This window comes from Alligator mississippiensis, chromosome 14, assembly GCF_030867095.1.
Source record: "Alligator mississippiensis isolate rAllMis1 chromosome 14, rAllMis1, whole genome shotgun sequence".
In the NCBI taxonomy this organism is placed as follows: domain Eukaryota; kingdom Metazoa; phylum Chordata; order Crocodylia; family Alligatoridae; genus Alligator; species Alligator mississippiensis.
Window position 1 is genome coordinate 29373127 of NC_081837.1, and position 143688 is coordinate 29516814.

General features: G+C 47.4%; 3 protein-coding genes and 1 long non-coding RNA gene across 7 annotated transcripts in view; 1 reads left to right on the forward strand and 3 right to left on the reverse strand.

Annotated features, from left to right (window-relative positions):
- Positions 1-8666: 8666 nt before the first annotated feature.
- BAZ1B (bromodomain adjacent to zinc finger domain 1B) lies at positions 8667-84333 on the reverse strand. The gene is made up of 19 exons (XM_014609428.3): positions 84067-84333; positions 74992-75108; positions 72130-72274; positions 71187-71382; positions 63460-63581; positions 61689-61886; positions 54564-56259; positions 48194-48332; positions 47544-47674; positions 43080-43191; positions 30058-30156; positions 29440-29617; positions 28046-28231; positions 20415-20562; positions 18724-18871; positions 16540-16658; positions 13822-13973; positions 11908-12011; positions 8667-11013 (listed from the first exon to the last, which is right to left on the reverse strand). Exons 1-19 carry the CDS (start codon positions 84177-84179, stop codon positions 10647-10649), a joined length of 4470 nt encoding a protein of 1489 aa, XP_014464914.1. The 5' UTR covers positions 84180-84333; the 3' UTR covers positions 8667-10646.
- A 12440-nt stretch (positions 84334-96773) lies between these two features.
- LOC132244797 (uncharacterized protein C2orf72 homolog) lies at positions 96774-98893 on the reverse strand. Its single transcript, XM_059717252.1, has one exon. The coding sequence runs from the start codon at positions 97836-97838 to the stop codon at positions 97113-97115; it is 726 nt and encodes a 241-aa protein (XP_059573235.1). The 5' UTR covers positions 97839-98893; the 3' UTR covers positions 96774-97112.
- A 16342-nt stretch (positions 98894-115235) lies between these two features.
- On the forward strand, positions 115236-121799 carry LOC109284337 (uncharacterized). Its single transcript, XR_002091751.2, has 4 exons — positions 115236-115514; positions 116092-117624; positions 119790-120191; positions 120604-121799. It is a non-coding gene; the product is annotated as an uncharacterized LOC109284337 (long non-coding RNA).
- An 11077-nt stretch (positions 121800-132876) lies between these two features.
- The window catches only part of MKS1 (MKS transition zone complex subunit 1), a 20844-nt gene continuing 10032 nt past the window's right edge, over positions 132877-143688 (reverse strand). For all 4 annotated transcript variants that reach the window (XM_019492537.2, XM_059717656.1, XM_019492538.2 and 1 more), the window contains 9 exons: positions 140951-140993; positions 140406-140468; positions 138341-138411; positions 137945-138014; positions 137512-137619; positions 136024-136157; positions 135283-135365; positions 135109-135206; positions 132877-134480 (listed from right to left, as the gene is read on the reverse strand). In XM_019492537.2, the coding sequence (XP_019348082.1) occupies positions 134383-134480; positions 135109-135206; positions 135283-135365; positions 136024-136157; positions 137512-137619; positions 137945-138014; positions 138341-138411; positions 140406-140468; positions 140951-140993 (768 nt within the window). In that variant the 3' untranslated portion in view covers positions 132877-134382. The remainder of the gene's footprint in view (positions 134481-135108; positions 135207-135282; positions 135366-136023; positions 136158-137511; positions 137620-137944; positions 138015-138340; positions 138412-140405; positions 140469-140950; positions 140994-143688) is intronic.

The window sequence follows — 143688 nt, forward strand, 5'->3', positions numbered from 1 at the left end:
CTGCCCGGGTGGGAGGAACATGCCCAACAGGCAGGGCAGGATAGGGCTCGTGACATGAAAGCAGGCAAGGGCTCCAGCACCAGAGTCATGGCCTTGGTGCTGCCACATAGACAGAGGAGGGCAGACTTCTTTGTGGCTGGAAGGTGCCTCTTGGCCACTCCCCACCTCTCCAGCTCTGCTTGCCTTTTTCCTAGACCGCCCATGGAGTGGCAGGCAGCCTAATGGTACATGTTTCCCCTAGCACCTGCTTGTCATGGCAGGGTAGGGAGTGGAGGACACCCTTGGGTATCATGGACGTGACTCCTGCCCCATGACAGGGTTCCTGTGTCTTTGGGTAAGGCAGGGTAGGGGGTCCCTGTGTGCCCCTGGCTGACCCAGCCTTGTCCCCTCTCTGGTGAGGCACAGTGGGAGGCAGCCTGCCTGGCTGGGATCCCCAGCAGCTGTCACACTCCAGCCAGGGCAGCTCCCACTGCTGCAGGGCTGTTTGTTTGGGGAAGATGAAAGCAGCCGTCCGAAGCCCAGGGCAGCAAAAGTCAATATTGGCTCTGGTGAAAGGATCCAAAGTTCAGGACACGAGAAGGTTGCCCCAGATTGGAGCAGCGGGGGTGGGTCCGAGGGGCAGTCGCCACAAGGAAACGGCGCAGAGGGGTCTGTGCTATGGGGAGTAAAGGGGAGGTCACCCCAGAAGACAGGTTTGCTTGGGGAGAGCGGACCATGCAGATAGCGGCGGGAAGGTCACCCTGACAGACACCAGTGAAGGTGGGGGGAAGGGTGCTGGTGGCATCCATCTGCGCCCGTATTTATAACTCATTCGTAGGCAGCCTGGCCACTTCAATGGGATTCTCAGCCATGGCTGCTGTGGGCACTGTCCCGTGTGACTGTCCCCCTCCCCCCCAACACCTCGCTGTCCCCAGCTCTGCCACCTTTTTAGGAAATTTCTGCAGCCAGCCCCATGATGCCTCCCTGCCTTGCGCCTGGCTCCAAAGATGCTAAGCTGGGCCCACAGCTCAGCCCTGCATGGAAGGTTGCCCAGAACAGCACAGAGCCAGGGACAGGCACATGGGACAGGGCAGAGCCAGGGACATGGCTGGGAGCATGGGAACAGGACAGAGCTGCAGGCTCAAATGGGGTTGCTGGGATGGGACAGAGCTAGGGATGGGGCTTTGGAGACTGGGCAGAGCAGGGAGCATGGATGGGACCTCAGGGGCAAACAAGAGACAGAGATGGAGAAGGGATATAGGAGTGGGACATCCTGAGGCCGCAGAGGGGTGGTGGACCATTGGGGCAAACAGCAAGAACCATGGCTGAAAGAGGGAAGCAGATACCTGAGGCAGATGTAGTGGGGCACTGGGTGAGAGACTGAAGGGTACAGGCAGGGGGCACTGAGATACGGTGCCTTGAACAGACAGCTAACTGTGAGGAGGAGACCATCAGTGGATCAGACCAGGGATGGGGAAGAGGCTTGAGGGAGCAGGGCAGCAATAGATGGGATATGGCTGGGGAAGGCCAGGCCTGGCAGGTCACTTTTCTGAGCTCTGATTCCCCATGCAGCACGGACCTTACTGAGGCTTGGTCCCTGGAGAAGCGCAGGGTGCCTTGGGACTGGCAGGGGAGAAGCTGCTCATCACTGACCCTCACTCAGCATTAGGAAAAAGCACAAATGGGCAGTGATGTTGGTGAGGACCCCCCAGGGGTGGTACCCAGCACCCACCTCCTGCCCATGGGGCTTCACCCCATGGGCAGGACCTGGTATAGAGCAACCCCCAGAGCTGGTGCCGGCTTGGGAGGACAAGGGAGTATGCTGGTCCCTGGAAAAGTCTTGCCTGCAGAGAGCCCAGGAATTATCTTACCATGCTGCTGCAAAGCTGAGGTGGGCCTAGCACTAAGAGGGCTGGCTTGCCAGCTGCTGAGACCCATACAAACTCACTGCATTGGTGACAGTCGCCCAGCACAGCCATGTCCTCTTTGATGGACCCGGCTTGCACACATTCTCAGTCACCTGCTGTTACAGCTAATTATGCCAGATCTTTTTATGGAGCCGACTCCTCCTGTGCGTGGAGGCTGGGAGGTGGGGCAGCAGCGAGCATTGCCTGTGAGCTGGGTCAGCAAGCAGCTCCCATGGAGACCTTCAAGAGCAGAAGCCCCACAACTATGCTCTGAAGCCACCGGCCAGGCCCGGGCAGTGATGAATTGCTTGGCATCCTGCTAACACAGAACAGAGCACGTGGACGAAGCTTCGGAGGGGAAAGACCCAGCCACTGGGGGCAGAGCCTTCAACCCATGTTGTGGCAAGTCTGTTTGTGCCTCAGGAAGGCGACAGACCTGACAGTCCATGGAGCACCAGCATGCAGAATCCCCAGCGCCAGGGAGTCCCTCTGTCCATATACCGAGGGCTGCCAGAGCAGGGCAACAGGTGCTTCGGTGTTCCCCATCCAGTCAGGAGCAGAGCCCATGCAGACAGCTACACCCCAAGGTGGATGGGCACTGTCTCCTTCTGCAGCAGGAGGGCTGATGATGCTGCCATTTGTGCCAGCCAGGCAAGGCAAGAGCTCAGAGGAGGATGGAGACCATGAGAGGGCTTTTCTAGCCCCAACTGCACCTTCTCCCAGCGCTACAGCCCTCCCCATTGCAGAGACAAGACCCTCCCAGCATCTGCAGACTTGGCCCTTACTGGTCACAGCTGCTCCATGACTGCCACTGTGGAAAGGTGCCACAGCACAGCCCTTCTGCCCAGGGCAGAGCCAGTCTCACCCCACAGTCCTACAGCGAGCGCCAAGCATTGATAAGGGGCTCATGGGCAAGGGGTCAGGGACCAGCACATTCATACCTTATGGCTGGTCAGTGAGGCAGCTATAGGCCAGCAGCTCCTGCAGCAGGATTCAAACCAGCCACCTGCAGGGACAGGCCCAGAGCCCTTTCCCTAGCCCTGCACCCAGCAGCCCCAGGCTGAGGTGATTCACCCAGCTGGAGTCATTGTAGGCAAGGCTGGGAGCCCATGCTTGGTGGGCTGCTGGGAGGCAACAGGGAAGTACCATGCCCACTTTGGCAGGTCTGCCCACCCTTGTCAGATGCTCCCTTTTTCCTGTCTCCCACGATCCTGCATGGCCAGGAAGGGGTGGCTTACCCAGGATGGGATTCATTACTAAGGGGCTTTGTGGCACGAACTGGACAAATCTGTTCAAAGCACCAAGGCCACGGCACCATGCACCTGCCTGCCAGTAGTTCTGTAGCTGCACCTCCTGCACTGACGGGGCCCCAGTCATCCCAGCCCCAGCCAGATGGATTCAAGGAGACAGTCATTCCTTGTCAGGCACAGGCTAGGAGAGGGCACGCTGAGACCAGCAAGCTGAGCTGGGCCAGGCTACATTAGGAAAAGCTGTCCACAGAGCATGGTTGTGGTGATTGGGCACTGGGGTGCTGCTGGTTGGAAGAGCTAGTAAGCTACAGGTTGCTCCCCCCCCAAAGGAGCTTTGTGGGCCTGGACACACCACAAACACTGCTGATTATGGGCCCACACATGAATACCATGTGCCCCTGGAAGCTGGGGGGGCACAGCAAACTCCTGCAGGCGGCGGTGGCACTGCTGTCAGCGGCAGGAGCATGGTGGCAGCAAGCAGGGAGCTCCCACCGGCAGCCAGGGCGCTGTCAGCTGCAGGTGGTGAGCACCGACCAGCAGTCAGCGACCACCTGCAGACACTGCTGGCAGTGGCCAGTGAAGATCGCAGACCACCTGCAGACGCTGCCGGCGATGTTGACGGTAAGGGTGTGGGGTGAGCAGCAACTGCCCGCAGGTGCTGCCGGCAGTGTCAGCGGTGCCTTTTTGCAGAGAGTGCACCGCTACACTCAGGGGGTGCACATGCACCCGTGTGTACCCCCTACGCATCGCCAATGGCCCCACATCTGTGCATTTGGATCCTGCTCAAACCCTGAGGGGCCTGTGCAGTGCCGGATTTAGGCTTCAGCTACTTAAGCTACAGTTTAGGGCTTCACAATATGAGGGGCTTCTAAATAAGAAAAAAACCCTGGACATTTTCATTCTAAAATGACAAAAATATAGATATATATGGCTCCACGGTTATTTTTCCTATCAAGTTCATAAATGTGTGCAGAAATAACAATAATTCATCTTAAAATTTCATTAAAATCCATTTTCATGGATTTCGTGAACTATTTTTAGTTTGGGGCTTCTTAAACTGGACATAGTTCAATCCCTGAGCATGTCATAATCCAGCATTGGGCCTGTGGCTTGCACATGCAGTTTGGGTCACAGCAGGCCAGGTGTCTCCCTGGGCTCTGCCTGAGGTGTGGGGCTCTGGGTCCAGAGAAGCCCCCAGGCACTGATCCACTTGGCCAGCTCCAAGTCAATGCTCCTCTGCAGGTGGGGAAGGGCTGCAAGTCCCAGGAGCAGCCACAATCATGAAGCAGCTTCTCACCTCTCAAGCATTTGCAGAGATAACCAGGTCATGCACTGAGCAGGGAGGGCCCGGATAGAGCTGCACTCCCCAGGCCCCCGGGGATGCTTGGCATTCTAACACCTAGGGGCAGCTTGGAGCAGCGCCCCCTTATCAACCACGTGCTGCCTGCGGGAAAACGGAGGGGTCAGAAACACTCAGCTCCATTCAAGGGACTTCCAGCTACTGCTGCTCACAACCTGCAAAGCTGGCTTCTTTAACGAGTCAATGAGCTAAGGCCTAGCTTGAGGGCATCCTAGCACCCACCACCTGGTGCCAGCTTGAGCCCTCTTCCCTGGCATGGTTGGCTTAACCTGGTGCTTTCTAGGTAATGGATGGATTCATGACCGGATGGTGGGAGGTTCAAAGAAGATATGCCCCCATGGGCTGCAAGGAGATAACCCCATTAAGCCAAGCTCAGTGGTCCCAGATAAACTGACTGCAAGTGCTGTCCCAGTACCCTCCTTCCAGTACCCTCTATTGCGAGCTCCCCACAGTCAGCACTTCCTGCTCTATTCCCTCTGGTGCTCCCCACTGACCTAAGACTTATGATGAGATGAATGCAGACCTAGAAGATGGGGAAAATTCCCCCTTTATGGACATGTTGGGGAGCAGGGGTGGGCTGGGCTGGGAGGTGCTTGGCTCTCTTCTTCCCCATCACCCATCCAGTCTGTACAGCATGGTGCCCTTCTTCTTTCTGCCATTTCTAACCACGCACTGAGGCTGCTGCTCTGTTGAAAGCTGGCTGCACCCTCAGAAAGGCCAGGCTGTGCAAGGGTTCCTCTAAGAGTAACAAGGTGAGGTTTCCAGAGGCATCACATACCACTTGTAACCATTTGAGATTAGACAGCAGAGCTGGCTCTGGCACCAGCCCACCCCTCTAGCTTGGACTCCCCCCTGGGCCCCCATGCACTCCACGCTGTGGTCCAGGTCTCCATCCGCAAATCTGAGCAAAGCACAATATTGTTTACACATCTATGCACCACACTGAGCAAGGACCTGACCTTGCCTTAGCTTCCTCCTAAATATAGGGAGAATTGCACTAGCCCGCACAACTGCTCCCCTCCTTTTTGTGCTTCATTCGTATCAAGGAAGTTTGCAGGGCTTGCTCCAGCACACTAGCTTCTTGCCACATCATCAGCAACGCTAGCATAACCCAGCAACAGCAGCAAAGGATGAAGTTAAGACACAGGCTGCTGGGTATAAGCAGCTGGAAAAGGGTAGGAGATTAATTGTTCTTCAAAAATATTGGTATAGTTAGATCGTCAGCTGCAAAGCAAGGTTGAGGGTCAAGAACCAGACTTACAGAGCTCTCCACACTGACTAAATAACAGCATTGCAGTTAGTACTCCACCCCCTCTCGTGACCAAATGCCATCATCAGTGCTGAATTAGATTCCTAACCAGCTTCATCTGAATAACCCTGGTAAGGAGTCAATTCTTCAAAAATAAATAAATAAATACATATATATGTAAATAAATAAAAAAGTTAATCTTGAGCTAGGTCAAAGTTATCACAAGCCCCAGCAACTGAAGCACCTAGATCTGGAAAGCGTCCCACATTTGTCAGTTTGTTGCATCTGAAATCCAAGGCCCCGCTCTCCCCACACAAGCGAAATGAAGTGAAGTGAGGGAGGTTTTCACAATGGGGGTCACCCCGAGCTCAGTCCCCCCACATTCTGCCCTGGCTGCCTCACCTTGCAGGCAGGTAACTTGCAGGTCCTTCTTTGAACCACCCGCCATCCTAGACAAGTCCTGAACTAAGCACAGATTATTGGCTGTTTTCTGTGTGGTTTGGGGTCAGGTCCACCCAATTTATTTTAATGAAAAGTTCTGCAAACACAACTGGACTGTTTTACTTCATTTGAGCAAGAGATCCACTAGAACTAGCAAACCAGTCACAAAATGTCTTTAGCTCACAAATGCAATGAACCGTATGTTGTTTTAGGTGCAACAAGGACAAAATGAATTATCTTATGGCTCACTAGCTTCTCAGGAAAGATTTCCTAGCAAGTCCTAGAGTGAGGGTTGTGTACTACAGGGTAAGGAGAAAGTCTCAGACTGGCTGGCACTGACTATGGTTCCATTGTATTTTCAGGGAGGCAAAAACTGGATTCTGGAGAAAAGCAAGATAACTCCAGCATTTCTTTGGGGATGGAACTTGAGCATGTCACCTTTATTCCCAGGGGTCCACTATGTGGCAGACATCTTCCAGACAGTACAAGCCGCAGCGCCCTCACATTGAGGCTGACCACTGCAAAGTTAAATGTATTTTAACAAAAACTTCCTGTTTTTAGTGGCAAGAGTACTGACTCATCACTCTGCTTTGCCTGTAGCAAGCTAAGGTGGTGTTTGGCATTTCAAGCATTATGCCCGCAAGTCACATGCAAGTTTGTTCCCAAAGTTTAGGAACAGGTTATGCAAATGCGTGTCTAGAATGGCTTAGACCAGGATGATCCTGCCTTGAGCATGGGGTTGGACCAGATGACCTCGTGAGGTCCCTTCCAGCCCTACTTCCCTGCGATTCCATGGGAATTAAATGCCGACTCCTCGCCGTTCAGTTATGCTTTGCCTCATTGGGCGCATCAGCAAGTGTGGATGTCCGGCATGTAGCGCTGGAGTCCTGTCTGCAGTGCCACACACTGCACATGCAGGCATTCCTCACACTACTTTGTAGTGCTGGGGCAGGGGGGGAGAGGGTAGTGTTTGACCCTAGGAGATCCCGGGGTCAAAAAAACCAAACAAACCCATGAAGGGTGGCAGCATGCATTGCCCAGAACCACAGCCTGGCTGCCTGGAGCCACACTCCAGGCTACAGGCCAGGCTTCCAGCTGCACAAGGGCTGCAGGTCCCAGAGGCCCCCAGGTAAGGTTGTTGGGGCCAGCAGAGTTGCTGGCCCCAGCCTCCCCTACCCCACCTGGGGTAACCTGCTGCGCCCGTGTGCGCATGGCACAGGCGTTTCCCCAGGGACAAGAAGCTGCTACTTCTTTCCAGGGAATCACATTCCTGCTTGTGGGGATGCACCCATTGGGTTTGGTTTTAAGCTTCAAGAGAGCTAGATTTACACTACTTGAGCGTGTAGCTTTTAATTTACAAACCCACCAGGAAACTCACCGCAGCCTAGGTTCCACCAGAAAAGGTTTGTTGGAAAAATGAACTCCGACAAACTTTCCTCATGGTGGTACAGCTTAAGCAGCATTCATTTACTAGTGTATGTTGATTTCCCAAGCAGAGTTAAGCTATAGTAACAAAAGCACACTTATACAAGGTAAGAGTCTTTTCTTGCCAGTTCAGAAATGTCTTACCTCCAATATTATCGCAATGGCAGAAGCTAAGTATGCACCTGACTCGGGTCATGAGTTTATTTGAATCTCCCAACCAAGTTACAGATAAGCCTCTCAAAGATGTGTCATGTCCCAGACCCACTTCTACAAAGCTCCTCCAGATGTCAAGCAGTTTGAAGCATCCTGATGTCTTGGAACAAGATGTTTTAGTGGCTAACTTGGTTATTTAGAAGTCATGTTTCTTCAGATGTGCAAAGCAGCCTGTCTTCACTGATGTTTCAAATTAAGCCACTGAGACCAATTGCAAGATTCCGTAGGACGTATGAAGCAGCTCTGACAGCACCAGCCAAATGATACTGCACTCGCAGGAAAGCTTTTAGGGCCAGAGCTTATGATTTGCCCCATCATACTTCTTCATTTCCACAATATATAAGCACTTCCCATTCTTCAGTTCATTTACCTATTCTGAGCCAGGTAAGTGCTATTTTCCTCTTTTGAAAGTGCAGAATTGAAGAAGACCAAAGAGATGGACTGACTTTTTCAAGGCCTCTGAGGGAGCAGGGAGTTAAGCCTGGAATTTGGGTGACCCACTGTAACCCCTTAACCATGAAACCATCATTATTAGTCTGGAATATAGGTCTCTCAAAAAAGGTCTAGGCACCTGGAAAGATGTATATAGTGGGAGATATTTCCCAAACTGAATTACAGTCATGTTGGACAGCTGGTAGCAGTAAGACTGGACTATTAAGTTCCGAAAAGGACAGCATCAGAGATTTGTATCAACGCTCAAGATGGATGATGTGGCTTACACTTCTTTTGACATTAGCTCCACTTATTTGTAGTATGGAGTCTCCACTCAACTCTTCCCTGTGGCAATCACGGACCCCCAACTCAGCAAAGACACATGCCACACAAGGATTCTCTACCAGTCATTTTACAAACACAAGTACATAATGTTTATTTTTAAATTTCCAAATTATTACAAGTACAGCCCTTAGCAGAAACCCCCCTCCCCCATGACAATTATCTTAAAAAAATGTACAGTTCCAAAGGTTTCACTGTGTAGGACCTGCATAAAATGTTCAATATTTATTAACAAGACAAAACAAAGCCTTCAAAGGGGGGTGCCAAGTACAAACATCAGTGCTATTTTTGGGGTAGGAAGGTAGGACTCGGGAGGGAAGAGGGGAGAAGAGGAGACTGGAGGTTCTGCTGCAATCTCACAACAGTGACCGTTAGTCCAGAACTGATCCACAACAAGTGTCTGGGGTCTGACAAGAATACAAAACAGTGGGCTGCAATTTTTGTTAGCATTTTTATTCTCAAATCTGAGCAGTTGCACCAGCTTTTTTTTTTTCCTCTTTTTTTTTTTTTTTTTTTGAGAGAGATCAGCACAGAATATCCACGTGGCTCCTTTGCTCCAAATAAAAAGATTTCTACAATAAGAAGTTCAAACCCTGATTTTGTCTGATCACAACCTGTCATGATAGGAAGAGAGAGGTGATAAAAAATGATTAAACAGAAGCCACCATCCAAAGTGGCATAACCTGCTGAGGATACATGGCAGAACAACTTCCTGTTCTCTCCAACAAGGCCCAACTTCCCCACCAGACAACCACCATTGTAGGGGTCACAGTCCTTCCACCTGCCACGTGAAAGCAGCCGAGGCAGATGGGTGGATGCTGGGGGAAGGGAAGCTGAACTAGTGGAGGCATTACTATAAAAAGGACACGAAAGCAAGTCTAGAGAACACCTCCCACCCCCTCCCAAACAAATCTCCCTGCTTAACTCCAGCTATCGATAGGAAAACAAGTGTTCGGGGGGAGAGGGGGGAGAAAGTGGAATATAAAGCAAACTAACACGTTCTCATATAAACTGTACATGTGCCAAAGCAAGACAACAGTATCTTACAAGATGTTCTTTGTACAACATCACTGCTAGAAACAAGCGACTTTTAATAACTAGAAAATGAATTTAAAAAGTTACACAGAACAAGTTCCTGCTGCTCACCCTCTTCCCACCATAGCTTTTCTATGGGACGTGTGGAATAAAACGCTCTCCGATACATCTCTGGTATTTGGGTCACCCGCTCAAAAGGGGCTACATGATTATGTGCTGTTAAAAGGTGGGCAAGGAAACCCACTGTCTTTCCTTTACCACATCCACGTGGGAGCCCCGTGCTCAGAAGAAAGGACAAGCCTTTCAGAGCATGACCTCAGGAGACCACTCCCGAGAAGAGACAGAGGAGAAAAGCAAGAGCACCTTGAAGCCAATTTGTATTATGCTGGTGAAAGCCATATTTCCATAAATGTAAGCACTTGCTTGCTCTACACAGCCCTTCATTGGGGGCTCAGAATTAACACCATATAAATATATACATACAAGAACTAACAGCCCATTGGCTTGATCACGCCCAGTCCTTCTGTGAAGCAATATGATCCCTCCCCATGCTAGATCAAGGCTGGTTTCACATCACAGGCAGCAGATGGCAGGAGGTCCCACAGTGCTCCAGCGTTGGCTGCTCAGCTGAAGGGGAGGGGAAAGCAGCTCCATTCTGAGAAAGCCACCCGTGCCCCAAAATGTAGTAGGCTTCACACTCCTCTGTCCAATGAGGCCTCGGCCAGTTCTCTCTCTTGCCCTGGTCTTTGCCCTCCCACCGTTCCTGACAGGACCATCCCATAAGAGTTGTGTGTATTTTGCTGGAAGCAGTAAGTCATCTCTGCAAACTTGAGGGATGACCAAATACTTCCAGAAGTTACAGAAAAATTAAATCTAGAACCAGTCAAAGGAAAGGCTGGATTAGTAGAGAAGTATCTGCTGCTTCCTAGCTCCCTTCAGCCAGCCACTCCTGCTGCCCAGCAGCACCACTATGCCTGCTCCAGCTCTGTCTCTCCCCTTCATCTCCCTGTCCCTCATTTCTTTCTCTTCCGCCCCCTGGAATGTTCGATGGCCTCCGGCTCACTGTCCCCCTCCTGCTCTTCCAGTCCCTGGCGTCTGGCAGACAGCTTCTTGCGTTTCCTACGGGTGTACGTGTGGCCAGGCAGGTGTTTGTGCAGCATGTCAATCAAACACTGTTCCGTCTTCTCCAGGCAGGACAATACATGGCTCCCGTTTTGATTGTAGCACTCAGCATTGGAGAACACCTGTTTGATGTCAGAGAGGAACTCCTGTACAGAGCGGTAATTGCCACAGGAGCACTTGCTCTGCATAGTCTGGAAGTCCATGGGGTTGCTGATGACCTCAAAATAATCTTCAGCTTCCTCTGTGGTCACTGGCTCCCTGCCGAGGAAGGAGTCACAAAGACAAGACAAAAAATTAGTGCCAGGCATTAGTGCTATTCAGATGCCAAAAGTACAGAAACCCAAGCCTACTAAAAACCAGCCAGCAGTACAGGCCTGCAGCTCCCAGCAACACAGCTGTACTCTGGAAGGAAGGTGGGGTGGAGGGCAGCGCAGGCAGCCTGAGTAGCGCAGCAGTAGCCAGGCCATGGTGGTAGGGTAGAGCTGTGGCCTGGCACACAAGCAACTGGAGGAGGAAGGAGCCAAGGGCAGCACACGCCCACCCCCACTCATTTGTACTCCTCTTGCTGCTGTTGGCATGGCTGGCGTGGGGGTCCCAGCAGCAGCAGGAATCAGTTTTACTGTCCTGCTCCACCATCCCATGCCGGGTCCTGCCTGCTGGGCTGAGGCGGCGGCTCCTGCCCATGCTCGTCCAGCCAGGCTGCACAAATCTGGGGGGCAGGTGACCCCCCATGAAAACCCCCACCCCACACACTCACCCAATGCCCCATACACTGGGGGGGCTGCATCCTGGGGACAGTGGGTTGGAAATAAAGGGACACCAACAGGACTGGCAGGGCCAGGGGTTGTTTTCTACTTTACTATTTACTGGGTTTGGATAGGCCATTGATGTTTACAAATGAGTCCCGGTACAAAAAAGGCTGAGTACCACTGACCTGGACTATAGCGAGCACAGGGGACACTAGTGTAAAAAACACCCACCTCCCTTTCTTTCCCTCTAAGTAGCCTGCTTCTAAACCCCAGGTCTCATAACTAGGGGGAGCTTGTAACTGTGGATTTGTGAGGGCACGAAGGTTGAGCCCTTGACTCTTCAAGTTCTTCCAGAGAGATCAGGGGACAGTACAGACATAGGAGGAAGCCCCAGGTGCCTCACCTGAAAGGCCAGCTGAAGCGGTACTTAATGAGTTTGTTGAGGATTTCCTCACACTTCTGCAGCTCAAGGTTCTGGCGACGTGACACCTTCTTTGTTTGAAGCACCTGGCCACACAAACGAAGGGAGTCATTACAAGGAGGAAAACTAGTTTGTGGTTTAAAGACTAGCCAAACAGTTTCTGAGCAGAGGAAGCTGATGTCTTAACAAAGTTTCTCTTTTCAATCCTCTCACTTACAAGTTAGTTTCTTAGTGGGTTGGGGAGAAGTGATACCACCATAAAAACTAAAGCTTAATTCTTTCAAACCCAATGATGCCCTGCAACAATCAAGAAGCAAAACCGCTCTGCTGCGGGAGCTTTGATGGTAACAGCCAAGAAATGCTGTGGCAGCTTGGGTTACAGAACACGAGCCCTGTCCAAACGCTCTGACGGGAATAGTTTACAGGCAGCCTGTCCCTTTTTCCAGGGGGCAGTGAGCTTTTTTCAAAAGAGGTTCAAAGGCAGCATGGTTGAAGCAAGAAGCCAAAGAATAAATGACAGCAAATGGAGCATGACACCCCCCCTTCCCACACCCCCTGGTGGACAGCATGCAACAGGCAAGGAGGAAGAACACAGTTGTGCGGCTGTATTAACAGGCCTGCTGCAGAGACTACTATGCCATTTTAAATACCAAACAGCAGCTGATGGCCCTGAGCTGTGCTGTACTGGAGAAACATGTAAGGTCAGCCATTTGCCTGGCGATTTGTAGCAGGCCAGTAACCACTACAGTGGGCTCTACACCTCAGCTATGGCTGGTGCTCTGGACATCTCTCTGCGCACACACTGGCATGGGGAGAGCTGGGATGTCCCCCTCCAGTGTCATTGCCAAGAAGCCAGCTTCATGTTGGAGATAGGGGCAGGGAGAAAGTAGCCAGACATCTACCAGGACCTCTTTCCTAACCTGAAGGGCTAGAGTGCACAGATGTCTGGTAAGACATTATGCCAAGGCCCCAGTTCCCTGCCCCTACTGTTTGATCAAGGCCATTTCTGCTTGTCTCTGGGGCCAGTTGGCTAAGAGCAAGCTGCTTTCTACAGAGACCAATAGAAACTGGTGCTGTTAGACCAGTGAAAGGAAAACAGAAGCTATTGGCCCTTCTTTTACACCAGCCAGGCACCCATATGCAATAGGAATTGAGCCTAAAGACCAAGCAGAACACTGCTGGGTTCAGTTCCTTACTCCAAGTGACAGAACAGAACAGCAGCACTATCAATGCTGGGCTCCAGTCAGACAGTAGACCAGCCAGATGTGCATGCGACTTGCACCATGGTGCTAGAATGCCAATAGCCCAGGAATCCCCAGTGGTGGCGTTCCCCAGGAGTCAGCAGAGTCCTACGGTTCCACCCTACCTACTACTACATGCATGTGCATACACATGTGCGTGTCCTCATGACCAGCTATCTTCAAACGCACAAGGTTTGATTCTTTAAATGTCAAGTGAAACCTAAACCAACTAAATTATGTCCTGGAGTTTGGGGAGTGACCGAAAGGACAACAACTGTCAGAAAACAGCCAAGCCCAGGGAGCGAGGGTCCTGCATTGCTGGCATTCTATCACCATCCAGGACCCCCTCTCCCCCCCACCTCGGTGCAGAGACACATGGATACTATTTAAAACCCTTTAACAAGCTGCAGGCTGCCTGCTAATCAAGGGGGACAATGTGTGAAAGCGGCTGGGGAAGGATGCCTGGCATATCTGCTCTCCGTTTGTACTGGGCCCTTAAGGATATGCTTCCTTTGTTAGCCCGACCTTGGCCCTTTGTGGATTTCACAATACAATGCAGAGCATTTCTTTGGGAAGGGGAGGGGAGGAAGTATGACACCTGTTTAGTTTATAACTCATGATTTGAGCAGCCTCTTAGGGACAATTTGGCTCTTACCAGTTCATCAACGTCTGCTCCATTAACAGGTGTGGCCCGCTGCCGGGGTCCCCTGGTGGTGTGCAGCAATTGCTTCTTCCTTTGGTGCCTGCCCTGCCTTGAAGGATACGTAGACACGCGTTGCTTGCCCCTGGCTGTCTTCCTGGGTCTCACTGAAACAATCAACCACAGGTTCATTTTGGAAGGATGTGGAAAGAAATGCACATTCTCTAAACACAGAAACAGAGCTGATGATGGACATATGTTCTGCAGCTTCTTGCTTTTCCTCCTCGCATTATAATTCAAGTACTACATCCCCCTAAGCTACTGAAAAGACTTCCCTCAGAGACACAAGAACTAAGCACCTAATTTCTGAGAACTACAAGATGCCTGGTACTGCTCTTCAGCAGTGGAGTGGAGACTATACACCACCTCTGCCCCAATCATATTGTAGCATATAAGGTCTCACAAGCACCAATAATTCACAACTGAATGATAGCTCCCGCCTCTCACAAGTCCTCCAGCCTTCCTGCATACTTAGAATCTGCCACACTCCTCACAATTCTTGTCCCGGTGAGATGTGTGGGCAAACACCCTTTTACCAGAAAAGCCATCATTTGCTGGCAAGATGTCCCTTAAGAATGACTACAGGAACCAACAGACCCCCTCCTTCAGGGAGGGATTTAGGAATATCTTGGTGCAGGTAAACCTTCATGCACTGTTAAAGCAGAAAGTTCCTCAGACCCTGGATTTCAGTGCCAAGCCCCTGTTTGGGAGGATGTGGGGAAGGCATGGAGGGATGCAAAGCACGCCTTGAAAGCATTAAAGTCAAATCTGTTGAAATACTGTGCTTTCTCTTGTTGTCCACTTGCTCCTGCCAGAGCGTGGCTGCCTGAGCGGGTGCCTTTACAAGCATTTACAAGTGGCCCACACAGCAGGATAAGCCAGTTGCTAAGTCTCCCTGAAAAGCTAACTGTGTGCACACAGGGGTGTCGAGTTACTCCAGCAGGGAGCTGCTCCATGTGCTGGAATTGGTAAACAATGGAATTTTATTCCCCAGTATTGGGGCTGGTGCATGATGTTCCAGAGAAATGCTTTTTGCCCATTTGTCAGCCTGCCTGTCACAGTTTTTAATGGAGGGGAATGCAAATGTGGTGACGAACTGTCTCCTGTCTTAGGTTTCCCCCATGACCCCTGTGTACTGGGGGTGTGTGCTGGCCTTCCTTCCAGGGCTCCTTCCACCTGGTCATGAATGCTGTTGTAGTTCACTTGTGGCCTCTAATCCAGGCCTGGCTGATAAATCATCTTGCCAGGCCCCCTGCAGGAGGAGCGTGTGTGAGGGCAGGGGCACGTCTGTACAGTGTTGCTCCTGCTTGCGTGTCAAATTTGCAGCATGTGTTAAATGTCTGACAATCCAATGCTCTATATTCAATCCCTTAGGATAATGCTACACAAGGATTAAAGAGGACTTCTCCATTAAAACAAAAAGTTTTCTACAATGACCTTTCCATGCTAATGCCCCTCAAAGCTAGGGGTTGAGTTTAATGCTTTATTTTTAGTGATGGTAAACTCTCTTTTACTATTGTTTGAAAACCCTGGCTTTGGTCCTGGCCCTGGCAGGCAAGAAGGGCTGAACAGATTCCAAGCGTGGACATGGATACTCCATAGAACAAAGAGTGACCTACATTAGAGTATCAAGGAACACCCCAGATATTAAACAAAAGGGGCAATATGCAGGGCTGAAACAGCAAGCCTGAATGCCCATAACTCTTCAGAGACCCCTGGAGAACACTGAAACATGCCCTGAGCCTGTCACTGAATTCCACCACTGGTATCAGTAGAGGGCTTTGGTCAGTGATGTTTTAACTGAAAGCAAATGGTATCTGCTTGCATTTCAAAGAGCTCTTCAAATTGCATGCTTTCTGATGAAACCTGGTGCAACAATGTCAAATCCCCCACCAAATGAGCAAGGTGAATTGTGGGGGAAAAGCTGGGCTGTGTTTGAGAAAGAAAAAACAAATCATTTAATGAGTCTGCAGAGGGCCATTTTGAAGCCCACTCAGTTGCCCAGGAAAGAGCCCAGGCATATCTCAAGTTAACTTAGGCTATGCAGTGAGGGACACGGCAGTGAGCTGCACCCCAAATGGTAAATATTCTCTAGGGACTGGCAAATGAAGGCAAATTACAGGCCTATGAAAGCCACCCCTATCCCAGAAAAGATATCCTAGCCCTGCATTTTGGGAGAGGGGTGGAGAAAGGAGGCCTGCAGTTCATCCTCTGGGTTCGTTATTGTAACTCTGTCCCATTTCAAATGGAAAAACCTTTTCATAGTTTAGTCACCTGTATTCAAAATCTTATTTTTTGCTAGCCCTTCCCCTGTTGCAGGCCCTGCTGATGGCTTAGAAGCAATTTTAATGGCTTCAGCTGTGCCCAAAGGAGTGTGGATGGCAATGGCATGCCTGAATGCCCCCACTCCTTTGAGCTGATGTATGATTTAAATGGGTGCCTGTACTGTCTCTATTACAGAACAGCAAGAAGCACAAAGAGAGGTAGTTCCAAAATCTGCATATATAAACCTCATGAGTGCAGCTTTATCTGAAGTTTTGTCCCTCATATACCAAATCTTGAAGATAAGCTTCCACACTTAGGACAAGAGCCTCAGCTTGGACAGACCTCTGTGTGGAGAAAGAAAGGGTTCTACTGTGATCTGCTGCATCTTTACCATGTAGACAGACTTACATTTCAGTCCAGCAACCTCATAATCTTCCTCCTCCTCCTCCTCTTCCTCCACATCTTGCTCATCAGAACCTTCCTCACCTTCTTCACTCTCCTCTTCAGCAGAATCTTCTGCATAATTCCTACAGGCAAAACAGTTCAACATCAGATACTCTGGGCAAAAAAAAAACCCAAAGCCTGCATTGCCTAGACCCTGAGAGTTTGTTAATACACCCAGACTTTCTGAACACCACAGTCTAAAACAAACACTTATTTTCACATTGCTTTGTGATAGAGCAATCTGTTCTTTTTCAAAGAGGGTATAAAATTATAGTTAGGGCTGAGAAGGCATTTCGAGTCTCCTGCGATTTCCCAGGCTATGGCTTTGAAACTTCACCATTTGGGCTGAATTCTGTCAACCCCAACAGCTGAACCCTTATACGGCAAAATGCAGCTTTTGTTGTTCCATAGTCGTCGCAGGCACGTGCAACTGAAATGAGTTTAACACTTCTCATTTGCTGCTGCTGGTCCTTGAGGTGGACAAGTGCTTTATGTTGAGGAAATATGTACACATTTTATGCAGGTAAAATACTGCTGTTGCATAAGAATATCAGAAATAGTTACAATCTGCTCATTCTACCCGAGATGGCCTTATCAGTCTTTCTAAACACCTGGCCAGACATCCTTTCTTCAAATCTCTCTCAATTCGTTGGGATACAGGATGTAATAGGGAATGAAATTTCAAGAAGTAATTGGGTGAGAAGGATGAGGGCACTGAATAGCCAGGCTCTCAGATCAAAGAAGCTACAATTAAAAAAAGCATCTTACAAAGTTTTTGGGAGAAGACTGTTGTTGCAGCCCCTTCCCACTCCCTCCCACTGTGGCACCACTTTCACATGTTCTATAGGGAGCCCTGTTCATGTAACATGTTGATTCCAGCCACAAACAAACACTACATTGATGCCTTTATGGCATCTGACAGACTTGGTGGCTGTGGGAGCTACAATTTTAAATGTTCTGAATGGTACAAGTAAAATCCAAAACATTCATTAAATGGATAAAAGATTTCAGTTTTTGCAACATTGGAAGAGCTGGAAGTTTTTTCCAAGACCAGTGTTTTTTCTCCTGTTCCAGGTGGGAATAATAAAGTAGAAAATAGATAAGACAGGTGTTACTCCACCTGATGGCTCTCATCCAGCAACCCAGCAGCTTGCAGATGACTCTGCCACATCAAAGTAACTGTGATCTTAGACTAGAACAGCTGTGTTAAAGCCCTGCCCTTTCAGAACAAGCCTGATAAACTCCTTTTAGGCAGTGCCCAAAGAGTAATTAATACTTTTAGGGCCATATACCACCTGCAGGCAAGTCTAATATACTTACTGTTGCATCACCACCCTGAAAGGGAGGATGTCTAAATATTCATGCTCCTGGCATAAGTGTGAATGCTAGAAATGGCCATGATTAGAAGATGACATACTCCCATGATGGTGGAGTAAAATCCATTTTAAGTGCCCTTAATACCCAGCCCCCAGTTCCTAACAAGACTGGAATCAAACACTGTTCTATGCAGGGTCCAGCAGCTGCATCTGGAGTCCAATGGCTGATAGACGTTGCTTGGTAGAGCTTAGATTCCTCCCAAATGACATTTGCTACAGTACAAGCCCCCAGAGGATTGTTGCCATAGCTTCCAAGGTAAGCAATAAGGTGCTGCTGGTTAGGAGGCTTTACATACATCTACGAGAAATTTTACTCAACCTTTTCTGTTTAGTAAGAGAATGCAGATTAAATGTCCCAGATTGGCTGCTAGTCCAGTAAAAAGGGAAATGCTGGTAACTCGTCTCCAGTGGAAGGCAGCAAGGACTGTATTTAGTGCCAAATGATTTTCACCACTTTAACAGCAGCCCTTTCTTACTGCAGAGAGCCTGTCTTTTTTTTTTTTTTTACTGCCACAGTGAAGTTATTTATTTAATCCCCTCAAAGTATCACGGGTCAGTACAACACAGGTGCTCTAATGTAAGAGCAACCTGAAAAAATTGCTCTCCTATTGTTCAAGTGCCATCAGGTAATCTGGGTATTCCACTCCTCTAAAAGCAGTTACTGATTAAGGGCGCTTTGGTCTCTTCATGAAAAGAGGCCCCAGTTCTTAGGGCCTCTTTACAATTCTGCTCCAGCTATAGCACTCAAACAAAAAAAAGGAGGGTCTCTCACCTGCCCCGAGAGCTGCGCCTGGCAGTAGAGGGCTGGCACGCTGGGCACTGCCACTCGCCATCTGGTATCTCATAGAGTGCCGGTCTCAGGCAAAACAGGTGGAAGGCTTTATTGCATTCATCACATAGGATCAGCTTGTCGTCTTCACCTAGGAAAAGAGAGCCCATGCATGAAGGTCAGTACCACAGTCCCGGTCACCTGCAGCTGCAGTAACTACCATAAGGACAGAGATGGAGACAAAGGTAGAAGGTGACAATGCGCCCTCACAACATTGCCATCGTATCACAGTTCTGCTACTTCAGTGCAAACATCAATATTTAGGACACAAGGAGTTTCCTGCCTGCTGGAACTCAGCTTCACTCAGCTTGGGCACCTTCTGCCAGAGAAGGACCAAGGAGCTTTTCCATTGCCTTGGGAGATCCCTTGCAATGAAGGAAAGCACTGTAGCTGTTCAACAGGTCATCTCATCTAGTTACCTCTCATCCCTGCTATCATGCCAAGTAAGCCTCCTCTTAACTTAGTCCTCAAAGCCAGGCGTGTGCGTGCAAAGACCATGAGCACAGCCCTCTGGCAAATAAGAAAAAGCACAAAGTTTGTCCAGAAAAAAAAGCTCTCCCTGTTCCCGCTTCCTGCTCACGTCTCGGGAGCTCAGCTTGTTTGGTACACAGATGCCGACTGAGACAAGAGGTATGTTGAGATAGTACATGCTATCAAACTTCTCTCAGGGAGGTGAGAGGAGGGTGGCTACTGGTCTTCCACCCATTGTGGAGGGGTGACTCCTGGTGGTAGGTAATCCCTCCCCTTCCCCACAAACTAGAGACCACCCCGGGTACAGATCTTCCGCTATATGCAAGGTGGACACTAGTGGCCCTGGTTGATTTCCTCCCCAACCCTGTTAAAAGTAGTAGCAGAGGGCACATTGCATCACCTCTTTTGCACTCTCATGTGAAAAACAGCAGCAAGGAGATGCCTTCTCCCAGCTCTTCCACCCCACTACAGCAGACAGGACAGGCATAAATAGTCTTACTCGGCATAATCCCACTTTGCTCTCTCCCCTTCAGTCACAAAGGAGCATTAACCTCTCCAGCCCTCTTCTTCCTTCCCTACACAAGAGATAGGCTTAACTCCCAAGTTTCACAGACCCAGGGAAAATTCCAACTCAGAAATGTGCTTGATATGAATAAAGGCAAAGAATCATTTTCAGACAGTCTCCTTTGAACAGATGGAAGGACACTAATATGTATAAGGGCTTCTAGCATGCAATAGCTTCACTACTACTGCAACCTAAAGTTGCTGCACAGAGGATATAGGAATATGACAAGCTACTCCAATCACTAACATTTTGGTGAATTCTTGCTGGTGTTTGTGCTAAATCCCAGGTTTTGTAGGATAGCACTAAGTCCACACAAAACTCTGCCCAGGAGGGTTAATTATTATGAAAGAGGCATTTGCGTGTCAAGGGTTTGTGTCCTGGAGAGCTCCTCTTTTGAACTTCCCACGTACAGCTCCTAAACCAACCCTAAAAGAAGAGTCTTAAATGCTCTTGGGAGCATTTCAGTGTTTGTGCTCTGATATTCAGAATTAAAGCACAGTCAGCTGCAGCACTTGATGATTAAAGCGCTGTCCTTCTGCATAAGCAGAGACAGCAGAACTTCCAACTACTAGGCATGATATGGGGTTGGGATACTCACCTTTCTTGCGACACACTTTGCATCTGGCGTTCTCTGCAGACATATCCCACTTGATACAGGCATCCAGCATCCCAAGCAGCACGTGCATACGGGAGAAGGTCTGAGCCTCACGGATGGCTGCCTTCCACTTCTCCACGGCTGATGCAACCTAAAGACAGAGCTATCATTTACAAACAAAGTACAAGACATGACCTACTATTGTCTGAAGGCTTTTTAAGTCCCTTCATTGGAACCCGAATAGCTGTAATTCAACTATTGTATATTTTTTCCTTTTCACACAATCTCACGAGCCTTATTTGAGATTTACTCTTACCAGCCTCACTGATCCCAGCATCTAATTTGGAGCACTATAGTCTTTTTACATTTCATGACCTATGCAAACTCCACTACCTTCTTTACCCTAAACGTTTAACACACAATACTTGTCACTCTAACAAAATAAAGGACATAGCACAGGGGCGGGCAAAATATGGCCTGTAGGCATATTTCCAAGCAGCAGCGGCTCCTTCTGGCTGCCTCTGCCAGACCCAGCCACGCTGCCCAGGCACCCCGTCCTGTCCGCCCTGCACCCACCACCGAGGGTGGGACACACGCAGGCAGGGCAGGGCGCGTGGCTGGGACAACACCACAGGCCAGCAGGGTGCAGTATCCAGGAGCAGGGCTGGGAAGACCTTGGGGCAGTGACAATGTGGGGGTACGGCCAGGACCAGGGCAGAGCCACTATCTCCTGCCTACACGGCCCTGTGACAGGCATGGGTTCTACAGGCGGGGGCATGCAGGAAGCAGATCGTGGCTCCATCCTGATACCAGCCATGTACTATCACCACCCCAAAATCCTGGTGTTAGATGCACCTTCCTGCCCGGCCACACACCTTGCCCACATGGCTCCCAGCTGGTCTCCATGGAGACCCCAGGATCAGGAGGCCGTGACAGTGCAGGGCTGGGGCAGAGTCCTGATTCTGTAGGCAGGGACATGCAGAGAGCACATCACAACTCTGCCCCAGCCCCATGCTGTTACTGCCGCAAGATCCTGGAGTCTCCCTGGCCTTGCCCACCCATCTCGCTTTCAGATGCTGTTCCCCACTGGACTGCAGCCCCATCCCAACCCCTGGCCATGCACCCGCCATTCCCCGCTGGACTGTGGTCCTATCCCAACCACCTGGCCAGGCACCCTGCCTTCATGGCTCCTGCCCCTGGTAATGGGTGCAGGGCAGTCAGGCTGGGGTACCCTGGGGGGGGGGGGGTGTCAAGTCTGGCAGCAGCAGTCAGAAGGAGCTGCTACTGCCGGGGCTGCAGGGAAACAGAGTCTGGCCACGGGCTAAAACCAGCATTTTGCCCATCTCTAACAGCAGCACCCTTAAGTGTAGGATGAAGGTTACAAGGCAGCTAGGCCGGCTCGGTTCTGGTCGTGGCTGCCTCGGACAGTCTGTGCTGCCCTCCAGTGGACACTTGTGAGCTACTCAAAACTCAAGTCCGTCAGTCAGATCCAGAGAGTTTGCCTTCAACACCGTTTAGTTGGCAAATGAGTGACAGTTACATCAGCCACAATGACATTTGACAAGGCAAAGAGTTCTGAGCTCCACATATGAAGTCAGTTACTTTTAAATGAGACAAGATTAATTCAGTATAGTGGAAGTCCTAACACTAGTTTGCAAACTAGAAAATGAGCATTAGAAACAGAGATGTGCACCTGCTCAACCGCTGGAGTCCACACAGAGCAAGCCATGTGTGAAATCTGAAGCTCCGCACCAGGGGCTTCGAAACAAAGTTACGGCAAGGCGGAAATGCATCAGAACAGAGGAGCAACACAGAGCCACTGTGTGTTCAATTAAAACACTAATCCTCTGCTTCACAACAATGAGACAATGGCCTAGTCATGACAGGGACATAATAGGACTCAAGTTAATGTTCTTCTACCCCAGGAGAATGAAAAACAAAACAGTGAAGTGTCAGATGGGAAAAAACTAAACTCTGCAGCTGACAGCAATTTAGGAGCCAAATAAAACCCATGATTTTTTGCAGAGTTGCACATTCTCCTCCCCCTGAATTCGAGGAAGCACAGTGTGTATTAGATGCTTGGAAAAACACACAAACTGTTTTAATATCCTAATAGCCTTGCCACTGCTGCTGGTGTGGTACCTGAAGCAGGAGACAGCCAGGACCAGAGGAAAACTGCAGAGAAAAAAGGAGTGGTGGCAGACTGCAGGGCATGCTGCCATTTCTGGCAGAACATTGCTGAGGTGCTTCACATGCTGTATATAAAATTGATTTTCCAAGTAACTGTTCCATATTTTTTGCTGTTAACATAGTGGATAATGGCTGGGCCAAGATAAATCTGCAAAAGCTGTTGGCAGATTTTGTTCAGATTTTTCTTCCCAAGTCTGTGGAATGTAACAAATCTTTAGCTTTGCTTCCCAAGCTTTATGAGGCTTGGCCACTGGAGCAGTACTGTCTGGAAAGAGTTCAGACTGTTGCTGCACCTCAGAGTACAGGAGGTTCAGTGAAGTGACCTATGCATCGTGCTGCCTGGAAGGGAGCAAATAAATAGAGAAAAATACCAAAGGACGAAGGAATAGGGTTTGCTCCCTAGTCATTCTTCAGCTCAATGCCTGCCTTGGAAAAGAGAAATGAAGAGCAGACAAGAAAGTCTATCAACTGGCAACCTGCTGCTATAACAATCCTCATGTGAACAAGTAAGAATTGAATTACTGGTTGCTGAGCTGCACTTGGAAAGCCTGGCTGCATTTCATGACTACTGCATCCAAACCTAATGTTAACAGACCTCCTGCCTGTTCCCTTACAAATGCCACTGACCAGCAGAGTGGAGATGGGCGATATACCATTCAGTCTGCTAAGGCCACTGTACCCCCCACGTTGCTCTGTGGACAGAAAACATGTGGTTACGTTTTTTGTACTTTCCCTGGAGCTGGCTGATGGATGCATCATGAAAACTGAAACAAGCAGCTTGTTGTCAGGACACAGCCTTAAACCAGGTGAGAATTTTGCTGGTCAGGAGCATGCTGTAGAGCCAACAGGCCCTTATGTAGGCAGTTACACCAACGATACACTTATGCTGATACAGCTATTTTCACCCACAGGGAAAAATGTAGCTCTTCTGGTATAAGCTGCATCCTGTAGTATTTTGCCATACAGGGCAAGTTACTGCTATGCCCACAGCTAGTTTTACATCAAAACCATCAATGCACTGTTTTAAACCCAGGCTGATGCAGGAAGAGGAGAAGAGATGTAACTGTCTTACTACTCATGTGTGTTTCAAAACAGTGATACTTTCCCATGAAGTAATTCCATCCAAGATCCAGGCTGTGGTAACAACGCCACCTTCTGAACATTTCCTAGGACTGCACAAAGTAAGGTTCAGGTAAACAAGGGTGACAAGACTGATTACACACATGCCAAACAAGACTAGGTATGTCTAAGTAACTCCCAGCTAGACGGAAATAGTACTACACCGGCTGGGTTATAAACTGCTGCTGAGACGCAGGCAGAACAGTAAGAGCAGCAAGAGACTTTTTCGTCTTCTGCTCCAGTCGGGCTGGAAACTACACCTGAACCTCTGGCTTTGGAACAGCTGGCACGACTCAGGTCACACTACACGAGTTAAGTGGTGCTGGAAAAACAGCCTACATCTGAACCCTGCTGGACACATCCCCAAACCGTGTTTATCCTACTATCCCTCCAGCTTATTTGCAAAGTGAGAGCATAGAGATTTTAAAGCCATTTCATTAATACAAAAGGAAATTCAACGACATTAGGAAAATTAGCCTGTTTTTAACAACAGGTGCCAAAAATCTCCACTCCCAACTCCGAGGTGCATGAGGTAACACAAGTTCAACACACACTGAAGCGAAGTGTGCTAGACCAGTGGTTTTCAACCTTTTTTATTTGTGGGCCCCTAAACACTTTTGAATGGAGGTGCAGACTCCTTTGAATTGTAAGTGTGGGTATTCAAAAACTTTTGATTGATCATTGTCATCTTTTGCAGACCCCTTAGACCCTCAGGGGTCTGTTGACCAGGTTGAAAACCACTGTGCTAGACAACTGGCTTTGCTCTAACAAATGACCCTTCATGACCCAGTCCACAAGGAAAGGACAACTTAACACCACTAGAGGGAGGAGAATGATTTCACAATTTAAACACTTACTACTGTGGCTCATTTGACACCATTACAGAAAATGTCTCATTTTCCTGGGGTTGGAAATACCCGAGTTTTGAAGCCTGGCTCTGCTTTGGTGCCAGTAGAGTGACTAAAGCCTTGTCTACATAGAGTTACACCAAAACCTGTCAGAAACCATGCTAAAATTGACTCTGCTGAGCACAGGTGGAGTTAAAACTGTGTAAAGGTGCCTATATCAAGTATGGCGTAATCTCATAAACATTACTGTAAATACAGACAACTGAGAGATCCCAGGCCATTTCCATCCCAGGAACAAATCACCTCTAGGAGCTAAGTTTTCTGGCAGGGTTTTATGATTTGCCCATTTGCAAGTCAGTCTCCACAGTGCAACGGACAGAAGGATTTGGAACATACCGTGTTGTTTTTCTACATAAAAAAAAAAATTAGTTTGAATACTGAAAAAAAGCCCTGGACGATGTACGAATTCTCACCGACTCTACTCCAAGCACAACAGATTACTTCTCCCCCATCAAACAAGGGTTCAGTAATGTTGGTAAGAGCTCAGTGCACTGAAGAAGATGCATCCTAGGAAGCAAACAGGCTGCCTAGTCTTCCGTTTTTAGAAGTGTCTGGGTTGATTTAACCGGAGCTTTTACCACAGCCTTCAGTGGGAACTGAGGTCAGCCAAAATGGAGTATTTTCAAAGCCAGTCAGTTTTGAAACCCATATCCCCCCCACAGTGAACTGCACAGGGATTGCACAGTTTATAGAAAATGAGGGCTGGAAGGGACCTCAGGAGGCCATCTAGTCCAACCCCTGCTCAAAGCAGGACCATCCCCAGCTAGATCACCCCAGTCAAGGCCTTGTCTAGCCAGGTCTTAAAAACCTCCAAGGATGGAGATCCCACCACCTCTCTGGTTAACCTGTTCCAGTGTTTTACTACCCTCTTCCTAAGAAAGTTTTTCTAATATTATTACCCTTTGAGCCCAACGATGCAGCCAATTTTCTATCCACCTTACAGTCCATTCATCCAACCTGTACTTTCTTAGGTTGCTTGTAAGAACGTTGGGGGAGACCTTATGAAAGGCAAGATATATCATGTCCACTGTTCTTCCTGCAGCCACAGATCCAGTCACCTCATCACAGAAGGCAATCAGGTTGGTCAGGCATGACTTGCCCTTGGTGAATCCATCCTGACTGTTCACCGTCTCCTCCAAGTGCTTAGAAATGGATTCCTTGAGGACTTGTTCCATGATTTTTTCAGGGACCAAGGTGAGGCTGACTGGTCTGTAATTCCCTGGATCCTACCTCCTTCTTCCCTTTTTTAAAGATAGGTACTTTATTTGCTTTTTTTCAATTGTCTGGGACCTCTCCCAATCGCCACAAATTTTCAAAGACAATGGGCAACAGCTCTGCAATCACACCAGCCAACTCCCTCAGCAACCTCAGGTACACTGGGTCCAGCCCCATGGACATGTACACGTCCAGCTTTTCCAAATAGTCCCTAACCAGTTCTTTCACCACTGTTGGCTGCTCACCTTCTCCCCAAACTGTGCTGCCCAGTGAAGTAGTCTGGGAGCTGACCTGGCCTGTGAAGACTAAGATTAAAAAGGCACTGAGTGCATCAGCTTTTACATATCATCCATCACCAGGTTGCCTCCCCCATTCAGTAAGGGATCCACACTTTCCCTGACCTTCCACTTGTTGATGACATCCTTGTAGAAATCCTTCTTGTTACCCTTGACGTCCCTTGCTAGCTGCAATTCCAACTGTGCTTCGGCCTTCCTGATTTAATCTCTGCATGCCTGAGCAATAGAGGTGTGCAAAGCAGGCAATATTCCATTTGGATTCAACCCGATTTGGGGGATAGCGATTCAATTCACTGATTCAGATCACTGTCCTGATTCAATTCAGCAGAATATGAAGATTTGATTTTGATTTGGAAAAAAAAAAAATCAACGATTTGGCCACAGACCCAGCTTTATATGTTTTTTTTATGTACTTCGAGGTACCCAGCACAGCTCATGAATGCCAAGATGGTGGGGTAGATGAAGCGTCCTATGAGAGTGCAGGGGGAGTGCAGCCTCAGCTTGGTGGCGGACCCGGAAGTGGACCGGAACTACTTCTGGTCCACCGCTGAGCACGCGGGGAACTACCCCGCATCCCCCCAGCCCAGTGATCAGCCACAGGGGAACCCCAGGTGCCCCCCCCCAGACCCAAGAGGCACCAGTTGCTGAGGCGGGGAGGGGGGGGGGAAGGGTGTCGTCCCCCTGCACACTCCTGGAAGTACTTCCAGTCCACTTGTGGGTCCACCGCCAAGTGCACAGGGGACCCCCCTGTGCTCCCATGGGATGCTCCATCCGCCCCAGCATCTCAGCATTCAGGAGCTGCCTGATACCTCGAGGTACATAAAAAAAAACCCCAAACATATAAAGCTGTGTCTACAGCTGAATTGTCAAATCTCTCTGAATCAAATTGGAGGCTTCCAATTTGATTCAGAGAGACTAGTGGGCCTCCTGATTAGATTCGGATTCAGAGATTCGGCCTCTGAATTGGGCCTAATCTTGTACAAATTGAATCAGTGACCAAAGCTTCACCTACTGAGCAATACTCTTATAGTCCTCCCTAGTTGTTTGTCCAAGTTTCTACTTGTAAGCTTCATTATTTTGTTTCATCTCACTGAGTTTCCTGCTAAGCCAAGTTCCTCAATTCCATGTCATGTCTGTACCTGGATGGTCCATTTCAGCTAAAGCACCAGTACAGCTTCTTGATCAAGTGGTTGCAGTGTCCTCACCATATGGTAACCCTTCCTGAAAGGGAGTTGGCCTGCCTGGGCTCCTGCATCTCAAGCTCACATCTTCACTCCCACCATGTAGCTTCCCTATTGTAGGCAGATGCAGTTCAAGTTGCGTGAAACCTTCAATTCAGTATCCTCTGGGTCTCCCTACTCATTTCTGTTTTCCTCCTCATTTTTGTACCTCTGCATGTAGCATATTATCCTGCTCAGCATCTCATTCCCCTGCTGCCCAAGAAACTTCAGCATCCCCAGCTTTTTCCGTTGGTGAAGGCATTAAGAAACTATCTCATCTGCTTCACTAGTCTTTTTCAAGTGACACAGCATTTCCATTACACTTTCTAAAAATACTCCCAAACAAGCTCTTATCTGCACATCTGACCAAAGTTTGGAGTCCAGCACTCCTTGTGCACTGCAATAGAACCCAAGAAATAAAACACTGCCTGGCTTAATGGTTTTAAGGAGGGACAACAACAAAAAAAAGAAGAAGAGAGATTTAGGTACTCTAGCATAACTTAATCTCGACAAAACTCTCACTTTGTACTATAGTTGGGGCAAATTACTCAGCCTCATGACACTCAATTAACTGCACAGAGAATGTGAGAAAAGTAATGCTGGTCTTAGGGAAATATATGGTGCATTTCTCCCATGGAAGGAAGAGTTATTTAAAACACAGTAAGGGACTCTAAAGTGACCAATACCTTGGCTTCTTCTGCCATTTTCTTCTCTTCATCAACCTCCTCAGCCTTGGCAAGAAAGTCGTCTCCTTGATGTTTCCTTCTCTTCTGCTTGGGGGCCATGAAACCTTGTAGGAACTTTTTAATGACACTGGCCTGGAGGGCAATCACACACTCTCCAAAATCTTTCAAGTTCTCCAATGAATACACCTGTTAGAGACAGCAGAAAACCATGTAAAATAGGACTTTACCCTCCACAATAGTGGTACTATATACCGTTATACACAGATATCTGACAGCCACTGCACCATTTCTGCCTAAAGAAACAGAACCTTTTATTTCTAATATGCTTTTCCCCCCATGATAACTAGACATACAGTAAACATTAAACAGCTCCTCACTTCAGTCACGTCAGCAGCCAGAAATAAATCAACACCAAGAAGCTCTTTTTCCACAACCAAGCACATAAAAATTTACAGTATACTAGTTACTCTGCATTAAGTCTCCAAAGAGGCCTCTGACACATGTTACACTTAATATCCAATTAGCTGGTTAATTACATTTTTACTGACCTGGCCAGATGCTCATTCACTTAATAGCATGATAAAATGAAGAATAAGCACAAAGTTATTACACAAAATGAGCAATAAACTTTGTGGTTAGCTCCTAGGACGCCTTTAATTAAATGTGTGGCCAGTGCTCCCAGTCTCTGGAGGACTCTGGAGCCTTTTAAGACTCCCATGTGCTCCAGAGACTGGAAGCACCTGATCAGGGCTCCCAGCCACAGCAGGGCTTCCCTGCATCAGCAATTTGGCACAATGGGATCTGATGCAGGATCCCACAATCACGTTTCCTACCATGGACTTGTGACATGGCAGGAAACACAACTGTTGGAATCCCACATCAGATCCCATCACACCTTTACATTAACATCTGTCAGGGGCCTTTGCACTAAGTTAAATAAGCTCCCTTGCGCAAAGGTACTCTTAATGTGCACTAACTGGAAGGAAGTTAGTGTGATTAGTGAATGCACTGCAGATTTACATTTAAGCTCACTGCACACTATCCTGTGTAGACAAGTCTTTAGTCTCCTCAACAACATAGCTAAGGAGTCTTCATTGTTTTCAGAAGCAGGTCTCTACCACTGCCCCAAGCCCTGAAGACTGATCCTGAACTGGAAGTTTTCAATTTTTTGGGGTCTTCAAGAAGTGACACCTCATCATGAAACCTGCTAGTACTGACAGAGAAGCTAGACTTGCTGCTGAGGTGAACTCTCTCGTGTGCTTTTTGGTTCATGAGAAAATACTGATGTTCAGAAACCCATGACGAGTGCGAGCTTTGAGTATTTGGTCTTTGTCTGTCCTAGATTTTTCATACTCAGAACAAGAGCTTAAAGTATAATTTCCTTCTTCTCTCACCTTGGTTTCAAACTCTGACGTCACATCAACATATCCCAGCCCTCCTTTCTGCAGCCGTGTGGCAACCTCAATGAGATCACTTCTGAGGTAGTTCAGCAGCTCCTGATTGCCATCACAGGACTTCAGGCCCAAGTTCTGTTTCCGAGCCAAATGGATAGAATGTGCAACATCCTGATATCTGGAAAAACAAGGAGAACTTTAGAACATGTCCATGCCACTAGGTAAATTGTGTCCCATTATGGATAGAGTATGAAGAACAAAAGTAAGCCCGACTCCAAAGCAGATGCAGGCTTTATCAGCTACAGCAATGAATAACTATTAATGATATTTTCAAAGGAAGCTGTGACTGCCTCTAGAAGATAGAGGAGCAGACCCCTATTATGCCCAGCTGTCACTGGATCGGTTTAAGAGATACAGGACATCTCAGATCAGTGAAAGTCTAATCTGTCAAGAACTTGCAATAACAGGCTCAAAGAAAAGCAACCTCCCTTGTTACCTTTCTTTTGGGCACATGTGAATACAGGCTTGCTTTAATGCTTCAGTGTGGCAGCAAGATTTAACCTGCGTAGAATGTGCCTGCCTTGGACAAAGAGCCTGCAAAGAGATGAGTGGTCTGACCTTTTCTGCAGCCGCTCCCTCAGCTGACTCTCTCTTATCCCTTGGGCATGCAGGGAATCCAGCAGCTCATCCAGTTCCTTCTGGCTATCACAGAGAAACCTGTAAGACAAGACATGCCCACCATCAGCTCTGCTCCCTCAGGCAATACAAAAACCTCCTCTGGAGACAGGCATGGATGAGTCCTGACTTACAGCTATTTGTGAACTATTTTTCAATTCCACAAGGCATGGTGACCAACTGTTTCAATTATGCTGGCATAAGAGGCCTGACTAAGGCCAGCCCCATATGCCATGGCTTGGATCCAGCCAAATTCAAGATGGAGAAAAAAGTAGATGGGAAAGAAAATCAGTTTTATTTGTGTCAGATTTCGGGGGATTTTTTTTTTTAGGGTTAGATTTGCTTACAACTGGCATTTGAATTTACAGCCATCTGTCTCAAAGGCTAGATTCACTAAATTATAGCCTTTTAAAGTAAAATGAACATCAGTTTGATGTGCCGGAAAGGACTGGCACGTTATACATGGCATAGCACAGCAATTTCATCACATGCTTTGTATAGTCTTCAACTTTATTTAGTATTTTCTTTGAGCTGATAAAATACGAAAGCAAAGAGTCTGGTCTGAGCTGTGACTGCTGATGCACACAGATTTTTTCCTGTTAAGGTCACCCACTCTTGCAGGTGCAGCAGTTCTTACTCATAAGCTGGTGGCAATAACTGAGAAAGCTCATGCAGGATTCTCATCCCCCAAGCCTGTCTGAACATGGACTTTAGGGCTATTGCATCTGCACGAATCTAACAGTGCAACACCCTACAGAGTACTATGTGCAGGGTGCTACAGAAGCACTCTGGCATTACCACTGAAGGACCATCGAATCAGATCTTTTGTGCCAGATATAAGATTACAACCAAGTATAGGTTGAGACCAATCTGTCCAGTTGTTTTGTTACCCTTATTTTTAAGGTGTTGTGGAATTCCCCTTCCAGTTGAGACTGGTAGAAAAATTGTCACAGCCTAGATATCCCAAGATTGAAGCAGAAACTCCTCTGTTTGAAGACCAGAGAAAAGATGCCAGAACTGGGTTGCAAATGGAAATTGTTGCAATTTTGACCACAGATTGGCTAACATCACTCCACAATGGAGGTCCTAGTTAACCTTCCCGACTATTCTGGCTGTGGTTCTCTTGGTTGCATGTGTATGAGTTAAGGCAGGGGTGTCAAAGTGGACTCATATGCAGCATGCACTGGACTGATCCCGTGGGCAGGGCCCAGAACATGCCACATGTGGCACCTCCCTAGCCCAGCTGCTCTGGGATGTACACATGCAACGGGACCCACACTGCACTACTTCTAGTGATCAACTGGCAAATTCATGCATTTATAATAGGAAGAATCTAAGATGTTCTAGCTAAAGAAAGGCTGCAGAACACCTCTGATAAATCTGGCATTCATTTAGCCTCCAAATCCAAGGTATTATCAGTGCTAAACATATGCATTGCAGCACTGCTAAAGGACCAACCAAAATATGGAAATGATGTAGGCTGAGCTACTAGTGACTGCCCTACAGATATCTGATATAGGAGTATTTCTTAGATATGCTGGGGAGACTGTTTTAAGCCCTGATTCCATCTAGATAGGGCTTACTAGCTAGTAACAAACTGCATTGCATGGAGTGACCCATCTGGAAAAATCTCTGGGAAGAGTTGCCATGACCTTCCAAAGCCTCACTCAGGACCACAAATAAACTGGTTGGTTTTTTAATGCATCTCTGTCCAAAAAAAATAAAAAGGAATAATTGAATGTATGAAACACTGATCCTCCATTGTTAGACTACTGGCTGGGAAGGAAAACAGGGAGGTTGATTATTTGATTTACGTGAAAAAAGTAGACATCTCCCTGGTAAGAAACTCACTTAGCACGATTTTACTTCTGTAGAAAACATTATGGAAAGAGAAGAGGGGACAGGGGTGTCAGGCATTACTTCTTAAACCTCTTTCCTAGCTGGGGAGATAGCTTGTGGTCCTAAGAACAAGATGCTGGAGATAGTGTTTATATGCAAGGCTACCCTTAAGGCCCATACATGAAGGGCCCAGAATGCGGAAGGCACCTAGATGAGAAGACGACAAACACAAACCATGCATTTTAGGAATCCTGAAGCAGTGGGATGAGAGAATGCTGTATGGAGTTTGAACAGGAAGATGATATTTTGAAGTGCCAACTATGCAAAAATCAGACAAAATCAATGACCATAATTGCTGTGAAACATCCAAAATTAGTCGCAAAATCTTGGAAACAGCAGTTTACAAAGGGTTGAGACCTCATAAAACCCAGATAAAAACTGTGCCACATTAATTTAGAAACTGATCTAGGGAAAGGATCACTCGGATCCCTATAAGACATCCTTGTTGTGCTTTACCTGGCCAACAAATTTCATTCAATTCTGAGAGACTCATCAGCAGTGGAAAAGAGACAACAGTGGCATATCTTGAATTGATCTGTCAAACAAACTGAGTATCATTTTGACTACAGACTGCCTCATTTTCCTTAAAACCCCAGACCTTGAGAACAAAGGTCTATAGGCATTCTGGAGAAACTTTGGATTGATACCACCTCTGGAGCAGAAAAGGGGTCGTTTGTTGTTTTTGTTTGGTGGCAACCTGGGGAGCCCTGAGGAACACACACAAGTCTTTCAGTCATCATTCAGGCTTGGCTCAGTGACTTCTGCTGAGGTGATCTGCCAAGTCACAGATGATTCCTTAGAGAACTATGGAGATGGCACCATTTCCATAGCTTTACTGCTTCTTGACCAAGATAAGTGAACTTGTTAAACAGACTGTAGAAGTGTTTGTCAGAATTTTCACTGTAGTTCTTTTCAACAGCAGTAGAAATGCTGAGCATTTCTGGGCATAATGAAGTAGGGACAAGGGCTTTGTGGGACTATATGCCTGGAGTCCTTAGATCAGGGGTGGGCAATTATTTGGGCCCCAAGGACCACATAGGGAGCTTTGATGAGCTGTCATGAGCTGGGTCAGCATCCCTCCCCTCTACAACAACTCATCGAAACTCCCTATGGAGCTTTGGGTGGGTGGGAAGCAATGTTCAGGAACAGGACAGATGTAAGCCACTCCCTGCATGCCCTACTCTGTTGGGGGGAGGATGGCAGGGGGTGTATGGAGGTGTGTGGAGGGGCATGTGCGGGTATGGGGGGGGGCTGCCTAGGAGCAATCCATTGGTGAGAAGAGGGAGGAGAAGACGGAGGGAGCATGCAGCAGAGCTCACCCAGTTGGCCAAGCCCTGCCCGGGGCAACCTGTGCCGTGCTCCCACACACCCACATCTGCCAGCCCTGGCCCAGGCCCTGGTCAGCGCAGCTTCTGGCCAGGCTCGTATTGTCACCAGGAAGCAAGGGGGCACAGTAGCACCCGGTTGGCTGCAACCACACTGAGAAGAGACCCACAGGAAGCTGTGTGCTGCCTGGGCCCTGGGCCCGCTCTTCTCCCCTCGCCTCCAGCTGCAGCTCCTGCCACGCAGCTCTGGGCAGGCAGGAGGGAAGCTTCAGCCAGATGGCTCCTGCCTAGGCATACAACTCCGGCTCTAGCCCCCAGCTGCTTTTCACCCACCTGGTGTGATGAGTGACAGAAGCCCCTCAACTGAAGTTTCCCCCCTGCCTGCCCAGAGCAGCACAGCAGGGGCAAGGGGAGTGGAACAGCCCCATCAGCCCAGGCTCCAGCCAGTGTGCAGCTTCCAGTGGGGCTGTTGCTGGTGCAGCTGCAGCCACTCAGGTGTTGCTGTGCTCCCCTTGTCTCCAGCAGCCACTCCACCTCCCACTCCTCCCTGTGGGAAGTGAGGGGAGCAGAGGAGCATCTGGCTGGCTGCAGCCACACTGGGAACAGCCCTGGCAGAAGCTGTGTTGGATGGGGCCAGGGCCAGTGTGGGCTGCCCTAAAAGGAACAGGTGGCACTCAGCCCCACATGGAGCAGTGCAGGGGCAGTCGTGGGCCGTATTTTGCCCACCCATGCCCGAGATGAACCACCCAAATACTCATAGAGGCATTCAGTGTAGGAGGAAGGGGTGCAGAAAGTTTGAGAATTAGACCATGAGGCCAGGGAAGAATAACAAAGACAAGTATTTATATCAGAGGCAGGCAAAGTCTGGCCTGGGATGGACTGCATTTCCCAGCAGGTCTCCATTGAGACCCCAGGAGCAGCAGGGCCATGACAGCATAAGGCCAGCATCCATGGAGACCAGGTGGAGTAGCGATTACAGAGCTGGTTAGGGAGCTGCTCCAGGGCTGGGGTTGGGATCTTGCAGCGGTGACAGCATGGGCTGGAGCTGGGGCAGAGCCATGACCTGCTGTTTGCACACCCCTGGGGCAGTAGATCACAGCTCTGCCCTGGCTCCAGCCCACACAGTCACCAGCACAAGACCCCTGTCCCAACCCTGGAGCAGCTCCCCACCCAGCCATGCGCCCTGCCAGCACACCGTTCTCCACAGAGAACCTGGCTCTGCATTGCCATGACTCCTGGGGTCTCCAAAGAGACCTGATAGAGCGATGCAGGCAGGAGTTGCTGGGAAACTGAGTCCAGCCACTGGCCGGATCTGCCATTTTGCCCATCCCTGGTCTATATGAATTTGTGTAATCTGCAAAGGAACATTTCAGTTTGAGATGGGATATATCCTGCCCCCCATTTTTTTGGTTTGTATGGGGCAAGTGGGAGAGGAAGAGAACAACAAAATACTAGGAACAGAAACACACCACATCTCTGTAAAAAGGAGGGGAAATGGGGTAGGGGGGGCAAGGACTAAAATTTTTTGAGACTGTGAAGAAATCCTCTTCTGTCTGCCCCTGGTTGGGGACATTTCATACACCTCTCTTTCACTTGCCTAATTCAGGTCAACCTGGTCACCTAGGCAACTGGGCTGTAAAAACTCCTGAGGGGAGGGGAGGTGCCTCTGCCTCTCTTCCGGGGCAGTGTTTTTGAGCTCTCTCAAGCATGGACCTCCAGAGTGAGTCGCTCTCTGGATGCATTTGCAAGTACAAATCTGGAATTTGGCTACTTGATTAGAATAAGTATTTCAGTTGTGTATAAAAGGGCCACTGAGCCCAGTTTTGGATCGACTCAATTTATTCTGTTTTGCTCAAGGTGTTTTTTTCCTATTTCCTTTTGTTCCAATTCCCCTCCCCTACCCTCTCCCCCTGATCAATAAAGAGCTATCTGGTTCAGTGTGCCCGGCTGCGAATTCCTTAGGGGAGAGGCAAGCCTTTATCACACTCCCTTTGCTCAGCCAGCTAAGGCAGGCTTGGCTTTTTACTTTCCTCTGGTACAGAAGGCTACCTTTGGATGCTTCAAACTGAAAGAATCACTCTGAAATACCACTGTGGGCAAAGCACCGCCAAGGCTTGCAGGGTCTGTGTACCCCAGGCTGCACAGAGTCCTAACAGAGACCAGTGCCAAGGTGGTGGCAGCATTACCCCTGGTTTCCAAGTGTTCTCCGGGAAGGAGGACAGCCAGACGTAGGCTCCCCAGGGAAGACTCACGAAGCGTGGTTTTGGGCTTGGCACAGTGAGGTAGGTGGATCTGTAGTAGCCACCTCCTACTGTGTTGCCACAGGGACCACATCTGGGAACATCAAATACTAATCTCTGAGATAATCTAAACCTATACTTGAGGAAAATGGGACCAAAAAAAATAGAGAAACATAGGAATAGGACACTGCTCTCAATCTGATCCAAAAGTTTGATACTGGAAAGATTATATTAGGTAATGGTTGTAAGATACTGTGGAGGAAGATGTGAAATTTTCTTCAAGAGTAGCCAGAGGCTCCCTATTTCCAATAGGAGAAAGTTGTATATCTGAATTTATTCTAGTCACTTAAGGGTTTTCCCCAGGTAATAGGTACATAGTTATCCAGGGACTTCAATGTGTCTTGAGTCCTTTCAGGTACAGAAAGGATCAACTGTGGTAGAACTCTATGAGGTTTGGTCTTCCAAAGAAAAGATACTTAGTATTTGTTTGAACTTTTCTGGAAATCTCCAAAGATTGGAGCTGCATGATGTGGCCATAGATGTTTAGGATTGCTTAGAAGGAGGTTCTAGCTATAAATTTGTCCTCTGAAATGATAAATCAGATCAGCCACTGTTACCTGAACAGTGAACTGAGGGGTCACGAGAAAGACTCAGGGGTCATGAATAACCACAAGATGAACATGAGCCACCAATGTGATGCCACAGCTGGCAAAGCAAATAAAAAAAACTCTGGCTTGCATCTACCAATGCATCTCAAGCAAGACCCAAGTCGTCATCCTCCTGCTTTACTTAGCCTTGGTGAGGCTGCAGCTGGGGTACTGCATCCAATTCTGGGCTCCACACTTTAAAAAGGATGTGGAGAAGTCTGAGAGAGCCCAGAGGAGAGCCACACACATGATTAGAGGTCAAGAGAACAGGCCTTATGAGGAGAAGCTAAGAGGCATGGGACTCTTCAGCTTGGAGAAGGGAAGGCTCAGGGTTGACTTGGTAGTAACTTATAAATATATAAGGGGTGTGCACCAGGAACTGGGAGAACGTCTGTTCACCAGGGCACCTGAAGGGAAGACAAGATCTAACGGCCGCAAACTGCCGGAAGACTGTTTTAGACTGGACGCAAGGAAAAACTTCTTTACTATCAGTCTGGAATGGACTCCCCCCAGAAGTGGTGCAAGCACCTGCTCTGAATACCTAAAAGAAATACTTGGATGTTTATCTTCCTGGGGTGATCTGACCCCAGCTACCTTCCTGCCCTTTGGGCAGGGGGCTGAACCCAATGATCTTGCAAGGTCCCTTCCAGCACTAATGTCTGTGAAATCTATGAACAGTCTTACTACATACCAGGTAATAGTCATTTAGCAAATAGGGACTGATAGTTGGCTCTCTGCAGTTGTAGAGAATGTAAAAAAGGACACTGAAGCCTGGTATTAAATTCTTGCTAGCACCTTCATGCTTCATACCAGAATCTTTAGCACTGCCTAAAAGATCTATTACTACAGAATTTACTCAAAGAGATCATCCTGATTATAATAACCCAACACCCCAATAATTACATTGACATATGAAAAAAGTGTGTGTTACAATTTTCCAGATATAGAATCTAGTTATTGGAGGTTTGCCTTCAATTTATCGCCCTCCTACCCCTCCCCCAACTGCTACAGCAGGCAAAATGAATTAGGGGGATCCAGTAGCCCTTTGCTTTCTGTTTCCCCTCAAGTTTTTCCCCTGGCAGCTCCTTCCTTCTCTCCTTACTGTCAGATCCTGCTCTCCCTGAGCACATGGAAATGAGGAGCAAATTTGAAAACAATAACCTTGAAATTAACCCATGCACTCAGTTTATCCAGTATAGATGCATGTTACTTTTTCTTGAAACTGCTGCAAGTTTCAGCACAGGTACTCCATAAACACACTTTTGAACATTACTTTGGCACCTACTTTTACATAATACAAACTATGCATAATATTACCCAAAACCAAAGGCTCATGATTTACCACATAGTTCATTGGGCTGGGTTCTACCAGTCAACAGCATTTCAAACCATGGTCATCTCACAGCTCAGCACTGCTCAGTGTGTGTGTACGCTCCAGATATCCCACAAAAAGATCCATATGCTAATGACTCATGACTGGAACCAGGTGTTCTTATCACAAGTCTGGGGACATTCCAAAAATTTATATACAGATGAGGTGCAGGACAACCTGGTCCACCTTCAGCTAATCTTATGCACCAGGTTGAGAGAGGAGCTGACAGAGTGAACTCTGTGAAATGTCAGTTCACCATAACTTGAGAGGAAAAAAAAAAATCAGTGGTGAGGGGGACTGCACTTAATGCGCACTACCATGTCTTATTCAGATGGGCTACACTAAACTATCTTCATGGTAGTTTCCCACTGTAGGCCATGTGTTTTGGTTGCATTTAAATCATCTTCATAGTTGGTGTTCATTGCTTTTGGCAGCAGTTTAATAATAAACAATGTATTCAGTGAGATTTTGCTGTATGGAATAATAAGACAAAGAGGTTTTTTTCCCCCCCTGTGCCAACTGGAAGGAAAAACACCTCGTCTTGTAGGCAAGTAAATACAGAAGATCACTTATTAATGCTACCAGCAAACAAAATGTGTACTGTTGGTGGTAGTAGGCTCCAATGCTCCAGCTGAGTAGTCAGCACCACCTCTAGAACACATTTACTGCTCACTTTTACTTGCACATTCTCTAGAATCAAACAAACAGATTCTTACTCAGGTATCACTCTGTTCTCCAACTTCTGAGGATTCCCCAAGTACAATTACTCCTAGATCACACCCTTGTTCACCCACTATAGACACAGGCTACCCAGAGAGCTCACCTATCACATCATAGTGTCATCAGGCCTCAGCGCTGCCTCAGTTTTATCACTTTATAGTAGTACTCTCAATGTTTTTGGACTTGTGGCACCCTTTCATAACTTTTGTGAATGGAGTAGTAACCACTTTTCAAAAAACCTAATTTATATATTATAGTGCTTACCTCTTTGCAGAGGCAAGGCAGTAGGGTAGGGGACCATCCAGGCAGGGACAAGTGTGAGCCTATGCTTATCTGCTTAATTTATTTGCTAAGGGGTAAGCTGGACACGAGCCCAGGGGCCCCTTCCAATTCAGGGTCCTGGGATCCTCATCAGCAGGGAAATAAAAGCTGCAGTTTTACACTCGGCACCCATTTTTTGGCACCAAGTTTAAAACTGTGGCTTTCACATTTGCTTCCCTGGGAGCTGGAAGCAGAGCCCCTCTCCCACCAATGGGGCTGGGGGAGCTGTGCCTGGGGGAGGTGGGGGCAGGTTGGGGAAGAGGAGGTGTGAGCTGGGCTGGGAGAGCTGTGCCCCCCTGCCAAAGAGGGGGGCAGTGGTTCGGGCCAGCCAGGCTAGGTGCACCATGTCACACTGCGCTTTTGCAGGTGATGGCACTGGGAGGGCCTTAGGAGCTACAACCTACCAAAATTCATCTTAGCCAAGCCCCCTTGGGGGCAGCTGACCTACCCCTCCAGTGCCATCACCGCCTGCTTGCGGTGTTCCTGGCCAGGTCCAGCCCAGCCCTCTGTGTCTGCATGGCTGCACGGGATAGCTGGGCAGCCGGTCCCTGCACAAAGTGTGACAGGGGCTGGGTGGTCAGTGAAACTGAGCTGCAGGCAGTTGGGAAAAGGAAAGGGGGGGCAGGAGAAGGCAGAGAGCTGTCAGTCTGCATGTAGGTCTCTGGGTGGGTGGTCCGTGCATGTGTGGGGGTCAGTGGATCCGTGTCCATGTGCAGAGAGTGAAGGTAGAGTGCGTGCATCTGTGTCTGCGCACCTGTGTGTGCACATGTATGTGAGGGGTGTAGGTTGAAGAAGGGTTGGTCTAAAGACATGAGCAGACAAGGTTCTTTGGGTAAATCTGATATCTCTTATTAGACCAATTAAATAGAAGGAAAAAGTGTTCTTAGGAACATTTTAGGTTTAAAAACCTTTTGTCAGGCTGAGGAAGCATCTCCAGATGGTGTGTGCTCTTCCTGGATGGAATGAATAGCCAGAGGCTGGTCTGCATGCAAGGCAGTCAATGAAAATATAAAACTGAGGTGTCAGTGGGTGAGAGGTGGATGAATGCAGCAGGTAAATAGTGGAGAGGTACTTGGGACGTCAGATGTCAAGCAGGTTACAATCATGTCATAAATCCATTGTATACTGTTTAGTCCATGATTTTTTTTATCCAGGAGGTTGATGAAGTGAAGTTCATAGGCTCGTCTGTGAAAAGTGTTTTGTGAATTCCCTTTGAGGATTACAACTGGGAGATAGGGGAGAGAGTGGTTTTCTTGTGAGAAATGTGCCCCCGCTGGTAATTGGGTATTCTTGCAGTTGTTTTTTCCTACATATTTTCCATCAGGGCATTTGGTGCATTGGATGAGATGTACAATGTTTCTGGAGGTACAGCTGTAATATTCAGGAATGCTGATGGTTCTGTTGTGGGGTGTAGTAATTGTGGGGGTGGTGAAGATATATGTTGGCAGGTTTTGCATTTCTTGTCATGGCGTGGTCTGGATCCATTCAATGCGTTTTTGAGCTGTAGGAAGTTTGCTTCTGGTGATGAGGTTAGTGAGCTTTGGTGCTTGTTTGAAGGCTAGGATGGGTGGTTCTAAGAAGATCTCTTTAAGAATTGGGTCTCCTTCTAGCATGGGTTGCAATTGTTTCAGGATTTCCTTTATAGGTTTGAGGGAGGGGTGATACGTCATTACCAGTGGTGTGCAATTCACGGGGGTTTTCCTTCTGTACTGCAGCAATTCTTCACATGGCATCCAGATAGCTCTTTGAAATGTGCGATCTCTCTCTCTGGAGGGAGTGTCCTTGTTTAGTGAAAGCCTTTTTAAGATTTGTGAGTTGAAAATCCTGGGCATTCTCCTCAGTCCAAATTCAGTGGTATCTGAGGGCTTGGCTGTATATCACAGCTTTCTTGGTGTGTTTAGGCTGACTGCTCGTTATGTGAAGATATGCATGTTGGTCTATGGAGTTTCTTGTATAACGTGGTCTATATTTTATCATTCTGGATGATGATCATAGTGTCTAAAAAGGAGGTGGTGATGGAGTACTCAAGAGATAGTCAGATGGAGGGGTGATGATTGCTGAATTTCTGATGGAACTCAGAGATTGCAAGTTTTCAGTCCAAATGATGAAGATGTCATCGATACATATTAAGTATACCAAGGGTTTGATGGTGCAGTCTTTGAGGAACTCTTTTTCCAGGTGGCTCATAAAAAGGTTATACTGTGGGGCTATTTTGGTGCCTATAGCTGTGCCCATGGTCTGGAGGAAGTGTTGGTTATTGAAACTGAAGTTGTTGTGGGCGAGGATGAAGCGTACAAGGCCAGTAATATCTTTAGGTCTTACATGGAGTTGTCATCTTGCTCTTGCAGGCATATAAGGCAGGCTTGGATGTACCAACATCCAAGGGTGTTGCTGGGAAGATGGTCTGTTTTTTTAAGTTTTTGTAGAAATGTTGTAGTGTCTTGGACAAAACTTGCTCTTAAACTGCTTGTCACCCAAAGGACTGATTTGACAAAACCCACTGACTATCCACTGATTCTCTCACCCACTGACTCCTCAATTTACATTTTCACTGACTGGCTTGCATACAGCCCAGCCTCTGGCTTTTTTACTATTCATTCCATCCAGGAAGAGCACACACCAACTGCACATGCTTCCTCATCCTGATGAAGGGGTTTTAAACCCAAAAGCTTGCTAAGAAAAAGTTTTCCAACTATTTAGTTGGTCTAATAAAAGAGATCAGATTTACCCAAAGAACCTTGTCTGCCACATGTGTGTATGTATATTTGGCCACAGCAGGGGCGAAGAGCAAGCAGAAGAGGTGGGCATGTGCCCCCCAAGCCTCCCCCGCCAGCATTAGGAGGGGAAAGGGCCCCTCTCCCCACAGGTCAGCTCCCATGGAGGGAGAGGGCCTCCAATTTTGTGCTTGCCCAGGGCCCCAGTAGACTTTAATCTGCCTCTGACCACTGCCCATCACTTAATGGAACAAGTCTGCCACACAACAGGCATGGCTCAAAGCCAAAAGGTCTAAGGTTCATCCATCTGGCAAGAACACACATTAGTGCTATAGTCACATAAGAAAATGTTTAAAAATAAAACAAAAAGGGTTGTCAACTGAACAGAAACACATCCTTGAAATAACTTATTATTTTAAAAATTACCAGCCTGTAGCACTTCTTCATTGAATCAGTCAGACAGCAAAGAGTTCCCTTGGATAGGCGGGGGCAGCAAGAACAAATTGAGAGGCAGTTGTGGCCTAGCGTGTGTGCTTTCACATGAGAAGGAAGGACACAGTGCACGATACAGGCTGGACCCAAAAACACACTACTGGTTAAAAGGTTCTGATCTCATATGCATGTGTTTCACAAGTGCCACAAATGAAATATATGCAAACAATGACTCAAAGGAAAAACTAATCTGTTAACCAGCTCTCTGCTCAGAAAAGAATTAGCCAGATAGGTAGCCAGCGTACATTTTTAATGCATTAAAGAAAGCACTTTGGCTCGTGTTCCAAAGAATGAGCACCAACATTGCTTTCTGAAGTAAAAGGTTGAAATAATCTATTAAATCAAAACTCTCACTGATGACTTAAATTACCAATTTCTAAAGTCAATCCATTCAGGCCAAGTCTGACGCGATACTACTAGCAAATCAGTCTTACTGCTTCTTGGATCAGCTGCCTTATTACCCACGATTAATGGTAATATACATCATGCTTCAAAGGTACAGGGGTGGGATGCTACTAAATTAAGGATATGAACAGATGAACAAATTGCATTGAGTTTAAAAAGGAGGGAAGTGGGAAGAGACTTACTGTGGCTCAGTGATGCTCAGGAACTGTGTCTGCTCCTGTCCCATGGTAAGTGAAAGCTAAAACTGGGGCAGCTTATCCCTGAATGAAAAATGAAACACGGCTAAGTTACCGTGGTTTAGCTTCTAAGTACCGCAGGACAGGAGTAGAACCATAAACCAGGTACCATGGAGCAGCTGACACACAGTAAATCACTACTTCTTAGATTTAGTATAACTTTGTTCATCTGCTCATGCCCTAATTCACCTATTAAGTGGGACAGCTGAAAGAATAAGAGTCAGGCTACAGAAGGTACCATCATCAATTAAAATAGGAAGCACCATAACCAAAATAATGCCGAACATTCCTATTATGTTGCGTCTTACTACAAAAGCAGAACATGCTCTGGTATGTGACAAAGTAGAATAATCTGTTCCTTAAAAGATATTTCTACTTGACTTCCTACACTGCAATCTTCTCTTTGGCACTGAAGGCAGGCCATACTAGGTATTAGCCTTTATAAAATAGCCAAGGAGGATTAGAAACCCCAAATCTTTTTCATAAAGTCAAGACACCCCATTTCTGAGATCAAACTACATACTCAGCCAGTTTCACTGATCTCAAGTTCCCTGGCTATAAACAGAGAAGAAAAATCATGTGAAAGCATATTACCATAAGTTTTGTCCCTGTTTGGGTACAGTGGTCTCTATGCAAAGGTCTGTAACATGCAGAGATCCATGATGAGTGTTCACTCTGCCAGCTGCAGCCAAGCTCTTCCTTTTATCTGAAAAACATGTACACATTTAAATGCAGCCTCATTCATGTCGCCTTTAGATCATATGTCATTTTGTACCAGTTAAACAGCTTGCATCATCAGCCTGCTGCTGGAGCCTGAGGAAAGATGTTTGTGCCTCAAAGCTTGCAAAGAAGAATTTTTCCAACTATTTTAGTTGGTCTACTAAAAGATATCGGATTTACCCACAGAACCCGTCAGCCTGCTGCTAGAATTCTGAGGCAGCAGAGGGCAGAACCACTCAGACGGCCTCTTTTTCACACTAGGCTGAGGAAACAATCTGCTAAAAAAACAAACTAAAATCAACACTGATTATGCTTTCAATTAAAACAGTTTTTGTCTTAGTAGCTACAGAGAATATATCACTGTAGTAGTAAGGCACGTTTCAAGAAATGAACAAGTGGTTGTTATAAATAACAATTATTGCATCTTTACACACTGAACCTTTCTTTGTTATAGAGATAAATTCAGAAGATTCTCTCAGATTTGAAAAATCTTTTATTCCCAGCTACTACATCTGGTCTTTTTCCTTTTGTGAGGAGTTCAGCGGATAAGTTAAGTTACTTTAGAACCAATAAAGATATGTATACTTTTTTACATACAGTATCTAATTATTCAAAGAATGTATGCACGTGCTATGAAAATATATGCATCGATTCCTATGTTGCACATATAAAAGCTCCTTGCCTGTGCAAATGAATTAAGTGAAGCCATAAACCACATTCTCTCCTCCCTCCACTAAAGCATACGTGATGCAGGACTTCGCAACAGAAGGTCTCTGCTGACACTACTAGTATGGGGTACACAGTCACATTGTTAAGGTTTGGTGAAAACAGCTACTAGAGGCTGCTTTGTTTTAAAAGAATCTCCTGAAGACTTCATTTTGCTTCTTAGATAAAGTTGTGTCTGGTGGAAAGCAAAATGTCTAACACCCAAATGTCTAAGATTGGATTTTGAATGTCATAAGAAAAGCAAGTCATCCAATCAGCTTGGGAGCTCTCTGCAGATACAATCAACATTTTGGCAGTTTCTCAGGAAAATGAAGCAGTGAATACTCTTTGAAGAAGGGAAAAAGGCTAGGGAGAAACTACTCTCTTGTGGAAAACTAAAATGAAATAAGTGGCAAAAGAGGCAGTTCTGCAGACTGAAGGATTCTCTCAGCAGAGGAATATATTGCTTTAAACACATCCAGAGTCTATTAGCCAAAAAACAAGAAATGGTACTGGCTGATGTTCAGGAAGAGACTAGATTCCCTGTGAAGACTCCTCCTTCCCCTTCTACTCTGTTTATGAATGTTGCCCTTCCAGCAGCTCAGGTGCTTCCCTGCCTGATTACCCTGAGGACAGAGGGCAGCAACTTCCCCTCTCCAGTATTGCTTCACGGAGTGTGGGTCACTAAAGCAATGTGAACAGTCCAGCTTTGGGTATTTTAATGAGTCATGAGTGTGTAAGTACAAGCCCATGTTGAAAGGGACAAAAGGAGCATGGGCAGTTTTATTTTTGGAGACGTGAAGCAGTAGCTCAAGGTTCATTTCAGTTTGGAATTAAAAGGCAGGGCAATTGTGATCACTCCACAGCTGCAGGGGTCAACATCCCCATTCCTGGTTTCATTCAGAGCTCTGGAAGGCTGCAGCTCCTATTTACCTTGTTTATTTAATAGTAAGCACACTTCTCCATAGGATGGTTACTTGCCACTGTAACAGTGAGATGTAGTCAGTGAGAACCCTATTGTATATGGGCAGGTGCCTCATGCCTCCTTATTCTCCCATAGAAGGTCATTCTAGTCCAGTGACTGGTGCTGGTCTAGACTGGACAAGCACCTAGCTGGGGTCATTTGACCCTAGCAGTCTTTCCTGCCCAGGGCAGGGGGTTGGACTCAATGATCTACCAAGGTCCCTTCCGATCCTAAAAAAAAAAAAAGATCTATGAAATCAATGATTCTCAGCCAGGTTGCTGCAAGTTCTTTGTACGGGTGTGGCAGTGCCTGAGCTCTGTGCAAGCAGGTAAGTGCAGTGCTCGCTCCATGCCCCAGAGTCCCGTGGGCAACAGGCACGATGGCTGCCTCCTCCCACCTGCTGGCAGCCCATGCACTGGCCACTCTGAGCAGCGGGGTCCACAGTGGCAGGTGGATTTGTGGGCAGGCAGACACACAAATGCAGAGCCATGTTTATCAGCCATGTTTGCCTGCACAGCTCCTCTCACACTCTCAGGGCAAGCAAGAGGGATCACAGGGGCAGGTGGCTCTGTGCATGCAAGTCCCTGGAGGAGAAGCCACAGCAGCACAGCCTGGCACCTGCCCCCTCAGGGACAAAGGGGGTAGGAAGGAGGTTCCTTTCCTCCCTCCCAGGTCTCATGTTTTTTGTACCCCTCCCCCCCCACAAAAACCTTCCCTACAATGCCCATGTGCTTTGTGTGCAGCTCAGCACCTCATCCCCACCAGCTGGGTGTCCCCAGGCACTGTTCATTTTGGTCCCAGGGCTGGAGTTTAGGGGGGGGGGTCCCCATCCCCCCCCCCCCAAGATAACTAAGAGCAGAAATTGGCCCACCAGCTCCTGGCTCCCAGGCCCAGCAGTGACCCAGACTTGCATGTAGGGAGTTGAGGTGCTGCACTGGGAGCAAATGTATCCAGGGACAAGCAGAGCCCCTGGGGTAACTATTATACTACACTATAATATAGTAAAGCAATTAACATGTTAATTAATAATATAATTATAATATTCAGATTGCATTTACATTAGTTTTTTAAATGAGGTGTCACTACATTCTAAAAAACATATGGAGGGGGTGCCTTCAATTCATAAAGGCTGAGAACCACTGCTCTAGTCTTTTTATCTTAACCACTCCTCAGCTCCCTCCAGAACTATAAGCCCACATTGCAGGGACTTTGAAAAGGCAGGGACAGAGGATGGCTTCTGGGATTTATACTGACTATGAATTAAAGTACTAGTTACTGTAGGATAACTAAATGGTCTCTCTCCTTTGAATCTGTGCCAACGTGGATCCCATTAGAGGTGAATCACAAGTAGTATCTGTTCTAGGATACTGGGAATTAGGACTGTGCAAAGCTTTGGTCGCTGATTCCATTCAGAGGAGATTTGGCCCAATTTGGCAGCTGAATCTCTGAATTGAATCAGGAGACCCATTAATCTCTGTCTCGCTCTGTCCCTGGGAAAGGATAGAGGGATTGGCTCTACAAGTTCAGAGCTTGCTGACACTTCATGCTGAGGCAGTAACAATCAAAACAGGATGCATTTAACAACCCAATAGCAGCTCAAATAGTGGCTATAAGTGCCAATCCCGCATGTTGTTTCAAATGCAACACAGAGCCAGGCAATTTTTGGTATCAAAGCCTCAAAAGGAACCATATTATGCTGGAGTACACTTATAAAGAACCATTTCCACTTGGAGGAACAGGTCTTTGTGCTCTATATGAAGATTTTTTTTGAGGTCAAAAGAACAGTCTTTCCATAGTGACTCAAATCAGCCAGCATGCAAGCCAAGATAAGCAACACCTACAGTTCTGGGTGCAAGATCTGGCCAAGTTCTGGGATGATATGTCTGGGCACATACAGATAGATTAACTGAAGGCTGAATGGATATGTGCAAGAGGCTTGACAGGTAAAACCAACTCAAGCAGTTAATGAGCCATCAGGATGAAGGTAACACTATTTTATCTAACTCTGGGCATCATCCTTTGCACTGAAGGAAAGGTGGACAGGTTGCCTGGAGAGAACAGGCAAAAAGAAGTCCTCTCGTACGGCACTCAGCCTTACGTCCCCTCTAGAACAGAAGTTCAGGCATTGTGTGCTGTTCTTTGTGGCAAAAAGATCTACTGTGGAAATTCCCCAATGTTTAAATATTAGCACTATGATTGTTCTCTGCAGTAACCACTTATAGCTGATAACTAAGGAACTGCTCAAGAAGTCTAGTATGTTGTTACTGGCTCCTCAAAGGCATAAAGTAAATGGAGTTACCCAAGGTGATGGCACCAAGCCTACAGTCTGATGGCTTCTTAGCAGAAAAAGGATAACCAGGAACATCCATTATGTTGGTATAGCGCATTGTAGATATATTTCAAGATCTGCACCATCAAGCCTTGCAGCATGTACTGGAGCACCCTGAACTCGGATCATTCAAGCCATCTAGGGGGATGGGTTCCCAGTGTCTGCAGACAGTCAAAGTGGGCCCCCATAACACACACACACACACACACACACACACAGTAACACAAGCTCAAAGAATAGAACCTTCAATTGATCTGTTACATCGCATTCATTCACAAGTTTGTCCCTGATGCTCGGCTAGCGACAAAGAGGATACACAAGAGAAGCTGGATAATCATACCCACTAGGTTGTAGTCATCCTCCTCTTCACCCCTCTTTTGATGGGGAAGGATGAACTTGTAGTCTATGCTGTCATGTACCCAGCCTTTCTCTATGAATAAGCCAGGAACCTCATCTGAGAACAGCCAATACCTGTAGGGAGCATATACATATTAGTGAGCAACCACTGAAGAATACAGGATGCAAGAAAAAAAAAAAGTTACAAGTCACATGTGTGTGAAGAGAAAGCAAACACGTACAGGCATTCAGTGGTCAGCAATCTTTTCAGGCTTCAGGCCAGAAAGATAAAGCTAGTGTCAGAAGCAGGTGAGTAACTACTAAGACTAGCTGCTGCTTCTCCCCACTGCAGTGCAGAAAGTTCCCTGCCAAAGTCACATATTCAGATCCAACCTAGAGGGGCCATAGGCTGCCACCCCCTAGGTTAGACTGCTAACAAAAAAATGCATCCTTCAGAAATAGGGCCTCAGTCTATAGCAGAACCAGGTTTCACCTCTGTCTTAGCTAACAAAAAGTTTCAGATGCATAGCAATACATCACATACTTGCCCAACATATCTAAAATACTGGAAGAGTTTATTATAAAACTGTACCCTTCTGGGACCTTCAGCAGTGCAGAGGTAGTAAAGGGAAGCAATACAATGAGCCCTTCTACCTGTTGTGATTACGATCAGTGCCTATTGGTGTCCTACGCATCACCAGCTTGGCTTTGGCAATGCCATCTTGGAAAGTCTTCTCAGCTGCAGCTTTGTGTTTCCGGATTCTCTCTTCTTCTGCTTCTTTTTCCATTTTCACTGTTGGAGTAACCACAGATGTATTAGTTCTTTTTACTTATTCATATTTGCCAAGTAATGCGATAACCGTTCTTCTCTTTGTTTTGGTAAATTAACAACAAGAAGATATTGGACAAATTTACTGGAAACTGATGTTAAGAGATCTTCCCAGTACGATTCTCACACAGCAAACAACTGTCCAGGAACACAGCCTCTGAAGAATCTCAAACCTTAAAAAACTGTAGCCTTGCTCATTTCAGCTTCAGATTCCCATAACAATGCAGGAAAACGCCAGAACAGGAGAATGAACTGTACATGTGTTCTCCTATTCCTTAGTATAGTACACACCAGTTTGTAGACCTTTTGTTGCTGTAGTGATCCTGGCTAGAAAGGACAGAGTGTACATGTATACTGTGCCCATGCTACCACAGCTACAGTACTACTGGTACCTGAGCCAAGTAGTTTAAAAGTTACTTTACAGATACCCGTGCTGATATACCTCAAGATTTCCAGAGGCCTTCCTCAAAAATAAGCAACTGCAAATTGGCAGAGTATTTAGCTGCACCAGGTTTCCAGGTATGGTTGTTCCACACTGACTATACATGAGACAAAAACATACCTTTAAACAACTCATGCTCTCCAGACATGCAGCCACATTAGTGGAACAGTTTAAAGGAAAGCAGACACCTTAGGAAGCATCTCACAACAAAACCCTTGGCATTTGAAGAGCTCTTATATCCTCATGAATGTCAGCAAACAAAAACAAAAAAGAGTAAAAGTGGTGATGGTCCTGACAGCAGACTGCCTTGGCAGATTCCTACAGACATCCCCTACAGACTCAGACATCTCATCTTTTGGTCAGGACACCACACGAACAAAAGTGTTCCTAACTCCTGCCAGGCAAGCAAAGCACTGAGATCAGAATGACATAAGTTTATCTAATGGGCTCGGGGTTCCTCAGATTCTTGTTCACAGTCTCTCTCTGGTAGCCACTGAAGAAGAAATGCACCCTTGCTTTAAGAACAACACTGAGAAAGAAACTAACTGCTCCATCCCTAAACACAAACCCCATAAACTAAGCGGGGTCATAACATATGGCCCAAACCTAATTAAACAGAGTCAAAACCTTAAAAATAAATAAATAAATAAATAAATAAAATAAATAAATAAATAAATAAATAAATAGAGAAAACAGAATATTTTCTATTTAAGAAACATTCAAATCTTTGATAGAAAGATGTAATGTAAGAAGCTGTGAATGTGCAGTGAATTTTGAAAGAAGAGAAGAGAAGCCCTAAGTTGTAGAACTACCTGTGGCATCCTCACTACAGCTGATATACCAAGCTAAGAGTGCCAACTGGGTATTTCCATTCCCATTACTTGGAAACAGTATTCACCTGCAATGAGTGTGAAATTTGCCAAGACTTATGAACAGACCATCAGTTTATGCTGAATGTGCAGTGCTGCTATCCAGAACCACCAGGTTCAACATGGCTCCAACACAAGTTTCATTCTTTGACAGCTTGGGAAAGCTGTGAGAAAGGATTATTTTAAAATGTATACCCATTCACTGCAGCCGTGAAAAAGAAGGGGAGAAAGAAGATAAGAGGAAGAGATTACTTGAGGAAGAAAAAGTCAGAGAGAGGTAGGAAGGGAGGAAAATTTTTCAGGTGCCCATGAGACTGAGCATAATACAAACAATGGAGTGCTTACTGTGGTTCAGTCCCCAAACATCCCAGCAATGAAGACAAGATGCTGCACCTCATTAGAGCACTATCCAGGAAGCACATTATGGACTTCCCCCCAATTCATTTCTATAACACAAAAGGGTCAGTAGGTTGTACCAGCTAGCCAACAGGTACCTGGCAGGTGTTTCCAAGTCCTATATCTGACTGATTAGAAAGGGCAGGGGAAAAAAGTCACACAACAAAAAGTACTTTTTTTTTTTGCACTTGGGGGTTGAGATTTTCTGTGGTTTCCATCAAAAACTGCCAACTCATTTTTAAGAAGCTTAGTCAGTGAGTGAACTTCATCCTATTAACCCAGGCCTGCAGATAACTGGCTTCAAATCAGCTACACAGTAGCACTCATTTCCCTGTTTTCCACAAAGGATTACAACCAGTGTCTAATTGGACCATTCAAGTTAACACACGAAGCAACAACCAAACCCATTAGGTAACATCTTTGACACTCACCGCGACAGTTCAGAACTTTATAAATGGCAAAGATTTTAGCTTATCATCATTATGAGGGAGAGAACTTCTTCTCATTTTTATGAGGGAAACTGAGATGTGGAGAGGTATAGTGATTTACTCAAGATTTCTAGTCTTGGCTTTGCTACAGAAAGTACTCAGTCTACCCTAAGAGGTAAAGTGGCACTGGGGGACAGGAAGTTTGGGCTAGAGTGATGCCTAGATGATGATCCATCCAGGAAGTTCTGAATTCTTGCCTTGCTGTATATTCATTACCTGGAGACAACCACTTCTTCTCTCTCTCAGCTTTCATGCTTGTGAGGGATGCTACTGAAAAAGCAGAGGATACACATAGCATCCCTACTACCGTGTGTGCAACTGGATGAAAATATTTTCAGAAAAAACTATAAAAGGATAAGAAAAGCATGTTGATGTTTTAAAGATGGTTTTACTTTAACACTGCATTTGGGTTAGAGTGGGAGCCAGTATGGCAGGGCACAGCAAGTGTAGCAGGGTCCATTAAGCAATTAGTTTGACAGGTGGCAGTCAGTGCTTTCAGTAGTCAAAAGGTGTTACGGAAGAGTGCAAAGTAACCTTACACAACTGTGAGGAGTACCAGCTAAACCAATCAATAACTGATAGCTAAACTGACACTTCTCCAAAAGATGCTGGCATGATGACTGGTTTTGCTTACAGACAGCATAGCCCAGCGTTAATGTCCATCCTGTTAAGGCATCACACATACATGCCTATCTGATGCTACCGACATGCAAGAGGGTCCTGACTGCAGTTGATGGGAAGGATTCTTGGTGTAAACAAACCATACCATCCTCTATCCTGGAGACTGAAACAATGACTAGGAACTCTGAAGTGGCTAATTAATCTGTTTCCTCATCCGGTCTGTTAATTAGCTTGTTCTTGAGGAATCTAACAGAGACAAACCAGCCCAGAGCTGCTCAAGCTCTGGCCCCCAAGCCAAATGCAGCCCACAGAGCCATTGCATCTGGCCTGTAGGGCTTCCCACAGGTCTGGAAATTTGTCAGTAGGGGAACAGTGGCCAATAATATGGCCACAGTCCCCTCTGCCAAATTCCCAAGCCCTGTAGGCCTGGTGGGAGCCAGGCCGCACCCCCTTCCCCCTGCAGGGCCAGGCTACATGCCATTTCCCAGTAGGGCAAGGTCAAGGCCCCTTCTCCCCAACAAGACTGGGTCACACCCCTCCCTCCTCTCCACCAGGCCAGGTGAAGCTCCCTTCCCCTCTGCAGGGCTGAGCTCAGGCCAGGCTGCCCCATCCCCTCCTCTGTAGCCGAATGGTGCTGCCACACTGGCCCTGGATCGGAACCACTATCTGGCCTGCAGCTGAACCAGACACTGTCCGTTCAGTGGGGAAAGAGGGGAAACACCACTGAACCCCACCCAAGAGGGAAAGAGGTTGAACACCACTGAACTAACCTATTTTTGCTTTGCCCTTGGATGCATGTCAGCCACTGTCTTTTATATCATGGTTTGCAAGGGGAAAGGGGAAAAACTAGGAGTGGTTCCCACTGGAAGTCAAGGTCCCTTACACTTCTACACATGACTACTTCATATTCCTAGGTGCCAGAAATCTAGCCAACCTTCTTTGGTATCAAATGACTCAGCCACCACTTTTAGTATAATAATGTTATGTCCTCTATAACAAGCATATATAGGCCTTTCAATGAAGATCTGAGGCAAGAAAAGTAGCTATATGGATGATGAAAGGAATAATACTCCAGTTCTAGTTTCATATTTAATATAAACCTCTTTTTATAGTTTCTCAATCTCCTAAAGCAGTTCCAGTTAGCCCTAAAATTCACAACTAGGGCATCACAGAAGCTGGCCGTGGGCACCCAGCTTGGCTTCATTTTACCATATGCATGGTGTTTAGAATTTGTGGAGCAGAAAGAAGGAAGCAGCCCTAGTCTGCATTACAGAAGAACAAGGTGAGCACTGTGTAAGAACAATCAGGAGGAAACAAAGGAGGCAGTAAATGACTTAACTGTACTAAAAATAAAAGTAGAATAAAAGGAATGGGTCCTTTTATGTGTGGATATGCAGATGTCCTTTACGGAATTAAGGCAAACGTGGGAGTAGGAAGAGAACATCCAGACAGCACTGCATTGTGGCAAGTGAGAGCAAGAGAGGGAGGGGCAAGGTGATAGTCAAGCAAGATTTTAGGATCAACACCATACTTGTGAATACAGGAAAAGAAAAGTTAGAGATGGGGGCAAGGAAAGAAAGCAAGGAAAAGGATCTGTAGAACTGACAGTACTAGCAGCAGCAATTCCAATACAAATAATATGGCCCTGTTACAAAAGATACTATCACTAGGCTCACTGCCTGCACTAAGCCTCAGAGAAGCTGCAGTCTTTAGGCAAGTGGAGCATTGCTATGCTATGCTATGCTATGCTATGCGCATCACTGCATTCAAGCAGGCTTGGTTCATGTCTGGCAACAATGCTGCAGCTGCCCACGTAGCTCTACCCTGTGGCCTAGCACAAGACAACATGCCTTGTGGCCTACAACCCAGTTTATCTACAGCAGGGGTGGGCAAAATGCAGCCTGCCAGGTCATTTTATCCAGCCCACGGGGCCCCCTCAAAATTAAGAAAATTTTCTGCCCATCACGTGGCCCTCGATGGCTTGCCAAAACTCAGTAAGCAGCCCTCCGCCCAAAATAATTGCCCACCCCTGATCTACAGCCACCTCTTCCAAGACTGATGGTATTTATGCAATTCACAGCCTCTACTGCATGACTTAAAAATTATATCTGCAATAGGACACATCTTGCCACTACACAATAGGCTTGGAGAATCTTAGGAGACTTGGCTACCTTTGTTATTCTTAGAGACTCCACTCAAATCAGGCAGGCCAGCCTGTGGGAAATTTAGCCCTCAAGTGCCCAGTAGGTGAACAGAGGACTTAAATTTACCCAGGATGTCTACCTGGCAACTTTTATCAGCAGTGAATCCATATTTTTTCTGAAACTGCATGGTACAATTCTATGAAAGCCTGCAAAATGTGCCAAATACTCGATAGCATAAAACATAACCCCTGGAGTTGCACAAACCTTGGCAGCTACATAAAGTGCGAGTTAATACCTATTCACCCAAGCCACTCTACTCAACCCAATGAAAGCTCTATGCAACTTCCTTATGGGACAAAATTATCTTTTAAATTAGTTCAACTGTAAACTGGAGGGCAGACACCATAAACTTATTTGAGGCAGGGGCTGTTCCAGTTACTGTAACCTGCAAAACAGGAGTTCTAGAAGCCCTAGTGAGCTAGAAGACTTATCTTCTAGGACAGAAAGGATCTCCACCTATGTAACTGAGCAGTAAGGTACATCCAAGCGAGTGATTTATGACGCCGGGCAGCACAGCACCAAGACACCACAATATTCTGCGTGGGTACCTCTTAAACTGGAGGCAGTATTACTGCCTTAATGTGGCACTGCATGATAACACAGCTACATATTCCTTTCAGTTTGTGAGGCAGTGAAGATGACATTATGAACTGTGTCAGCATAGCACCAGAACCGCAGAAGACTTCCATAGACACAAAACAGCTAGCTACAAGATCTTATTTTAGATCGGGGTGGGCAAAATCTGGCCCGCCAGTCCACTCTATCCAGCTCACGGGGCCCCTAAAAAATTTAGAAAATTAATATTTATCTACCCCTAGCTGCCTGTCACATAGCCTTCTATGGCTTGTCAAAACTCAGTAAGCAGCCCTCCACCCAAAATAACTGCCTGCCCCTGTTTTAGACGCTCCTAATTTTGGAGTTCCTATGGCAATATACAAGCCCAAGCTGGTATGAGGCTTATAAAATACTTCAGGTTGCACAGTGTCTCATATCAATAAACTTAACAATCTGGATGGTTATGAAGTTTCTCAGGCCTGAGTAACAATGGATTTTCTACATTACCTCTGCATGCCCCTTATTGCACGCACACACACACACACACACACACACACACACACACACACAAATCACTCACTCTCTCTTTCCCACCCCCCCAGACCCCTAATAAGTTTTACCTCTCATTTGCCTCTCCTGTTGCTCCTTCTCCTTCTTGGCTTGGATGGCAAGAAGTCGCCTGCTCTTCACAGCACTGATCATATCATCAGCTTCTATTTCCACCCGGGGCTCCATCTTCATCATCTCATTTTTCTTCTTTTCATTCCTGCCCACTGCATTCTCATCCTTCCCATTCTCCTTGTTCTTGGCCTCCATTTCTTTCCGCTTCTGCTTTTCTGCTCTCTTCTTGTCATTCTCTTCTTTCAGCATAGCTAGACGCTCCTTCCATAGCTCAGCTGACATCTGCTGTTTGGTCTCCACATGGTCCTGCACCGAATAAGTCATCAGAATCCGGTGGCAGAGTGCTGTGAGTATCTGCAGCTTCTCCTCTGGTGTCAGCTCAAAGAACTCTGATGTCTCCAGCTTCTCCAGAAACTCATCCTGTACTTCATTATCTTCAAAAGTGGCTGAATCCTTGCTCTCATCTACAGTATCAGAAACCTCACTTTCCTCTTGTACATCTGATTTGCGTAGACACAGACGTACCAGCTCAGAAGCAGAATGCAAAGTAAGGGGTATTTCGGAGAGCTTCATTCCCAACTCAGCATAATCTTCAGCTATTTCATCCTGCAGCAAGGTCTGCAAAAGAATGACCAGCACCCGGTTCAAATAAAGAAAGCCTCCTTTCTCTGCACACAGGGCTTCCATCAAAGAGACTGCTGTAACAGGATATTGATCATCTGGCATCAACAAACCTGAATAGCAGCTGAGGAATTCTACCACCACGGCCACATCCCCAAAAAGTGTATTAGGAAGTCCTTCAGGAGTATCCACCAATTTAAAAGCCGGCAAGTTTTTCCCTTTAAGATCTTGGTCCTCAAACCTCTTCTGCTTTTCCAGTTTTTCCTGCATCTCCTTTTCCTTCCGCTCTTTAGCTCTCTCCTTTAGTTTCTCCTTCAGCTTCTCCCGTTTCTTCTTCAGGTACTCTTTGCGCTGCTCCTCTGTCATGGATGCCCATTTCTTTTTGTGCTCGAGGAGTTCATAGCGCTTCTGTACTATTCCTCGCAGCTCTTCGGGAAGGCGGGCACGGTCCTCGTTGGAGAGCAGCCGGGCTGTTTTGGAGATGACACAGGACAGAGCACTTTTTTTATCCTCCCGGTCTTTGTTTTCCTTGTAATAGGCAATGAGGTGGAGGGCAGCAGGAGGCAGATGTTTCTGGGGTTTGCTGGAGGACCTGGGAGTCCCTGCTGAGTTCCTGGGAGTCCTAGACACCTTAGGAGTACCTTTGGCCATGTCCAATAGTGTCATTTGTTTCATTTTCATTTTGGGATTTTTCAAACCCTTTCTGGGGGACTTTGACTTCCCAGGAGATTTCTGTCCATTCAGAACCCTTTTGCCTTTCTGCTTCTTATCCAAGGATTTATCAGTGCCCTTTCCCAGTCGACTCCTCTTCGGAACATGGAAATTAGAGCCCAGTTTACCTGGAGACACAATTTTCATCACTTCCTCCAACTCCTCCTTGGGGGATTTGGGGTTCTTAGAGTTTTTCACTTTTAGTGGAGAGCCAATAATGGATTTCTTCAAATGCACGTGACACCAAAGTGTAGGGCTTAGTGGCTGGCCCAGCGAAGACCCATCAGTTTTTGATTTCTTGGAGGGCTTTCTGTCAGGTGACCCAGAGTTCTTCCTCTTGGTTGAGGGATTAAGTGTCATGTACTAAAATTTAAGAAGAAATGTTATTGTAATACCAATTTAAGTAGGGGTAATGTCGGTACAAACTTTCTATGGTAAAACATGCAACTGTCACATTCAGTTCTCCATTAACATTTAGCGCACACCACACTGAGACAAGCCAACTTCCAAAATGCTGGCAAGTGTCCCTACAGGTATAAAGTTTAATAGCCCAGTTCAGGAAGATTTAGTATTCACTTGTAAAATTTTAGAGGGGGGGAAGGAAGAAATGCAGAAAAACCTCTTTTTGTAGATTAACCTGCCTGAAAGTTTTTTTGTAGGGGTGGGGGGGAAAGGGGAAAGTGGAAAACCCTGAAAACTTGCAGTAATAAAACTGTACATTATAAATGCAATCTTTAGAAATCAGGAAATAAGTTTGCCTTTCTATGCAAAAGAATTCTGCCATATAAAGCATAAATCGCAGGAGGTACAACCACTCTTAGATTTTAACATATATCCAACTGCATATTGAAGAACAGGTGCAGAAAACAGGTGCACACAATGTGATCAGTATCTCAAAGCAATGACAATGTTTCCTGGCTCCTTAATATTAATGTACTGCATTTACTCAAATTCAAAACGAGGTCACCCCCTGCGCCCAATTTAATATGATGGGGGGGGGTTTGCTCTTAGACTGAAGTACAGGGAAGGAGAAACAGCAGCTACAGCTCTAGCCCTGAGCCCAGGACTGGAACCACAGCCACTTCCCCACCTCACCACCTATCCCTGCAGTTTCTGCTGCCCCCTTTTATCCCCCCACCCCCTTACCTTCTCATTTCAGTTCCAACTCAGGTCCTGCTCCAGCACAGAACACATTATGCCCCTGCCCCATGCAACAGAGGTCAGAGCACCAGTAGCAGCTCTAGCCCCAGGCTAGAGCCAGGACCAGAGCTGTTGTCACTCATGCATAACTGGGCAGGGGGTGGAGGCAGCATGTACCCCATGCTGGAGCAGGGTCCCAGCCAAAGCCAGAGCCGCAATGAGAAGGCAAGCAGAACGGTGAAGACAGTGATGGGGTGAGAGGCAGGTACATGCAAGAAAGAGCAGGTGCCAGGGGGTATAGGACCCTACTTGAAGGGGATGGGGGGGAAAGCAGGCAAGCACTAGGGGGGCAAGGTATGTGTGGGTGGGGAGGGAGGAGTGACAGGCTCCAGCAAATGCAGGCGCTTTAGCACAGGGGACAAGTATGGGGCACATCAGCACCAGGGGTGGGGAGGGCAGGCGGTAAGGGGCCAGAGTTAGGCTATTTGACTCCCTTCTCCCCACCAGCTCCCTCCGTCCCCCATCACCACCACTGCTTGGCCTGCCGCACTGGGTGGTAGGGATAAATTTAAGATGAACCTCCAAAAACTACATTTTGTACACAGAAAATTATAACAAGTTTATAAAATTTTACATATATCTAGAATCTAATTATTGGGAGGGTCATCTTCGATTCAGGTAAATATGTTAATAATAAAGAGAAAACATTTACTTTTTTCTTCTATTTTTTTAGTACTCTATACTAGAGAGTTTTACTGAAGACAGCTCTGAAGAAGAAAGTGTGTATAGATTTGCTCCTTGAAAATAAGGATTCTAGGTTGATTCTGTGTTGAAATCTGTTACACTATCTTGGGACAGACAAAAAAAAACCACCACTTATTCCATTCTTGGGTGCAACCATCAAGCCACTGAAGAACACTGACCCTAGAGTTACATTGGTTATTTTTTTACAGAAGTTATTTTTAGTTAAAGTTGCATATAATTAAAAAATTGCCTCACAAAATTATCATGCTTTACATATTTCTTGACAAGCAGAGAGAAACCCTATAATGGAGAAACTACTGATAGCTGACTGGGCAGTAAGAGCAGTCAAATGTTATTACAAAACAGATCTTTTTCTGTCAAGTTCTAAGCATTATTTCACCAACATTTACACAGCCTGCGAATATTTTGTAGAAAACTTAATCTCTTTAGCTCCTAACGTCTTGCCTACACTTGCCAATTCTCCAGTCTGCCACCCTATTTCCCTTCTTAGCATTTGTTAGTAATGTTTCTAAGAAACTAGCCATTCTAATGAAAATATCTCCATTATTTCAACAGATGGACTTTATTAAGGTCAGGACTCCCCAAATATTTTAAATGAAATTTAAAACCATGTGCAAATTCAGTTTTATTCTGCTTCCTAGTAGACAGTAACTAGAAAGGGCAATGACCAGTATTATAGAAGCCTCCTCCTACAGGAAGCAAAGCTTTTAATGCAGTAGATTTTGATGTTTTATACTAAATGGAGAACATTATAAGCCCTCTGTCAGCAGCACAATACAAACCAACCTGGGCTAAGAATTTCACTGTTGCACTAGTTGCTCAAGAACACCGTCACCTCTTAAAGACTTTTGGAAGCATTGACAAGTCACTCCAAGCACAGCTAAAATACAGTTCTTGCACTGATAACACACCTCCTTTGGGGCCTGAACACAAAGCATTGAAGAGTAGTCAGCCATCCTTTTTTCAGTAACTAAATGTCCCAAATACTCCAAAGTTAATGGGCACTCCATGTATAGATAATTGCTAGTCTTTCCTTTAAGAGAACCTACAGACTTCCCAGAAAGCCAAAGACATCTTTTGTGAGCTTAGAGCCATCCCACTAATAAAGAAAGGTTCAACAGGTCTTTTTAAGTTCAAGGGGGCAGTTTTGCAAAGTCCAAGGTCATACTAAATTTATTCAATTTAATTAGCACACTCACACAAAAAGAGTAGATGATGCACACCTCCACCAGGGTTTCACAGCATGATGTTTACTAAACCAAACAAACAGCTACACACCGTGATACCGAAAGTTTCTTTTATTCTTATTTGGCAAGGTGTTTGGTAGCTGCCAAGTATTGCCAAAAGAAGCTAAAAATTGTAAGCCTGCAACTAAGGCAAGCTCTGGATTAGAAATTAGGTAGAAAGCAATCAAAAGCGGGGCACAAAACTGGAAGTAAGGCTACCCAAGATCTGTTTATAGTTCAGCCACTAATATGTTGTGTGACCTTGGATAAATTTCACCACCTTTGCCTCAAGTTTACCTTACTCTGTAAAGCACTGCTTCAAACCAGAATTTTATACAAGATCAAAATAGTCTCTTTGCATGGACTAAAATGCAAAACCAAAGTATGCGTCTTTTCAAGTCAGTATCATAACTAGAAAAAATAACTGAATAACTTATAGATTCAGAGATGTTAGGGTTGGAAGGGACCTCAGTAAGTCATCGCGTCCAACCCCCTGTCCCAGGCAGGAAAGAGCCCCAGCTAGATGCTCGTCCAGTTTCCTCTTGAAGACCCCCAAGGTCGGGGAGAGCACCACCTAACCTGGGAGCCCATTCCAGATTCTAGCAACCTGTACTGTGAAGTTCTTTCTAATGTCCAACCTAAATCTGCTCTCCGTCAATTTGTGGCCATTGTTCCTAGTTACTCCAGGGGATGCCCTAGTAAACAGAACATCTCCTATTCCCTACTGCCCTCCCCTGATGAATTTATAGGCAGCCACAAGATCACCTCTCAGCCTTCTCTTGCAAAGGCTGAAGAGATTTATGTCCCTCAGTCTCTCCTCGTTATACAGTATGCACTAACTCGTTATACAGTAACTTGCACTACTGTATAAAGGTTACAGCATTCTTGCTTGTCCTACACAGTAAACTTTGACATCTCAAAATAGCTTTGCTAGTTACTTGCATTCCTTGTCTATAAAGCAAAGAAAATGTAGCATTGCTAAGTGTTATGCTAAAATGCCCTAGCACAAGACATTACAGAACAAAAGTAAATAAAAAACAAACACTAGGGCTGCACAAAACAGTAGTTTCATTTCGACTTCCATTTCACCATTTTGAAGGGACAGTGTTTCATTTTGCTGTTTCAAAGCACTGCTCCATTTCGTCTGGTCTAAACTGTTTGGCTGTTTTGACGCTGTTTCAACACATTTTGATGTTTCACCCATAAGCTATAATGGGGAATCATGAAAACGCCTATAACTGTCACTTCTTGCCTGATTCGGATGAAAACTGCAGGTACGGTAGCCCCTTCTGAGTGCAAGAAGGAGACAGGTGCAGGGGGTTTTGTGAAACTGCACCTCAAACTGTTCAAAGCACAACTAATTACTCGCTAGCAGTGGCAGCCTGCTGTTATCCCGCATGCAGATCCAGGGAAGAGTCCCACTTCCCCTGGGAGGAGTCTGGGGCTCCGAGCAGCTGCCGCTGCAGCAGAAGCCTGCTGAAACCCCACTTACAGATCAGGGGCCCACACCCCCTGGAAAGAGCTGGGGAAATCGAACCGAAAGCTAATGTCAATATCAGAGCAGTCCTTCCCCCCTCTTCCCTCTCCTTACTTTGTGTTTAGCTGCAAGCAAGCCAGCTTCGAAACTCAAACTGTTTCGAAACATTTCAAGTGCCTTCATTTCGTTTCGATTTTGCTGTTTTGAGCTCGAAACGAGTCGAAACAGCTTCAAAACGAAACACCTGTTGAAATGTCACACAGCACTAACGAACACAGCGCCTAATAAAATTTAATTTTGTTCTCTTCAAGAACCATTTACAAGTCCCCATTACTTAAACTGCCCGGACAGCAGTTTTAGTCCTAATTATAAAAGGATTCTGCATCATGACAAACGAGTCCTTTCTAAATGGCAAAGGACTTCAAAACTGAATTCAGGAAGAATAGGAAAGGAAGTAAAGGACAGAAACTTTTGAAAGCTACCACATCATTAGTCAACAAGTACACAGCTTCATTTTAAATTAATTTTATAATGCATCAGAAACCCACTGGATTCTGGACTTTTCACCTCACTCACTAAGATACGTTGGGCACTGACAAACATGGGGAAAAAAACAAAACAAAACAGTGCTTTACTGGAAGAGGCAACATGTTAGTTCAACCCGGCTATGCAGCGTCTGTATCGATTGGGTGCTTCAGCGAGGTTTGCTGGCACTTTTATCTAAAGCTGATTCAATCAGCTATTAGATAGAAGTGCCAGAAAGCCCTGCTGAAACACCTGATCTATACAGACATTTGGCAAGCCAGGTGCAACATGACGCCTCTTCTGGGGATGCACTGTGCTTGCCATGAGGGCATACCAAGCTTGAAGTAAAGCGCCATTTTGTTTTATATTTTTTCCCCCCCATGTCTGTAAGCAACCATTAAGACCTAAGCATAGCCCACTTAAGCAACAAACTTGAACCAATCTTTTCAAAACTAGGGTTTTTAGATGCCCAGGTTGAACTGCCTTAAAAAGGAGCGATTTTCAGAAAGTGTAGGTCAGTTACCCTGGGCAAACTAAGCTCTTTTCAGTCGTCTCAAGTGGAGTCTCCAAAAAACCACCAGTTACACAAAAATCTTAGCTAACGACTCTTTCCCACTCCCAGCATCACCCTTCAAGCAGAAATTCAGATGAATTCTTACCTTATGTGGATCAAGTAGAAAGTCACTAAATTTACTGGGGAGAGAATATTTCTTCACTAACTCATCCTCTACCACCCATGGGGCATTCTCGCCTGTGCCAGCCCGCAGTGCATTATGACGGATGAAATACCTCAGGATCTCCTTGTTGGGAGGACGCTCAGTACGGACTAAGCTATCGGCTGGCACATTGCTGATTATCTTTGAAATAAAGAAAAACAAGGATTATTAAATGTTTTCAACTCGTGTATTCTCTGCAGGTTTATGCCACACTGCATAAGAATGCAGCCAGGGTCTGCGACACTTCAGCTTTTCCAGGAAATATCCATTCCTCTTTTTTCAAAGCCTTCTCCTCCTGTAACCTCAAAATAAAATAAATAAAATTTGCAGGATGGAGATATTTGAGAAAAGTTGGTGGGAGGTTCAGTTAACTAAAACTATCACTAGAATACTTGAAATGTTGCAAATATCTTGCCAAAATGTATCACTTTATTTTGGCAACTGTGAAAAGCCCTACCTTGCATCTGTACACATGCACAATACTGATCTTATCTTAAAGAAGGGAGAAACCAGAGACCAAAGGAGCAATTCTACAGCTGTTATCATTAAGTGAACATTGCTGTTGCTTTCCTACTGGATTATGATCACTGAAAAGCTAATGGAAAGCACAGAATCATAGAACTGGAAGGGACCAATACGATCATCAAGTCCAGTCCCCTGCCATGGGCAGGAAGTTATTGGGCTCAGATGAGCTCGGCAAGTCGCCTGTCCGACCTCGCCTTGAACACCTTCAAGGAGGGCGACTGCACCACCTCTGCAGGGAGCATATTCCAGATTCTGGTGACCCTTACAGAGAAAAAGGTTTTCCTTATATCCAACCTGAAGTTACCCTCTATTAGTTTATGCCCATTAGTCCTCGTCCTCCCTTGAGGTGCCCTCCTGAATAGTTTCTCTCCTAGTTCTTGATGCTCCCCCCTGAGGTACCTGTAGGTGGCTATCAAGTCACCTCTCAGCCTTCTCTTCTTCAGGCTGAACAGGCCCAGTTCCCGGAGTCACTCCTCATAGGGCCTGCCCTCCATGCCCTTAACCATACGGGTGTCCCTTCTTTGTACCCTCTCAAGCTTATCCATTTCCTTCTTGAAGTGCGGTGCCCAGAACTGGACACAGTTCTCAGCCGAGGCCTCACCAATGCTAAAAAAAGAAGGAGAAGCACCTCCCTGGATCTATTGGCCACCCAGCGGCTGATGCACGCCAGAGTTTTATTGATCTTTTGGCAGCCTCACCACACTGTTGAGTCATATTCATCTTCATATTCAACATGCAGAAACCTAAAACTTCCTAGACAGTCTCCTATGTTTATCAAACAGTAATAAACCTGATTATAACAGCAGTTTTTCTTGGTCAACTTACACAGTTAACATATCACTGGCCATGGCTCAATTACAAAGTGGTAAATCACAGATCAACCAGTTAACAACCAGCTGGCTCATCAAGGCTAAAACTCAATCTTTTAAGCCTCCATCTTAAACATAATGCTGAACATTGTTAATGGAAACCTCACTGCTACATGGGACAGAGATACCCAGCTAACAGAATAAGTAAAATGCTGTGCAAAAAGTGTCTTTACTGCTTCTAAGGTACAAACTACATCATTCAAAGTCAGCTCGGGGATCTCTGCTTGGTCCTGTTCTGTACCATTGAGAGATATCCATATGGATTATTTACTCATCCTTTTCTGTTCATATGCAATATGCAATTCACGTAGTCACCTCACCTTTTCTTCATTTTTCAGTTTGACATCATACTTGTGTGGCAGGAATTTAGGTGGAACCCATTTCTTCTCTTCCTTCTTCAGAGAAGTAGGAAGCTTCCGAGGGGATCTGCGTGCCCGATCACCTGATTAAGCAAGAATAAGGAAGTTAATAGTGTGGTGCTCAAAACACAGAGACCGAAGTGTGCTGCTACAGATGATGCTTGGACCTCTACCACTCCTTTGATGTCCCACAACCTTAGCTTCTGATCAGGCTAGAGCACTAGAATACGTCAAACTCAGTTTCGGACAATGTGAAACAAAAAACTGAGAACACCTCCCAGAACAGAAAGCCTTAAAATATGAGGGGGCACCACTTAGAAAAACATATTTAAGCTCATATCCAGAGTGGTACACCTTTATGTACAAATTTAAAAAAAAATAGCTATCTACAAAGCAAGTCCTTTACCCCTCCCGAGATTCCTGTACCGGTCACCAATAGGTGGAGGAACTGATCATAGGAAGGGGCTCTTGACAGAAGCTCTCCGTGTTTCAATATGCCACTGCTTCAGGTCAACTAGTTATGCCTAGCCAGTGCAGCAACCTTAAGGAGGGAGTAGATTCTACATCACAGTAAAGACAGGCTGAGATTAAATGGCACTGAGATAAAGTTTCTTAATCACAGACTGTTATCCCTTCCAGCTTTTAACAAGGAACTATCAATACAGCTGATACATTTGATCAAACCAGTGATATTTGGGGAAATAAAAAATAATCTAATTTTAACGGTTTCACCCCCTCCCATCTAATACAGCAGTTCTTAAATCTGGAGTTTCTAAAAAGGGGTTCACATGAAGTATTCTCCATGTCAATTCACGTTCTGAAAAAAGCTGTAGTTTAAGTGTTTCTAAAAGGATCACTTTTCAAGAGCTGCTGTTGAATCCATTAACCAAGCAACTTTACCACAAACATTAATATATTCAAAGAAACTATACAACTCCACCTAGAGTAAACAGAGGCTTATTTCTTGGCTGGAGAACAATTAGAAGCATATGCTCCTCCTTAAAATACCTTCAATAAAAATCTGACTGTAGAAAATACATCTCTAGATTTTAATCTTTACATTCATGCCATGACAAACAAGAACAGTAATACCAGTATTCCTGAACTGAATAATGATTTGCTTAAATGCACATAGGGTAGTAAAAAGTTTTAAGAGCCTTGTAACCAAATGATAAAAGTGTAAACTGTCATGATGTAACTGTAGCAGACAAGGTTAGACCAACAGGGCTACAACCTAAACCCCTGCATGATGTAACTGTTACATCTTCAAATTCTGGTAGAGATGCAAGTGCTAACTCTTTGCCATTTTTACACTGGCTCATTCAAAGTTAAAGCTACAGCAATTCAGATAACCTAGGGGCATGTAGACGTAACAATTATATCATACAACTAAAGCACCCTTTGGACCTGAAGCTCCCCCTCCCCTTTTAAATAGACTAAAAGTTATGTTTGCTTTTTATGGCTATCAACAAGTTATAAAATATTACCCTGGAACAGAAACAGACTTGTTTATGTCACTGTTTTTCTTTTTAAGTAATAGTACTGTATTAAGTACTGACCAACAGCTCTAAATACCTTAGCTACTGAAGGGCATTGTCTATCCATCAATACTGAGCAATGACTTATCCTTGCAACATTAGCATTTAACAACACTGAAATGAATATAAAGGGGGGAAATGAATAAATAAATAAATAAATAAATAAATAAAGATTGCATTACTATCTATCTAGAAGGCAACTGAGATCTGATAAACAAAAGACTGGAGGGAAAAAAGTACCCATGCTTAGGTTCCTTCACCAGACAGACTCAACTGCAAATCATGCTTTATAGTCCCTTACATTTAGAAGAAAAAAGGTATGCTATCTACAACATAACCACATAGCGAGAGAATCAGTCTCCAACAACCAGTTCTCCAAAGCATTATTTAATCTCTACAGATTAAAACACCAGCCTTTAAACTCTGGCAAAACCAGGCCAGCAGCAAGGATTAGATTACAAAGCACAAGTATAATGGGCTCCCTACACACTTAATAAGTAAGCAGCCTCATTCTGCATTAGCTTTAAGTTTCCAAATAAGCTAGAAGGGACTGACCCCAAATCTGCACATTACAGAATTTCTTGCCTTGAGCTGAAAGGCACGAAGAGCCAAAGCAGAGACAACAAGGCACCTGAGAAGAGATGGATCTTGGCAAGGCAGATGGAAAAGGTTCAGGACACACAACTCAGGTTTTGCCTTTTGTTCACTTTTGTTTTGCAAATATCTGTAAGCAGTTTAGCAGACAATGAAAGTGATAATTTGGTTCTGATTCTAGTCACTGAGGCAGCATTACCAGTTCATGTCATCACTGAATAAATACAATGAAAGTTGTGAGTCAGACGCTGCAAGTCTGAAAAAGCTGCATTAGAAAAAATCTGAATGCCTGAACACTAAGACATGTTAACAGAATAGATATCAACAGCGTCTATAACAGGTTCAAGTTTAAGAATGCCAAATTTGTGTCTATCAGATAAAACCAGTGGTTCAGAAGACCTGGGGTCTACTCTTGGCTCTGCCACTGGTCTGCACATGGCTTTCAGCATATCACTTCTGTGATTCCAGTTTCTTAGAAGAAAAACCAAGAAACTAGGGGTGCACCAATAAAGATTTTTTTGGCCAATACCAACAGCCAATTATTAACCAGCCATATCAGCAGATACTGATCAGATAGCCGATATGCAGCCAGGCAGCTTAGAGAGCAGCTCCCTGCTTGTAAGTCTGTGAGGGGGGAAGGGGTGGGGGTGGAGCAGATCAAGGCCCCCAAAGCTAAGGACGGGGTGGGGCAGGGGCTGCCTAATCAGGGCCGTGAATACGACCCCACTGGGAGTGGGGCAGAGCCACGGGCAGCTCATTCAGGGGGTGCAGAAGGTTCAGGGGGCAAGGCAGCTCCCCACTGCTCCACGGACCCCCAGGGGAGGTATGGGGGCATGTGCGCCCCGGCTTTGTGTATGGGGCAAGGGCAGTCTGTCCTTTGTGGGCTCAGAGCCAGTTGTGCAGGCCTCTTCCCAGAAGGAGGGGCTGGGCTGAGGCTGTGCTCCAGGTGGGTGGCAGCAGTGTCTCTGAGAGGAATGGCTACAGAGTGGGCTATGGCCACCCCAAAATTCACCATGTTCACCCCTCCCAGGCTCATATTCATTGCCCTGGCTGGACAACATCTGACCCTGCCTCTGCCCCACTCCCTCCTTCACCATACAGGCCTCTAGCTGCACCTCCCATACCCCTTCTCGCCCCCACCCCCATTTCCCCACCAGACTTACTGGCTGGATGCTGCTGGGCTGCATTACTAACATCTGTATGGGCAGCAGAGCACAGACAAAAATACACATGAATGCTTAATATTCAATACATAATTGTGTACACTTCCCATTAAGGGACTATTCTGTATGAAATTAAGTACTCACATAACATCCTCACAATCATGATGCCATCCCTCTCATAAATGGAATTATACTTTTCTTAACCAGTGCCTTCAGAAATTAACATATTTAGTTTTGTGCTCTGCAATATTTTGTTCAATTAAGTTCCGACAAACACTAAAATGTTATTCTGAATTGTATCAATGCATTATTTTAAACAGACTTAAAGCGATGTTCCATACTGGCAAGAAAATTAATTGAATTACTCCTCAATGAGAACATCTCCTATATTCTCCTTTCCCAGTAGGCATTAGCCCTATTCCAAGCATTACTAATGCAGCACTTTATTGCTTCACAGATTCAGAATTCAGAGTCAGAGTATCTCCCTATATATTTATCGCTGACAATAAAGGTCCATTACAACGGTTACCACAACATTTACATGGTCAACAATTCAAAGCACGAGTTTCCTATTAATACAACTGCTCAGGATTTGCACAGAAATTCTGTAGCAGACTAAGTGTTGAACTAGAAGTTGGAAGCTAATTCCAGTCCTGGTTTTGCAAGTAACTTGCTTTGTCACTCAAGATAAGCCATTTCACTTTATTTCTCAGTTTACTCATCTGTGGCCCCCTCTACACATTTACAGGTATTGCACAATTAACTGGTTAATTGTGCAATTACCTTAAGACCAGCCACACATACAAAGTAGCTAGCAAGCCAGAAAAAGCTCCAACTAGCTATAAAGTTAGAACTTGAAAATGTATACTAAGTTTATAGCTGGTTGCTATCAAGCTTTAACTTATACTTATAGCAGCCTGCCAGCTGACGAGGCTCCCAACCTCAGGGGTGTACCATGCCCAACCAGGGCTGGGAGTTTCACAACTATGGGGCACCAGCAGCTGCAGACTCTAGTTCCCGTCAGCACAAGGGCCAACTCCTACAGCTATGAACACTGGGTGCCTGAAGCCAGCTGGGCCCTGGCAGCCAGGGTGTGGCTGCCCTGGGTGGTGTGTGAAAACCCCGGGCCTGGGGGACCAGGGCTGCTTTGACCTCCCAGCCTCAGGGTGAGTGGGGCACCCTTGCGGTTGGAAGCCCCTCAACTGCTTCTTGCTGGTGCAAGAGGAGCCCAGGATTGGGTTCCCCCTGCACCAGCAATAAGACATGATGGAATCTCATGCGTAATCCCACAATCATGCATCCTGCCATGCACATATGGCATGGTAGGAGGCATGATTGTGTGGATCATGCATTAGATCCCATCTCACCTTTACCTGAATGTATAGAGGGAGTATGAAATGGATATTATACTTACATTATACTCACCTTCAAGTACTACAAGAGTTAGTTTTCATTTCTGAAGTGCATGTTAAATACAAGTGCCTTTATGATAAGCTTTGATATTTAGCCCGATTTGAGCTTGCTGAGGTTTCATTCAAGAAATTTTCTAATAGCCTGTAATGGGGAACCCTAGCTCTGTCACCAGAAAGCAGGTCAGCCCCTTTAAGGCCAGAACTTTCTGGGTACGGAGTATGGTAAGGAAAGGGTTAAATGCTGAACCTAGCCAGCTAGTCAACTGACCAGAAGAGGCAGGACTATAAAAACGCTGGGCAGAGTGGCAGCAAGGGAGACAGCAGCCAAAGGGGAAGGAGTGCCTCCGAGAGCTCTGCAGAGAAGCTGGGTGAGCGGTCCAAACGCGGGAACTACGGAAGCTGTGGAGGGACGGCAGCTGCACCACAGCAAGGACCGTAGGGAACTGAAGCACGAACCCGGCGAATGTAAGCAGACCTGCTGCTTTGCTTGATCATATTGGTTGGTGGCAGTTATTTTTTCTTTTTTTTTTTGATTATTTAATAAGACTGGTGGCTTGGGTGAGGCTATTAGGGGATAGAGGCGGCCTCATAGGGGACCCAAGGCAGCGTGGGGAGCCCGAGCGCCAGGGAGGCGCGGAGTGAGACAGGGCTGCAGGGAGCCTGAGGAGGACCAGGGGGCCAAATTGTAACAAGGCCTGACACAGGAAAAGGCTAGAGTCAAACCCTGTGTGGTGGGTTTTAGACAGGGAGGCCTAGCTAGAGTAAGACAGGGGTCAGGCCCGTGTAGGCGAAAGACCCCAACATACAAAATAGGCAGTCTCCCGCTTGCAAGAACATCAACAATAATTTTCATCAAGACGTGGCAGGCGAGTAGAGTGCGAGACATAAGAACTCCAAAGAAGACTCCAAGGGCACCCCACATAAGGCGTGGATTAACAGGGAAGATGGTGCTGGGGAGTGCGACCTGTTAGATAGTCCCCATGAAAAATTATTATAAAATAGTCCCTTTACAAAGCACAATTTTTTTTGCGTACAACAACAAATATGAAGTTTCTGTGGCCTAGACTACCAACAAAGTTTGCCAGAAGTACTCCATTTCTGATGGGAAAACCTAGGATATGCTTACACTCAAAGCCCATCTGTGGCAACAAAATACTCCATTTTGTTAGGGTGACTGTATTTAAATCTTGGGGAGCATTGGATTTGCAGCTGAATAAGAGGTTTTAGCCCAGGGGTGGGCAAAATACAGCCCATGGGCCGCATCCGACCTGCGAGGCCATTCTATTTGGCCTGCGAGGCCCCTAAAAAAATTTAGGAAAAAAAAAATATATATATATCAATATTTATCTGCCCTTGGTTCCTGCCAAAAATGACAGGAACCAGGGGAAGCCTGGTGGGCTCCCACAACAGCAGGGCCCACCCAGCCCCATCCCTGCCCCCCCCCCCCCGGACCATGTGGCTGCCCCGTGCTGGAACGTTGTGGTGCTGCTAACCACAAGGCAGAATGATATATTAAAAAGTAACATTGCAAGATGCTTAGGCAAGCATTTTTCTAACAAGGTCGCAGTGTTGTAAGATATATAGCTTATTGTGTAAGGAGAACAGGATGCAGCCCACCAGCTATTGTTGGAGATGAGCAGAAGTAAGACCTCGGAGATGAAGAAGTCAGCAAGAAACAGCAAGTGACCGGAGAAAGCAAAAGTCAAAGTCTTAGGCATGTGCTCATAGCAAAAAACATGTAAATGAGTGAAATGCATAGGTAATGCCATGCTAATGAAACAAACAGTAAACAGAGGCAGATCTTGAGATAGGAGGGAATATGGGTGGAAAAAAGGTGGGACAAAAGGTGGAGTAAATGTTAATAAGCATAAACCAAGGTGTATAAATGTGGAAAGAACTAATGTTCATGGCTGCTACCCGGTTTCTTTGGGAGCTCGCCCGAAGCTGCCTCCATTTTTAATAAAGCTGTTGCTAGCAATGTGTGCCAGTATTTGCTCTCTGAGCAATTGGATCGTTGTCTCCCTAGTTGCTGGGCGCTGCATGGAGTCAGAGTCTAACACATTTCACTACCAGAGTTTCTAATAGGGGGAGTAAGAGGAAGGCTTGAACACTCAGTGTCATAACTTGTGTCAAAGAGGATATTTGTTCTGTTTAACTTGAAACATGTATAATATGAACAGTTTGTCACATGGTGTTTTTTCATTTTCTGACCAGATCTTAGTTTGAAGGAAACAACTAGTTCTGAACGTCTATAAGCAAGGTGAGAAACTGTTAGATACTGAATATACACTGGAAAGCTGCACAGTTCAGAGACGGGCTTGGTTGGTTTTCCAGAGGGACCACAGAGGGAAGAAAAAGAGTTGCAACAGAATTTAACAATTCAACATAACCTTTACTTTTGTGTGTTGCTGCTATCCATGGTTCTTCTGTATTTCTTATACCATTATGTCCTTCTATATTCATGTGTTTGAGACTAAAAAATTTAATTCCAGGAGATTTGCCTCCATTTTGCTAAAAGTCACCATGCACAAACTGACATGGGTCCTAATCACAACTCAGGTACAGTTTCTTTAATAAGACTTCTGATGAAAGATTCACATGACTATATCACACAAACGCAAATCTAGAAATTAGCACCTGTTTTGAACTCTAGGTACTTCAAGCACACAATTTTTTTTTTTCCCCAGACAATGCTTTTTATTGGCTGGGGAAGTACTGTAAAATTCCCTGACTGCAGGCATATACCATATGACCTTAAGAAAACCAAAAGACCATGGCACATTTGCTGCTTTGTAATAAGTTACATGTAGCTAGAGACTAATAGTGCTCTTTAATTCAGTATTAAAGATGTCTGACAATTAAACAATGCCCTCTAAAGACCATATTTAGTACTTCATAACCCAGGCCTGAGAAAAAGCAACAGGAATGCATTTCCCATTCACCCAAACCACAATCTATTAAGTGGGCTATTTGTTACTTACTCATACTCTCCCTCCTGTTGTCATCCTCCTTCAGGATTGACTCCTTCTGGTTGTCCTGGGAAATCTGGCTGGAATTCTCTTTGTCACTGGATGGAGAGTCACAGACACCATCAGACTTTTTCTCAGAAGCTTCCTCATCCAGCTTCTCTAATGGATGTATCTTTACAACTTTCACTGGAAGCATCTTCTTCCCAACCTGAGCAGAAAAACACATCAAGACTGGGCAAGAAATTTGAGCTCATGAGCATTAACACTTGGAGGGGAGGGAAAACAGTATAACCATCCTCCTCCCACCAGCTTAACAGCATATTTTTAAACCATGTTCTCTGCGAATAGTTTCCTCTGCTAAAGGATGAGGATCTCGCTCTACTTTGGCATATTATGAAAGGAAGAATCTCATAGATTCCTCTGGCTTTCATTAATGCAGATTACTTAGCATTCCAGAGGCACATGATGACATTCAAGACACCCAAGATCAGAAAAGGGGACCAAACTTAATCCAAAATGTCCTGCCCTATGGAAGGTTTCCTTTGTAAAAACTATTTGAGCTTCTGCCACTGCTCAAGGACTGTCCAAATAGGGAACTGTAAAGCACTGCAAGCTGCCAGTTTTGATCTAGAATTCCTACTAGGAACACGGTATGTGGCAGGACGCAGTAGCAGTTAGATGTGACCTGCTTCTATGATTCTTTTGTCCAAGTCACTCCTATCTGTTGACGCTACCACAAGTCTGCCATGTGCCCCTATTTAAAGAACAGGTTTCCAGACTATTGTTTGAGGAGTGGGTTCTATCAAAGGGATTCCACAAAGAGGCAACGTTCATGCCATACATGTAGATAACCATCGTAAGGCGGAGGGGGAACATCACCTATGATCTCCTTTCACTCCTGAGGAGTTAGGGCATTGAGCAAAAGCACAGCAATTGTTTGAACACAGGTCCTCACCTCAAAGTCGCACTCTTCACCCACTGCATACTTGGTCATGATCTCCAACCAGGCTGCATCCACCAGCTTTTCCAAAGAGATTGTGTTATGGTGCACCATTTCCAGTACCAATTTCTCATACCAGATGGGGAATTCTTCCTTCAGGCTGAACAAGGACATGAAAAAAGTTTATATTACCCAGCTAACAAAACAGGAAATTCAATACAATCTCCCGTTTCATGGTTCTGAGAACACTGATGGTTAAGCCAATGCTTTAATCTGACACCACAGTACAATATATAATGAAAAAGGTCTGTAAGATTTTATCACTGACAAATACTCACAGGGTCAGCACCACAAACTTGCGTATCTGGTCAACAGGGCCATATAATTAATGCCCATCTTACTGACTATTCTTGTCTCCCCATTAAGGGTAAAATATTAAAAAAAAAATATTTTGAGTTACTGACCAGGAAACACTTTAATTATGATTCCTACCAATTAAATAAGGCTGTTTTAGTCTTAGACATTTGGGCTGGCTTCTGCACTGCTGTAGCATTTATTAAAGTTACTCTGTCCAAAACAGGCATATAAATTCAGAACAAGAAACATCAACATATCATTATCATGTCACATATCTTAAAAACAAGTTTTCCCTTCAGTAATATTACAGCCATAATTAAACATTTAACATTTTGTTTCCCCCCCAACATGTTAAATCTGTACTCTGACAAAATTCCAATTTTAAACTTTTGATAATTCAGTTAGTAGGGTAGATCATAGCTTAACTAAATATTAAAGTACATAAAAATAACTGGACAGAGCTAAGTATTGCATGTTCCATCCCTTGACAGCCAATACTGCTGAAAGATCCTGAATTTGTGAAGCAAAAAGCTTTATGGTCAAATACAAAGAATGGGTGCAGCAGGTTTGTCTATCCTCTTTTCTTAGAAGGGAAACAGGTCAATAAGTTAGTTGGTATGAATATTCAGATGATACATACAATTCCTTTTGCTAATGGACCAAAAATCAAGTTTGGCCAATTGATTGTTTTAATAAGGGAAGGGAAGTATACTCCACCAAGAAAACTTAGATATTTTCAAATTAAAACAATTCTTGTGGACTGAATCCTCACTTAAATTGTTACTCATTTCTACTGTTACTATCTCATGTATTCCTTCATGGGACAAACACTGTCTGATGTGACTATAAACATTCAGTTCATGTTTCAAATCATAGAGCTGTGATTACACAAAGATATCACAGCCCTGAAACAACAAGATTTGTTTTAAATATCAAGTCACATGGCAACAGATATTCAGTGTAAGGGAAAAAAGCTGTAGCAAACTTCAATTGTTGCAATGCTCTCTCTTATACAAGTGAAAACTTTCAGAGGCACAGGAAGTTATTTTATCACTACCTCAAAGAAAGTGAAACAAAGCAAGTATCCTCTGACTCAGTTATTTCAAGATTACTCAGTTATATGTTCAGAAAGATGTTTCCCTATTAGTGAAAAACATTAACTGGAAAAGCTCATAGACAGTAGTACTTCCCTCTAAGTTTCTGAGGTGCCACCCTGCCCTACCTTCTGTAGGACTTCAGTACTCTAAGACTCTGGCTTCAATTGGGGAGAAGTGTTAAAAAGGATGCAGTGAAGCAGGACATGAAAAATAGTTAGACAATTCCTCCTTTGGCCTAGGCCAAGCGTAAGGCTGAATTCCATATGCAGTAAACACAAGTTCTCATAAGACAAATCCAATCTGCTGACATCACCACCACAAGTGGAATAGGACATTTTTAGGAAAAGAAAGTCACCACTTCATAAACAAAGAAACCCATGCCCTTTGGCAGGTGGCTAGCTCCCAGTTTTTACTGGGTAGAACAAGAAAGAAAGAAGATACTCAAATTAGTTTAGCCACAGACTTGCACCTAAAATAAGGTTTCTTCACAATGTCAACTTTATACTGGATTTAAACCAGAGCTCCAGTCACTGCTCTGAGTGCCTAACAACAAGGGGATCTTCAGCCTTTTGGAAAACAGACCAGTGATTCTCAACCAGGGTGCCAGGGCAACTTGGGGTGCCTTGGGGTGTTAAGAGATGAGCCAGGTACGAGAATAAACAGATATGTGCAGGCTCACATTCATCCCTGCCCGGCAGTTCCCCTTCCTCCAATGCCTAGCCTCTCTGCAAGGAGGCAAGCACTGTAATAAATAAGTTCAGTTTTTAAATTGGGTGCCTCAATTCACTAAAGTTATAAAGGAGTGCCTTGCACCTGTTGCAGGGTGGTCTGTGGATAATTAGGGGTGCCTTCAGTCTAAAAAAGGTTGAGAACCACTGACATACAGCCTGAAAGAACTCTTTTTGCAGGTTTTTTTTTTTTCATTTTTGTTTGAAGTGGAACAGATCACAAGTACCTTATTCCAAAATATTGTTTTACTAAATGCACCAACATCTGGTTAAGGCCTGCACAGATCATGGTGGCGAGGAAAGGGAGGAGACTTACTGCTGCTGCAGAGCTAACTAATATGTCCATCACCTCTCTGTTGAACCTGCCAAAAGCCACTTCTGTTTTGCATTTGTTTTAGACATTATTCCCCGCCACCCTGGAGTGGTAATCCGAAGTACAAGATTTGGCATCTCAAAAACTGCATTGTTAAGGTAACATGAAGAGGCACACTTCAAGAAACACCAATGAAGACTGAGCTACATCAGTGAGAACATTGCATTGCACACAAAATATGCAAATTCTATCAACGGGATCCTCAAGAATTAGGTCACAACTATTACAACAAGTTCCTTGCTGGACAGCTGGCAGCCATGCACCCTTCCAGATTAAGCCCAGTTTGGAAAGATAGTGTAAACATGGTATGTATGTTACTTACAGCTCAGAAACTTCCTGCTCCTCCTCCCAGGCTTCTTTGTGCGTCAGCTGGCTGCTTCCTGTGCTTTTACACGTCCATATTCTTTCGTTGTATCTCTCTAACCGTGCCTCATACTCTCTGGGAGGGGGGTCAGCAGCTCAGGAAAACAGAACTCAGGGAGCAGACAACACAGCCATGTACAGACTAACCAAATAATATGCAGCCTTTTACCCTTGCTTGTACCTAGATCTTGAGCCAATATTGTGCGCTAAGATTTGACTGCAAAACTGCAACCTTCTTCACATATGCCATTCTAAATTCTAGAGCTCAGTGTTAACTCGGAAAGCTCTGCGATATCTGAGAAAGAACATAACGAACTTCTGTCCTAATGTTTCAGCAAAGTGATTAAACAGAAAATAAAGAGTTTCTTAACTCCATTCCATAATTCAAGCCTCATCCCATAATTCCAGCCTCCTAAATAAAAAACATTTTATTAGAAATTAAAATTATCGGTTGGAACATTCCCTTGAATTCCCAGTTAGTACAAGTTCACTCATTTCCATTTCAGTTAACATTAGTAGCATCTTCCCACAAGTTATACACCAGGTTCAAATTGTATTTGTTCTGATCATGGAGTACTGGGAATTAAGATGGAAAAATGTAATGGAGGGCCAAAAACCAATAGGTGGCAAGGCCTAGATCAAGCCTAGTTTATAGCTCTTATGAAAAGTGAGTGACACCAAACAGCACAGTTCAATGCTCCCTTGGGAGGCAAATTAGTGCCGGAAACCACTTTTAATGCCTTACTTTGATTACACTCAGTTTTGGATTAAAGTAATTTTTCAGATACTCATGCAAGCATTTTTCCCCCCCAGAGAATCAAAGTCACAACTCTATTAATCCCCATATTCGTAGGAGTTTTTTCACTTTAACCACAACAAACTATAAGCTGTGACAATTTTTTTTTTTAAGTTGCCTGTCTTTGATCTGTATCAACTACATTCATCCAAGATATGAAATTTGTAAGAGATTTGCTTTGGGGGAGAATAGTGGCAACCACCTTTAAAGCAAAAGCGAGTGCAAAGGAAAAGAGGCTTCTGTAATTACAAAACTTTTTCCCTTTACTAAAAGTATAGACAAGATCACCATGTACCATTTTATTATTTTAATGTGTATGTTGTTAGTAAGCATGACAAGTTCCAGAAACTGATCTTTGCTTTTACTTGTATAAATAAGCTGATTTCAGAAGCAAACCCTGACATAAACTATGAGAAGTTTTCGGTAATCTCATGCATCTGAGCTTTGCTGATCACCTGGTAGGGAAAGAAAGAAGGCTTCCGATCTTGAACACAATACTTAGTTTATGTCTGCCCCCTTCTTTCCCTGACGCATGCTTTTTCAACTAGTGCACAAGCTATTGGCCACAGCTAGAGGCAGCAGACTGACTTCGATGCACCTAAACAGTACTAAGAAGCCTCTCAGGTTCTTGACTCACGGGTCTTGCTCATTCACTACATGAGACACTGAACGCACAGTTGTGACTATACAGGAGGGGTGCACCAATAAAGATTTTTGGGGCCGATACCGATAGCCGATTTTTAAGGAGGCATATCGGCTGATACCAATCTGATTTCCGACATGCAGCTCTTCAGCTTAAAGAGCTGTGTCCAGAGCTGATAAATCTGGTGTGGTGGAAGGAGAGAGCAGATCAAGACCCCTGCGGTGAGGGAGAGAAGGGGGCTGGGACTGACCAGCCAGAGCAGGGAGGGGCGCAGGACAGGGCCACAAGCATCCCAGGGGTGGGGAAGGAGTGTGCCCTCCAGAACTACACAGTGTGGGGTGGCCTGCCGCTGCAGGCTGGAGCAGAATGGAGGTGTGGCTTATCCAAGGGGTGTGGGAAGGGGCCCCAGCCCCAACCTCCCCCACCATGGGGGCCTTGATCTGCCCCTCCATGCTCCTTCCCCCTCCCCCGTCCACCACACCAAATTTACCAGCTGCATGCAGCTCTCCACGCTGCTGGGCTGTGCTCCTTACTGATTACGTGCTGCACTGCAGCTGCATGCACGCACTGGCATTTATTGGACAAATTATTGGCTGCATCAGGCTGGTTTCCGATATAGAACATTTTCTTTATATCAGTGCTGATGTGATATTGGACAGATATAGCGGTGCACTTCTAGTACACAGTCATTTAGTATTTGCATATACCAGTAACCAGAGTTATTGCACAGTAGCATACCTACATGGTGGCTTTTTGGTGACACTGACTATGCTACTGTAGATATGGCCAGGGTCAATTAAGATGATCACTAGAGTTGGGTAAGGAAGGAACTTTCCCCCAGGTCAGATTAACAAGCATCACCATTAAATATTTGCCTTCCCTCTGTAATGTTTGGGTGTCATCACTTCCTGAGACTATCTGAGCAAATGTTACTAGAATTCTGTATTGGCAGTACCCTTCTCTCCCATCCTCCTCCTGGAGCACACTGAAATTTCTTTTTTTTTTTTTTTTTAAGATGGCTGTGACTGTGGGGTGCAAGCGATACTGAAGTAGATGATCCTACAGACCTTTTTGGACAAACAGCTTTTGTGAATGCAGGGGACTGGAACCAATGGCTCAAGCAGCCCCATCTAGTTCTAGATCCCTACATTTTTTTTCCCCCCAATGAAGCATCAGATAACCAGATAGTACGATATTGATCAGCTCTTTAACAATGCTCGGCAAAGAACTAAAAACCCAATCTGACAGAGACAAACTGCAACTATTGAACTAGAGCCTTGTCTACATCTTTCTAGCAAGAACAGTGCTTAAATTAATTTCAAGCCCTCAATGTAGACAGAAGCCCAAACATACAAAATCAGTTGCCTTAAACCCCGATCCAACACACCACCAGCAAAATGCATACTATTTGAAAAAAAGTGTCCAGAGGAGCCATAGTACTGCCAAAGAAGAGCTGCTCTAGTTGGTAAAATGTTGTGACATGGAATACACATTCTAAATATGACAGTGTTTAAGAAACTGGCAAGCTGCACTGCATATATGACTGAGGAACAGAGTTAAAAGAACTGTTTCACTGCCACACAACATACTGGGTCTTTGTTCTCTCCCGACCCATGAAGAGACTCTGCTCCTTCTGCAGGCAGTTCAAAAGGAGAGCAAGCAAATGCCCAAGTCCCAGTTGATAAAAATTAAAACAAAAAACCTCTCTTAACTTTATTTCCAATATCACCAGAAGAGGCCCAAAGATTTTTTCACAAGTTTTCTTCTTGCACTTGCCAACAAGAACAAGTTTAATTCTGGCATGTCAGAATTTTATGCCTAAAAATTATCGATGGTGTAATTAAAGCCAGCAGGTGCAACAACTCAGCACATTACAATCCAGAGGGCACCTTCCCACCTCAAACCCAGTTCTCTCAAATGCAACTTAACTCCAAACTACAGCTGGTCAGCTTTCATCAACACCGACTCCTGACCACATTCTTTAACTTGCATTCTAGCTGCACGTTCAGGAAGATGACTGCCTTTCATCACCTCTGACCTTCTTTGTGATACTAGTGAACCCACAAAACTGTATAGTGCTTTGTAGTTCAAGGGCACAACCCAGAAAAACAGAACGTCACTGCAGAGCTCCCTGTATGTTAAGCCATTCAGTTGCATGAACTCCGTTTAGCGCTTTCCATTAAAATTGAGAAGAGATACAACATATCTCCAATTTCACAAGTCACCTCACAGGTCAGATCCAGGACTGGGGAAAAAGATCCTGTCACTGTGTCCTCACCAATGGCTTTGTTTACCAACACTACTCAGTTCACTGCTAGTTGGATCGTTAAAGCCTGTGGAAATGGGAACAATAAAAATACACCCAAGAACACCAGCTACTGGTAAAAATGTAAGAACTGCCAGAAAGAACATAAAAGTTCAATTTAGCATATGGCCACCACGTTGTACAAACTGCTAGTGTCTTCACTTGGTACAAAATTAAAGAACACTCAAATACAAAAAAGTGAAACCTAAATAAAAACAAACCAAACCACAAAACAATCTTTTTGAAAATGGTTTAACCTAGAAGTTAAATAATGCATGTAAAACTAATTAGAACAGATATGCAGCTTATTCATGCTATGAAGCAGCTAAGCATCCCTGTACATGGTATAAACCAGGAAACAGTTTGAAAATAAATGAATTGCTTCCATTTGCATTAACCATGAGAGTCATCTCTTACCATTACATAATGTTCTTAGTACACATGCAAATAACCAATTCTCAAACTGCAAGCAATGTTTCATGTTTACTGTACTTTCACTATGTCTGACAGAAGGTAATGTGACAAGAAGTTTTTGCAAGAAAACTTTATATTGTGCTTCTGTCCATGTTATTTTTCAACCAGTTTAACTGGCTAGGATTTCATGCTCCTAAATTCTGAAAGCAAGTCCTTAGCCCATCTGCAAAGCACTACCTCTATCCCTTTGTGAAGCCTTTACCTCTGCCATTGCTGTGTTACTCTGAAGTATAAGCTGTTGAACATCTTCATTGCATTAGAATACTCCCTGAACAAAGCAGACAAAACAGTAAGAACAGCAAGCATTTCTTTTCCAGGAAAGCAACAATGCTTCCCAAAGAAAACACACATTAACAGGTTAGCTTTGCTCTGAGTATTCCTTTCTTTTAGCTCTATTAGTTTAAGCTTCATACCGAGCATTTAGCCCAGCGCATAGCACTTGTAGCTTTTTCACATCTTAACTGGTCTTAAGTAAAAGTAAAACACCTCCCTGTGGAAGTCACATGACAGCAGTTACACAAACCAAAGGAAAGGAAGACAAGGGGCACTTGGCCACAAAGGCCGTAGCCAGACAAACATGGACATGCAGCCTGGGGCACCACAGACCTGTCTGGGGCACCACACACACAGGCACTCCCTGCACTGCTACCTTGTAATGCAGGGGGGGGCAGGTTATGACCCCAGGAGATCCTGGGGTCACAAAACCCACACCAAAAAACTGTGGGGCAGCACATTTCCGCGCTCATCTGGATGCACCCAAAAGTAGCAAAATTGTCTTTTAACAAGATCTCACACTTTTGACTTAAGACATGTAATGCAGACAGCTCCTTTTTCATGGAGTATACAATCTATGAATTCAGTAAAACTCTGATTTGGACAAGGTTAGACATCATTTACTTTACCTCTCACATAATTTTGGGGTAGACCCATTAGACTACCTGTGTAAAAGAATCTATTTCTCGCTTTGCCCTATGACTCGTCCCATCTCAACACCCACACAAGTAGCAAGTCTCAATGCAAGTCATGGCCCAGAAGGCTAAGGTGTCACCTAGCATCCAGTGGACTTTGTTTTTTTCCATTGAGGAAAAAATAGTGCAAACAAACAACCAACCCCGCCCTCCCCCCACAAAAAAACACCTTCCTGAAGATTTGGCAATGAAGGGAAACCAGCAGCACAAGTAAGTACCTACCTACTCCCTCCACCTTGCACCCCTGTCTAAACACTTTTTGCATCCTTGTCCATATGGAAGCTGAAGTCACCATTTTTGTAAAACTGATCCATAATACTTGATCCTTAGAAAGAGTCCAAAGAATTTTACATACACTTCATTCAGACACCAGGCTAACGAGTACAGAATAAGAGCCAAACAGCGTAACAGAAAGGGTCTAAGGTAAGGGCAGGCAAAATGGTGGATCCGGCAGGCGGCCAGACTCCATTTCCCAGCAGCCCCGACCCACGTCACTATAGCTGGTTTCCAAGAAGACTCCAGGAGCAGCAGTGCCTGACCATGCCAGGCCAGGGTTTCCATGGAGACCAACCCCAGCAGCACTGACGGGGCGCAGGCTGGGCAGGGAGCTTCTCAGCGGCCAGGACTGGGATCTCGCCATGGCGACAGCGCAGCTCAGAGTCGGGACAGACCCATGATCCGCTGCCTGCATGCTTCTACCCAGAGCCTGCGGGCAGCAGATTATAGTTCTGCCCTTGCTCTGGACCACACTGTCACCGCCACAAGATCCCAGCCATGGAGTAGCTACCTGCCCTGCACAACCTGCCAGCACCAGCCACAGTGATGCAGGCAGGGACTGCTGGGAAATGGAGTCTGCTGCAGGCCCTATCTGGCCCATGAGCCGGACTTTGCCCGTCCCTGGTCTAAGGACTTTCACTAGTTGGGAGTTGGGGGAGGTAGGATGAGGGGGAGAGAAAGAGAGGTGCTCAAGTTAAGCAGCAGCCTAGATACCTTGCACTTAAAGCTGTACTAAACTGAAGACATCAAACCTTTTTCACTGATAGTCCCTCCTCTTCATACACACATTCCTGTTTTGACTCATGAATACTACCCATTTGTGCCACATATAGCAAACAGAAGTAACTTTTCCGGGCTTACTTCTTTCTTTATCGCTTCCCAGCTAATAGGGTCACTTGCATTTCTTTTGTTCCCATAGTTGCATTTCTTATAATATACACGCAAGGAAGAAATCTAAATATAGAAGAGATCCATAGTGGTTCCTTGCTAGCCTGGTACTGTAAAATTGTTAGTATTTTGACCTGAGAGATGTAGAGTTAGGGCTTCCAATACCTCCCCCTGGGAAAAGCTTTCTACACGATAACATCACACTAAGTGCCTTTTCCTGATAGTTTTCTGCTTCATCCCATTACGTTTAGTTACACTTTTTGAATCCAGCTATGTAATTCCTCAACTTCCTTGGCATTTACAAACTTCAAACATTTCCGGATGTCTCCCACATCATTTTAGTCATCGGTTAACCAAGATATACGTACTAAAACAGTGGTTCCCAAACTGTGGGTTGTGACCCTGAAGGGGGGCTGCAACATCAGGGGTTGGGATGATGGAAGTCTGTGCCCAGTGGGGCATGGGGCTGGACCAGCTCCAGGCAGGAGCCGCCTCCACAGCCCAGCAGGCAGGACCCAGTGCAGGAGGAAGCGCCAGAACGTTGTGACCACTAAGGTGAGGTGCAGCAGCAACAGAGTTGTGCCCCCACTGCTTTTGGGTGGGCAGGGCCTCAGCCATGGAGCTGGGGGGGCGGCGGCGTGGCGGCAGGGCAGGGAGCCCCAAGCCCACAGTAGGCAGCCTGCATCATTTCCACATCCCGAAACCCACTTGCTCTGCTCCGGCCCTCCTGGGGCTCCACACTCAGCTGACAGCGGCTGAGACTTGGACACTGGTGGGGGGAGCACAGGGATGCCGACCCTGGAGCACCTGGGGGGATTGGGGGCTGCAGGTTGAGAGGGAGCAGCACAGGAAGGGCCAGGGGGCTGTAGATTGGGAAGGAGAGGCACCTAGGGGGTGTGGGGCTGCGGGTCAGGAGTGAGGGGCCATGCTGAGGAAATGAGGTCATGCTGAGGAAAAGTCTGGAAAGCCCTGTACTTTAGTATTACCTTCAGAGAAGTCCATAGTCTAAAACTGAAAGCTGTTCAGAGGTCTCTCTCTCATTCTAAAAATGCCAGTCACAAGGACTCTACATTTATTCATTTCTGAATACCTTAAAATTGACACTCATTTTCAACTGAAATACCTCATCCCAATCCCATTCCATTGCACTTAATGCATTAGTAATACCTGTCTGCATCTCAGCCTTGCACTCCCATCTCAAAAGCTACTTAATCTGTCCTACGAGCTTTAGCTGGCTGCACTTCATAGTAAAGTAATAGGACACTTTAACACAAGAGTCTGTATAAATTCTAGAGCCCCTTTGTCTCGCATGCTGCCAAGATCTTTCAAGCACATTATACACATTTGGATATTTTCCCCACAATGAGTTCTCCCTTGAGTTTACAACCCTCTTTATCACAAGTGAACAATCGGGTACCAGATCAGTAATTTCCAGTCACAAACCACAGGCCAAAAAAACCCCCAAAACACCTCCTCCCCCCCCAAAAGAAAAAAAACCCTTCATACTTTCCTCTATGGAGGACAGGCACCTGTTTACATAGCTGAGCAACTCTTCCACTGGTGAGCCGACTTGGCCACATCCACTTCCCCTTCCCTTCCCCACTCTCCAAGAAGCGATGCACCGCGCTGATTCTCAGTGCTAGCGTAGCCGTACCTTTCCAATGAAAAAGGTTTCAAAGGGGTTTTTAAATGCCATGTGAGCAAACAAGTAACTTTCACTGCTCATTTCATTTACTACCTCCCCAACAACAGGAGCTTTTCTTGCCACCCATTATACAAAGAATGTATTTTTCAAAACAAGTCTGTCCTTTAAAAAAGTTCCCCCAAGACCCATTTCTGCCCCATTACAACAGTAAATTGCAGCCTACTAAAGAGATGATCAATAGGTGCTTCTGACAGTTAATTTATTCAGCCCACTAGCTGAGCGCAGGCTTGACTTGCATGGTTTACTTTGCGCCCCCGTTCTCCCCATGTTTTGCCACAGTTCGGATTAGGTAGACACCGTCCTTCTACTCCAGCCCTGCTCCGGCAGAACAGGGCAGGTGAGCGCCCCCAGAAAGGACTCCTTCACAGGCAGGAATGACTGGCCAACGACGATTCCTGCCAGAACAGCGCAGGAAAGCGGCAGGGCCCAGCAGGGACTTCCAAGCCCTGAAGCAGTGCTAGCGCCAGATGCATTTCCTTGCCAGGTTAAGCAGATGCCTCGGCAGCGACCCCGGGTCCCTCCAGGGCTGTTCTTGCAGGGCTGCTCCGTGGGCCCGACCACGGCCCCTGCTGCCCCCTCCCCGCGGCTCCCCCTGATTCCGTGCACGGAGTCACGTTAGGACGGCGTCACCTGGGACGGGGCTTTGTGAGGCTGTTAGGAGGAGCCAAGGCAGCGGCAAGGCTCGGGGTTTCAGAGAATTCCCCGATAAGCCCCGAGCAACCGGCTGCCAGACGAGCCCGCGGCGGTGGCGGCGGGACCAGCTGCAAGCGCCTAGCCGAGCTCACCCCCGGCACACGGCCGCACTCGGCGCTTCTCCGGCGCGGCCGGGGCCGGGGGGACACGCGGGCGCTGTAGCTGCCGCTCCGGCCCGGGGCCGCACGTGGGATACCCCCCCGGTCACGCCCCTCCCCCGCCGGGCCGGGCCCGATCGGCGGCCCCGCGCAGCTCCCACCCCCACAGGCCGTGGCCGGGCGGATACTCGCGGGTGCGGAAGGCCTCCTGCGTGTGCGGCACGACGAAGCGCTCGTCCGGCTCCCCCGGCGGCAGCGGCTTGGCGAGCGGGAAGGGCTTGCGGCCCAGGAGCGGCGCCATGGCGAGGAGGGCGGGGGCCTGGCCGGCCCCGGCGGCTGCACCCAACGGCCCCGGCGGCGGCGGTGGGACCGGGCGGGAGGATTGAAAAATGGCGGGAGATTCCCCTCCCCCTCCCGAGCGGGCGGCCGGCAGACGCTCCGTGTGCGCAGCCGGACATGCTATCCCCGGCAAGCCCGCCCTTGCCCACAAAGGCCAGTCCTTTCTGCCGCGGGCCGGGACGCCTACCTCCCATTGGTCGCCCGGCACGTCCGTCTCGCCGGCTCGCCCCACCCCCCCGGGGCACAGGTTTGGCTGCACCGCGCGCAGGGTGAAAGGTCACGTTATGTAAGGGGAAGGGAGCGCGACTCCATTTTGTGTCCCCGTTACTCGCCCCGCCCCCTCCCCGGCACGGCCAATGGGGGCGCCCCCCGGCCCGGCGTTCCAGGCCCATCCGGGCACCGCGGAGCCGCCGCGCGCCGGGCTTTGTCTGCGCGCCTCGGGCCCGCCCCCGGCAACGGCCAGCGCCTGCGCCGCGCCGGCAGCGGCTTCCTGGGCGCGGGCGGCCGAGGCGTCGGGGCAGGACCAGCCTCGGGCCCCGCCGCAGCCCCCGGGGAGAAGCGCTGCCGGGTAAGGTGTCCCGGCCCTTCCGCCGCGGGCCCGGCCGGGTGAAACGTCCCGCCGCTTCTGCAGCGAGGAGACCCCGCAGGCAGTTACCAAGGTCCGGCTGCTGCAGCTGGGGAACGGGAGCGATTCGTGCCCCAGCGAAGTGGGTTGGGCAGGTGCGGGGTCGGGGCGGATGGATGGATGGATGACGGCTTTTCCTCAAACAGCAAATTGGCCTGAGCTGTTTTTCGGGGGTGAAAGTTCCCACCGGGGTTTGCCCAAATGACCCTGTCCCGCTCCTCCGTGCAGAGCAGCCGTGCGCGCCCGGGGCTGTGGCAGCCTGGGGGGCCGCGCCACGTGCAGTGTTCGGCGGGTAAACCTGGAGGTCTCGGATGAGAATCCACGCGGTCAAAAACGTGGTGGCCTGCCGCGGCTTTCTGAGTGCTTTGTGACAGAATTGCTCTATTGTCTTTGTAATCGACAAAGCAAGTGAAAACGGGGAGCTGACGCTTCCCAAGGAGTGCCTCTAGCCCACCGAGGCTGAGAACCGCTGGCCTAGGAGGTTACAGCCAAGCATTCACTTATCACATGCTGTAAGTGAGAAACCCAGTGTTTTAATGACAAGCTGGTAACTATCTTGAGCTTTGAGGGGTAGGCTTGTATCTTTATTGCTGTAAACCAATGGCTCTCAACCTTTTTAGACTTGAAGAACCCCTTGTAAAAGCCTAGCTTTTGTTGGGGGGGGGGGGTTCTCTCTCTCTCTCTCTCTTTTTTAAAGCAATTCTGTTGCAAAGAACTCAGAAAGACCACAGCAGGTCAAAATGTTTTTAACGGAGGAAATACTGGGTTTATCTTGAATCACGTTTGCATATCTAACAGTGCTAACGTTGTATGGTGCTCTTGAAAGTATCTCAAGGCACCTCGGGGTACTGTGTCATCCTGGCTGAGAATCACTGCTGTAAACTTTAACACAGGCCATTATGATTTTTCTTAATCTAATTAAGCTAGTTGTAACCCTTTCTCCCTGCTTTGAGATCTACAGCTAGAGAGCCATGATGAACCAGACTCTGTTGTCCTCACCTATACCAAGTATTATCTAACTCCAGATAGATGCATCCACATCAATAGGATTTCACTTGGACTCTGGCACTACTGTGCACTCACAAGAATGTCCAAATTTGGCCCATGTAAATGCAAAGTAGTTGGGTTGATCATATTTTTGCAGTCTGGGAAGCTTAATAAACCCAGGTTTGTTTATTTTTAATCCAGTAAATTAGAAATAGTATGCAAAGTGTTAAATAGGATATGTTACCAGATGATTAAATGGAAAAAAGCAAGGCCATACTACCTAAACTAATCTTGGCTTCTGTAGAGCCATGCCTCATTCCAAGTGCAGCTGAGAAAATGTGCAAACGCTAGTCTAGGTAACTATGCTGCATGGTGCCTTCCCCACTGGGAACGTTGGTAAAGCAGGTTAACAAATTAAGCATCAAACCCAAAATTAGAACTTGAATCTCTGTTCTGCAATTAGTGCCTAACTCATTGCTCAGTGTACATAACTAAACAACTGAATCTTTGTTTTAATGCTCAGCATATTGCTTTACAAGGGCAAGCAGGATTTATTTGCTGGGTATGATAGTGCCCAAGTGTAAAGATTTTAATCTGCATACAAAGCAATGTGGTCCAGTGGATGAAGCCTGTGTCTACTAGCACATTACTTGTGAAGTATTAAGCAGGTTTATCAGACAATCAGAACGGTCCTTTCTAGCCTTACATCTGTATCATGGTTTCATCCCCATCTCTATCCCCCACTGAGGTTGAGGAGCTTTTTCAAGTCTTCCATTGCCCAATCCTGCAATCTGGAAAGCCATATGGTAAAGAGCCAATTATCTGGCAAATCACCAAACCAGCATACTTTGTATTAGCCAAACCATTAGGCTGCAGTTGGGTTTTGCTTGTGCATTGCTTATTATTGGGGCCTTGAGGTTTTAGTACTTTACATAATACCATATGTTCATTTCTTATTTTTTAATATTTTCTGTACAGTCCAGTAATTGTAGTTTTCAGCACTTTGTACTGTGGTGTTTGATTATCCAGGTCTCTTCTAAACTGTAGCTCAACAGAAAGTCACTTTCTCTCCATACATACAATGCCTGATCCTGTTCTCACTGCAACAGGGAAATGAATCGCATCGCAGTGATACGAATGGAAAGAGAACTAGATTCTAACAAAAATTATTAAAAAGTTTGCTTGATGGGAAGCTGTTCTTTATTGCAAACTTCCAGTACTGCTCAAAAATGAGTTTTTTCAGAAAGAGTTTTTGAAAGTGTCACACAAATACAATCACCAATATTTTTGAGCTGGATGGACCCAATGAAAGTGTTAGGCAAACACCAAGCTGTACGTAAAGTAACTTTTAAAATGCAACTCAAAAGCCATTTGATGACTTACATTCTAACTACTGAACTATTTTCCTTTGCCATGAGAGATTCCACTGACTTTTCAAGCCAAGCAAGTTTTCCAGACAATGTTCTAGGTGGGTTAACCTAATTCTTGGAAATAGAAGCTGGGGGCAACCTTAATTAAAGAGCTCCATATTAACATAAACACAAATTGGGAATGTCTGCTGCTGTTTTTCTTTATTTTGGATGACCATTCTGATCCAGATGGACACAGGATCTGGGGGGGGAAAAAAAAGTAAATGCAAACAACTTCAAGTTAGGTGTTTATTAGAGGTAGGCCGATACATTGGTTGCATGTTGGATTGGCACTGATAAAAGGAAAATGAACATTATTGGCAATTGACTTTTTTTGGCTGGTGTAGCCGATAATGTCACCAATAAATGCCACATGCATGCATGCAACCCCAGGGAGGCATAGGAGGCATGTGTTTTGGGGGGGATTTTTTGGGGGTTTTTTCCCACCCCCACCCCCCTCTGGCTTTGTGCACAGGGCAAAGGTGGGCTCAGGGCCAGGGGCTGTGCCAGCCACTTCTCAACAGGGGGCTAGACTGGGGATGTGTTTGGGGCAGACAGGTGCTGGTGGTGCTGGGAAGGATGGCTACAGGGAATTCTGGGGTGGCTGTAGCCCACCCTGTAGTCAGCCCTCCCAGCACTGCTGCTGTCTCTAGGGTCCGGTTTTTCTCTTGTCATTCTTTGGCCCAGGTGAAGGAAGGAGCAGCTCACAACTCCAAGTCTCCTGATGGGCTCGTACAAGTCCCAGAGTAGATTAGGTGCTGCTCTGACTTATACCAACTGGCTGAAGTGTAGCTTGTATGCTCCTTGGGGTGAGAACTGTCAATAATGTATGCCAAGCCCCATGGAGCCACAAGTTGGTTGACCGTGAGTCATTCCAGCAATATAAAAGATAAGTACTAAGGTCCCTACAGAATTATAAGCCAACTGTGAAATGGTGGAGCAGATGCATACTCCCCCTCAGCATCCAGCAAGTGTCAGGACAGGGTGAGGAGTACTTGATATTAAAGTTGGCTATGAAGTGTCAGGACTAGTTGCATAATCAAGAGTGGCAGGAGAGTGGCCTGAAAAGTGGCAGAAAAAAAATCAGGCTTTAGGCACTTTTGAAGGAAAATGTCTCCTTCTAATGTTTACGTAAGTTACCATATAGGCATGCTGTGAAGTGTAATTATGCTCATAAAGAGCATTGAGATGTACAGATAAAAGCACTGACTATATAACATAGAGACAAACTGACCTTGAAATGCATGATTGTTTCTTATGTTAGCATGAAGCAAATGTTGCATTGTATGTGCCTGTTTTCCAAAGCAGAGCACCAAGAATAATTTGTTATGGCAGTTAATGTCTAATAAACTGTTAAGTATATTTTCCCTGGAATATGGCATGAATCCACTTATCATTTATAAACTTGATGTAGACTGTATGTTATACAAATAGGTTTGCTAATGGGACACCACTTTAAACAGATTAATTTGTTAATGCAACTTCTCAGAGGAATCAAAGGACACTCACCAGCTGGGAGGGAGGCAGACTGGGTGCAGACAAACTTTATGTTTGAATGTTGACATACTGGCTTCCAATGTATCCAGCACACACCACACTGAGTGCTCCTAGGACTTTGAACATGGTGGATCTTGAAACCCAAACAGAATTTTCTGGGAAAAAAAATTATGTGAAAGATTGTAAAAGTTGCATTTTTTTTTTTCCAGTATGTAAGAGCAAGCACTGTTTAATGCCCTTGGCCTGTTTACAGTATTATTAGTAATCCCATCCTCAAAGATAGACAATAAATTGAACCATACAAGCTTCTAGCCAGAATAGGAGCTATCCCTTTATCTGCCAGGCTTTTCCCCAGTGCCTAGAAAAATGCACCATCTTGGCATCATATGAGTGACTGAGGGTGGAAACGGACATTATCTCACATCTCATTTATACCACCATAAAATGTTTTATGGTTGTATAAACAGTGAGCTACTGATATGGTTTAACAAAGAGTACTGATGTTTAGAAGAAAATCAGTGACACAAGAAAAGGTAGCAAACTGCCATTTTATTGCAGTGGACGCCCTTTAGCTCTGTGGCAGGAGCATAAAGGCAGTCTGAGCTGGTTGCACTCTCCATCACCTATCACTCTCCTGGATAGGTCCTTGGGGGGCTCAAGGGCCCCTCAAGCCCCCAAAGCACCTGCTTGGCTTTCCCTGCCTACAGAGAAGCATACCAGGGAGACTCTGAGAGTGCTTCTCAATAAGTGGGGTAGTCAGAAGTCCCTGTTCACCCAAACCCATCTATGGTGATCTCAAGAGCGAGTCTGGGTGAGCAGGGAAACTCCCTGCTTGCGGACATGCCTCTTCCCTCCGACCCCCCCATGTGTGAGAATGGGGGAATGGCTTGCAGGATTAGGAGGAGGTAAATTAAAGAGTCTTCTCTAAGAGCATATTGCTGGCTGCTTCCTCTCCCTGGGGACTCTAGCATCTTTGCCAGTCACGTTTCCAAAATGTTCACATGGGGAAAGGAGGTCTCAAGTAAACTATAGTGAACTTAGGGAGTTAAAAATCAATGATTCAGTCCCTCTTTATAAACCAGTATGCAGCTAATGCAGAGCCTGGAGCATTATATGCTCCTGGTATAAGATTCCACTGTAAGGGCATGCAGCTGCATTAATTACCAGCTTCACCATTCCCCCTAGCATATAGCCCTGTAAAGAAATTGTCACAACAGTCTAGTTTAGAAGCCAAAAAGGATAGATAATAGCAGCAAAATCCCTTCATCAAAAAGGAATGAGCAGTCTCACTGCCAGGCATCAATGAAGAAAACAACTTAAGTCACAGCTATACCCTGGATGCTCAGTAGAGGGCAAAGCTCTAACAAGACTTAAGTCTTGAACCTCTGTCATACTGTCTCAATTGGTACAGCCAATACAAGGCCCAGAACCACCAACAGGCCTTGGTTCTACCCTGGGGTGAGCCAGGGCCACCCAACTTGCATCAGAGTCCATTTTTTTTGCACGCACAGACAGCAAATATAAGTAAATAAAAAATGGGACTGCCAAAGTTTGCTTTTGATAGAGTTTTCTGACATCGAATAATAAAATGTAATCTTAGATTAGATCCATGATATTTCCTTTCTGTATAAAATCAATTTTCTTCCCTATCGGCTTTAGTAAAGCATCTGATATGGTACCACACTTATTAGTTAAGTTGCAGAAGATGAGGATTAGCGTACAAACTGGAAGGTGGGTAAAGAACTGGATGAAAAGAAGACAACAATGGCTTGTGCTGAGAAGAACCGTACTGGGCTAAGGGAGGAAAGAGAAGTTCTTCCAGAACTGGTCCTGAAAGCAGTACTGTTAAATATTTTGATCAATAAACATGGCACAAAATAGAGAAGCAGATTAATGAAACTGGATGATGCAGAGCTTGGAGGCACTATAAAATACAGGAAAATCAGAACAGCACAGATAACAAACTGAATGACTTTAGGACTGGAGTATTAGAGATAAAATGAAATTTCATACTACACCTAGAACCCATGTGCAAGTCTAGTTACCTTCAGAAAGATTAATTCAAACTGGAGCAGATGCATAGAGGAGCTACTAGGCTGTTCAAGGGAATGAAAAGCCAGTATTCTGAGCAATGATAAGAGGAGTTTTATCTGATTTAGTCTGGTAAAGTAAAGAGTAAAGACTAAGGAGAGAGGAGCTATTTAAACTAAAGAATAATGTTGGCACAAAACCAAACGGGCATAAATTGACTGTGAATAAATTCCAGCTGAAGTTTAGGAGACTTCTAATGACCAGAGCAGCAAGCAAGATTCTAGAACAGCCTCCCAGTGGGAGAAGTGGGCGCTAGAAGCCTAACTGGTTTTGCAATGAAACTTGACTTGTTTATGAGATGAATTACATGTCATGTTTGTCTGCAGCAACAGGACAGTAATCTCAGTGACCAAGGTTTCTTCCAGTCCCATGTTCCATTGTTTCACTGCTCCATGAGAACTACAAACATTTGATTTATCAACTGATGAGCACATTTTGTGATCACTACATATGATGTGTTGGACACACGGGCAGCAAGACAGCCCCCATTTGTCTTTTCTCTAGGAATCGGGATTATTTGTGAACCCTCGATGCAATACAGTTAAGGCAGAGGTTTTCAACCTTTTTTTTAACAAGTGTACCCTTTATATTTTTTTCTTGTTTTTAAGAGGGGAGGGAGCAGATCGAGGCCCCTGCGGTGAGGGAAGGAGCGAGGCATAGGCAGGAGCAGGGACTAGGGTTTGTGGGGCCCCCAGGGTGTGGCAGCAGTGAAAACCCCTGACAGAGCAAATGGGCTGAGCAGTTGTGAACAATGTACAGAATCTCCCCTCTTGTCTCCAGGAATACTACTTGCTCCTAATACAAAGACACAGATTTCACAGCTGTAATAGAAGCCATAGGCCGTGTGCAAGGACAGCAGCTGTATACAGGAGCACGTTCAAGGTGATCCTCAAGGGCCAAGTAGCCAGTGGGCTGCAAATATACTAAGTATAACTTTTCAACTTCCTTATCTACTTCCATTTATCTGAAATGTGCTGATGCATAGCTTAGAATCTGGTATCGCTTCTAGCAGCAACCAGCTTGAGTGACCACTTGGCTTGGACAATTAAAGGAAGCCTATTTACATATTTCTTAAGATTTACCCTGCACCTCTTGCTCTTTCCTGCTTGGTCTGGTGGTACACTTTATGAAAGTGTTGGGTGTCACAACCCTTTCCCTGAAGATGGAAAGCTCATATGGGTCAGTTTTTCCAGGTGGACCTTGCCAAAGCGAGAAGTAAAAGTTGGGTTTATTGCAAAGATACCACCAGTTCTCCTAAGCAGAAATAGCATCCTCCAAGATCTCATCTTTACACAGATGGAAAGGATCCAATAATTCATTTCTGTAGTTTAAATTTTCCCCTCTTCTGCAACTTGCCCTTACAGGAGCCTCCTCTGGACCTGGATACAGTGGTAAGACCTTGTCAATTGGCACCATTGTTCATTGCAGAGCACGGTGTGTGCGCTGATGAGTTCTCTGGCTGCTGAGTCTGATGTGCAAGTGACAGTCCCACCCACAGGTAGGGCACACCCATGCACTAGCAATGCCCTGAATCCAAGCAGCAGATTCTTTCTTCTTCCAACACTGGTCATCACGAAACTTGATCCAGTCCACTTCACAGTGCCTTGCTCCATCTAAAAGTTAACTCTGCCAACCAGAGTAGCACTTGCAGTCCTTTCCCAATCATGCACAGAGATTCCAATGGATGCTAAGTCATTCTTGCAAGCATCCTGAAATTTGCACAGTGGTCTTGCCTCTCTTTTGTTAGACCCTTCATGAGTTTCAGAGAACAGCACATTCTTTGGGATCCTGTGATCTGGCATTCGCTTGACATGAGCAAGTTACCTGAGTCTTTTCTTACTAATCAATGTTCCCATGAATTACATACCAGCACATTTAACACTTCCACATTTGTCACCCTGTCTTGTCATCTTATTCACAGAATTTTACGCAGGCATCTGAGTTTGGCATAGGTCGCCCATGTTTCTGAGCTATATAGAGCAGATAAAACACGTCTCACAAATATGGATTTTCACTTCAGTTGACTGTTATTGTTCCAGGCTCTGTCTTGCAAAAGGCCAAAGTTCCTGGCTGCTTTGTCAATTCAACTAGCAAGCTCAGCATTAGGATCTACACTGCTGGTAACAATAGAGCCAAGGTAGAAAAATTGGTCAAAAACATCCAGATAAGTAACATCTAGTGTGATGTCTGGAACTGGTTCTGAAGAGCCTTGGTGCATGATAACAGCCTTCTTCAAGCTTATTGCTAGCCCAAAGATTTTGCATGAGTCAGAGAACATGGTAATGAGCTGTTGTAGGGCATCAACAGCGTGCGCCACACGGGCTGCATCATTGCAAACAACAGGTCCTTTAGGATGATCTCCTTCACCATCTCAATGTTAAACAGTTCTCCATCATGTGTAGTGCTGAGACAGACACCCTCTCAAACATAATGGAATGTATGTTGAAGCAGGAACAAGAAGTTAAACAATGTGGGAGCTAGTACGCAGTCCTGCTTTGCTAAGTTGTTGATGCTGAAGGAGTCAGACTCTTGGTATGAAGGCAACTGTAATGTATGAAAACCATCTCATAAGGATTTCACAAGGTTTAGCAATATAGGTGGACAACCAAGCCTCTTCAGAACAAATGTAAAGCCCTAACCAACTAACCAGGTCAAGGGCTTTTGTTAAATCTATAAAAGCCATGTACAGTGGGATGTTTCTCTCAACACTTTTTCTGCACTTACAAAGAAGACCATATCTATGGTGGACCTTTCTGAGTGGAAGCCACACTGGCTCTCTCAGGATAGATTCTCTCAGCTAATGTTTGAAGTCTAGGTAAAGAATACGGCTTACAATTTTTCCCGCAATGTTGAGAAAAGATGCACTGTGGTTATTACAGTCACTTCCATTTCCTTTGTTTTTATAGTTGAATGAAATGAATGTCCTTGAAAGCTTGCAGAAGTTTCTTCCTTCCAACAAAGTAGCAGTACCTCATGCAATCTTTGCAGCAGGTCTTTGTTTGCACGTTTGTAAATTTCATCCAGTAAAGCATCAGATCCTCAAGCTTTGTTATAAGGAATCTTTTTGATGCATTGTTCAAGTTCCTTTAGTGTAGGCTTGGCATCCAGCAAAGCCCTAACTTCAAGCCCAGGCAATTCATCTAGCACTTGTTGGTCTACTGCAGACTCCTTTGTATATATCATTCCATAGTGCTCAATCGACCTCTCCAGTCGCTTCCCCTTATCAGTTATGATATTACCATCCAGGTCTTTCAACAGAGCCGTCTTGTATTTTGTCAGCCCAATGGCCATTCTGGTACCCTCATACAACCATCTACTATTGCCTGCGTCAGCCGCCTGCTGGATGCTGTTGCGGAGACCCAGCCAAAATTCTCAAGCACGCCTCCTGGAAGCTGTCTGATCAGCCTTATGAGCTTCTTTTAAGTTGTTGAGTGAATCAGTAGTAGAAGTAGAAGACTTGTAGGTGATTAGAGCAATTATTTTTCTCTCAAGTGGTAGCAGTACCTCAGAATGGTCTACAAACCAGTCAATGTTTTTCTTACTACTCTTTTCAAGACTCTTGATTGCCATATTGTACATACTTGTCTTCAGGACTTCCCATGCATCTGATGCAATTTCAGTGGTTCCAGCTGACTTTGCTACTTCTTCATTGAAAAGCTGTTTCTTCACAGGAGCATTGATTTGGCACAAGTCAATACAAGGTTGTCTAGCAGGTTTATTGCAGTGAAGCTTCTTATGCTTGAAATTTCATTTTGCAGCAGACAAAGGAGTGGTCTGTGTCACAGTCTGCATGTTGAAAGGATTGTGTATGCAGGATATCTTTCAAGTGTGTACGTCTTGTCAGTACCAAGTCTAGAGGATGCCAGTGCTTGGACCTCGGGTGTCTCCATGACCTTCTTCTTCTGATGTTACCAGCAAAAAAGGTGTCCGTCACTCATAAGCCTTGACTGGCAGAGCTGACGAATTCTCTGACCATTGTTCACATGTCCAATGCCATGCCTACCCAGAATCCCAGGCCAGATCTCAACATTGGCCCCAACTCTTGCATTGAAATCTCCAAGTACTAGGATGGATTCCTTCTGTGGAATCCTGCCGATAAGTTCTTCCAGATGTTGACAGAAGCCGTCCTTCTCATCGATAGCCCGCAGTTAGAGCATAGACACTGACAAGGTTGATGAATCCCTTATGTAGTGTAACTTGAAGAGTCATGGTACGTGTGGACACTGCAATCAGAGCTTCACACAATGACCTAAGTTCATTTCTGATAGCAAAACCTACACCATACTCTCTCCTTACTCCTTCAGGTTTGCCATGCCAGTAAATGGTGTAGTCCTCGTCTTTTATGAAGCCTGTATCTGAGAGCTGAGTTTCCAAAAGAGCTGCAATATCAATTCTGAGACTCATTACTCAACACAATTGTTTTCCTCAGATCTGAATCCAGATCAAAGTTATATCCAAGGGTTAAAGTCTGTATACTCCAGCAAGCAATCTGTTTATAACTCAGTTGAGCCAGGATGTAAGTAGTGAGGCAAGGCTTGTTTTTCCCACCTTTTCTAGGGCCACCCTCATGTGAAACAAGCAGGCCATCCCTAAACAGGGCTGCCTGGAAATCTTCATTAGCTGCCTCAGGGCCCTTATGCCCCTTATGTAATTACAGCATGTTGGGGCAGACTTTCTGTTCATGTATAGGTGCTCCAAGAAATCAGGCACCACAAGCCCCAAGTTCGTGAGAAGATTTTACTTCCTGACAGAGATAGGAAGATTAAGGCTAAAAATCCCGTGTCTGCCATTCTTCTTTGTGACTATTGTAAATGCTCATCTCTTTCATTCTTCAGAGTACAAGTGGCAACTGCAGGGTGTCTCAGGAGATCTGTAAATAGACTCATCTAGAAATTCACCCCCTTATTTCTTTGTCCGTTAGGAAAGTGCCTTCAGGCTCATGGTTAGATTTCTTATTCCCCTACTAGAGCTTCAACATGGTTTAACCTCACCCCCTCTGAAACCCTGATAACAGCTGTCCACCCATGAAGTCTGCAAGGTGATATTGCTGGAGGTCTTAACATCCTTAGATAGGTTTGTTTCTGTTTCCTGTCCAACTTTATTTTCTATCGGGGCTAAGCACATTTCTTTCCCCAATACACTTTCCAGTTCCCACTGTAATCAAATGTTTCCTTCCCAGCTACTGTCCTTGGCTTCAAACTGAGGAAGAGACAGTAAGTCCTTTGGCATGAGTATGCTTTCAAAGTGTACTTGGCTCACACCATGCCCCTAAGAAATGTTAGTGATTTTTACATCCTTCCTAAAGGACATGGCAGCGTCCAGATCTGTCATTACTAAAGGCTTCATGTCCTTTGTTGCACTGCCTACATGGCTGCCAATTTCCTGCATGCCTAAATAAAAGCTCCTCCCACTCAAGCTATAGCAGCATCCTGAGCAGAGGAAAAAGGGAGCCTTACACATGCTTAGTAAATGCTGCTGGTTCTGCAGTTGCAAGGCATGAGGCAACTTTGAGATTACAGGTACTCTGGATCATGCGGCTTTCTTCTACTGCCACTGAAGATGGTCTTATAACTTGCCCTCTCCCCCACCCATTCCTAGTGTAACTATTTCAGACCCCACGCGTGTCATGACCAATGTCTCAGACAGGAACCTGCAGGTAAGCATCACTTTTGTAAGAAAAGACTCAAGAGCCCCCCTCCCCTTTCTAGTCACTCAACAGTGTGATGCTAAGAGCTGTTCAGGAACAAATTCTGGCAATAACGCAGCAGGGGCACATGAACCAGGGGTCTGTTCAGACCGCCATTTCCAAGACCACCCCACATTGCAATGGAGGAAGGTATGAAAGCTACCTGAACAGAAGCTTTCAGGACAATGAGCTAAGAAACAGACAACTTCCAGTCCCTTCTAAATATCAAAAGGACAGCTCAATGTCTTTTAAAGCATGGAGTTCTTTGCCAGATTCATATTTCTGGCCTGGTAATGGCAAGATGTGGAATGTTTTCCAAAGGTGAAGAATAGGACTCCCATCACAGACATCTTGTCTCTCTGAGGCCCAACACTGAGATGAGAAGATGGATGCCCTAGAGACCCTACAGCAGCTAGCCCCACACAGGATAATTAGCTGATGTGTAACAGTTTTGCAGATGAAACTAAATCTCAAATTACCCTTGTTTATCCATTAACATAGAGAATCCCCCATCTATACAAAAATAATGCAAAAACAATGTCCAATAGAAATAAAACAGTAATGACCTCAGTAACTAGCTTTTGTCAGCCCAGTGTTTCCCTAATCTACCATGCACTTCCCTCCACGCTCCCAGATCCTTTTTCTCAGATTCCCCTCTTCCCAACCATCCTGCTTCACACCTGCAGATTCTGTCTGCTTCAGAGCCTCAGCAGCTCGGCAGGCAGCTTTCATTATGGCTAGTTTCCCCCGTGGCTGCCCTGGAACGAAGATCTCTACTTCCACCTGCACTTCCTCCAGCTCTATTTCCTTCTCCTGGCCCTGCTTGCTACTCTGCCTCCTTCTGTTACGTGGCTGCCTAGGGAAGACTCCCCGGAGCAGGGTCTCCATTAGCTTCCGGGCTTGGGCCTCCTCATTCTTTTTGGGCTGCATGACAATTCCCACCAAGGCAGCCGGGGCTTTGCAAGTATACTTCTTTACTTCCTTCAAGACCTCCTGGATCTCAGACTGCTTATTCTGTAGGCAAGAAGCTCGGCATAGGAAAAAAACGAGTTGGGATTGGCTCTTGCTGGAACCAGGCTCAATCCCTGGCAGTGTCTGAGTCACAGTCATGTCCAGGCTCTTGCTTGGTTTGAGAGAGTCTGGGAACAGTTCCTGGACAAAAGCCTTCATCAGAGCCCGTGTGTCATCCCCTGTCAGTGCCTCTCCAATCAGCAGCACATCAGGCTTTCCTCCAACCTTTTCCACCAGGACCTGGAAGTCCTTTAAGATCTTCTCTCCAGGCTCTAGGACAGCAAGGGGATGCTTTGACTCCTGCACCTTCTCCATGTCTTTTTAGCATGGTTTCCCCTGCCTTCTGCTTCCCTAATCCCAAAAGATTACAAATCTGACACTTTCCTGCTATGTCACAATACCCACCCTCACCTCATCCTGCCCACGGACACGGTCCCTCACCATAGGCTGGCTCTGGGACACAGCTCCTGCTTCACATCCTTTACAAATAGCACATCCCAATGCGGGCACCCATGGAGGATTCCACCTGTGGTTGTAATAGAAGCACACACGAAACCTGCTCACGTAGCAAAATACCTGTGCGACAGACAGCCCCGTCTCCTAGCACTGCGGCCAAGAGAAGACAGGCAGTCCTCGACTTAAGACATTTTGAGTTACAACAAACGGCACTTATGACCTTTATACACTGACGTCCTGTTTCGACTTTCTGACATGAGTTTCAACTTCATGACACTTGATCCGACACAACGCCAATGAACAAGTTGGCTGCATTGCTCATCTCCCTGGAGAACATCTGTCCAAACTTTCTTGGACGCTTTCTTTACAAAAGCAGACAAGACTCCAGAAAAACCTGCAGTCAAGACCCCTGAGAAGACTCCAACCAAGAGCCCTTCAAAAAGTCCAGCAGTCACCTCAAAAAAATCCTTCCAAATCAATATGATTGCTATTTACAATATAAATACACTAATGTAGCTATCTGACTCATCTATAATTGAATGAGCACAAAATTCTGGGTTATTCTTGGTGAAAATAGGGTACCGTGCCTTGGTTCAGGAACCAAACCCCCATTTATAACGTTGTGCCTATGGGAAAATCGGTGACGACCTTTCGACTTAAGATGCGGTTGTGGTTGTGTCGCAAGTCCGAGGACTGCCTGCAATCAAAACCAAACCAGACTAATAAATGCCCAAATAACTTCCCCCAAGTTGGGCAGGTGCCTGATGGGGCATCCCTCCCGGGTGACCCTGGCGGGTGAGCTCTGGGGTAGTGAGGGGGCCCGACAGGGACGAGACCTGGCACCCGAGGGAGGCAGATGCCCGGTCCAGCAGAGAAGCCGAGCTCCGAGCCGGCAGGGCCCCCGCCAGAAAGCTCCACCGCGCCCCACGTGCCTGCAGCCGGGGCCGCCGCCTCCGCCTCCGCAGGGCCGGGCTGGGGCAGGCAGGCGGCCGGCAGCAGGCGCAGGGCCCCGTCGGGCCGGCCGGGGCAGAAGACGGCGGTGTGCAGCTCCACGCGCGGCGCCGGGCCCCGGAACACGTCGCACAGCAGCGCCTCCAGCCGGCCCCGCGCCTCCGCCTCCTCCTCGGGCCGCGGCTGCACCACGACGCCCACGAGCGCGGCCGGCGCCCAGCGGCTCCGCTCCCGCACGCCCCGCAGCGCCGCGCGCAGCCGCTCGGCCCCCGCCCGCAGCGCCGGGGCCCCGCACAGCAGCAGCACCAGCTGCCCGGCCGCCGCCGCGGGGCCGGGGCTGGGGCCGGGGCTGGGGCCCGCCTGCTCCGGCTGCTGCGTCTCGCCGGCCACCAGCACCACCTGCGTGCGCTGCACCACGACCCGCGGCTCCCCGTCCGCGCGGAGCGCCTCCTCCGGCGCCGCCTCCATGCCTCCCGCCAGCCCCAACCCGCGCCGCCCCGCGCCCGCGCCCGCGCCCCGCCAGGTCACAATGGGACGCCCGCTGTCAGCCCGGCTGCTGCAAGGACTCGGCCGGACCTGTGCGCTGCGCTGCGCTGCGCTCCGGCGGGTCCAGCAGTCCTCCCCCGGGAGCCTACCTTGATGTAAGTGTCATAAGCAGGACCCCTGCACACCCTTCTCGCCACAGGGGCAGATGGCAGAGGCCACCGGCTGCTCTCGGGGTGGCTCCCCGTGACTTCATGTTTCCTTGCATTGGGTGCATAGTGCTGTCCCCCAGTGAACACGGTAGGTTTGCCACTGTTTTGTTGCAGTGTGACTGACTGGGCCTGAGAATTGCATCTGACCCGTGGGCGCCCACCGACTAGTTGTACCCAGCCCAGCCCGCATACCTTCGTGCGTGGATGGGCCCAGCCCAGCCAGCACAACTTCAGCCTGGGCTGCTGCTACCACTGCTGCTCGACTTCCCCAGGGACCAGTGGCTCCTCCTCATCTCCCTGCGGAAGCACGAAGCCTGGGGCTGGCAGGAGCACCTGGTGCAGCAGGACTGAGGAGCTCAGGTGGACAGTGTGGGTGAGAGAGAGGGTGGGGGGCTGTGGCGACCCCCCACACACACACTCCTCACCAACCCTTGCTGCTGGTGGCAGCAGCAGGCAACAGGTGCCTGGGGCACTCGTGGTCCACGCAGGCACTGCCGCCTGGCAGCACGCAGCTCCAGCCAGAACTGCGCATGGCGAGGAACACAGGCCAGCCGGCCTGCCTCTTACTGCACAGGGCCCCCTGCGGTGCATGTGCAGCTCCCGGCACTCACGTGGCACTGGGGGGGAAGCCCTGTGTGATGGAGCTGGCTGCCTTCCCCGCCCTTGCCATGCAGGTCCCAGGACTCCACCAGAAATGGAGGGGAGAGCTGCCCCCTGCTTCCCAGCAGAGCACAGGGACGTGCACTGCACAGCAGGTAGCAGGGACGGCAGCCAGCTCCATGCAGGCCCCCCCCACCAGTGGTGCATGAGCACCAGGAGCTGCTGGAAAAAAAATTGCCTGGTGGACTGCATCCAGCCCGCGGGCCATATTTTGCCTACCCCTGTCTTAGCCTCACTCATTCTTCTCAGGCTCAGTCTGTCACAGTTACAAATCTACCCTGTGTGTGTGTGGGGGGGGGGGGTCCCCCTTTACACCCCGCACACCCCACAACCTCCTACATATATACAGTCCCTCACAAACTCCACACACCTCCCACATACAATATACAAGAGTAAGACTTTGTTTTTGAGTTATTATGCAATCACCCCTATATACAGTATGCAAACAAATTGTGACGAAATATTTTTGTAATAAAATTAAAATATGTTACAGTAGGTGTTTGGTTTTTAGCACAGGCAACCCCTGCTTAAAACTGTTTCACTTAGCTCTGTTTCACTATAACGTTCATTTAAAATTGATACCTAATTTCACTTAGCGATCAGCAAGTTTTGTTATAATGCTCACAGTCGCCAGCTTGGGTCATTAAAAACAACTGCGGTCGCCATCTTGGGCTGTCAAATACTTTTGGTTTCACTTAAGGCTTGTTTTTTCAGGAACCAATTAAGAGCGCTAAGCTGGGGTTGCCTGTATGATTTTTTTTTTTCTGGTTCCAAGATGACAACTCCATCCTCCCAAAAGGAGTACAGGCAACCCCAGCACTTCGGACACAGGCATAGCTTTAAAAGTTTTTTCTACATACCTCGAGGTAGCAGCGTGGCTCATGAATGCTGCGATGCTGGGGTGCATGATGCATCCCACAGGAGTGTGAGGGGCCTTCCATGTGCTCGGCAGCGAACCCAGAAGTGGACCAGAAGTACTTCCATTCTACTTCTGGTTCTGCCCCCGTGCCCCCCGGGTTGGCAGTCGGTTGCAGGGGGACCCCGGGTGTCCCCCCAGACTCGGGAAGCACCAGTCACTGAGCTGGGGGTCTGCATACTTCCCGGTGGACCCAGAAGTGGACTGGAAATGCTTCTGGTCCGCTTTCAGGTGAAGAGTGGAGAAGTTATTCAGGGTCTGAGAGGCCTAAGCAGGGGGGTTGGTTTGATCACTCGGTTCAAGATCCAGAAGGGCATGGTCTCAGGCTCTTCTCACAAAGGAGAATTGCACATCTGCAAACTCTTTTCTTTGGTCCAGTGGCCACAAATAGATGCAAAACTAAGTTTATATCAGGCAGATGATACTAAAAATAGGATCAAGGAAGAGCAGCCCTTGCTTAAGGGATTGGCCATTCTTCAGCTTCTCCCCAACTGTTCTGGTTCCTTTCAAAGTGATCACTTGACATTGGATATTTGACAAGTCAACATAACAGAAAAATAGAGCTAAGACAACACAACTCCCTTATAAGGAGCATCACTGGGTCATGGAAAGAAATTGTAGTTAACATCATTATCCAAACAGGTTGTAGAGGCTTTTCTGCCAGCCCTGTGTTCAGTGCACACATCAGGTTTTACTGAAGCCAGGAACCTTCCTTCTATATTCTTGTTCTGCTGATGGTGCTAGTTCACTTGTTTAATTGTGTGTCTCCATGAGAATACACTCAACCGTTGGTAAACTGGGCATATTAACTATTATCTTCACAACTGTTTTCCAGAGAGAGAAACTTGGATGGAAAAATCAGCTTTGGTTCAAGCCTTTTATGGGGCTGTCTGCATTGCAAGTACTGCTTATGGATGATTTTATTTTATCAACCCCTTGCTGTGAAGCTCATTTCTTTCCAAACTGCTCCTTCACCTGTAAGTGAATGTTCTTTTACTCATCCAGGAAAAGTATTATTAGGAAATTACCTGAATTAAAAAATGATCTCATTAGCAAACTCATTTTTTTGCAGATCCAGGATTTTGCAAAACAGGGTGTGGGAGCAGCCACCCATGCTACAAGGATAGTTGCACCCCCTGCTCCCAGCCTCCTCCCTTCCTACCCCACTGATAGGCAGACTGTGCTGCAGGAGCCTCTGGGGACCCGTCACCTCCCCAAAACATTGTCACAGGCTGGCTAGGTACTGTGAGTGTATCAGCCATGAGGCTGCTGTGTTAGGGATCGAGGAGGCAAGTCAGGAGTGCAGTAAAGGCAAATTTACTTACAGCTTAGCATACAACAGTAAACAGAAAGGTCAATGCGACAAATGGATAGTACAGTAATAAAGAGCTAATAGTAAATGATAACAACAGATAGAATGACAAAGAGTTCCCACATGAGTTTGGCAACTTATCGGCAGTCCCTCTATGCCAGGTGTGCGCCAAGTTGTTCCAGCGAAGTCAGGTGTCCCCAATCAACACTGTCCGAGGGGTCACCGGGAAGGTCCCTCGGTCAGGATCTGGCCCTCACTCACACTGGGAGTCTGGGGTCCAGGCTTGGTACAGTGATGGTCCTTCTGTCCCATCCTTCATGCTGGTCACCTGACGTACGTGCTTCTTTATACCTTATTTTATGCTAATCTGTTGGCTTTAGAGCCACTTGCTATCTTGCCCTATAGCTGTTACCCTATGGGATCAAAAGGTGTTAGAAATTATCATGAAAGGTTACTGCCCGAACTCAGGTTCACCCAATAAGCAAATTACACCACATTACTTTGAGATTTGAAATTAGCATTACTCTGCCCTTAGTTTCTTATTCCTGGATTCCTTGGAATGTGCTAATTATATTAGGTGGTCAGATCTTGTTATGGCTTGACCTTTGAAAAATCTGTTAAATCAGCTAATCTTGTAGCTGTGCTTATTTTTGGGGCTCAGTGGTCCCATGATCAGTGCAAACAGTTAGATTCAACACTTTGGTTAAATTGTGACAGACAAATTCCACTTGCAGGTTGCAAATTTACAAGCTTTGCATTAGCTAATCTTAACTGGTTAGACCATTGACTGAATGCCTCCAAGAGCATATATTTATTGCTCATGGTAGTAACCCCTCTGGTTCTGGCTATCACAAAGCATGTAAGAATCCCCTCTTTCACTCTGTGCTCAAGAACACCTCAGCATGTACAAACATTATACTTTTACTGGTATGAGAGATTGGAAAATGGTCTATACCTGAAACAGAACAGAAGTTCAGCATGAAGACTGTTTTATAAAAGGGTGGAACCCAGTCTGAGATTTGATCCCCTTCCTCCCCACCAAAGGGTGAATGTGTGAACCAGTCTAAACTACCTCTGTTTTTTTGAATGTCTGTACCTAGCCCTCCTGTACACCCCTCCCCATGTTTGCTGCTGCTGCTTTCCCTGCTGTCCTGTAGGGTTGGGAAGCTTCAAAGCCTCTCCTGACCCAACCAGCCCACACCTTCTCCCAGCAGACTGGGCAGTGGAGTGTGTGGGGGGCGGGGGGAATCCATCATCTGATCCATCACTGCTGCCTGCCCTTGCTGCTCCCCCACAGAGCTCAACTGTAGCAATGTGGTCTGATCTTAAAAAGGACTACAGCAGACACCACTGTACCCACTCTGGATCTGACCCTGAACTGGAGCCATCAAGATGCAAAACCATGGAAGTTCAGATTAGGAGCCAAATGCCAAGTGGTTGACTCATGGCTCATGTCCAGGAGAAGGCAAGCTGGGACCACTCACTCACAATACCTCCTCATATTCCATACAAAAAAGCTACAATAAAAGACACTTAGGTTGCAGGGTAAAATATTCAAAAGCGAACAGAGGCAAAAACCTAATGCAGCTCATGCCACCTTTCCTCCTTGTGAATGGGCGTTGTGCTCCACCCTTTACTTACATGCTCACAGAGGCCCTCAGGCAGTGCATGTAGTCTGGACTCTGCAAGTGAGGCAACTATTCCAAATTACTCTTTGCCCCTCTCATTCAGAATATGCCCACTAGCCAAACTGCATAAAGTGTGGGGGTTTTAAATTTCTCCATGGACTTTTCCTATGAGTCTGTGTCTGACTATTAATATATAGATGAATTTATCAGGGCAGGCTGTATATCCCCATCTTATACATAAGGATTTATGGCACACAGAGGATAATGCCATCATTTCCAGAAGCGGCCACTAATTTTGGGTGCCTGTAAGGCCAAACTTGAGACATGCAGAGCCTGAGTTTTCAGAAGTGCTGAGAATTCTTGCAACTGTAACAGGACTCATCTCCAAAACTGGGAGCTGCCCTGAACCCATTGTCCAGTCCATGCCTGCCACCTGGCTGGTAACTTAGCATCAATTTGGGAGGCTGCCTTCAGAAACTGGAGTGAGCCTGTAGGTGCCTTACTCCACCCTGCTTATCATCAGGCCACCTCAGTCTGGCCTGATCTTTTAACTGTCCCTAAAGCAGAGTGTCTCTTACTTTGATTGGCCTCAGTGGGTTGGCAGGTCACTTAATTGGCAGGTCAGTTGTCCCCCTGAGCTGCCTGCACAGCCAGCTGAGGCTGAAGGCAGGGAGTATGCCAGATCCAGTTGCTGGTGCAAGGGGCCCTTCCCCAGAGAGTCCTTATGAGCCCTCTCCAGGAGGAAAGGGAAGGAAGGAGTGGGGGTGCTAGGGAGAATTTCCATTTCCCACTGCACCTTACCTGCAGTGGTGCTCATTCATAGCTGCTCTGCCATAAGGCGCCTAAAGGACTGCCAGCAAAGATTCATATGTTATACCTCAGCTGCGGGGCTCAGGAAAAGCTTTCAGTGTATATCAGAGTCTGTTTGGGTTAGGGCTTGTGTCAGGTAGATCCAGGTAAGCACTCTAGCCTCTTAGGAAAGCAACACGACCTTGAGGGATGGGGCAGTCTGTTGACAATTACTCATATTTATGGCCCCATGAGACTGACTGCACAGTAGCCCAATACTACTGTGCAGTAATGTTGCGTGGTAAAAACTGTGCTGAGACACTGCTGTGCAGTACTATTAGGCTACTGCACAGCAGCATCACTTAAAAGGTGTTCGGCAGTGCTACTGCTCAGTAACTCAGATTACTGTGCATGTATTTAGTACTTATTTATACAAGAATTAAATAAATGGGCAGTAACAACCGCACAGTAGCATCTCGTGTAGATGTGGCCACAGACTGACAAGCCCCAACAACAGTAAGGGGGGCCGAGGCTGGCACTTCTGCTTCGTTCCATGCCAGTGGAGCAGGGCTTGTTTATTGATGCTCCTCAGCGAGGAGCATCAATAAATCAGTATCACCAGTCTTCCATGTGGACAGTCATCGGGCCAAGAACATGCTGAATATCAGAGTAGGCGACTATATCCTTCCCCATGAGCTTACCCCAACTTACCAGTCACATTAATGGGTGACTGGTGCCTCCTGAGACTGAGGGGGCACAGTTTGTGGGCAGCAGGGTGGCGAGCAGTGACTGCCCACAGAAGCCGGCGGAAGGCGTTGTGGGGTAGCAAGCAGTGATTCCCCACAGAAGCTGGCAGTGGCGGTAGGGGGAATGAGCAGCGACTGCCCACAGAAGCTGGTGGTAGTAGCAGTGGCGAGGTGGCGAGCAGCGACCTCTTGCAGAAGCTGACGGCAATGTTGACGGCAGTGTGGCAAGTGGCGACCTCCTGCAGAAGCTGGCAGTGGTGGCGGCCTCCCACAGAAGCTGGCAGCAGCAGCAGCTAATCTCAGGGGGGCACATGCCCCTCCCTGTGCATCACCTATGGTCACATTAGACCATTCATTCACATTCAGAAAGCCAGCAGTAAAGTCTCTGCACAGGTAGCTGCCTTAAGACGTTTAGCCAGCATGACATGGGGTGCCATCTTCAAAGTGTTCAGAACCACCACACTTGCAGTGGTATATGCCCCAGCAGATTACTGTGCTCCTGTATGGTGCAGAAGTTGTCACATGAAAAGAGCTTGGCATTGTACTTAACTGTGCTCAGAGACTCATAACAGGTTCCACAGCTTACACATAGAGCAAGAAGAGGAAGAGGAGTCAGGTACCAGACACTAGGCATCAGATCCTGCTCCAGGAAAGCAAGTGAGCAAGGGCTGCCTGTATGTTTGGCTTGCTGAGTACTTTGTTTGGTGGGCTGCTTTTTTGAGTTTGTGCTCTGAGTAGCTGGGAGTGCTCCTAGCTGAGTAATTGCTGAGTGATTGCTGCCTGTGTCTGACAAAAGCCCTAACAAGGGGGTGGAAGCAGTGCAGGCCCAGAAGGGTATAAAAGGAGACTCCCTGAGTGACCAGGGAGTGAGCAAACAGCGACAGCAAACGGTCATTTGCAAGCAGCTTTTAAGTCACTTTGCAGGTCGGTTTGCTGCTCCCATCTTTAAAGGGAAGCTTAAACACAGCGCAGACTAGGCAAATCAAAAGTTAATTTCTGTGCATCACAACAGTGAAAAAATCATCAGTGTATCCAGTGAAGAACAAGCGGGAGCATCACTGGTGGGAGGCATTGTTAGGATGGTCTCCATGCACAACAGGAATACTTAATGTAATGTTGCACCCTATTGTTTTTACTTTAATCATTCAAGTTGTTGTTGTTGTTAGTATATTAGTAATGTTAATAGTTCTAAAGGGGATGTACATGAACCTAATGATATTGGCTTAGTGTCAGGCAACTATGGACACCTTATGAGGCTTTCCCCCCAATCAATCGGCAAAGCTGAGATAAGTGCTGAGAGCTGCCACATGTCATTCCTCCACAGGTGGATGCACCCCGCTTGGCATTGAGAAGAGTCGAGTCTAACCCTTGTACCTGGACTGTTGACTAAATGATAGTGGTGTCCTAAATGGAACCACTATCGTGGAGGAGATTGCAGACCTTGACGTCCATTACAAAAGCCTGGACATTACCAATGCCATTTTGAGGCCTTGGCATGAGGAGTGATGTGCCCAGGTGACCTACTTAGCTGAATTACATAACTGCTTACATAACTGAGCTAGTTAGCCTGAGAAAAGTGACAGACAGAATGTGGGTAACTAAGTAATGGGGCAAAGGTTGCTGTGACAGGGTGATTGGTGAGATAGTTGCCATGAGGGGGTGATTGGAGTGGAAAGAAATAAAAAAATAATTGTGGAACATAAATATAGTTACTGTAGCACTTAACCCATAGGAAGCTCAATAGTTGGGAGGCTGGAAACCTGAGAAGACCTTGCTATTGTGGTTGTGACCCCTGGTGCTATGACAATGCCCGGCCAGCTAAGTCAACACATCGCATGGGAGACCTACATAAGAATATCCCTGTAAACTTCCAGTTTTGTTTGGTATTTCTTATGTGTTTAATAAATTTTGGATTTGAAGCAGGAATAGCTTCGACAATCAATCAATCTGATCATGCCATCCCTTCATTAAAACTGAGTGTAACAGGGCAGCATCCCCTGTTACAAGGCTGCAAAAGTTTTCAGCAGCCATGTGTTCTACTGTGTGCTGGGGATATTCAGAGCTAGAGATGATGCCCAGAGGAAGAGATGTGGGGAACAATGACACAAGCCATGCAGGGGGAAGTGTATCAGGTATAGGGGACAGAAACAATGCAAATATAAGGCAGCAAAATAGGTTGCCTACCAGTAGTGTGAGGATGGGGAAGTGCAGATGGTACATGTCCCATATGCTGTCTAAGGAGTGGGAGGGGGGTGCAGAATGGATGGCTGTTCCCCATTCTGCCTCCATTTTCTGGCTCCAGCAAGCAGCAGCAGCACAGAAATGTATGTCAGTAAGTACAGGGCCCTCTGGAAAATGCCCACTGTCAAATCCTCCAGAACCAAAAAGTACAGTGGGAATGAGGAGGGAGGACTGTCTCAGGCATATTCGTGGTCAGAGACCACTTTGCAATGGCAGCTCCAACCATGAGCGTGTCCCTGAATAGAATAGGCCGTTCCATCAAGCAGTCAGACAGGGGGACACTCTACAGCAATGCTTTTCAACCTTTTTTAATTTGCGGACCCCTAAAAAAGGGGTCACAGGGGACACAGACCCCTTTAATTTGTAAGGGTGGGTATTCACATACTTTTGATTGATCATAGTCATCTTTCACAGATCCCTGAGACATAGTCTGCAGACTACCAAGGACCTGTGGACCACAGGTTGAAAACCTTGCCCATGGAGCCAGTGCCCATTGCAGGGATGTGTGGAAAGCAGATCACAACCCTGCCCTGGGCCCTGGCCCTGGCCCTGCACTATCACTGCCCATGATCCTGGACCCAGCTCCCCCCTCCTGTCCCACTCCTGGACGCTGCACCCCACCTGCCTGCAGCCCCATCCCATCTGCACAACCGAGCACACCCTGACTACAGAGGTCCCGGGATGGTCTCCGTGGAGACACCACCTACCTGCTTTGTCTGGCACCCCAGTAGTGCGTGTGGGGTGGATAGGCCCAGTGCCACATAGGATCAATTGGCATCTTTCCACCCCTGCTCTCCTCCCCGCTGTGCCAGGAGGTGTAAACAGGTGTGATAGAGCACCAAGGCCAGGTCAGTAACCCCAACTTTCCCTGCCCAGCCCGCAGCAGCTCACCAAAACTCCTTAAGTGGCCCTCCAGGCCAAATAATTGCCCACCCCTGATAAAGAGCATAGCAGGCCATTAGGAAGGTACATTGTCAGATTAGTGTTGTACCCCAGGACTGGAATTTCCAGATGAGGAGAGCTGCAGATCAGGGCTTAAGGCACAATGGCCAAGTCCTTGAGGGGAGAGCCTGTGCGTTGTAATAGCGAGGATACTGCAGGACACAAGTGGATGATACTGGTTGATGTCAAATGTCCTCTTTGCTCTGAGGTGGCATTATTACACAAAGAAAATATACCAGTAAATTAAATATTAGGACAAACTTCAAGTACATTAAAGGCAGAATTCTATTTCACTGCTAAGACGCATATGTCACCATTTTTAGTCATCCAAGTCACCCAGTGGCTTCCATCGTAATTCTGTTTCATGTTGTGTAATGACCAAATAGCTTTGGATTAGCACCCCCATGTTGCTGAAGTAGGTTGCAAAATGCATGTTGAATAAAATGGTTGGAGAACTGTTGGTTTTTGGTTAGCAGCTCGTGGTTTGGGGCCTTTTAACAACTTAAGACACAAGACTCATGCAGGACTGAATCATAGGTACTAGTGACAGAGGCTCCGGACAGTAAATGGAAATTGATCTTCACTAGCATTTCCCTTTTCAGAGCTAGTTTCTTATCTAGGACAGTACTATATCTCTCACCTCATGCTTGATTTCTTTAACAACCTCATGACAGTCTTCATCAAAAGCTTTTCAGTAGGTTTTAAAAAAAATCACCCTAGTTCTTCATTATTCATGTCTGCAGCTTATTTTCTGTCTTCACAATCTTTTGTTTCATTAGAGGTAATTAAATTTCTCCTTTCCACAAAGAGTCACTGTCAAACCTTAGATTGAGGCGATAAATGTTTAATTGATCTTCAAATGAAATGGTTCCTTGATTCTCTCCTATCACACTTGCAATAACCTGATGACATTTATCAGTCTCTTGGTGTATTTTGTTAGTCAGTCCTCACTTTTGTTGTTTTTGGTTCAGCAAGTTTGCTCCTTTTTTCATCTTATTCCCAATGCCTATTGCCAGCTCTGGGGTGGAGGAGGGGAGGGGGAGCAGAATTAAGTCTGTGGGACAGGAATGCATTAATTTTTCATTTTCTGGTTTTCAGAGGTTTAAGTCCAGGTTCACTTACTGCTCTGGAAGGGACTAGGCAACATTGGGTGCATCTACACGAGATGCTTTACTGCAGAGTTGACTAACTGACTGCACAGTAAAGCATCACCGTCTACATATGCAAAGTAAATTAATCTACTGCATAGCTAACTAGCTACCTGCAAATGCAGGTAGCAAATTAACAGTGCTGTAGTAACTGCGCGGTAGTGCACGTGTAGACACAAACCAGGAGCAAATTTGCTCCCGGTCAGCCCCACCACCAGGGGGCCAGCCTCAGGCTATCCCCAGTGCCACAGGGCTTGGAGCTTCTCCAGCCCCAGGGCTGAGGTGCTCTTTGCTTGCCTCAGCCTGCCCTTTAAAACTCTGTGGTGACTCCAGAGGCCTGTGCCACCTGCAGCCTACCTCTGACCACTAGGTCCCACAGCATTGGCCCTGGGCCAGCTGTAGCAGCCTGCCTGGACCCTGCCATTGGCCTCCAGCCCAGCACCACCACTTGTCTACCTGTCTTGTGTTGCGTGCCTGCTCTATGTGCTGCAGGCACCTGCCCAGGCCCAGGAGTCCCAGACTCTCACCCATAGCCCCTGCAGGCTGTCGAGATAGGCACATTGACATCATCCCCAGTGCCATACTCCACCTCCTGGGGGCTTAAATTGTCCCAGGATGAGACTGCAGATCTTGTAGCACTGTGAGGCAAGGATGAGGTCCAGAGCCACCCACATCTATGAAGAACTGGATGCCCACATGTGGGAGCACAGGCATGACGAGTCAGTGCACCAGTGCTGCATAAAGGTCAGGGCCCTGAAGGCACTCCCCTTGTTCCCTGGACTTCCCCCCCACATTCCCCCACCCCCCAAAAATGTATGCAGGGAGGCAGGAGGCAGCACAAAACTATATTAATCAGCCTGTGCCCCCTCAGCTAGGCAGGCATGCGCCTCTCTCATATGGAGAAACATGTTGATGTCAGTGGTGATATTGTCTTCAGATGCGTAGCATAGGCACAGGTACCCCTCCAGGCATCAGCAAACATTGCAGGGAAGTGCAGGCTTTCCCACCACACTGTCAAAGCTCAGGGGTCCATGCTAGATTCTCAGGTGTGCCTGGGGCACCATGGCGATCAGCAGCAGTAGGACACAGTGGGTTGTGCACCCCTAGGTCTGTGAAACAGTTAATCACGGAGTGCTTGGGACACTCTCACCAGAAGCATGCTCAGGGCATATGCAAGGGGGAGGCATGCCCCAGAGTGCCTCTCCAGAGAGGCCAGCTGTGGAGAGAGCAGAGATGCCACCAGCTTTGCATCCCAGTCATCTGGGATCCCTTTGCCCCACAAACCCAGCCACTGTGGGCCTGGCAGCAATGGAGGAGACAGCCTGGCCTGCAGGAGAATGAGGAGCAGATTTAGACTGGACATTAGGAAGAACTTCTTCACAGTTCGAGTGGCCAAGGTCTGGAACGGGCTCCCAAGGGAGGTGGTGCTCTCCCCTACCCTGGGGGTCTTCAAAAGGAGGTTAGACGAGTATCTAGCTGGGGTCATTTAGACCCAGCACTCTTTCCTGCTTATGCAGGGGGTCGGACTTGATGATCTATTGAGGTCCCTTCCGACCCTAACATCTATGAATCTATGAATCTATGAGGAGTGAATCTGGAACACCTGCAGCAGGTGCTGCCAGGGTCCAGGCCTGCCCCAATCTGGGAAGGGGGCTGGAAAGACAAGCACCCAGCAGCCCACCTGCCCTTTGGAATGACAGGGGATAGGGGGCTAGGCCAGCAACCGCCTGTGCCAGGGCCTGCTTGGCTGACTTACCATGGTCCCTGGGCACCTGTGAATACACAGACCCCGATCTGAGGCCAGGCAGTGCACAGCCCCCCAGTATAGTGCATTGTGAGTGGGTGTCCTGGGTCAATCAGAGAGATAACATACTTTGGTAGAGTTCTTCCTCCTAGTGTTTGTTCTCGCCTGCCATGACTTTGATGGGAGTTAAAATTAATATGTAGGAAGGTAGCTTCTGATCCCAACTAATGCCAAACTGACTCTCTTTTTCCCTTGGGAGCACTGCTGCTGGGTAAGACTGGCAAAGCCTCCATCTCCAGACAACACCCATGTGCATTTGGGTGCAACCTTCAAGGAAAACTGGGGTTTCTCACCCACTCACCCTGTTCCCCCTCTCTGCTCACTCTCTCTCTCTCTCATTAAAGAAAGGATTTGTAAATCAAAGTATTAATTGGATAGCTGCTGGCTTTTAATTTACTCTCTCTCTCTCCATCCAGAGAGATCCGACTTACAGCCGGACAAAATTCCATAATCAGTTCTAAAGGAAACATCTGCGCACAGTAATTGTCAACAAAAGTCTCTAATGAAATGTGGGTACCTGCTCCACAGGGTCTTTGATGACCTTCTCTTTTGGTGCAGCAAACTACCTGACAGTTGCTTTCTTCAGGCACACTGCCTGCTCTGTTTTCGTGCCTCTGCACGAAATAGCTCCATTGTTGCTGATTCCCACAGGCTCTGGCTCCATCTCCTCTCCCCTTCCGGGGAATCCACTGAACAAGTACAGCTCCTTTCATAGGAGCTTAGTCAATTGATTCTTCTTAAAAACGCTGCTTTCCAGTGCCCCGGACGCTCATGGCACTAGCAGAAATGATGTCACCTCCGCAGCCGGTCACGCAGCATCCGGCAGGTTTCCTTGCACCGTCTCTCTCCATAACAGGGTCAACAGCTCCCTGTTACATGCATGTTATCTCAGAAATTTTGCAAACTCTACCAAACAGCCTCTTTCTCCTGGATCTGCAAGTCCAGCAGCTGTACACAGGGGAGAGGCACCATCTGCACATGGGGATGCACCATCAGGGTCACCACCCGTCTCAGCCAGGGCCCTCCATATGCACCCACTCTGGCAGCAGCAGACCCAGAATTGGACCTGGCTGCTAGACCAACTGGTCACTGTGGTGGAGGAGCAGCTGGTGGACTTGTGGGTCTGGCACATGGAGACATTGTGCATAAGCAGGAGAGGGCCACACATGAACTAGAGAGGGACCAGGAGAGGGCCCAGGAGGACTGGACATTCTGGGAGAGGCTCCTGGCCCTCGTGGAGAGGCACATTGCTTTTCTCGAGGATGGTGAAGACCCAAGAGCAGAAGCTGCCCACAGCAGAACCAGCACAGCATGTGGGCCCTGCTGACTCTGTCCCCAGGCTGCAGGAAAGGGAACCAGCCATGCCAGCAAAGCAGCAGCTGCCCTCATCCCTGAGCAAGCTCCCTGACCGCTGGCCTTGCCATGGCATGTACACCCACAGTGGTGCAGCCAGAGACCAGGGTGCTGGGTGCCTGTCCCCAGGTTCTACTCTGTAGATGCCCCCACCCCACTCTCCCCCAGGTTGGGAGGGCACACAGCACTGTACATAGTCTGCATGGAGAAGAGGGTACTTTATTGGTGGTGGGTGGGGCGGTTGGTTGTGGGGCTCTTTGGGTCAGGAGAAAAGGAGGAAGGGTCTGTTGTTCAGGAAGGAGGGTCCCCTCCCTGTGGTTGGGGAGGGAGGGAGTGGGGGATGGGGTCTGTGTTTGTGGAGGGGAACAAAGTTCTTTGCAGAAAACTGTCCACAGTAAGGGTGGTGCTGGGGGTGCGTGGTGGGGCTGGGGTCTGTGGCTGGCCATCCAGGTGGCCTACAGTAGGGAGTACAGGAGCAAGTGATCTGCCAGCACCTCTCGCATCTGATGCCCTGGCCCCCTCTACCGGGTGTGTGACTCACCTGGGGCCTCAGTGGAGGGGGCCCATTGCTGTAACTGCCACCGCAGCTGGCACTGCTGGTATCAGGCATCTTTTGCCTGCTGCTCCTCCTCTGCCCAAACCTCATAGAATAGCTCCCCCCAGAACTTGCAGATGTTATGCAGCACACAGGCTGCAACAATGACCTGGGGGATGTTGGCCTCCATTGTCCCTTCAGGTGGCTAAAGGTACACCACCAGTGCTCAGGTCTGGCCCTGGCACCTGTTGAAATGTGCCTGGCAGGGGTCCAGCTGGCTGGTGTATGGCCACATGAGCCAGGGAAGGAGTGGGTAGGCAGGGTCCCCTATGAGGAGAGGCAGGATTGCCACCTCACCCAGCTGGAGGTCCGGCACCCCGGCACGAAGTGCCCGCTCTCCAGCAGGGTTGATAAGGTGGAGTTCCAGAAGACGTGAACATCGTGGACACTGCCAGCCCAGCCGGTACTCACAATGATTAAGGTGCTGTGGTGGTTGATGACAGCCTGCTGGCTGTAGTAGGAGCAGTTGCCATGGGGCAGGCAGGTAATGGGGATGTGGGTCACATCAGGGCCCTGATGCACTGGGGGCAGCCCAGGGTACAGAACCCCGCCACCACCTCCAGGGGGTCAGGCACCTGGAGCATGGTGTGCTCCAGCACATCCTGGAGGACACCGCACACCTCCAGGGCAAACTCCCCAGAAGTTGCCTTGCCCACACTGAAGAGGTGGCTGACATAGCACAGGCTGGCAGGCGTCGCCAGCTTGAGCAGGGCAATGGCCAGCCAGGTCTCTGCTGGGAGGGGCAAGCACATAGTAGTTGCCTGCCTCTCCAGGTGTGGGCAGAGGTGCTCGAGGACCTCCTGGAAGGTGGACCGGGTAATCCAAAAGGACTCCAGCCACTGCTTGTCATCCCAGGTATTCTGGACAACATGCAGCCGGCAGTCCCGGTTGACTGGGTGGGCCTTGAGGCAGCAGGGCTGAAGCCCCATGAGCTCATGGATAGCATCAGTGGCAGTGTCCATGTGCGTGTCATCAGCGTCCCTGCTGGCATCCAGGTGGCAGCCCAGGAGCTGGGCGGCAGCAATGAGGTGGCAGGAGGGCCTCAGACACAACTGTGAGCCTGGCCACACAGCTGAACAGTGTGGAGCAGGCAGGCAGGGCTGAGACTGACCTGAGCCAGGTGGCGGTTGCTTCAGTAGCAAAGCATGGCATGTGAGGTGGCAAACAGGAGCCCAGGGTACAGGCTATTGCTCCTAGAGCCTGGGGGTGGAGCAGCCATTGCATGGTGGGCACAGGCTCTGCAAACCGAGTCACAGAGGGCTGTGCCAGCACGCTGCAGCCTGCTCCAGGCTAGAAACACAGGTGGTCAGGGAGCATTGTGTGCGGCTGGGTTTGAAAGCATTCCCCTAGTCCTAGGCAGCTGTGACCAGAGCCTCCAGCTCCCCCTGGTGCTGCAGGGGGATGGCAGGGAACTGGAGGAGGCTAGTGCCATAAGGAACAAATCGGCTCCCAGATGGCTGCATGTGTAGGTGCCTGCCCAGGTCGGGTTTATTGCACAGTAAATTATTGCACAGTAAACCCATATAGCACTAATTGCATGTGTAGACGTGCCTAGTGGGTAGTAAGTCTTCACTGACAACAGTTTTGGATATTGTTTTTAATTTCTTTCTACTGACAATTCTTACCAGTGCTAGAGTCCTGGGGAATGCCCACAAACAAAAGAAATGTGGAGAAGGGCCCTGGCAAAAGATACTGAAGATACTGTCAGAGAAGTAGGACAAAAACCAGAAGATGGGTATCTTGAAAGTCAGTGAGGTGAGATGTGTAGGAGAGGATGACAGAAAGTGTTAGAAAAAACAGCTGAAGTTAAATTGAGAAGGACACAAAACAGTGCTGGAGGAGAGGAAATCAGTCTTTTGTTTCTATTCTTGGTTGCTAGGGCCCATAAAGCCCCCTTTCGGGCCACAATCCATAGACTCTTGTGCCACTAGCTTTGAGGCCACAATGTGGCCTTAATAAGCTTGGAATGGACAATATATGTACGTTGATTAAACTGCATAACAGTTAAAGTTATATTGGTCAAGAGTTAGAAGTTATGTAATTCATATAATTGTTATGTGGTTATGCAGATGTTAGGGAAGTGGTTAAGTCTTGGTTCACCATACAAAGCTAAAGAATAGTATAATAGTGGAAAAAATACTGAACATAAGTAAATTACTTGAAATGTGTGCACGTGGAAGATAAACTCTACATCTATAAACCATCTTAAAACACATGTTGAAAGTTATAACCTCTAAATTCCTGACTGCCCTGAGGACATTTCTGTGAGACTCTCCTTTGCCCTTTAGCTCTTTCGTGAATCCTTCTAATCCCACACCATTGTCTCTTCCAGCAGGAACTGCTCTGAGACACAGCCTGCCACAGCTTGAAAACCAAGCTGCGTACGCCGTGAGACATTGAAACTTCAGAAATTTTCCCTGCCGAGTCTGAGAAGTAAGGACAAGTTTTTTATCCATGTTTTTTCCTGACCCGCCTTGTCTGGTTTCTGAAGATGCAAACTTATCTCACTGAGTAAAGACAAAGTAAAAGTCATACCACATTGTAAGCAAAGCTATAGCACGTGGTATTATTGTGGAATGAGTCAAAGTAAATTGGAGCAGAGATGGAATGCAGATGGCTCCAGGCCCTCTGATGGCACAGATTATTAAGGCCTGTTTGCCTACAGAAGACTTCCAGGATTTTCTTACCTATATGAGCTTTGTTTCTTCTTCACTATGAGTGCTTGTCCGCAGTATCGGCTTTATCTGGCTAAAGATGTTCCTAGGATTTTTTCACTGTCGTAATGTACCACGACTAATGATATAACATGTACGTTATTTAGCACGTTATGGCCTAATATGCTATTACTAGTAAAAAACGCCAGGGGGCACGTCATAACAAGTCTACCCTCTTGAGCTCCCAGTACTAATTTCCACCAGAGGGCATTTTAAGATAGTATTTGATTCTTTGGTTGGTCTATTTTCTTGGGTTGGGCCGGGTTACTTTCATTGTGTGGGGGTTGTTGGTGGCTTTGGGGAGTTTTGAGTTCAATAAGCAGTGCTTCCCGCCTCCCCTGCAAAGCCTGCCACCCCCTCACAAGTCTGGCTTGGCATCGGGGGTCAGTACCACAGGCCACCCAAAGGGGCTGCCCCCCTGGCCAAGCCCTTTTCTGCACTTTTGCCTCCCACTTTCTCTGGGTGCTTGTTGCACAGGGCTCCTTGGGGTCGGGGCAGGAAATCTTTCCATGCAAAGGTCCGCAAGCAGCTGCTTGCCACCCCCTCACAAGTCTGGCTTGGCATTGGGGGTCAGTGCCACAAGACACCCAAAGGGGCTGCCCCCCTGCCTCCCCTTCACAAGTCTGGCTTGCCAGCATCCCTGGGTGTTGGCATCGGGGTTACCACAAGCATTACATCTCCCACACACTTTGCAAGGCCACCCAAGGAGGCTGCCCCCTGCAAAGTCTGTTCCGGCCATTTTTTTCACAGGGTTTTGGTGCTCTTTTTGGATGGGATATTCGTGCTCTTTTCTAGCCCAGCTCTAGCCTGCCTGGAGCTTTTTTTTTTTTTTTTTTTTTACACCAAAACGAGGCCAGTGTAGGGGGGTTACTGCTCTGCTCAAGACCTGTAAATTGTGGGAGCAGTGGTAGGGTGCATATATGCTGTATCGACAAGAGATTTTTTGAGGTGAATGAGAAACAACAGCACACCAGAGGCAGAAGGACTCAGCCCAGCGGGGACACTTGCCCCTGGGTGGCACAGGAATGCCAATGCAGCATTCAAGAAGAATGCAGGCTGCTGCTGAAGTTGGGTGCAGTGCAGCATTTGAGTGCCGGATGTGAGCCGCTCTGAGACCTGGGACTTGAAAGACAGCACCACTTTATGCATTGGTAAGTGACACCTGACACTTGGCTGTGCCCTAAGGGTAGGGGGGGGTGCATTGTTTGCTTCAGCTTGGATGTAAATAGGGTGGGTGGATTTAAATTGTCCTGAAGGAAGGTGCAAGGTATTGCACAGCATGAAGCCCCACAGTGGCAGTGCACTCTAGACCAAACCATACACCATCCACCCCAACTACATGGGGTTTGGCCCAATAATTAACAACTGTTGTAAATGCAGTACTGTGAATTTAGGCCTCAGGCTTCCCTGGTGTTCCTTGTAAGCTGAAGGTCAGGTGTGGCCAAGCAAACAATTTTAAATGGTGTTGGAATTATGGTCTCCCCAAGATAGCATCTCAGTTCCCCAAGTCAAGTCATGGATGGCTGTTTTAGGAAGCAAATGGCTGCAGGCTGCCAATGTCTCTTCATGAAAAAATTGCCAGTAAAACATTCAAAAGCTGTGACCCACTCACTGCCGTAGCCTGGAAGCCAACGGCATCCCGGGCGCAGGAGGGGTTTCCATTCTACAATTTACCCCCAAGCACATGGACTATTCAACTTCTATGCTCTGCACCCAAAAACGAGATTATGGACCACCACCCACATTGCACTCCCTCCCACAGCGTAAGAACCCTAACCACCCTGTGGAAACAGCTCATACTGGATTTGTTATTGCCTGCTTATTTAATGGAAATGTGTTTCAGTCATCCGTTCTAACACATTCACGGTTTCTCGCCTGCATTTTCACCAATTGCTAGCACAATAGTTGTGTAAGTATGCTTCTGAATGCCAGCGACTAGACTATCAAAAATGAACAACTGCCACAAATGTCTGGAGATTGCACAAATCACACTTGTATTATGGCTCTCTTTATGAAAGGTTCACAGGTCTCAGGTCCTTGCACATACCCCAGAAAAGGTCGTAGCAGGATACATCGATGTCTCATCTGCTCTATGTTTTGTTGGAAATGGAGGAGACCAAGAAAAGGCAAAATTTGGAAGACATGATGGATACTTTGCAAGGGTGGGGACTAAACTGGGCTTATGCAGAAGTTGAGGCACTGATTGATATTTGGGGTGTGTAACAACATGGGGTCACTAGGGATGGCTGTGTTACCCCTAGGGCTCCTTAACTGTGCCAGTCTTGCCCAACAGGCACCCTCTATCTTGCCCGCCACGTCTTGCTCGTTCTATTAATATAGGGAGGCTGCCCTTGATCTTTTATGTTTGGACATGGTCTTGCTGGATCCTACTGAACCCTGGAGTTCGTAGACCCCTTGGCATCCCTCTTCACAGTGGATGTCTCCCAAGACTCTCTCAGCCTTCTGGGCTATATGCATGGCTCCAAACTGCCCCTTTACCATGCCCCAAGCCTCACAGATACTACTGATGTTGTCTCGCCTAGGCCCTGCTATAATTTGGCCCCCTTGTCTTCCCTGGGCTCTGCAGTCCTGTCTCTGTGCCTTGCTGGGCCTGTGCACCCCAAATACTGTGCCCACGCTGGTGCTGAGGTCCCCACACTATCGTGGGCCCCCACAGAGGTCTCCTCCTTCCCCAGTAGCCTCACCCAAACCACCAGTGTTATAAAACAGCAAATAAAACATGAGCCCCTGGGCTATAACAGAACGCCAAAGTTCAGGTTGTGCTCTGCCCCTTTAAAAGAGTAAAACTTCTTCCCTGGTACTAAGTGCCTGGTAGGCAAGGGTACCTTGTGGGGTCCTGGAGCCCCATTAGCCCTAAGGGAAGCACACCTGATGGCTGCTGCGTCTCTGGTCCGTTCCTCCCTGGAGGCTCCTTCCCCTTTGGCTGCTGGCTGGGAGCTGAACTGCCTAGTCCCAGCCCTGGGTTTATATGGGTCCAGGGCCCTGCCTCTTCTGGCCAGCTGAACAGGTGCAGGTGCAACCAATTTCCTCATTAGCCAGTTATCATGGTAACCTGCACCTGGGCTCTTGTCTGGCTCTATGGGCTCTCTCCCCAGGCAATCTCTGCTCTTAGAGAAGCAGGCACCTTAGTGCCCTGCAACAGGGTGAAAGGAAGGTGCTGACACAACTGGAAAACCAAAGTAATAAGCCCATGTATATGGCTATTGCACTATTAGAGGAACATGGCATCTATCGGGACTGGGAATAGTGTTGCTGTAAGATCAAGTCCTTAAAGTGTGCCTTCCATTGCATAAAGGACAATAACTCTCACTCCGGTGCCTCACGTAGAATGATTCAATTCTATGACAAGCTGTCTACCACCCTTAAAAGAGATGCATCGCAGGCTTGCCTGAACGATTCTGGGACAACAACTTTGTTGCACGAGGAACCAGAAACTCCCCAGTGCCATAGTACGTCAGCAGCCACTTTGCAAGCTCCAAGCAATCAGCTTCCTCAGTCGCAGACTCAGTCACAGATGAGTGACCTCACTTGGGACTGCTCAAGGGACCTCTATGGCACACAGCCTGAAATGAGCCTGCCCTCTACTCCGGTTAACCCACGCATTTTGGTACCAGACACCCAGGATGATCGGCAGCAGGGGACCAGAAACAACTCTTCTGTTCATGATGAGGAAGAGGACTCTGACTCAGGTTCCCAAGTGAGTCCTGTGCTAGAGACCCCACAAGACTCGCAGACAGTGACTTGTAAGTTATAGCAGTGGTGTTAGCCATGGGGCTAAAATATTACTGCAGTGCATGTCCTTAGCCTCCCAGGGTTGGGGAGACTGATCCCCTTAAACAAATCTAACCTACTCCCTGCTGGGTAGATGACAGTACATGTTTTTCTAGGCAGAGGGGTACCAGGTACAGACAGGTGAGGGACAGGGTGCCTTGAGGCTGGTCAGAATATTTTTGGGGTGCAGCCTTCATAACATGGTTGGATGGTAGTGGGCTTTCATTGGTAATTCTTGTGGAGGGTGTCCTGTTAAAATATTTTAAAAATTACTTCTCTTAAAATATTTAATAGTAGCTGAATGCCTCATGAGAGCTTTCTTTTTTTCTTGGACACAGCAACCCCTTCTACTGCAGCAGTCATGAATGACACAGCTGCGGGTGGTCCCCAGTTGAGTGGCGGGGCACCATGGCGGTGAGTGGGGACCACCCGAAGCCGCCACCAGCGGTGTCAGCAGCAGGGGGAGTTGGCGAGCAGCAAGCAGGGACCACCCACTGCTGCCACCGGCTGTGTTGGCGGTGAGCAAGGGACAGGTGACCGCCCGCAGAAGCCAGTGGCAGCTTTGGCAGCAGCCAGTCTCAGGGAAGACCCGTGCCCCCCGTGCCCTGCTACGGCTCGCCCACGGCAGCAGTGGTTCCTGGATCATCAAGAGCAGCTGTTAATGCTCATGTCAACACAGTTATAGAACAAATCAAAGAACAACTAAGGAAAATATTCTTCAGATACTACCAGAAGCGTCCCAAAACATATCTACATCCACTGGTTGAATGACATGCAAAATTCATGATATCTTTAATAGGTTAGTGAAGAGGGAGAAAACCAATTTCAATCTTATGGAAACCAGGACTAATGAAATGTTACAATGTTTTAAGGAATTCAGTAAGAAGGCTGATTGTAGTTTGCAGCTGAAGCAAAGGTTTAGACAGGAGTTTCCAACACAGTTTCATGATTGCAACAGTACTGAGAGCAGTATTGACAATAGGCCACCCCAACCAACTGTTCATTCTCATCCTAAAGAGAGCCGTGTCTCCTCTAGCCGCAAGAGGAGAGCCCCAAGATGATTCAAGGATGAAGGACAGGAGGATACTGAGCAGCCCCAGGGAGGGTCCAAGAGGGGGCATCTCGTGGGGTAGCATGTTCTTGTGCCTAAAGCATGAGCGTACAGAAAGCTGAGCAATGTCCTAACACAATTCCCATTCAACAGGCAGTCCTCAATGATCAAGCTGTAACTGAATTAATGTATTTTTTTTCTCAATTTCAATTAGATAGGCTTTTATGTGAAAAGGGGGTGATGGGATGCTCTATTACCCACTGTGGTGGTGTTCTTCTTAGGCAATGCTCCCTCATCTGCTGTCACCGCAATTTTCTTAAAGCAGGTTATACTTCTATCCAGCATTTCTCTTTAACATTAAACATGAGGGTGGGGGGGTGTGAACTCAGTTAGGTCCACTCTCTATATGTTTTTTGGTTTAACTGCTTTAGTATTTTTTTGAAAAATGAGGGAGAAATAAAGATCCCCAAAGGACTTTTGAAAGTGCCTTGTACTGTTTCTTTTCCATACAAGGAAAGGTTGAAGTTCCACTTTGAATCCACCTATGTGCCACACTCCAAAGAAGACCAAAATTGCATCAACTATTAGCAATCTAATCACCTTCCTCTAATACCAGAAATTCCTGTGTTCTCCCACCCTAGCCACCCAGACAACCCTGACAATTCCCCAAGTCTTGGATGACACAGGTAGGCAGCCCGAGGGCTGCACCATGACAGGCCTGGCCAGCCCCTTTAGAAACACCTTCCCAAGTGTCAAAATTACTAGGGTTCACCATGGTCATCCCTAGAGTTGCCCAAGTCATGCTTGGCACAGCTCATCAGCCACCACCATGTAAGAAAGGAAAGGGTTTGTTGTAGTTTCAGTCCATGCATCACCTCAGAAGTTCTGTATATCAGCTACCTCCAAGAAGATCCATGGACAGACAACAATATCTTCATCCATCTGCAGGCTCTCATCTGCACTGCCTGAATTATAAAACCTTTCCAAATGTTTTTCTTCAAATATATAGCCAAGAACGTTTTTGGACATGTGCAGAGGTTATTCTATGGTTTGAACCTGATTTCAACCATACTTCATCTGCCTGAAATGGAAATTCTGAGTCTGCAACTCTGCAGGTGCCTATATGAGAGCAGGGAGGCTGCTCTGATGTGCTGGAATTCAGTGCATCGGAGCAGATTCGATTAAGTGAGTCTACTGAAGTGTAGTAATTACCGCACTCCAGCAGCCTTCCACGCATTGGCGACGCATAGGGGGTGCACACGGGTGCACGTGCACTGCCTGAGATTGGTGGTGCACCTCCTGAGACTGGCCACCGCCGCCGGTACTGGTGATGCCTGCGGGCAGTCACCGCTCACCATCCCCCTCCTTGCTGCCAACACCCGCGGCAGTGTCTGCGGGTGGTTGCTGATTGCTGCTGGCCACCACCGACACTGCCAGCGGCATCTGCAGGTGGCTACCTCCCCCCCGCTGCCTACACTGCTGTGGCCACCTGCGGGAGGTCCCCTCTCAGCCAGACTTTGCCGCCATCAGCACGGCCGCCTGCTCGCCACTGCCATGCCCCCGCCACTGCCTCCGCCACCACCTGCAGGTGGTCGCCATGCCCTCCCAGCCTTGGGAGGCACGAGGAGTTCATGCTTCCACATCTCATGTATCAGTGTCCCTGCACTTCAAAATGGCAGTGGCGGCACTTTATCTGAAGTTCATTCAACAAGCTTTAGATAAAGCACCCCCACAGCCCTTTTGAAAGGCAGGGACACTGATACATGAGAGGCTCCAGGCACTTTAATTAGAGTAGCAACTAAAAGTGCATTTTTTCTTGCTAGTACAAATGCTTACCTTACACCCAAAAAGTAACCTGAGTACTTGAGAGCTTCTCAGAGATACTTATGCTCCTTGGTAATTTATGTCACTCTGTACATGCCTGCAAAGATTCCACCAAGCTCTCAATGATTCTCTTTTCTTCCTCATATATAACCTTCCTTCCTCTTAACTTGCTCCCTCCTCTCTTCTCTTTTACAGGGCCTTTTTGCAACACTACTCTCTTGTTACTGGCTAATACACAGAATAAAATAGAAGTTGAAAGCAAACCTTTCCCTTCTAACCCACAAGTCAATCCCATCCTTCTACTTGGGTGGTGTAGAAAAGATGATGTGCTGGATGCCTTCCAGACTGCCAGGACATGCAAATACAAAACAAGTTCTTGCATATTCCCAAAGATCATGAAGTGACTTTAAACCTTTTACTTCCATTGAGTGGCTTTGGCACAGGGAGCAGGGGAAGCTCCAAAGTAAACTGCTAGAGCACTGAAAGCACATTAGGTGCTTTACAGACAGGTGTGAAGAGAAGTTCTCTCCCCTGCAAAGCTGTCTGCACCGCCATACAGAGGCTGCAGACTGGGAAACAACAAATCACTGATCAGATATTGAGGCTGAGATCAAGTGGTGAAATCATCATGCACCCCTGGCATGCTGGCACTACATGGCATAATGGTGACTGGACATTTGACTTCAAGTCATGACATTGCTACTGCCAGGCAAGCAGGTGACCCACTGCCATGGCCATTTCATATAAAGAGGCAGCATATGGCCTCTGACCTCTGCCCCAGTTCCAGTCACCACCAAACCCCAGTCCAAGTGAGGAGAAAATTCCACCAAAGCTACTGAAATAACTGCGGCTCTAGGAAGGTACCACTCCCAGTGGTAATACTTTGATTCTTTCAAGAAATTTGCAAACGTCGATGGTCCTCCCTGAGAGTTTCTCTTCTCTGCGCAGTGCTGCCAGCCCAGGGAAGGGAGAGGGATGAAGTGTATCTGATCCTTGTGGTCCAACCCTATCTTCCCAGTCAGTGACCCTATGAAAGCACAGGGGCTGCACAAGTCAATGAGAACAGCATTTGGTGGCAGGGCCTGTGTGATGTGATTCTCAGATTTGTCCAGAGTGATCAGCCCCTGGTCCAGATCCTTGGGGTCGGGGTGCAGATGCTCCTGAGTTTTGGGGCTCCAAAATCTAAGTTCTGGAAATTGAACAAGAGGCCAGAGCAGGAGCAAATTAAGAGCTTATCCCAGTTCCAACCACATCACCGACCTTCATGTGCTACACTCAGTCCTCCCTCAGACAAAGCATTGAGGAAGGAGTGAGGAAGAACATCTGGGTCTGGTGAGAGTAAAGGAAGCCAAAGCATCCCTCTCAGGTGGAAGCATCCTGCCCCCTTGGTGTGTTCCCCTGACATGGATCAGGGCCTTTATTGGGCAGGAGGACAGAGGGCCCCTTTGGGGACATAGGAAGCTCCTGGAGCAAGGGGCTGCTTAGCAGGTGTGAGGAGACAGAATCAAGGCCATGAAAAGCATGACAAAGCTGAGGGTGAAGAGCTGAGCACAGAGCAATGCTGACTGCTACCCTCTGGAATGAGTGCCACACTGCACTGTACAGACCCTGCAGGGATCTGGAGTTTTATATCAGCCCTTTGTTGCTGTTAGGAATTCTTTTGCAACACAGAGATAGGGAAGCAAACAGCAGTATCCCTGCATCTCCCAGGAAACAAATACATGCACAAACTCGCTAAAACATAGGCATGAAATTAGATATTTAACTATACTTCATACTCTAAACAGTAGCCTTCAAATTTGACCCCAGTCCCTTTCCCAAATGGAATATAAACACAGTAAAACAAAACAGAATTTCTCAGCTACTGAGCCATGGGGGTTGCTGTTTTCTTGGGCAAACTAAGACTATAGGATCATCAAACTGTACAGCCTTCTTGGCTCTTGATCCAGTCCTGTGTATTTGCAGGCAAGTGTATGCTAAAGAAATCCCCATAGATGCCACTTCCACCCCTAAGAATCAACTAAAAGTCACAATATTTAAAGCTCCAACAAAGTCCTATAAGTTGGCATAGGTAAGAGCAGGGAAGATGAGGGCACTGCTAATGTCTACCACCTCAGTGACGGGATTGATTTGTTAAAATATGCTCAGAAGATTCTAGGAAAATGGCTCTGTCCCACACTACAGAGAAAGGCAAAAACTTCGCCATCCAAGTCAATCTGACCATGGGGAAAAAATTCCTTCCTGAGCCCAAATATGGCAATCAGCCTGACCCTGAGCAGAGGAGCAAGACCCTCTGGCTAGGACCCTCTGGGTTTTCCAAGTACCAGCAAAAGCACTAACATACCCGTGCCATACCCCCAGCCTTAGCTATGGCCAATGCCCCAGTGCCTAAGAAGAAAGCATAAAACCCCACTTAGAGGTCACTAGCATTCATGAAGGGGAAACAATTCCTTCTTGGTCCCAGTGGCAAAAGTCCAGAGGCAAGGGATTACCAAGTGCCTTCCACACTGCTGCCTTTATGCCCAACCTAGGGTCTGCAAACAGATGGCATTAATTTGGGGGCTGCTGGATTTGAAGTCAGGGTTGATACCTCCCTGTGCTGGCCAGTGGGGAGGTCAGAAATCTGTGGAGCCTTATGAGAGACAATGCTGCACTGTCCTTAGGGAGATGGATGCTAGGATGTAATAGGGCTCTGGGGGCAGTATGTGAGTCCAGGGTTAGGGTGAGAGCCCTGAACCTGTGACGGCTTTGCCCACCCTGTTCCCAGGGCAGTAGATTTCTGGATGGCTCTGGAGAGCTCCATCCCAGGGATGCCTCCAGAGTGGTACAAAACACACACCCAGCAGGGGTAGCTCAGGGAAGTGTTTAATATTCAGTGGATTGTAAATAAGGAAGAGGCTGCACCCAGGGACCTGCCAAATCCAGCCTTGGATGCTGCATTCCTCTAGGCTGCCAGCACCAGCATCAACCCCAGCCAGAACCTTCCCTTATGATCAGCCAAGTCTAGGACCCATCAACATTTTGCATGAAGTCTCTGACCCTGTACAGGGAAAAGGCAGAAGGAGTGTGTTCTCTGTTAGAGGTATTCAGCCAAGTCAGAAAGACCCCCCTTCCACTATGTCCACAGAGGCTGGCACAGCTCAGCTGGTGAGTTCTAGCTTGGGATGAATTTCCAGGTTTCCCCTCTTATCCAGCTGACGATGGAAAAGGGAGCTGAATTTATGAATATCTCGACAGCTTCTTCTGCAAAATCACAAGGAGAGGCATTAAGTGCGTCAGCTAGAAGCTGTAGCAGGATGCATGGTTGCTAAAAGTGACAAGGACATGTATTCATAGTGGTCTTCTGCACGAAGGGTTTTCAAAAGTGTCATGCCATAAACTGAGCTGGAGCCAAGGTGCACGTAAGCTTCAAGGATCCTCTGAACAGGCCTGATGGTGGGGGCCAAACCTCTGGAAACTTGGCCACGCAGCTTCTGGAGATTCATGCCCTCATGCCTGGCTATAAATCCAGATCCACCTCTGAGGCCGTGCAACTGCTTTGACAGCCCTGGGGTGGCCCCTACTTCATACCCCATTGAGGAGAGTCAGCCCCGCCTAGGCGCAGCAGTGTGTGTGCAAAAAAGGGTCCATCTCTCAACAACCACTTGAAGGCATCTCTAGCCCTAGCTGGGCTCCAAGTGTTACTACGCACATAGAGCCAGTGCTCTGGGCTGTGCCTAGGGTGGCTGTGCCTAGGACAGTCCGGTTGTCCTCTGTCCTCTACTGATATGAAACCAGACACCTTTATGTCCTCTATTTTTCTCTTGAAGACAGAGGACAGAGTAGCAGAAAACCAGAATGTCCTTGATGATGGCCACCCCCGCTGTGCCAGGTGTTCACAGCTATAGCAGCCACAGCCAGGCCAATCACAACATCATCCCAGGACCCATCCCACTAGAAGGCTCCGGCCTAGATTCTCAGCACCCTGAAGTTTTAATTTCTCTGAAAATACCTCATGACTGGGTGCCATTGTGTCTGTCAGTGCCATGGCTGTGCTCTGCTCCTGCCCAGCAAGCAGGGATAATGCAAGCCCAGGGCACAGGCAGCCTGAGGAGGCCCAGATGCTTCATGTCACTTAATCCAGATATGTGCTGGGTAGCTCAGGGAGCAACAGGAAAGGATGGGGAAGTTCCCCTGCAAGGAATTGGGTCACTAGGAAAGAAGCCTTGCCTGGACAGGTGCATCCACCGGCTCATTCTTTAGCTCACTGTGTCAACCCCTCTCTCAGTGACCCCGCATCAGTTCCTTTGCATCCCTTGGGCTCATTTCCTTCCTTTCTGCTCCTCTCATCTTGCTGCACCAGTCAGCCTTGTTCCTCACCATCTCATCCCCAATCTCCATCTTTTTCCTTTCCCTGTGGGGATACTCACATCACAGCTTGGGGTAGGCATTTGAGGATGAGCAGTAATGAAGTAACAGCAATTGTATTGTCCTTCTTTATCCTCCACACCTGGAACCTGCAGCAGCACATCTCCAGTGTGGCAGTGGTTTCTAATGGGAGAGAAAAGATCTTGGATTACAGTGACCTTGGCTAGGTGGGAACCCATGGCTCCTTGGGACCCCAGAAGGGCCTTCCTTGTTTCAGTGATTTTCAGTAGCTCCCCAGAGAGCAGAGGGCTCTGTGCCAGTGGCTGGAGATCTATTAAGTGTCTTCCTGTTCTGTGTCAAGGGAAGGTCCCAGTTCCAGAGCCCTGTGTAGGTGCTGGGCTGGTGCCCATCTCCAGGGCCTGAATGGCAGAAAAAGCCCTTACAGCCCCATTTGCATCCCACCACCTGCCTTTACAGAAAGAACTGGGCTGTGAACTACAGAGAAGGATCTGGGCACAAGGCCGGGTTCTTGTCTCTGCAATAAGTTTCTCTGGCACGGTTCAGTTTGGCCCATACGTGGTCCTTCAGCCAGATTTCCAGAGAAGGTCTAGCCAAAAACAGTTTCACCTCCTCCCTTTAGTGAAAGCAGAAGAGGAGATGGATTGTGTGGGGCCAGTTGGAAGAGCTGGAAGTGGGCCAGGATGGAGAGGAGATTCAGGGACTCCTGAATCTGCTCTTGGGTGTAGCAGAGCAGATGTGTATTGTGGCTGGTGGAGAAGGTGAGATGGATTTAATGCGGATGTTGTCAGAAGGATGCTGTTTCTGTCCTGAGATCTCCCAAAACCCCTCCCACTAATTCAATATTGGCCTGTCCCATGGAGGCCTCTGGGAAGGGCTAGTTGGTCACCAACCCCAGAGACTCTTTGGGCTTGTCTGAACTGCTGCAGATGTCCTGGAACTGGAGTCCACTTGTGCAGCTGGCCATCGCCATCTCCTGGCACAATCTCCTGGCTGTGCTGGTTTGAACTCAGGATACACCACTAAAAGCCGGTACCTCTCAGGAGCCTCCTAGACAGCATCAGTCAGCCCCGGATGTCTCAGCATCAGTCAGCCCCAGCTGTTACCAAGGAACTCTGTGCTCATACTATGTGCAGCAGCAAGAGGATCTTGACGGCCTTGCCCCAAGCCTTGTGATCCAAATGGCACTTGGTTGTTTGTGTGCAAATAGCTTGAAAGGCTCTGAGCCAGGCAAGATCATCGCCAGCTACGATGACATCATGGAATTGTGTGACCTGCTCTTCAGTTCTGCTGCTCCTCTTTCCTGTGCACATCTGGGCAGGGCTTAGCTAACAGCCATGCTGGCAGAGAGGGGGAAGCAGTTTAATCCAAAAGCAGGTTCCAAGTGATGTAGGGCTTTATAAGCCAAAGCCAACATCTTCAAAGCATTCCCACTGCTTGCACCCTAGGCTCTGATGCCCTCTAGGACAGTGCTTCTCAACCTTTGTTGCACCAGGCCCCATTTGTAAACATTGATGGCCAGTAAATAGTTTAAGTAGAAGACAGCCCCCTGGCCCTGCCAGTACCCCTCACTCCAGAGCTGCTGCTCCCCACCCCCAGGATGCAGCCCTGCAGTGTGTGGGGCAGGGGATGGGTGTGTGAGGTGGAAGGGGTGTGTGTGGCAGCTGGGGCATGTACTCTCTCAGATCTGTGCACCTACAGTAGTCAAGGGGCTGCAGCCTGGTTGGGCCAGAATGGGCAGGAGCTGCCTCCGCTGCCCAGCAGGTGGGACCCAGCATGGGAGAGAGGAACAGGGTGATGAGACTCATTGCTGCCACCAGGACCCTCATGCCAATCGTGCCACCAGCGGTGTGAGGAGTAGTGGACGCAGGAGGCAGGGCATGTTGCCCTCACCTACTCCTGCTGCCAGCCACTTGTGCGCCCGTCCATGGCCCTACCCCACGCCATTGCCCGGCTACTGCTGCAGCTCCCCTCAGGCCAGCCTCACTGACCCCCACCCCACTTCCCCTCCGGGGTAGAGCCAAGACCTGAGGGGAGTGGCAGTGGTGGCTGAGCCATGGGGATGGGGTAGAGCTGCAGCCCAGCATGTGAGCAGCTGGCAGTGGGAGGAGGTGAGTGCACCCCCCACCCGTCCGTCACTCCTCACAGTGCTGGCAGCTCGGCTGGTGTGGGGGTCCTGGCAGTGGTGGGAGAGGTGGCAGCAATAAGTCTTGTCACTGCCCTTCACCTTCCTGTACCGGGTCTTGGCACTGGGCTCCAGAGACAGCTCCTGCCCGTGCCAGTCTGACCAGGCTGCAACCCTATGCCCACTATGGGCACACAAATTAGGGGGGGCAAATGCCCTCCCATGTGTCACCTGTGTCCTCCACCCCCTCCAATGCTTTTTCTATCCCCCCCCCCGCCCCCGCCCCATAGATTTACCTGTGGGGAACTGCAGGAGCTGCTCTCCATGCTGCCTGGCTGCCACGTGCAGGTGTGCTTGTACACATGCATGTGGTGCCCCCCTGCCTGATCACCCTCCTCTTTCTCCCCCCAGCCCCAAGCAGCCCCTTGCAGGCTGGATCTCTGGCAGCCTGCAAAGGGAAACTTGTCATTTCCCATGGGTTTCTCCTTTAAAGGAGAATCCATTTTTTAAGTTTGTTCGTGACTCTTTCATATATTCTTGCAACCCACTTTTGGGTCACAGCCCATGGGTTGAGAAATGCGGCTCTAGAAGCACTCACAGGCAGCTTCCCATAGAATTCCCACCTCTGTGTCAAGCCCTGAGCCAGCTATGGGCAGCATCTAAAACAGAGACCTCTGTGCTAGTCCCTTTTGCCAGGACAGAGCTCAGGATTCTGAATGTGGAAGTGGTAAAGGCCAGAACCACCTGAGCCTCGAATTAAGGTCAGCTCCAAAGCTCTTTGACATGAATAAAAAGAGTCCCATCAACCTCAGTGGGCTTTGACTCAAACCCTTAATGCATCTTGAAGGGACCACAAGGTCACAGTGCAGAAGAAAATCTTTTCCCCACTTCTGTTGTCAGGCTTGTTTGAGGTCCTTATGCTCTCAGCACAATGATCTTGCTTGCACAAGGTGAGATATTCTGGCCATATAGAAGTTGGGAATGCAAATCACTGAACACATCAGCACAATGTGCTCTGATTCAACCCCGAGACTGTGATAGAAATTGCTGGGTGAACCTCTCCAGTCTGAGGTGGAGCAGCTTAGCTCAAATGGGCTTCTTAGTCCTGCCTTCTGCTCTTAGTATTTGGGCAGGTGTTTCTCCATGTGTATAAAAACAAGAATCCTGAAAGGATGTTTTGTCTGAACTTGTGCATAAGAACTTATGCCACATCATTTGGGTCTGCGGATCTCAAAGAGCCCACGAAGTATTTCATGAACACAGGTATCACTCCACCTGTGAGATAGGGTATACTGTCATCCCTGTTTCACAGGTGGAAACAATACAGCACTTCTGAGGTGGCTAATTTGGGAAAGGACTCAAAAGCCCTATCTCTATGTTCTCTGCTCTCACTACAAAGCCACATGCCTGCAAAACATGGGCTGGGTCTCAGTAGCATGTGCGGCACTGAGCAAAGTCACTCCCTAGAGATGCCTGGATCCTGACTTGTTCACTCCTGACCTCTCAGGGTCCCACCATGTTGTCTCATCTGCCATGCTTTGCAGTTATAGTTGGACAGGGAGGTTGCCCCTAGAGGGCAGAGGGTTTTGTTTCGGGCCCGAGCCTTGTCCTTCACAGGCTCTGGGGCCCTGGCCTCCCCCTTTGCGAGTTCTGGGCTTTCAACCCATCTTTGCTATCTGACACCACAGTCCTTCTGCTAACAGCAGCACTTGCCCTCTTTGGAGGGTCTAGGACCTGGGGTGCCCCTGGCACCTTTCTTGGTAACATCGTCCTCCCCTACAACTACAACCAGTTCTCTGGTCTAACACAAAGAGAAACGTGAGCTTCTGCTCCCAAACAAAAGGTTCCCCCAACCCTGGGTCAACACCATTGTGGCAACAAGCTATAGCACCAGGCCCAAAATACTTACCCCCACTGCCTGGTCATGCAGGGGCTTCCTTGCAGCTTCCCTGCTGTCTGAAGTCCTTTCTTTTTGGGCAGTCAGGGCCCTCTCCTCCCACAGCCCCACTCCTGGCAGGCTGCAGGGCCCCTTGACTCAGGCCCGGGCTTATATTCCTTTCTCTCGCCTGACCCACTTCTGCCCCAGGCCTGCCAGTCACTGGCCACACAGTGCTGGCTGCACTTGGGGTGGGCCATTTTATTAAAGGGCCCTCTGCCTCATCAGTTTGTCCAGAAGGCTGGAGCCGGCCAGCTGAACCCTGGCTCCTTCTCTCTTCAGTGGTAAGGCAGGGGCCCCATTACAGTCTCTTGTGAAATAACTAAAAAAACAAAAACCTAAAGCATCATTCTGTGTTGGCTGGATGCCTGGTGATACTAGGAAATGACCATCATGCGTGTAACTCTATCCGGAAAGCAATCACACATATTGAAAGCATTAGTTGGAAACATCTGCCCATGAATCCTGGCTCCTCAAGCACTGTGTGGTGACAGGAGGATGGGGAGCTTAAGAGTAGACTGAGAAAATTCCCCCAGGTCAGGTGCAAGACAGACCTGAAAGTGAATTCCTAGAGCAGCCACATCCACCAAGAGATCAGAGGGGCCTTCTCTGTAGCATCAAAATGGAAAAGAGAGACAGGGGTGGAAGAAGAGACTGTACTGAATGGGGAGAAGGGGAATAGTGACAGTGATTACGCTGTGATGTTGGTGAGTTTCCCAAGGGGGATCTTGTAAATGAATCACTGCATATTCACTGATTCTCATCTCCCTGCCATTGAGAAACCTCAGGAAGAACCCCACACCACATTTGGTATTGTTTGATACAAACTTCAAATTTGAAAACTGTGGAAGGGACTGTCACTCAAGAATTGGGCTGTCCGGTCACACCTGCAGATGTTCAGCAAACTGATGACTCACCGCAATTCTATTGTCTTGTGAGACAGACAGATGCCTACTACTGCTGGTGAAATGAATCAGAGTTTTGCAATGAAGGAGGCTGGTATGTGTAGGAATTGGAAAGTGACTAGAGTTTAGCCAGAGCTGACTGTAAGGGAAAGGATGGCTTTGCATTTAAGACAGTTAAACATCACTCAGAACAGCAGACTTCTGTCCCTTCCTCCCCTGCAGTTTAGGTGATGATGGGAAGTCATTTCAAGCACTTTTCTTGGAGCTCTGGAGAGACAGGCCAGGGGACAAGGCACCTGACCTGGCATGTCCATAATATGTCTGACTCTGTAAGTTTTGGTTGCATGCAAGATGTGTAGATAAATAGCTCTTCATTTGAGAAATGACCCAGTCATAAGACATAGATAGAGACAATCAGTTTTAGTGATGACCCAACTTCTACATAGGCTGATTGTTAACAGTAACAGTCCTTTGTCCAGGTCCTACATACTTTATTACACAAATCTGCAGTAGCGCCATCCCACAACCTCCAACCACCTTCTTACAGGAGAGAGAATGTGTCAGTTACTAATGTAGCTGAGATTTGCCAATTGCCAAAAATCCAGCAAAGATTTTGAAAAGCTTTTGGTAACAAAGCTCCAACTGTGACCAAAAGTGAGTTTTCATGGCAAAGAGAACTGCCATCTACTCATGCAATAAAACTGCTAAGGCAATAAAACTGCTAAGGTGTTGTCTGAACCATCTGAGTTAGAATCCTCACCCTGCATCTTTGTTAACCTTCCATCACTGCCCTGCTGTGCATCCGCAGCAGGCAGATCATGGAATGACTGAGTTTAATCAGTGCAGGACTTGCAGCATAATGTGTATGTGCTCACACTTTTTGATGCAATACTGACACTCTTAGATGAGCCCATGCTCCAAGCTTGCTTTGCACTGATGGCTTTTGATGACGGGCTAGCAGAAAGGAGCTGCTGGTGGGAGGGTCACAGGAAGCAGAGTAAAGCCTGCCCTGGGTTCTATGAAAAACCTCCCTTGGACACCACTCCCAAGAAAGAAGGGGGCTACTATCTCCAGGGCTTAAGGCCTGAGGTCCATCCTCAGCTTTTGGATGCTTCCTGAATCTCTCCCATGATCAGCATGAGAGCTTCACCTTGTATCAAACCATGTACGGAATACTCTAAACAGATGTATCTGGACATTAGCACCAAGGCCAGCCTGGCAACTCATTACCCTCCCAAACAGGGTCCCAGGCACAGCTGTATACATCCAGCTCCAAGACATGTCATGGTTTTGACTCTAACGTGGAGCATCAAATGGAATTTTAAAGTAGTCAGCTGAAAGGGAAATTGCTCCCTCTACTTATGCCAGTACTTATACAAGGGAAAAATTTAGGGGGTGGGCACCCTACAGTCTCCTTTCCCCCAGAGAAATGCAGCAGGAAGTAGTTGTAAAGTTTTAAAGGGCAGGAGATGAGACTATGGACACTGACACACATTTAGTTAATGACACCACGGGAGCTGATCCCGAATCCCAACAATTGCACCTCCTGTCATGCCCCGTCATACCCTAATTGTGCCCTTTTTACTTGCCAGGGTTCATGATCCAAGACTTCCCCAGTACCAGCAAGTTGAAAGCCAGATACCCACAAGTCTGGGACTGGGCTGGAGCTGATAACCAGCTGCTTGTTGGTCCTGGGGCTGGATCTGACATACATTCAATTTAAGGTGCCATACAAACCAGCCAGAAAATGTTCTACACCTTTATGGCTGGTTTACCATTTTATGGCTCCTTAAACTGGATGCATGTGTAACATCCTTGCCATTTATGCCACTATCAACATGTGTCATATAAGAGGTAGTTCTAGCAGAGGGAAGTTTTGCTAGGCTTCAGTCCAGTAGAGTAGCAAGATAGTCATGGCTGGTGCACAGTGGAGGCAGAGGTGCTGATCAGGTCCTGGGGAAGGCTCTCGCGTGCTTCCTGCATCCGTCGCCGTGCCTTCTGGAATGCCTCTGCAACAGAGCAACCAAGACTGGGTTCAGCACCTATGGAAGCATGCTAGCTAAGATAGCCAGATGGGATAGCCCCCCCTCAAGACAGACTAACACCATCTCTTTCTCTGTCTGGATGGGGAGAGTTCACGGGCTATGACTAACTTTACCCTCAGTGAAGCACGAGACCACAGCTCTCTCTTCATCCTCCTCCCCCACAACCAATTTTGGCTCCATGCTGCAGTACCCCATGATAGCTGCATATTATGTCATTGTCACAGCTAAGGGGTACTTCTGCTCCAATTTCCACTGCATGAGACATAGAACAGCAAGGCTGTTCTCTGAAGTCAGTGCCTGCCTGTATCTTACCTGATCAGGCTGATCATTCACTGACTTTGCTAGCTCAGCAAAGGCTTTACCCTAGTGGAAACTCTGTTGAGCTACTCACGGGGAACTGATGTTTCATGCAATTGTTTACCCTCTGTCCTTCTGCGTTTAGTCAAAAAATCTCTGCAGGGAGGAAAGCCAGAGGGGCCTTCTACACAATAATGTTTTTTTCTGAAACACCCCAATCTCTCCTCCACTTCTTCTGAAGTAAGCAAAGTGAACCAGAGGTTCCCCATTTGGCCAAGACAAAGAAAGGACTCACCGAGGACAGTGTAGAAAGAGTTCTGCTGGCTGAAGCCTCCCAACCGGTCCAGCACACTCTGCATGCGCGTCCTCTGAGCACTGGACTCTAAGAAGGCCCTGCATGGAAGCAGAGAACTGGGTTATGTCTGGAACCACCAGCACACAAACTGGGGGAAGATGTGGCACCACTTACTTGGATTGTTGCAAGCAGTGAAGCCGGAAAGTGACACTCCCTGTTGTCTCTGTACGGAAGCCAAAGCGGCTCAGACGCTCTCCCTGTGGGTATAAGACAAATTAAAGCAGTCCTGCCTGCAGCTGGTGAAGCCAAGTTGACCCCCAGGGAAAGGGATCCCTTTCAAGAGGATATGGGCAGCACTGGTGCATGGAGTCTCCCTGTTCCGAAGCAGTTCAGAAGCTTGGATGCCAGCTTCCCAGAAGGTACTGAGAAGTGCAGACATAGCTTTCAGCTGCGCTAAGGACAGGGCTCTTTGGGGAGCTGACAGTGTAGCGGGGGGAAAGGTTAAACTGTACTCTTCTCTTCAAAGCGTAATCCCAACCCATACAAGAGAAGGGATCACACTTGCCCTTATACAGATATAAAGGAATTTAGTGCTGCTGTGAACAGTGCTGGACCAATCACCATGCTTGAGAAAGCAGGCCAAGGCCAGGAGTGGTACTACAAGCCTCACATAAACAGGAACTCCTGGCAGGACCCCTTGCTCAGCCATGTTGATCCACCTGTCCTTTGGTCCATGTTCAGGCTATCCAGAAGGGGACCAGTTCTCGGGATGGGTTCAAGAAAGCTCCCATGGCTGGGACCTCAGCTCATCCCTGCATGAATTTGGCCCAGGTTGCCTTCAGTGGCTTCCCATGGAAGGAACAGAATCTGTAGCCCACTATGAGGGAGCAAAACAACCCCTGAGGTGAATCTTGCCTTGAAGGTTGTTGGCACCCTAACATAAGTCATGTCCTCCAGTTCAGGGGAACCACCAATGAAAAACCTCTTCAGCTCAGAGACTGTCCCCAGCTCCACAGGTCGCCAGGTGGGGACTGTCAGGGTGTGGAACCCTGTACCAGGACAAGAAGGAAAGCAAACAGGTAATTCCATATTCTCACAGAGAAATACACGAGAAGATGGCCAGATCCTTCCCTGCCCTGGACTGGATGAAAATAGACTGTGTGACAGCCCCCATCCTCCCCTACAAACACATACTCCCTGAACACCTAGCAGACCTACCCCACTTAGATATAGCTAATAATAGAGCAACCGCATGCATTTAATAATCCAAGCCCTTAAATATCACACTTTGCATTTTTCCCTGAGCAGAATTACATTTACATAATGCTCTGCATTTCTGTAGCACTTTCCATCTACAAGACTCAAAGCTCTTGGCAAACAGCTTCTCCAACCCTTGTGGGTAGAGAAGGATTACTTCTACCCAAGGGTAGATCCAGAGAGGATGCACTAGCGTGGCTGCACCCACTTTTCTGACCACATAGCAGGAGCTGCAGCTGGGGACTTTTTTAAATCCCCAAAATAGGTAAGAATTCCCTGCTTTCCCTCCATGCTCAGAAGCATGTCCCTGCCTGCTGCTGCTGCTGTCACCACTGTCCCAAGGGCAAGGGGAGCTCTGTCCCATTCCAGTCAGGCTGTGCAGGGGTTGGGCTCAGTCTGAAACAGTGACAGCAGTGGATGAAGGGGGTTCCCTTCCCAGCATGGTCCCCCTGGATGTTTTCCTCCAACCTGGGAACAGACATGGGGAGGGGGAACCCACCTGCTCACTGTTGCTGGGCCCAGGACCCTTTTTACCCTCCTGGAGTGGATCTGGAGCTCCCCTTCCTCTGGGGACAGCAGATACAGCACCAGTGGCAGGTGGGGGGCAGAGGGAGGGAAGGTGGGCCGGAAGAAAGGCGAGGAGAGGGGACATGAGTAGAGAGGCAAAGGGAGAATTCTTACCTGTTTTGGAAGCTTAAATAAGTCCCCAGTGGCTGCCCCCGTGGCACTATCTGCCAGCCCTGGGAAGTTCAGGGGGTGAGAGAGTGGGGCTGGGAGCAGGGCTTGCAGCTACTCTTGCAGTAAAATCCTGGATTTACTTTTGCTCCTATCATATGGAAGGGCGAGGTAATGGCATAAAATGCCAGCATATGGTTGTTGAATGCTACCTGATGGAAACAGGGAAGGAGTAAAGCCAGCAATGTTTGTTGTCTCCTACCAACAACACTGAATACTGCATGACACAAACCCAGTTTTTCCTCAGTGCTTCATTTAGGGCAAATTATTATTTGCCTCAGCATGCAATGATGGAACTCTCTTTCCAGAACCAGATAATCAGTTGAGTCCTATGCTTGTGAAGGAGAATTTCCAGACAGTGGCATCTAACATTCCAGCCACTTGACATACTCTCCATTTGGGAGACTTTACCTGGAGCTGATGGCAGTATTACGGAGCCGTAGCCTTCAACACGGTACCTCTGCCAGAAATCCAGCGATAGAACCTCAAAGTAGAGCACAGGCCACTGTGGGAGAGAGCCTGAAAGGAGATAAAAATGATAAGAATCCTAAACAAGCCTCACTAGGGTCAGCTGGTTATGGAGAACAGGCTCCCTAAGTACTAGGGGGATTTCTCATGCCAATGTTTCCCTGGGGTTTGACTATTTGCTAGATATATTACATCCATACAGTGACAGCGAAAACATTTGCTGGATGGGATGGAAAACTCTGCCCTTTGCTTCCCTTGCTCCATAGGGAGAACCCCTGTGAAGGGCTATTGTGTGTCAGGCTGTGTGGTGCCTATATCGCAATACACTGGCAAGGAAGTTTAGACAAAGATGCCCTTGGGCAACAAAGAATCTCACCTTCTGATTCATCTTCTTGTGTAAAAAACATCTCCAGGGTGAATGGGTACGAGAAGTAAGCCACCTCATCCTAGGAAAGAGGAACAGGGCAGAAATCAGTCAATCATCTACATTGTGCAGCACATGTCAAGAGCAGCCCAGGGTGGGGATGGGACAAGTCAATGGTGTCCTGGCCATGATCAGTCCCACAAAGAATACATGATCTCCTTAACCTTGGAAGTCCCCGAGAAGATGCCAGGAATGAGAACTGCACCCTACTGAGTACATGAATCCCACGGCATTACTCCGCTCAGGAAGCCAGCACGAGCACACTGAGCTCCTTGTAGGAGTAGCAGTGTCAGAAGCCCATAACACTACGTGACTTCACTATCATAGAGTCCTGGTTTTGCCTCTTACCCCGCCTAGCTCCTTGGTAGCACATGTCTGTGTCACCCCGGAGAGCTGCTGGAATGCTGGGCTCGACCAATCTGGCAACAGAAGAACAGACCATGAGCAAGAAGACTAGTGCTGTAGGAAAAAAGCATGAGGCAGGACTCAGCCTGTGGCAATTTGGGCTGTTCTAGAGCAGCCTGCAGCATAGTTCAGGGGAGAGTGTGAGGCCCCTGACACTTACCACATGGTGAGCTCCCCCAGAGACTGCATTGCCTTTTTGCTGCACCCAGCTACTACTTCAGGGAGAACCCTGAGACTGGGTACTATGGGATCAACAACACTGGGACTTACCTAAATCTTATCTGACAATCAAACATAGACAATGGCTGTACCACCAGAGAGAGAGAGAGAGAGAGAGAGAGAGAAACCAACAGAAGGCTAATGGCAATCAGGAGAGGTCCCGGATGATTGGAAAAGGGCAAATATAGTGCCTATCGTTAAAGAAAGGGAAAAAGGAGGATCCAGGAAACTGCAGACTAGTCAGCTTCACTTCTGTCCCTGAAAAAATCATGGAGCAAATCCTCAAGGAATCCATTTCTAAGCACTTGGAGGAGAAGAAGGTGATTAGGAACAGTCAGCGTGGATTCACCAAGTGCAAGACATGCCTGACCAACCTGATTGCCTTCTATGACAAGGTGACTAGCTCTGTCAATGTGGAGAGACCAATGAATGTAATATACCTTGGTTTTAGCAAGGCTAAAACAATGTTCTCGCAGGCAGGTTAAGGAAGTACAGGCTGAATGAACAGGCTATAAGGTGGATAGAAAACTGGTTGGAGCATCGGGCTCAGAGAGTAGTAATCAATGACTCAATGTCTAGTTGAAAGCCAGTATCAAGTGGAGTGCCCCAAAGGTCGTTCCTGGGGCCAGTTTTGTTCAATATTTTCATCAATGATCAGGAAGATGGCATAGAGTGCATCCTCATCAAGTTTGCAGATGACACCGAGCTGGGGGAAGTAGTAGATACACTGGAGGGTAGGGCTAGGATTCAGAGTGACCTAGACAAATTGGAGGATTGGGCCAAAACGAATCTCATAAAGTTCAACAAGGAAAAATGCAAAGTCCTGTACTTTGGATGGAACAAGTACTGTACCGGGGGGGCTGACTGGCTGGGCAGCAGCTCTGCAGAAAAGGACCTAGGGGTTACAGAGGACAATAAACTGAATATGAGCCAGCAGTGTGTCCTTGTTGCCAAGAAGGTTAACGGCATTGCAATGCAGGCTGTATTGATAGGTGTGTTGCCACCAGGTGAAAGGAAGTGATTATTCCCCTCTATTCTGCACTGGTGAGGCCACATCTGGAGTACAGTGTCCAGTTTTGGGCCCCCCACTACAGAAAGGATGCAGACAAACTGGACAGAGTCCAGCAGAGGGCAACAAAATGGTGAGGGGGATGATCTAGTTGGGGATGGTCCTGCTTTGAGCAGGGGGTTGGACTAGATGATGTCCTCAGGTCCCTTCCAGCTCTAACTTTCTATGATTCTGTGACCCCTACACTATAACCCCAGACAGAAGTAGCAAGAACTACTGATGAGATTAATGACTAATGAGATTAACCAATGAAACTGACATCTAAGAATTTAAAATAGGGGTAGCTGGGCTCAGAGCCTGACAAATAACAAAGCAGTACAAGTGCATGTATCAAGGCCAGCAGGGTCTTCTATAGTGTGATGTAGCACAACACTGAAGAACATCTTGCACCTGGGAATCAGAGTCACATAGCCATGCAAAAACCAGGAAGGAGCACACCAAAGCCATGCCAGCTGGATTAGCGTTAGTGTAGTGCATATGAAAATGAAACACCAGGCAGTGTGAACCACTATACAGTCCACTTGTTTAGGTCAAGCCATGCAATATCATACTTTTAGCTCTGGAATAGAATCTTAGTACCAGCCAAGATGGCAGCCATCAAATGAATTTTTTCTTGCTTTTGAAAAATGCTAATCTAATGGATCCTGCCACCTGATTGATTTCCTATGGCCTGTGACATGCCTGGGACTTTGACTCAAGGACTAGATCACAGATACTCACGAGCAGGCAGTTCCAAGAAGAAATGAACGTAGAGATTGTCATATTCATATCCTTGGGCTGAAACTGAAAGGAAAGGACTATAAAAATGGGGTCTCCTAATCACACTCCAAACTCCCTGCTGCCACTGTATTGTCTGGGAGATGCAGTCCCATTGCTAAGGGGTTCCAAAAACTTCTCAGTGAGAAAAAGAAATTACTGCAACTGGTGAGCATAAAGCAGGCTCTTCATAGCAACTGGACAAAATTCCCAAAGGGAGTTCCCTTGAGTGGCTAAAATCCTTTTCCCCACAACATCACCCAGGCTACAGAGGCTTCCAGCCAAATTCCTCTCCTTGCTGTGGTCTCCGTTACTGCCCTATCTTGGCTCCTGGCACATCTGCAATTAGCCAGAAGTGATGGGAGGTGTTAGGAGTGAATCACTCAACATCCTTCAGTGCTTCTGACCTAGTCTGGACTGGAAACCCAAACTCCCCTGACTTTTCCTCAGTACAGGGGTCCAAAAAGCAGCATGCCAGCTTCTATCACCCATCTGAAACAGGCACTCACCTATCTCTCCATTCACAAAGAGTCGGAGTGTACCAGGGATCGTCTGAGGGTGAGAGAGAAACAGCTCAGTGACAACTGATTGATCCTAGTGCATCCCCCCTCTCAAGAGGGCCCTCTGTTAACAGCACCTGGTCACTGCAGGACATTTCAATTACTTATGCTAGGAACCCTAACTCTTTGATTAGCTCTCTGCTGGTGAAAGGAGAGAAGACACCCAAGGGCAAACATCCCAACTTCTCACATGATCCAGTCCAAGCTGTCCAGAACTGAATAATTCTTCCCCACACTCTTCAGATAGGCTCAGTCCCCACAAGGTGGAAGATCACCATACTCTGATAATCAGGCCCCTTGCAACATTTCAGGTGGTGCCCCCAAAAACTAGCAATCTGTGAGAACTTGGGGTGCATCAATAAAGATTTTTTGGACCAATGCTGATGGCCAATTATTAACAAGCCATATCAGCTGATACCAATTCAATTGCCAATATGCAGCCCGGTAGCTTGGAGAGCAGTGTTGGGCTAGTAAGTCTGCTGGGGTGAAGGTGTGGGGGGAGAGAAGAGGAATGGCGGGGGCAGATGCCCCTGCAATGAGGGAAGGAGTGGAGATGGCCCCATAGCCCCCCTCTCAGCACTGGCACTGCCTGCCACAAGCACAGCCCTAGCCCAACTGTCCCCCCCCACCCCCGCTTGCTGGAAAGAGCCCAGAGCTGCCCCCAGCCCACAGCAGCAGCCCACCCTTGCCTCGCACACAGATCTGGGGGACATATGCCCCCCATGCTTCCCCTGGGGGTGCACATAACAGTGGGAGTCAGCCCCACGCCACGCTTCCCAGATGAACTGCTTGTGGCTCCACCCCACGCCCTGCCCTGCCCCAGCTGGGCAGCCCCTGCTCCTGCCCCAGCCCCAACCCCAGCCCTACTCCCTCCCTCGCTGAGCACTCATAGTGCTCTGGTGTGGTGCCAGAGAACTGGAAAAGGGCCAATGTGGTTCCTATTTTTTAAAAAGGGAGGAAGGAGGACCCAGGAAACTATAGGCCAGTTAGTTTTACCTCGATCCTGGGTAAGCTTTTTGAGAGAATTATCTTGGTGCTTGTCTGCGTGGGGCCAACAGGGGAGATTATGCTTAGGGGCAACCAACATGGGTTCATTAGAGGCAGGTCCTGTCAGACCAACCTGGTGGCCTTCTATGACCAGGTCACAAAATCCTTAGATGCAGGAGTAGCAGTGGACGTAGTCTTTCTGGACTTTAGGAATGCCTTCGACATTGTCTCTCACCCCATTCTCATTAAAAAACTAGGGGACTGTGGCATTAACATCTACACAGTCAATTAGGTCACTAACTGGCTGAAGGGCTGCACCCAGAGAATAGTGGTGGATGGGTCCTATTCGACCTGGAGGGATGTGAGCAGTGGGGTTCCCCAGGGCTTGGTCCTCAGGCCTACACTCTTCAACATCTTCATCAGCAACTTGGATGAGGGAGTAAAAAGCACCCTGTTCAAATTCGCAGATGACACTAAGATGTGGGGGGAAGTGGGCACGCTAGAAGGGAGGAATAGGCTGCAATCGGACCTAGACAGGTTACAGGGGTGGGCGGATGAGAACAGGATGGATTTCAACACTGACAAGTCCAAGGTACTGCACCTGGGGAGGAAGAACCAGCAGCATACCTACAGGCTGGGGAACTCCCTTCTTGTTAATGCAGAGACAGAAAAGGATCTTGGAGTCATTACTGATGCCAAAATGAACATGGGCTGACAGTGTGGGGACGTGGTCAGGAAGGCCAACCGTACCCTGTCATGCATCCACAGATGCATCTCAAGCAGGTCCAAGTATGTGATCCTCCCCCTCTATGCGGCACTGGTCAGGCCGCAGTTGGAGTACTGCGTCCAGTTCCCGCACTTCAGGAGGGATGTGGACAACATGGAGAGGGTCCAAAGGAGGGCCACTCGCATGATCAGGGGGCAGCAGGGCAGGCCCTACGAGGAGAGGCTAAGGGACCTGAACCTGTTCAGCCTCCACAAGAGAAGGCTGAGGGTGGATCTAGTGGCTGTTTACAAACTAGTCAGGGAGGACCAGCAGGCATTGGGGGGAGTCCCTGTTCCCCCAGCACTACCAGGAGTGACTAGAAATAACAGTCACAAGCTGGCAGAGGGTAGATTCAGACTAGACATCAGGAGGCGCTACTTCACTGTCAGCTAGGATCTGGAACCAAATTCCAAGAGAAGTGGTGCTGGCTCCTACCCTGGGGGTCTTTAAGAAGAGGCTAGATGAACACCTTGCCAGGGTCTTTTGACCCCAGTACTCTTTCCTGCCATGGCAGGGGGTCAGACTTGATGATCTGCTCAGGTCCCTTCCAACCCTACCAACTATGAAGCTATGAAACTATGAAGGGGCCTGGATCTGCCCCCTCCATGTTCTTTCTCTCCCCCATTCCCTTCCCCCCCCCCCCCCAACAGACTTACTAACTGGTTGCTGCTCTCCAAGCTGCCTGGCTGCACTCCTGGCCATATGCATACTGCAGCTGTGCACAAGCACGTGGCATTTATCAGAGGCATTATTGGTCACATTAGCCAAAAAAACCTGATTGACAATAATGTCAATTTTCCTTTTATCGGTGCCGATACAATATGGACTGATGTATTGGTGCACCTCAAATGGAAACTATGATCCCCTCTCTCCCTAGATGGTTCCCGCTGAAGCTTAAGTGTAACACAGCTTTGGAAGAGGTTTCCCAAAGCAC

What these genes read in the sequence shown, in the direction of transcription:
- BAZ1B (XM_014609428.3), bottom strand. Translation starts at nt 84,179, where the DNA reads ATGGCGCCGCTCCTGGGCCGCAAGCCCTTCCCGCTCGCCAAGCCGCTG. An exon ending in GAGGCCTTCCGCACCCGCGA is followed by an intron (nt 75,109 to 84,066) that starts GTATCCGCCCGG and finishes CCCCCCTCCCAG; the next exon opens with AGAGTATGAGGCACGGTTAG. An exon ending in ACTGATCGTAATCACAACAG is followed by an intron (nt 47,675 to 48,193) that starts GTAGAAGGGCTC and finishes TGCTCCCTACAG; the next exon opens with GTATTGGCTGTTCTCAGATG.
- LOC132244797 (XM_059717252.1), bottom strand. Translation starts at nt 97,838, where the DNA reads ATGGAGAAGGTGCAGGAGTCAAAGCATCCCCTTGCTGTCCTAGAGCCT.